This window comes from Chionomys nivalis, chromosome 1 (assembly GCF_950005125.1).
Source record: "Chionomys nivalis chromosome 1, mChiNiv1.1, whole genome shotgun sequence".
Lineage (NCBI taxonomy): Eukaryota > Metazoa > Chordata > Mammalia > Rodentia > Cricetidae > Chionomys > Chionomys nivalis.
The window spans coordinates 67,277,542-67,394,285 of NC_080086.1; the positions used below are offsets into that span (position 1 = coordinate 67,277,542).

The 116,744-nt window shown below is 44.7% G+C and overlaps 7 protein-coding genes and 1 long non-coding RNA gene across 25 annotated transcripts; 2 read left to right on the forward strand and 6 right to left on the reverse strand.

Annotated features, from left to right (window-relative positions):
• Window positions 1-342: 342 nt before the first annotated feature.
• On the reverse strand, window positions 343-5,148 carry LOC130888385 (N-acetyltransferase family 8 member 2-like). Its single transcript, XM_057791294.1, has 4 exons — window positions 4,915-5,148; window positions 3,514-3,636; window positions 3,263-3,401; window positions 343-2,919 (listed from the first exon to the last, which is right to left on the reverse strand). The coding sequence occupies exon 4, from the start codon at window positions 2,845-2,847 to the stop codon at window positions 2,167-2,169; it is 681 nt and encodes a 226-aa protein (XP_057647277.1). The 5' UTR covers window positions 2,848-2,919; window positions 3,263-3,401; window positions 3,514-3,636; window positions 4,915-5,148; the 3' UTR covers window positions 343-2,166.
• Window positions 5,149-18,959: 13,811 nt separating this feature from the next.
• LOC130882457 (probable N-acetyltransferase CML1) lies at window positions 18,960-23,559 on the reverse strand. 7 transcript variants are annotated; one of them, XM_057782560.1, is made up of 7 exons: window positions 23,318-23,519; window positions 22,021-22,091; window positions 21,116-21,262; window positions 20,777-20,931; window positions 20,465-20,665; window positions 20,268-20,350; window positions 18,960-19,813 (listed from the first exon to the last, which is right to left on the reverse strand). In XM_057782560.1, the coding sequence occupies exon 7, from the start codon at window positions 19,769-19,771 to the stop codon at window positions 19,073-19,075; it is 699 nt and encodes a 232-aa protein (XP_057638543.1). In that variant the 5' UTR covers window positions 19,772-19,813; window positions 20,268-20,350; window positions 20,465-20,665; window positions 20,777-20,931; window positions 21,116-21,262; window positions 22,021-22,091; window positions 23,318-23,519; the 3' UTR covers window positions 18,960-19,072. The 7 variants fall into 7 exon arrangements, with proteins under 7 accessions (XP_057638543.1, XP_057638522.1, XP_057638533.1 ...); XM_057782539.1 differs by lacking the exons at window positions 20,268-20,350; window positions 20,465-20,665 and having other exon boundaries at window positions 23,318-23,518; XM_057782550.1 differs by lacking the exons at window positions 20,268-20,350; window positions 20,465-20,665; window positions 20,777-20,931 and having other exon boundaries at window positions 23,476-23,544.
• A 143-nt stretch (window positions 23,560-23,702) lies between these two features.
• Window positions 23,703-28,737, forward strand: LOC130882468 (uncharacterized). Of its 2 annotated transcripts, none has more exons than XR_009057837.1 (3): window positions 23,703-26,603; window positions 28,013-28,208; window positions 28,653-28,737. It is a non-coding gene; the product is annotated as an uncharacterized LOC130882468 (long non-coding RNA). The 2 variants fall into 2 exon arrangements; XR_009057836.1 differs by having other exon boundaries at window positions 23,703-26,435.
• A 1,296-nt stretch (window positions 28,738-30,033) lies between these two features.
• On the reverse strand, window positions 30,034-32,486 carry LOC130881755 (probable N-acetyltransferase CML1). The gene is made up of 2 exons (XM_057781530.1): window positions 32,185-32,486; window positions 30,034-30,885 (listed from the first exon to the last, which is right to left on the reverse strand). Exon 2 carries the CDS (start codon window positions 30,842-30,844, stop codon window positions 30,146-30,148), a length of 699 nt encoding a protein of 232 aa, XP_057637513.1. The 5' UTR covers window positions 30,845-30,885; window positions 32,185-32,486; the 3' UTR covers window positions 30,034-30,145.
• An 8,050-nt stretch (window positions 32,487-40,536) lies between these two features.
• LOC130881202 (probable N-acetyltransferase CML1) lies at window positions 40,537-42,870 on the reverse strand. 4 transcript variants are annotated; one of them, XM_057780619.1, is made up of 4 exons: window positions 42,677-42,870; window positions 42,340-42,494; window positions 41,839-41,961; window positions 40,537-41,385 (listed from the first exon to the last, which is right to left on the reverse strand). In XM_057780619.1, exon 4 carries the CDS (start codon window positions 41,340-41,342, stop codon window positions 40,647-40,649), a length of 696 nt encoding a protein of 231 aa, XP_057636602.1. In that variant the 5' UTR covers window positions 41,343-41,385; window positions 41,839-41,961; window positions 42,340-42,494; window positions 42,677-42,870; the 3' UTR covers window positions 40,537-40,646. The 4 variants fall into 4 exon arrangements, with proteins under 4 accessions (XP_057636602.1, XP_057636584.1, XP_057636594.1 ...); XM_057780601.1 differs by lacking the exon at window positions 42,340-42,494; XM_057780611.1 differs by lacking the exon at window positions 42,340-42,494 and having other exon boundaries at window positions 41,839-41,999.
• A 9,331-nt stretch (window positions 42,871-52,201) lies between these two features.
• Tprkb (TP53RK binding protein) lies at window positions 52,202-60,371 on the forward strand. Of its 7 annotated transcripts, none has more exons than XM_057779734.1 (5): window positions 52,202-52,299; window positions 55,692-55,854; window positions 57,514-57,636; window positions 59,075-59,251; window positions 60,049-60,371. In XM_057779734.1, exons 2-5 carry the CDS (start codon window positions 55,714-55,716, stop codon window positions 60,133-60,135), a joined length of 528 nt encoding a protein of 175 aa, XP_057635717.1. In that variant the 5' UTR covers window positions 52,202-52,299; window positions 55,692-55,713; the 3' UTR covers window positions 60,136-60,371. The 7 variants fall into 7 exon arrangements, with proteins under 7 accessions (XP_057635717.1, XP_057635760.1, XP_057635711.1 ...); XM_057779777.1 differs by having other exon boundaries at window positions 52,274-52,299; window positions 55,695-55,854; XM_057779728.1 differs by lacking the exon at window positions 52,202-52,299 and adding an exon at window positions 52,309-52,387.
• A 3,012-nt stretch (window positions 60,372-63,383) lies between these two features.
• Window positions 63,384-64,886, reverse strand: LOC130883339 (probable N-acetyltransferase CML1). Of its 2 annotated transcripts, none has more exons than XM_057783556.1 (2): window positions 64,859-64,886; window positions 63,384-64,121 (listed from the first exon to the last, which is right to left on the reverse strand). In XM_057783556.1, the coding sequence occupies exon 2, from the start codon at window positions 64,077-64,079 to the stop codon at window positions 63,384-63,386; it is 696 nt and encodes a 231-aa protein (XP_057639539.1). In that variant the 5' UTR covers window positions 64,080-64,121; window positions 64,859-64,886. The 2 variants fall into 2 exon arrangements, with proteins under 2 accessions (XP_057639539.1, XP_057639548.1); XM_057783565.1 differs by lacking the exon at window positions 64,859-64,886 and adding an exon at window positions 64,579-64,591.
• A 2,118-nt stretch (window positions 64,887-67,004) lies between these two features.
• Window positions 67,005-91,450, reverse strand: Dusp11 (dual specificity phosphatase 11). Its single transcript, XM_057763325.1, has 9 exons — window positions 91,218-91,450; window positions 88,921-88,996; window positions 88,178-88,309; window positions 82,871-82,994; window positions 81,783-81,843; window positions 79,989-80,035; window positions 79,503-79,578; window positions 79,107-79,286; window positions 67,005-76,826 (listed from the first exon to the last, which is right to left on the reverse strand). Exons 1-9 carry the CDS (start codon window positions 91,316-91,318, stop codon window positions 76,637-76,639), a joined length of 987 nt encoding a protein of 328 aa, XP_057619308.1. The 5' UTR covers window positions 91,319-91,450; the 3' UTR covers window positions 67,005-76,636.
• Window positions 91,451-116,744: the final 25,294 nt, after the last annotated feature.

A 116,744-nucleotide genomic window follows, 5' to 3' on the forward strand; every position in this document is an offset into this window, starting at 1 on the left:
GTGCAGTTCTGGGAGTGTTTTTCCAGGAACAGAGTCCCTAAGCAGGAGAAATCCCCGGAAATGAGCTGGAGAGTCACACAGCTTTCCCAGGTGCCAGGATTCGCTGATTTCCTACTCTGGCAGTCTTTCCATCCTGGATCTTCTTGGCCTCTTTGCTCCTTCATTTGGATCAAGTATGGCTTACCCAAGGGGGTACAACATGAAAGAAAACCCATCCTTTTTGTACCCATGTTAGTGTTTTTCTCTGATTTCCCCTGGGAATGACAACAAACATCTACTCACACTGGACAGGGCACCAGGAGAGACCAAAGGAACGATTCAACCCAAGCCAAGTTTTGATGAACCAGTTTATTGGAGGTACTTGCAGGAACATGACGAGGGATTATTTACAGGAGCAGGAGTGAGCCAGGCAGCTGTAGTAATTGACAGGCCACCATTGCATGGGTAACAACACACAAAATCTACAACAGTGGGGTTTCTAAGAGTCTTCTCTCTGCTAGGAAATTTTACTGCCTAGGTGAGTTTAGGGAGAGTTCACAAGAGCCCTTTCCTGAGTCTGTTGCATCTCTGTCAGCCCTCCACTGGAGGATGTTCCAATTCAGACCAAACACTCTGCCCACTCCAGACCTTAAAGGTTTATGTGCCCTCATCCATAGCTCTCATAAGCCTTGAAACAGATGATATATACATTATTTTCTTCCATTTCTGACACAATACTGGGCTATATCAAAGGAACTTATTCTCAGCAATTTGACAATCAGTTTCTGAAAAAACCACCACCCACTGAGAGAAGTCTCCTTCATCTGAGGCTGGCACAGCAGTCACGTAAAGGCATAAACACAAATGCTTGGAAGGCAAGTTGACACGTTACACTTGCCTAACTAAAAACAAAAAACAATGGGGCAGTCACCTTACTGGACCTATCACCTCCACAGCCACAGGACTTGATCTTGGCTTAGAGTGCTCAGTGGAGTCCGCCCTGTGGAACAGGCCTTACGTTTAATCAGAAAGCAGCTGTCTGCACACATACTGGTAGCATTGCCCCACTGTGTGCATCCTCCGGGCATGTAACAGTACGGCACGCAGTTTCTAGAACCAAGCAAACCTGTCTGCAACAATTCCCCCTCAGAGCCTGCCTTGTCGTCTTGGCACTAGAAATTCAGCCAGCAGAGACCCTTCAGCTCACTCCCTGTTGGACTCCTTTAAGTCTGAGACCGAGGCATGCGACGTCTTCAGGAAGGAGTCCCTAGGTCAGGCATTCGACCAAAGGCAGAGGCAAGAGCATTTATGTTGGACCTCAGGGCTTCTGCTTACCAACAACTCAGGGAGGCTTCCTTATCCAGCATGGAATTTCACCCAGCAACCTCACTATTGTGAGACTGCCTTTGTTCCCACCCCAGAACTGTCATCTTAACTGCCAATCCGGGGGTTTCTCTTCTCTGTAAGACACTTAGGGTTGGGCTTCTGAAATCTTTTTATAGAGGACAACCAGGATCATTGGAGGCCCACCGCTGTGCAACTCAACCAAAGGCCACTTGGTTCTGGGATTCTTCTCTACGGTGACATATTCATGACACTTCCTGACTCCTTACCCTCCTCCTGCATCCATAAGGGATCACCACACCCAGGAGAGGCCATTCAAGATTGCTCTCCCCTGGGCACAAAGGTGGCCTAGCAGTAAGTTAGGAGCTTCGCTGCTCCCGTTCTCGCAGAGCTCCTGCCACCCTGACCCCGGACTGCGCCACGCCTCTGGAGGAGGCTCCTCTTCTGTGCAGGTCTTAGATTTTCCCCTAAGTGACAAGTTCAGTGTCCCAGGAAATACTCTGCTCCCTCTTTCGCCTCTCTGCAGATGCTGAATCCTGACTGGGCTGCTGGAACTTGAAAACACCTTGCTGAAACTGGGAGCTACAGATTCACACATGAAATGTGTGCGGATGGGCTCGGGTTGGCTTCTGTGCTACATCATCACGGCACCAGGAAGGAAAAGGTGACACTTCAAAGGACAGAAAGGAACAGGGAGCCAAAACCTACAGCTCACCTCCAGCAAGACCGGATCTGAGAGGAATGAAAAACGAGCTCGTGTGATTGGCAGCAGTAAACTACCAGGGTTTGCTGGTTCCTGCAGCAGAGTGAACTGGAGCCTCACAGACAGACAAAGGAGAAGGATCACATCCGTGGTTCCCAATCAAAAGGTAGAGAGTAAGTGAAACGAAGGACAGAAAAAGACATTAACCTTGTGAATATGCTAATAAAGTATTCATCTGTCTTCCGGAAGCCCATGGCCTGGTAGAGAGCCAAAGCACTATACTGCACAATGCTGGTCTCAAGGACAACATCACTGTAGCCCTGGTCCCGTGCAAACTGGAGGACAGTTCTGACCAGTGCTTTCGCTATGCCCTGTCCACGATGCTGTGAGGACACAGACAGGCGAAAGAGCTGCAGCTGCTTCCTCCCTAATGGGGGGTCCTTAACTGGCAGACAACCCACGATGCCCACCACCTGGTCCCCAGACTCAGCCACCCAGAAGGAGCCACGTGCATTCAGGTACGACTTAGTGATGTCAGCCATATCTGCCTGCAAAGATGTAGACACATAGTTTCTCCAAAAAAGCCAGTCAAAGAGCCTCAGGCAAAGGAGTACAAAGAGGCAGCACAGTGTGGCCAGGAGCCAGGAGCCATAAACCAGGACTATGGTCAGGAGTATCCCAAGTAAAGTCAGGAGAGTCCGGGGCAGTGTTAAGATACGGCGGAAAGAAGCAGAGGAATGTTCCTTCATGCCCCTGGAGAACAATTCCAGGGCCCTTTTGTGGTCCCTCTCCTGGTACTGGCGGATGTGATAAGGAGTCATGGGAGACCTGTGGCTCTCAAATATCAGTGATCACAGGGACAGCGAGACCTTCTTGCACAGCTTCCCTTAGCCCTGCAGGAGAAAGAGGAAGCCATGTCAGTTCCCAACCTCTCCCAGCATCCCAGAAACCAGGGAGACTCTACAGATGGCTGTGCCTCTGTCAACACCTAGGAGGAGGAAGGACACTGCTACTGGAGAAAGCATCAGGTCAGTGTCCCCTAACAGCCCCTGCTTCTTCCTCTTCCTGCCATGTGACCCTGGGACATGTCCCTTGACCTCTGTGAACCTGTGTGTCTTAATCTGTAGACCATGGTAAATCATCACCTGGTTTCTGGGTTGCTCTGAAGATTTACTACAGTAAGCTATGTGCAGACCTTCCCGGTCACGCTCCCTATCCGACTACACATTATCTCACCTTGGATATTGGGGTACGCTGGAAAACTATGTTGTTCTGAGGGCTCTGTTTCCTCTTCAGGGTCCTGACACCGAACACTCCTGTGTTCCCAGGCACAAGTATCAGCAGATCCTTTTTCCAGCAATTGGAAAGACTCAGTCTACCAAAAAGCAAAGCGTCAAAACAAAAACATTCCACCCATAGGTCCTCAGCAAGGGTGTGAGGCTCAAGACCCATAGAGATCCCAGAGTCTCAGTCCTCTGTCCTCTCACCTGGTACCACAGTTGCAAGAGTGTCCAAGATGGCCTCAGCTTCCAACGACACCCAGGAGAATGTACCAGGGGCTGATGAGGCTCTAGGGAGCAGATCTGGTCCGACACTTCATTAGCTGAGTCCTGGTCAATCATAAACCAGAAGTCAAGGGCTGAAATGTGACACGGGAGGGGATCCTCATTTCCTCATCTCCAGGTCTGCATAAGCTTCACCTGCAGAGGAAGCTGGCTCTGGCTGGCCCAGAGTGCCTCTCCATTGTGGTGGCCTCCCTCCCCTCTCTGTCCCCTTCATACCACAGCATCTTTCCTCCCAGAACACTCTACCACCCCTGGCCACCAGCCTGGTCCTTGGCACACAGCTGCTGGGAGAGGCGTGTGCTCAGGACAAGCTGGCCTTCTCTTCTCTCTGAGCTCTGGTTGTTTTGGGATGATGGATCCTGATGGTCCAACTGAATTGCTGCCCCCTCCTAACCACCATGCCCTCACTCAGCCACCATGTTTTGCTGGAATCATCCTTCTCAGCCCCTGCAGAGCTTGCCTAGAGTCCAGGCCCGACACAGAGCTCAGCTTTGTGAACTTGGCAGCTCTTCAGAACCAAGACATCATACTCCTCACGCAGATTAGCTGAGATGTACCTCAACAAGTCAGGCAAGCACACACAGATGGGCACCCTTTTCTTGCAAGAGCCCTTCAGGTAAGCTAAAGGGTTTTAGCCTGCTCAGGTTCTGACCTGACTCCTTTTCCCTGGCTCAGACTAGAAGCTGCTTCTACTGATATTCACCCTATCCCCAACACCCCACTCCTCAACACACCCACACTAGTCAACTCATTTCCCAGAAAAATGTCTGCCTTTGACTCGTGTGCTTTAGAATTGAGTCCATGCTGTCTAATAGAGATTCGGGACCCACAAAGCCAGGTCCTTGACTCCAAATACTCATTCGCTCCCGGTGGCCACATTTTCTTAAGAGTGGTATCTTGGTCTTGTGTCACTCACTGCCCCCACAATGCCAAAGTCCCCGGGATTTGACACTAGGGTCCTGTCTTGGAAAATTCACTATATCAGGAATGCTTGTCAACTGAGGGTGTTAACCTGCTCCCAGACTCCAAACTCCTGAGGGGGCTCCTTCTATGTAAAATACTGCCCCCACCACCCCCACGTGGCTGCCTCCCTTCCTCCTCACGAAAGCCCCCACTAGACAGAGTCCAGAAGGTTCTGGAAAAGGACAGTGAATCTTCCCTTGGTGAATACTATTCTTCATACGAAGAACCTGAGGGCCTCTAATGAGACCCATGAGAACGACTAAGAACACAGGCACCACTCAGAACCTCATCTCAATGTCTCTCCTGCCAGCAACCCTGGCTCCACTGTGAGGACGACTCCTCCCATGGAAGGTGCTCTACCTGGGAGGAATTGGAGGCTTCCGGAAATGGCGACTTGTTTGAGGGGGACGATCTTCCGGAGCTGAAAATGAGTTCCGCTCTCAGGGCCTGGCGGGAAGAAATGCTCCTCCCGTCGCGCTGACACTTTTCTTGTGTGACAGCGCACAGATCTTCTGGCCTGTTTGCAGCGCTCCCTCCAAGGCAGGGCTAGGGAGCAGTGGGAGGGGTGCACGGCACAGCGCCGCTCAGCTCCGCTCCGCTCGCCTTCTCGCTCTGCGGCGCCCCCTGGAGGCAGTGCTCGGCTGAGGCAGGAGGACGGTGTCCAAGGCAGCCTGCAAGAGACACAGACAACTGGATCAGTGTTACCCTCTCACCGAGCACACATTCATGTGTGTAAAGGCATCAGACCCACTGTAATTCTTTCTACTCTCCTGGGTAGACTGCTGACCCGTGTCAGATATCTGTTGATACCCACAAAGGGTTTTGTCACTACAAACGGGGAAAATTGCGATGAAAAGTCTATTGAAATTGTGTTCGACCATCTGAAGGGAAAACTAGTGTCTGAAAAAGAGGAAGAACGGGGCTGAGGAAGAAGGCAGCGTGGGAGGTGTTTCAGACATAGTAAACCCTGGTGCCTTGTTTGTTTTGATATCAGGGGTTTGGAAAACTATCTCAGCAGTCAACACTTCAATTCTGATAGCACTGAAGAGGGTAGGAACAAATGCTACCTAAGATCTCAATGGAAGGCCATCGGGTTTCCCTGGACATCCTTCCGGAAATAACAAATATAAGAAATCAAAAATATTGCCGGCTGGGGGCTGGTGCGGTGAGTGAAGTTCTTGCCCAACAAGTGCGAGCACCTGGGCGTGGATTCCCAGCACCAAAAGCAAGCTGAGCCTGTGGGGGGCAGAGTTCCAGATTCCAGAGCAAGATGCCTGGCCTACCTAGCTGAATTGTGAGCTCAGATTCAGCAGGAGACACCCTGCCTTAAAATACAAAGTGGGAAGTGTTGGAAGAAAACACCTGCTGTTAACCCTTGGCTTCTGTGAACATGCACCCCTCTACACACGCCTGCACATATGCTCATGTGCACACGCACACTGCACACAAACCCCAAAAGCTTTATAAATCTGTATTTTCATAATAATAGAGAAGAAAGAACGTTTGTGTTGTTTATTAATAACCAGGCACTTATTTTTGGACTCTAATATTTACTTAGCCTACAAGGTTAATCAGCTGATGACATTTTCACACATGTTTATCACTGGATTTTGTTCATATTCACTCCCTATGAAATTAAGAAATATTAATGCAATATTCAAATTATATGGGAAAATTAGTATGGGAGTATTTATTGAGAAAAAAAGAATCAAGAGGTGCAAGTGTGTGCAAAATATAACAAGAAATGGTAGATGCAAGCATTCTGTCCATTATCCATTAAGCTTGGGCTGTGTAGTGATATAATATGAGAATATCTCTTACTTTCTAAGAGAATGGAACTTTTGCTGGGCCTCACAGTCAGAGTTAATAATGTACCTCAAGGTCACTTAGGACCGCCATTCTACTGTGTACTCAAACTGTTTCACCTGCCTTTAAGAGGACAATGCGTTTCTAAGCCAGCACTCCCTAAGGACGAGACTATGTTCAGCTCAAGCACCAAGACTGTGAAGAACCTGGCATCTCTCAGCTGCTGCCCGAGCTGGAGACGAACTCAGATCTCAAGGGGCAGCTGGCAGAACTCAACATTACCATGGCAAGAAAATCAAAGTTGGTGGTGACCAGGAAGCTATCCTAATTTTTTTTTTTGCCAGTTCCTTAGCTAAAATCATCCCAGAAAAATCCAAGTTGGGCGAGCTTGTGAATTGGAGAAAAGGCTGTGTCCCGCCGTCCAGCTAGTTTAACCGTTTAACCTCTGAAATAACCACACAGGAACTGTATTAATTAAAGTACTGCCTGGCTGTTAGATCTAGCCTTCTATTGGCTAACTCTAACATCTTGATCTAACCCATTTCTATTTATCTGTGTTTACCAGGAGATTGTTGCTTACCAGGAGAGATTCAGCCATGTCTCATTCTGGCAGCTCCATGGCTGGTCTCTCTCTCTTTCTGCCTTCTTCCTCCCAGCATTCTGTTCTGTCTACTCCACCCACCTAAGTGCTTGGCCCTATCAAAATACCAAGGCAGTTTTTTTATTTAACCAATGAAAGCAACCCAAATACAGAATGACCTCCTACACCATTTCCCCTTTTCTATTTAAACAAAAAGAAAGGCTTTCACTTTAACATAGTAAAATTACATATAACAATACAGTTATCAAGCAAGAATTACAGTTACAATATTTATATCTATTTTACCTTTTATCATAACAATGGAAAACTATAACTATCTATCTATTCTTCAACTCCATTAAAGACTCCAGAAGGATATAATATGAGCAGCTTCCAAAACACTAGAAATGACAGAGACATCTCGCTGCCTGGACAGTCACCCAAAGTTATTCTGTACCCTTGGGGCATCCATCTTCAGCCTGCAGGCCCATAGTATCAGCAGACTTTTCCATGAATCAGGGAATTTCAAAGACAGTTCAGTCACTTTATTTTGTATCCTGCAGAATGTCTCATAGAATCTTTCATGAGTCAGGAACCCTGAAGGATCATCTCACCTTTAGGCAAGTTCAGCAGTCCTCTCTCTGCAGGTTCTTCATGTCCAGTTTATGCAACAATCCAGGCAGGAGTTGTTTCTTGCCCAAATGGCTAACAAACTCCATAAGGAGCCTCTTTGATGCCCATCTTCCTCAGGAAATAGCTTGGTGCTGCCGGGAACAGATGTGTCTCGTTGTCATGAAAAGCCTTAAGTTATTAAAACATTTTAAATGCCATATTCTGTAGTCTTTGAAAGATATGAAGAATGCCTATCTAACTGAAAAGTATCTCTATATATCTAGAAAATCTAACTAACATGACTACAAGATTGACTGTTATTGATGATTATCCATTAACAACCTATATTTCCTAATTAAACATTACATTTTTAAATGAACTACATAATCACAATACCTTAATCAAGATCGTAAGTACATATACATATAACAAAATTGACCTTAAATTTATATCAACAAAGCAAAATTTATACCAATGTAAATTATTCATATCTATATCATATCCCCCTTTAAATGTAAAAGAACATTTATAAACAATATTTGGGAATATGGGAGCAGTTTTTCTCTCCAAACTGCTTCCTGCTGTATGGGGCGCTGTTAATCAGGTCTTTCATGGTATAACCTGTGTGCTAGGTTCCTCTCAGTCAGCAGTTGAGCAAAGTAATTTTTGAGGGTGTTCACAGCAACCTTTCAGGGGGGTGAGGTCCATGAAACAATATTATTGGTTTGGAAGCAATCCACAGGTTCTCATCTTCTGTGAAAACAAAAGAAGAACCTCTTTTCCAAAGCATCATATCCTTAGACCCAAATTCTGAAGTCAAGATACCTTTATAATATACATGCTGGTTTGGCTTAGCAGCCCACAAAATGAAACATCTCTCTGTACTTATTAGCTCCTTCACAGTCAAAAAATTTAAAGAAAACACAATAATATGCATAATCCATACTCTCTGTGTATTCTCCATCTTTATGTGGCTTATTATATTTTTTTACTTCCTTTAATCTATGACTATCTGTACTCTGTCTCTTTAAAGACTTTACCCTTTTTTAAAAGCATTAACTTTATGACTCTCTATACTCTTTATTTCTTCTCTCTCCCAAGGCTACGTACACCTATGCAACAATGTGACCTATTTAGAAGTCTTTTATGTCTGAATCTGTCCTATTGTGAATCTGTAATTCTTTACTATTCAGGAGCACTTCTAAAAATGCTAAGCACTTTTTAAAAACTTCAGTTGCGCAATGTAGGGGTAATACGGTACTGCCTGTTTCCTGCCAAGTCTAAACCTTAACTGTGCTGTTATTATGATAATAGTTCCTGCCTGAGATCAACACAATTCAGCATGGTGAAGTTATGCCACTCGTGCCTCAGAGTCATGCGGTGCCCCTGGGCTGCACACAGTTCCAGGCACACAGGGAGTCCACATTGCCATCAAGCAAGCCATAGCATTTTACTCACAGACTCCATCTAAAGATTCAAAGTCGAAGAAAACGTCTAAAGTGTTTACAGTGTGTTAAAAAATATATGCAGGCTAAAAGTTAAAGTTCTTAAAGTAAAAAAAACAAAAATAAGGAAGAAAGAAAGTAGTTGGGTGTGGTAGTACACACCTTTAATCCCAACACGGAAGGCAGAGGGAGACTGACCTCTGAGACTTCAAGGTGTGGTAGCACACGCCTTTAATCCCAATGCCTGGGAGGCAGAGACAGGCAGATCTCTGAGAGTTCAAGGACAGCCTGGTCTACAGAGTTATTCCAGGACAAAGATATGGAAAATAAACATAGAATTTTGATACTGTATGCCAGTATGCTCTCTTTGAATTGTTTTAATGGTGAGGAAGGAACAACATCTGCTAAAAGATATTTGTTTATAAATGCTGCTGAACTAATCCAAGATAGATATTTTGAAAATACCTTGACTTCAGAATTTGGATCTAAGGATATGATACTTTGGAAAAGAGATTCTTTTGTTTTCACAGAGGAGGAGACCCTGTATATTGCTTCTATCCCAATATGGTATGATAGACCACGCCCTCCTGAAAGGTTGCTGTGAACACCTTCAAAAATTACTTTGCTCAACTGCCAACTGAGACGAACCTAACAGACAGGTTACACCATAAAAGACCTAATTAACAGTGCCCCTATACAGCAGGAAGCAGTTTGGAGAGAAATAACTACGTCCATATTCCCAAATATTGTTTATAAATGTTCTTTTACATTTAAAGGGGGATATGATATAGATATGAATAATTTGCACTGATATGGATTTTTGCTTTAGTGATTTAAATTTAAGGTCAATTGTGTTATATGTATAGGTATTTCTGACCTTGATTAGGGTATTGTGATTGTGTAGTTCATTTAAGAATGTAATGTATAATTAGGAAATATAGGTTGCTAATGGATAGTCATCAATAGTCAAGCTTGTAGTCATGTTAATTAGATTTTCTAGATATATAGAGATATATTTCAGTAAGATAGGCATTCTTCATATCTTTCAAAGACTACAGATTATGGCATTTAAAATGTTTTAATAACATAGGGTTTTTCATGACAATGAGACACGTCTGTTCCTGGCAGCACCAATCTACTTCAAGAGGAAGATGGGCATCGAAGAAGGCACCTTATGGAGTTTGATAGCCATTTGGGCAAGAAACTGTTCTTGCCTGGACTGTTACATAAACTGGACACAGAGAACCCACAGAGAGAGGACTGCTGAACTTGCCTAAAGGTGAGATGATCTTTTGGGGTTCCTGATTCGTGAAAGAGTCTGCGAGACATTCTTCAGAACACAGCAGATAGTGATTGAACTGTCTTTGAAATTTCCTGCTCCATGGAAATGTCTGCTGGATACTATGGGCCTTAAGGCCAAAGATGGATGCCCCAACAGTACAGAGGAACTTTGGGTGACTGTACAGGAAGCAAGATGTCTCTGTCATTTCTAGAGTTTTGGATTTTTTTGTTTGCTTAGGTAATATTATATCCTTCTGGAGTCTTTGATGGAGTTGAAGAATGGTTAGTTATAATTATAGTTTTCCTTAGTTATGATAAAGGATAAAATAGATATAAATATTGTAACTGTAATTCTTGCTTTATAACTGTTTTGCTATATGTAATTGTACTATGTTAAAATGAAAGCCTTCTTTTTTGTTTAAACAGAAAAAGGGGAAATGATGGAGGAGGGTCATCTTTATATCTGTTGATTTCATTGGTTAATTAATAAAGAAACTCTTTGGCCCTTTAATAGGACAGAAAATTAGGTAGGCAGAGTAGACTGAACAGAATGCTGGGAGAAAGAAGCCCAGTCAGGCAGTCACCATGATTCTCCCACCGGACACAGATGCAGGTGAAGATCCTCCCTGGAAAGCCACCAGCTCATGGTGCTACACAGAATCTTAGAAATGGGTTAATCTAGATGTGAGAGCTAGCAAGTAAGAGGCTAGAGCTAATGGGCCAAGCAGTGTTTAAAAGAATACAGTTTCCGTGTAATTATTTTGGGTAAAGCTAGCCAGGTGGTGGGAAGTGGCCTGCTGCTCCACACTACAAGGTAGCATATGTAGGGCCACAAAAACAGGACTGACGGGCATAGCACAGGGTCATCCACAAGCCGGCACTTTTCTGTAGCATTTAGCCGAGCCTATGGTGAACTCTAAGGGGAAAGATGGAAGGCAGCCTTGATGGGATCTTACATTGTAGAAGACTCTCGGGAGCATTTTGGGCTTGAGAGACAGGGAAAACTTTGGAATTTCAACACAGCAATAAAGACCAGAAGATGTGGGGAGAGGATGAGAGGTAGTGAGGTAGAGGTTTTTCCTGGGAAGTCTTGGGGTCAAGACTCCAGGAGAGATTAATTAGCTTCTGCCAGCAGGGAGGGAAGCTTCTCAGGCTGAAGAGAGAGTAATCAGGATTTCCTTGAGGAGGGCTAAGGAACAGCTTGGGGAAAATATGGTCACAACTTTTGAGGAAAGACATCTTACATGGATTCTAAGTGGGGAAGGGTAGGATGTAAGGAGTAACATGGGAGGGAGGTGAGGGAGAGAACAGATAGATAGCCTTTTAACTAGTGAGATGCATGAGCTCTGTGTATATTTATGAGACTTGATCTATATGTAGGAATCAAACAGTGGAGAAGATTGTAGCTGACTTTCCCAAAGGTGGGTGTAGCATCTGAGCTAGGGAAGTGAAGGTGTGCAGTTTGCTCACAAAACAGCTGGTTACACGGAGCGTCTGTGAGTGAAATCAAACTACCCACCAGTATCACCACTTGAGCCCCAGCTACTAAGAGAGCCTGGCTAAAAGAAATGTCATTATCACTAATTCACTCAGAGGTGAGGCTTGTCACTATCTTGCATTTCATGGTCTGCCAGCACCTTAGAGTCTATATTTTTTGTAGGAGAGTCTTGTCTGAGTTGACAAAGAAATCATCGGGTTGGCTGAGACCCAAGGAACATGGAGGTAGCTAAGACCAGAGTAAAGGTATCAAGATCATTAAGCCTCCACCATGTGGACATATATTTTGGAGCTGCCATAGCAGCAGATTTAACATGATTCAGATGGGGATGAACACAAGTCTTTGACAGAGCATCGAGGGTCATGCTAGGGCAAGGCCACATTTGGAAATCTCGTTGCTTGCCTGTCAATGATTCTTTAGCTTCCTCATGGCAAACCAGAAGCTACAACCCAGGTCCTGGTGGAGGTGTCTGTTACAGCCTGAACACCAAATATTCCCCACAGGCTTATATGTTTGAACATTTGCTGTCCAGATGGTGCCATTGTTTTGGTAGGTTATGGAGCTTTTTGGGAGAGAAGGAAGGAATATTTGCCCTGGTGGGACAAAGGACTGCCACTGGATTGCCGAGACAGAAAGAGAAAGAGGGAAATCCTATCTTAGGATGAGGTGCTTAACTTTGACTGGGCATGTTAATTAGGGCAGCCAAAAGGGGGCTTTTGATAGCTGGACTTCAATTCTTTGGTAGCTGGACCTTGGCAGTCAGCCTCAGGAGGAGGAAATGGCCAAATAATGAAATAGACCATGATGGGAAACTTTAAGAATGTAATGGTTTTTTAGTAAGGTAGGGGGAATAGAGGAGAAGGGTACACTCTCTGACTCTACAATACCAAAGGCACCCAGGGTTTTAAACCTTTGCTATCAACATGATGTTTCTTAGGAAATTCTGAGGCCTTCAACACGCTTCCAATCAATAATAGTTCAATTTCTGCATTACCTTGTGCTAGAGGACCTGGCAGACCCATATGGGATCAGATGTATTGGGTATATGGGACAAACCCTACTCCTGATTGTCTTGAACCTGTATGTGTAATGAAGTCAATTCTGTATCATCTGGAATAAATTTAGTGGTTTCAATGTGCAACACAACTCTTTCTGTATATTGTAAATCAGTAACTATAAATAGAGGTTCTTTAAAATCCCTTAGTACCATGAGAATAGCATATTATTCTGCCTTTTGGGCTTTGTTTCACCTTACTTACACCTTCTGATTTGTAGCCTGCCTTTCTTGGTTTTCTTGCATCATTATAGAATGTACGGGCTCCAGTTATTGGTGTGTCATATACAATGTGGGGAAGGATCCAAGTAGTTATCTTTATAAGGTTAATTCTGTCACTTTTGGAATAATTGCTATTCATCTCTCCAAAAAACTTAGCACAAGCTCTTTGCCAATGTTCATTGTCTTTGCATATTTTTTCATCAGCAGTAAAAGGCACTATAATCTCTGCTGAGTCTATTTCTGCTAGCTGACAAAGTCTCAATTTTCCTTTTATGATTAATTCAGAGACATTTTCCACATAAGCTTTTAATTTTTTACGAGGTTTATATTGTAAAAAGATCCATTCTAAGATAATATCTTTACTTTGCATTAAAATTCCTGTAGGGAAAATTCTGGAAGGCAATATGACTAGAATGCATTTAAGATTTGGATTCACCATATCCACATGTGTTTCCTGTAATTTTTCTTCAACAACTATCAATTTCTTTTCAGGTTGAGCTGTTAATTCCCTGGGACTATTTAAGTCTTTGTTACCATCTAAGGTTTTGTTTAAATGAACTATTGGATCAGGTGTTATCCCAACACCTGGTCATAGACTGTAAATATTTCCTAACAATCTTTGAAAATCATTAGGAGTTCACAATCAGTCTCTCCTAATTTGTGCATTTATGTTCTAGTTTTATGTAAACCTATTTTTTTATGACCTAGGTAATTGACAGAATCTCTATATTTTTTCAGGAGCAATTTATATTCCCCATTTTGGCAAAACTTTCTTTAATTATTCAGACAATCTTTCTAAAGTATCTACATTTGAATCAGATAGCAAAATGTCACCCATGTAATGTTAAGTCATAGATTTAGGAAATTGTTTAGGAAATTATTTCCAATGGCTGACTTACAAAGTATTGGCACAAGGTGGGGCTATTGAGCATCCCCTGTGGGAGGACGTTCCACCAAGATTCAGTAAGTACTCATCTAGCATCTGTTACTCCTATTTGTACAGCCTTAGTTAATCTTTGTAAAAAGTCACTAAAGCGTTCTCTCTGGACCTGTTTAACCTTGGCATATGATTCAGTTCAGTTTCCTATTCTTGAATCCTGTCCCAAGCATTTAAGGCTGCTTTGTGGCATGGGGACAAGATTTGTTCATCATAAAGATCTTGAACCTGTGGGTCAGCATAAGTATCCTTGCCAAAAATTTGATCTTGGGAAGTCTCAAGTCCTTTTGATTTTCCCTCTTTTTTTTTTTTTTTTTTTTGGTTTTTTCGAGACAGGGTTTCTCTGTGGTTTTGGAGCCTGTCCTGGAACTAGCTCTGTAGACCAGGCTGGTCTCGAACTCACAGAGATCCGCCTGCCTCTGCCTCCCGAGTGCTGGGATTAAAGGCGTGCGCCACCACCGCCCGGCTGATTTTCCCTCTTGTTCTAACCAACTAACTTCTTTGGATCCTTTTGGGCATTTAGAACTTGATGCTTTTTCAGAGTAGATTACAGGGTAGGAAGCTAAAATCCTGGTAAGTCATCTCTGACAGGTACTGGTGATGTTAAATTCTGTCCTTGTACCTTCTTTCCCTGCTCATAAGCTCCAATAATTTCCTCAATCATTTCTAATCTTTTTACTACTGTCTTTTGGCTTGTATATATTTCTAGTGATTTCACTGAGGCACCTATCCTCTGGTACTCCTTCTGCAAATGTGATTCCAAGGTCTGAAGTTTTTCCTTTAAAGATAATATCTTATCTGTGGACATTATTTGGATAGTGTGCAGATTGCCTTCCTGGAAAGATAGTCTATCTGCTAACCTATCATAATTTTTAACAGATTTTGATTGTCAAATTTAGCAGTATGAATTCTTTCAGATACCCTTTGACATGGATTGAATTTTGCTTGTCAAATTAATGTTATCTTTTTCAATAGTATTAATTTTTTTTCATGTAACTTTGATTTTCGATGGTATTAATCCTGTCAGCTAGCTATTCATTATTAGTCTGTAAAGACTGCATTATTTGTAAAAGTGCCTCATTCTTGGCTCTGCTATCAAACCATTTACTTAAGGATATAACATGAAGAAAGAAACTGAGTCCCAATATCCAATAAATAGATATATCACAATAACCAAATAAGCCTTGCAGAATACAATCCATACTATCAACATAATGATTATTAAAATTTTGCATGGTAATATTGTCTGCAATTATAAAACTTTCAAGTTTATTGATTTATTTATTAGTCAAATAGTTACCTTTGTTATGAGATTCAGTAAATTGTTTTAGGTGTAGTAATCTTTATTGTCCAGCAGGTATTGCAGTTGCAGCTACATGGCGAAGAGTCATGACTGGAGGTGGCATGGGCAGTTCTGTGCTGCTTTGGTTTTTCACCTTGAGGCCTGGTTAAATACCAACAAATATGCTTTGCTTGGCAAATTAAAATCGATTAAATCAGTTCCATACATGGAACAAGGAGCCCAGAACTCACCAGAAGGGAACACAAACTGGGAGTTGCACAAGTTGCTGCATGACAGGGAATGCGGCAGTGGGGAGGGAAAAAATGTGCACCAGCCTGGGAAATTTCCAAGTCACTGTGCTTAGCCCCGCTGTTGCGGGTTTTACAAAAAACCACTTAGTAGATGAAAGCAAGACAGGTGGGCAGGGGTAGGAGACCTTCTGGGCCATGGACCATTTGGGCCTTTTAGACTGGTCCACCTGGTAGAGGTGGAGTTGGGATCCATGTGGGGCACCAGATGAAGATGGATGCTAAAAAGAAATTCCACACTAGCCCAGAATTGAGTATAATAAAGGGTTATTTATTTAGGGGTAGACTCACAGATCACAGTCTTCTGCTCTAATAGAGGAACAGCAACCGAATTCTGGAGCCGGGAGAGAGAGGGAGTGTGTTCTTTACATAGGCATTTATATTATAAGAGGCCATGCCCAAGTAGGCTGGTAACTTAGATGCTACTGGCTGAATGAGTTCCTACACATAACTATCCCTAATCCCAGTTCTAGGGAATCCAATGCCCTCATTTGCCCTCCATGGGCACAGTAGGCACACTTATGGTATACACTCATAAATGCAGGCAAAACAACACTCACATATGTAAATTAAAACATATATGTCTTTAAAATAAACAAATATTAAATTTATAAAGTATTTGTAGAATGTTTGAACTTGGTATATAAATCTGTTTTAAAATGGAATCAAATACAGTTGTTGTTGTTTTGTTTTTGAGACAGAAATTGAGGTAGACAAGCTCACCTCAGACTCACTATGTAGCCAAGGATCAGAGAATTCAGTTTCTTACAATCATAACTGTACAAAACAAATAGAACATTTGAATGAGTAATGGATTGCCACCTGCTTTGAATACTTTTAACTTACATTTATTTATCTATCATTTATAGCATATTTACTATATGTGTATCCTTGGGCATTTGTGCACCAGAGCCCAGGTGTAGAAATGGACTACACGTTGCCAGACCCTGCTCTTTCCTTGTACCATATGAGTAACAGGAATAGGTGATCAGGCTTGGCAGCAGTGACCATTACCTGCTGAGCTGTCTTGCTAGCTCTCTTTTGAGCATTTTGATCACTTTTAACTTTATACCATTAACTGAATGGTTAAATGATTTTACATACAAATGCTTGTATAAAACAATTAGCACATAAATATATCAGCAAGCCATAAATTACCATTTCTCCTCACAGATATATAAACTCTCATCACAGAAGACGGTATTGAGAAATTATTTGATGATGTCATTTGTAGAATGTCAACAAGAGGTTTTATGAAATCTCTGAAAATCTCAACATTATAAAATCAATAACTTTTTCCATCCCTGATTATAAACCTAACATATGTTCACTGTATAAAGGTTTAAAACAAAGAATAGTATTTAAAAGAATGATTACTCTCAGTCCTGCTTTTACTGTAAAGTTTATGTTGTTTTTCTTTGTGTGTCTGTGAGTTAATGCCTTGGTGTGTGCAGATGCTGGCAGAGGCCAGATGAGGGCATCAGGTCTCCTGGAGATGCAGGCAGGTGTGAGCCCACATGGCAGCTTGCAACCTTCTGTAAATCCAGTGCCAAGGAGCTGGATCCCTCTTCTCACTGCACCACCAGGCACACAATCCACATACATACAGAGATGGAAGCAGAACACTCGTTCACCACCAGGCACACATGAACAATCCACATACATACAGAGATGGAAGCAAAACACTCGTTCACCACCAGGCACACATGAACAATCCACATACATACAGAGATGGAAGCAGAACACTCGTTCACCACCAGGCACACATGAACAGTCCACATACATACATACATGGAAGCAGAACACTCGTTCACTTCATATAAAACAAGTCTTTAAAATAAGCAGTGTGGTGCTGGCACATGCTGACAAGTGAGAGTCTTAGGGACTCCAGCCCCTGCTCAGGTTACCTGCCTGCGCTCCCTGCTTGTGCTAGGCACACTATGTGTGTAGTTTAGTCTTCACTGTAGCTCTAGGATACTAGAGGAAGGAAACAGATTTGTTTGCTCTTTCTTGACTTCAAAATAAATTTCAAACTAGGAATGGTGAAGGACACCTGTAATTCTAGTACTCAGAAGCCTGGTAAGAAGGAGGATTGAGACTTTGAGGCCAATATGGGCTATGTAGCTAGAGAGCATCTCAAAAAGATTGTCACCCTGCTGAAAAAAAGCTACAGAAAAAAACAGAATTGAAACATTTAATGGTATGTCTTGTGCCTTCCATACCAGTTCACCACTACCTATAGCTTGTTGTCTGCTCTCTGGGGCTCTTCCATTTACCTTCCTTCATGTTCCCCTTAAAGTATTTGAAATAAGATGTTTACGTCATGGCACGTCTCTCTACAATGCCTGTAGGTGCCTTGTCTCTTGAAACTATCCTTTTTAAAATGATAAAAAAAGGATCAAAGTTGAGTTTTTTTTTTTAAAAGATAGCCCTGTCTTTCAGGACTCTGTGTACTGGTTTATTCAGGATCATTTGGAACAGTATTCATGGGTACAATCAGTGGTAATATCTTCAGACCACACCACACTTCCTCCTTTGGCCTCTAATCGGAAGTTTTACACTGCTGCTCCCATTATGGAGGAATCAAGTTTTAGACTGTTGATTGAGGGGAGCCTGGTCTCTCCACTATAAAGTGCACAGAGTTGAAAACTCTCTCCAACTCTGAGTGTTGTGCCAGAAAAAAGATTCAGATCTAAGCAATTCCTGGATCCAGTGACCACAACACCACCGCTTCACTGACTCAAAACCATCAAAGTCGTGGGGTTATGGCTGAGAACCACCACACCCAGATTTCACTTTTTAAGAAATTTCTTTGGGGGAGGGGCTGGCTAGTGAGCCACAGCTGGCAACTACACGTCAGAGGACAACTTTTGTGAATTGGTTTTCCTTCCACTGCGGGATCCTGCATTGAACTTACCTTCTTCACAGTAGAAAGAATGAGAGAAAGAAAAGGCACTAACCGCTGAGTGGCTTTTGGTATGAGCATTTGTTTGCACTCAAATGCCAGTGCACAATTTAGCCTGCTCAACAGTACTCCCAATGCATGAACACAGAAGAAGCTGCCTCACAATCCTCCTGACCCAGTGTAGGGTGTGCCCACTAGTCAAGGAGAGCTCTATATAAGCTTCCCTGGAACACAATACAATTGGTTTTCTTGTTTCAAGGGTGACCCATGCATCTGTGTGTGTGTCTGTGTATGTACGCGTGCATGTGTGTGTTTCAATCTCCAGCCCATTGCCTGACTCGTGAACCGTCCCATTGTAGACAGGCAGAACTGTACAATGGGGCTAAGTATACGAAACATAGGCACCCCAGAAAGCAAGAGTGTATTAAAACCCTCAAACCCCCAACTCAGTCATCACATGCATTAGAATCAGGTGTGCACCAGCTAGGAGTTTTATTGTTCATTATCTCACATGGCAGGGTTCACTGGTTCCTGAAGAGTGGATGGGAACTGCTTGCTGCACAGGAACATAGAACTCAGTCCCACTTCCTAAGCAAAAGGGAGGGGATGCTTTAACTGAATTGCAGGAACACCCGCTAACCTCCAGAACACACTTATGAAGTACTGTCCTGTCTTCTGGAAGCCCATGCTCATGTAAAGGGCCTGAGCACCTTTGGGCAAGATGCTGGTCTCGAGGACGACATCACTGTAGCCCTGGTCCCGTGCAAACTGGAGGATAGTTCTGATCAGTGCTTTCGCTATCCCCTGACCTCTATGCTGTGAGGACACAGACAGGTGAAAGAGTTCCAGCTGCTTCCTCCCTAATGGGGGATCCTTGACTGGTAGACCACCCACAATGCCCACCACCTCTCCCCCAAACTCAGCCACCCAGAAGCAGGAGCCACGTGCATTCATGTAGGACTTGGTGATGTCAGCCATGTCTGTGTGCAAACACTTGGCCACATACTTCTTCCACGGCTGTCTTGCAAGAAGCTTCATGAGAAGGAGCACAAAGAAGATGCTCATAGCAGCTAGCAGCCAGGAGCCAGACACCAGGACCATGACAAGCGGCACCCCAAGTAAGAGAAAAAAGGTCCTTGGCAGAGTCAGCATGTGGCGGAAGGTGGTGGGGATTTGCTCTTCCATTCCTCTTATGAACAAATCCAGGACACTTTTATAGTCACTGTCCTGGTACTGGCGGATGTGAATAGGAGCCATGGGAGATTTCTGGGTCTCAAATCTCGGCATCCGGGAGAGACAGGTATACCTGCCTGGCACTTTTCCTGAGGCCTGAAGAGGAAAGAAACCATGTAAGTGACCTGACCTTCTGCCTCCCAACCTCCCAAGACCCATTTAGCCTCTCTTCAAGGGTGTATCTTTCTGCTGTCACCAGACAGGAAGCAAGACTAACACCGGGAGAATATCTGTCCAGCAACACCTGACTACACCATTCTTCACCCTTCTAGAAGCCTTCTGCAGCTCTGGGTACATAAACAAGCCCAGAGATGCAGATGGACCCCATGTACCAATTAGGTCACTGTCTGTGGACTGTGCATTACAGGCATTGTGTTTCTAGGTTTTTCCTGCAGATCTCCTTCCCAAGCATTGTAACTTTAGATTACAGAGCTGGCAGAAATCAACAAACAAAACCACCCATTGCTGCAAACCCTTATCCTTGGGCCCTCGGCAGTTCTAGGACTCCAGTCCCAGGCTGAGACCCTCCCCACAGTGCTGCCAGTCTTACCTGCTACTGCACAACCAAGAGTGTCTGGAAGGACATCAGCCTCTGGTCGCATGCAGCACAGATAGCCTGGGTCTGCCTAACAACTAGTGAGCAGACCTGAGTTGGCACCTCACTGGTTGGATACTTGGTATTTGTTAATCATAGAGCTCAGGGTCACAGAGTTCTCCAGTGATAGGAGGGAGGCCACCCTCATTCACCTTGTGACTCTGGGTTAATAATTTGTAGAACACAGTGGAATGTAGATGCTCAACAGTTTTCACCTCCATGGAAGGGCTGTCACCTGCACTGTTCCCTTCAGACTGCAGCCATCTCTGCCCTTTTCAAGGCCAGCCTGGTCCTGCACATAACTGCTCAGAGCAGCCTGGTGTTGGGACGCACACACACTGGGCTCCCATGTCCTGCCACAGCAACAGGTCCTATAGCTGGACTTTTCTCTGTCCACGCTGTGCCTGGTCCTGTAAAACAAACCCTAGGGGACCCCACACTGCCCTTTTGCCCCTGCTCCTCACCGCCAGCCTCAGTCAGCACTAGTGTCCTTTTCAGCCCCAGCTATGGCGCCATCCAGATGGCGGGCACTAGACAGGGCACAGCTGCCTGAGTTCAGGGGCCTGATCAGAGCTTGAACATCATGCTTCCCACGAGGGTTAGCCGAGGTGATGCTTCCCTGCAACAAGCGAGAGGGACATCTGTGTCTAGAGTGTCCCCGTGGAAGGTGTTCTCTGTCTCTACCTCCAGCCCTAACCTGAAGGCCAGTGGGAAGCTGTACTGGCTCCATTTTCCCCAGAACCACTGTAGTCAGAGAAGCAGGCTCTGAGCAAGGTGCAGCGAAGGCTATGGCAGGATCTTACTTTGAGGAAGTTTTCATGCCAGCGGAGAATGGGACACTCTCAGAACTGTGACAAGGTCCAGTGGAGAAGATGCTGGGATGTCAGCACAGTGAGGCTTCTCAGAAGGATGAGCAGAGCAGAGCCAACACCTCAGAAAAGGTTCATCTCCTGAGCAGGGAGGGGAGAGAAGCAGGGAAGCTCCTGAGACAGCCCTTGGGAAGGGGGCCCTTAAAGGCACACGTGTCTACACCAGCAGGGACCTGGCTATACAGGACCCAGAACACAGTCAAGTAGTGCACATATCCCATTCCAGATGCACGTGAGGCCATGAGGATGCATTTTAGTGGGGAAGCAAAGTGACAAGGGTAGTAGTGGAGACACGTGGGTGTTCCTGGGAGAACAGGGTGCCAGGTGTGCAGGTGGCATGCTGCAGAAGCCCCGGGCCAACAGGATGTCGTGAAAATTCAATCACTCTGGGCTCCCAAGAGGAACCCTGTGCCATAGCTGAGAGTTAGGCACAATGAGAAGCACTTTGTTCCTTAATTGCTTAAAGGTCTTGTTTGTCCAAAACATTGTGGGCTTAGTTGGGTTATTGTTTGCAAGGGAGCCTCGTTCAGTATAGACTGAGGAGACACCAGCACTAGCTGAGTGTGGAAGACTTGTGTGCCCTGTCCATTAGGACACAGGCCAGACAGGGACATCTGCACCACTTGAGGGCATTTAGTGCAGAAATGACCAGGGTCAGCACCAGTCACCTAGGGATAAGCAGGACAGCTTCACAGCCTGCAGCAGAGCATCTGGGTTCACTCTTGGCTCTGGGTATGACTCAGCAGAAAACCCTGGCTTCCCTCCCCATAACTGCTTCCCTCTCAGAAGACAGCTGTGATGCTGACAGCAATGGAAAGAGCAAAGACAGTTTATATCACCTGAGCGCAGAACATGGGAACACAGCTAAACCGTTGAGTTTTTCTTTATATATTTAGCAAAACCGAGAGAACTTATTTTAAAAAGAAAGAAAGAAAGAAAGTTAGAAAGTTCTTGGTCACTGAAAGGTAATGCAAAAGTGTCAACTCTTTCATTGTTGTTGTAATTATTTGGGTTTCTGGAAGGTTTCATCATGTAGCCTACACTGTCCTGGAACTCACAGACTCTTGCTCCTCCCTCACAAGCGCTGGAATTAGACATGCAGCACTAAGTAGTGTCTATTTTAAAACATGGACAAATATATATATATATATATATATATATATATATATATATATATTAAAAAGAACAAATACCACAAAGTTAAATTTCATTTCTGATTGTCTAAGGTTTTTAACAAACGGGGGATGGGTTCTTGATACACATTCAATTGTTAGGGTTGCTAATATCATATAAGACGGTACAGAGAGCTATGGCCAAGAAGCTGTCAGTTACAGAGGTGTGCTCTGGCAGCACAGCTGTCTTGTGCACTGAGAGTATCGCTGTCCTCTTAAAGTATCAGTGCTCTTCATTCTGGTCATTGCACAGTGAGCAAACACAACCTAAGGATTTCCAACAGGGAGGAAAAATGTGTTGTCCCCCCCAAATTGGTTTTGTGTTTTTAACAGTGGGGAGAAGAACCCTTGGCATTCCTGAAGACAGTTTGCTCTTAGTGTAACTCATTTACAAAATCTTACAAGAGTTAAACACAGCACCCATTTTTCACCATGAAATTCATATTGAAGTTTATCAATATCAGAGATTTTAAACCTAGTCCATTTACAACATAATGTGGACTTTTATCAAAATTTGTCGTCTAAGGCCTCTAACACCACGTCCAATGTCCATATACTCGACTCCTAGAAGTCTAATTCTGACTCACCGCCCCCGCCCCATCAATAGCACCCCAGGAGCGTCCTCCCCGAGCCCTGTCCACCAGTAATGCAATTCTAACCTATCCCAATGGTCACAGGATCCTTCATAAGGAAGTTAGGGTTGAAAGAAAGCCCTAACTCTACAGCATGGGGTCCTGCACGTGCATCTGAACCCTGCCTGACTCCTCTCCCGCCCAAAGTCCTGTACTCAGCTTCTAGGGGCCATTCTTCCCCAAGGGGAAGAGGGAGGCCTGTCCTTGGTCCTTACTGCCTCAGTCCCTCTCACAAAAGTCGCTTCCCTGGGCACAGGCCGGGCTGCTCTCCAAAGCGCCTCCCTCCCAGCACTGGGCCTCCCGGTGACTGTGAGATTCGCACACACCCCCACCTGCATCAGCCTCGGGCAGCGCCTCGGCGCGCGCAACCGAGCGAACCTCTGGCCTAAGCTGCCAAGCTGCGCTCCGGAAGCTACGTTGCTCTCCACGCGGGGCCAGGGAGGGCTCTGGTAAACACAGGGGCCGGGAGACGCAAGCAAAGCCCACAAACCTGTGACCGCGAGGAACGAGGCGACGTTCGCGCTGGCGGAACTCACTATCAGTCTCACGTCCGTACAGGAAGACCTTCCCCTCGGAAACTAACATCGCCACTTCCGGAAGTGCCCAGTCTCCTCCAAAATAAAGTGGGTGATGATTCTGAGTGTGCTTATGCAGACTCCTCTCCCGTGTGAGGGCAGCTTGTGGATGCGAAGGGGAGGAGTCTTGTAGGAACCTACCTGTAGAAGGGTCCAAGCCATGGGTGGAGGCTGGAAATTGATGTCAGGTTTTGAATCTACTAAAGGTTTATGTTGTGGCTTTTGGGAGATGTCCCCACTTCCTGTGATAAGAGGAGTATTAACCTAATGAAGCAAGCACACCTTTCCACTACTAGAGACCCCACTATGGGGACTCTGCCTTGTGCTGTTCCTGCAGCCACGGGGAGCAACCTGGGCCCCACAGACCTCAGCGGTTTACTTCCAAGACTTAGTTAACATAAATTACAGTCCCTTTATCAAGAGTAGTTTAGGAAGGTGATGTGTAATCCCTGAGCCTTCCAGCTAGACTAAACGTGCCATAACTTGTTTTTCATTTCCCTTGTTTGGAGTTTATGGTTTTCTTTGCATGGAAGGTGTACAGTGATGTGTGCAATGAAGACAAGCGGAAGTGGAGGAATGCTAGGCTGCTGCCGTTACTCTTCTATTTAGGATAATGAAGAAAGGACATCAAAAGCACAGCTTGAATCAGTGACTGGAGAAGGTCGAAAAGGAAATCCTGTGTGTATCTGGACAACAGTTTAAGAATTCCAGCACTCAGGAGGCATGAGCAGGCAGGCCTCTGTGAGATTGAGGCCACCCTGGTCTACAGAGCATGTTCAATCAGAAATCCAGAAAAATAATTCATTTAAACAAAACCTTAGATGGTGATAAAGACTTGAATAGTCCCATAGAATTAACAGCATAAACAGAAAAGGAATTGACAATTGCTGAGGAGAAATTACAGGAGGCACATGTGGATAGCGTGAATCCAAATCTTAATTGTATTCTAGTCATATTGCCTTCTGGAATTTCCCCTACAGAAATTTTAATGCAGAGGGATGATATCATCTTAGAATGGATCTTTTTACCACATAAACCAAGTAAAAAATTAAAAATTTATGTAGAAAAAGTCTTTGAATTAATTATAAAAGGTAAAGTGAGACTTAGCAGGTATAGACCAGCAATAGCACAGTGCCTTTCACTCTGATGAACTAAAAAGGTTATGGAAGACAATGAATCGTGGCAAAGAGCTTGTGCTAATTTTTGGGAGAAATTAATAGCAATTATCCCAAAAGCGATAGACTTAACCTTATAAAGAGAACTTCTTTGATTCTTCCCTGAATTGTACATGATGCTCCAATAACTAGAGCCCACACCTTTTATACTGATACCAACAAATCAGAGAAGGCAGGATACAAATCAGAAGAATTAAGTAAGGTGGAACAAAGCCCTTATACTTCTGTCCAGAAGGCAGAATTATATGCTATTCTCGTGGTGCTAAGGGACTTTAAAGAACCTCTTAATATAGTTACTGATCCACAATATGCAGAAAGAGTTTTCTTACATATTGAAACCACTGAATTTATACCATATGATACAGAATTGACTTCATTATTTATCCAGGTGCAAGACATAATCAGGACTAGGCTTTGTCCTGTATACTTAACATGCATCCAATCCCATACAGGTCTGCTAGTGTAGGAGGGTCTTCTGTTTCTGTGTTGTATTCATTGGTTGAATAAAGAGAGTGCCTTGGCCTTTTGAGAGGACAGCCCTTAGGTGGGCAGAGTAGACAGAACAGAATGCTGGGAAGAAGGCAATGTGGCAGACGACATGCTTCTCCTGCCCAAGATGGATGCTGGTTAGGCTCATGCTGGTAAGTCACAGTCAAGTAGCGATACACATTAATGGAGATGGGTTAAATTAGCCAATAAGGGGTTGGAGATAATGGGCCAGACAGTGTTTTGATCAATACAATTTCCATGTGGTTATTTTGGGGCTAAGCTAGCCGGGCGGGACGGATGCATTCCCCCTTCTACAACAGTCTGCCAGGTTCTCTAGCACAACGTAATGCAGAAATTGATCAATTATTGATTGGAAGCATGTTGCAGGCCTCTGAATTTCTTTAAAAATATCATGTCAATAGCAAAGGTTTAAGGAAAGAGTTTTTTTTTTTCATGGCAACAAGGATATTATAAAGAGATGCCCTACTTGCTCTTTCTATAACCAAACACTACTACTTGCAGGGACTTAGCCAAAGGGCACTCAAAGGAATGAAATCTGGCAGGTGAATGTGTTCCACTTTGCAAAATTTGGAAAATTAAAATATGTACACCACACCATTGACATTCAGGTTCTTGTTGGGCAACTGCTTTAAGCTCAGAAAAGGCTAATTCAGTGATCATGCATTTATTAGAAGTTGTGGCCATCATGGGTATACCTCCACAAAAGAAGACAGATAATGGTCCAGCATATGTCTCTAGGAATATGAAACAGTTTCTTGCTTATTATAATATTAAGCATGTTACAGGTATACCACACAATCCTACAGGTCAGGCAGTTATAGAAAGATCAAATCAAACAATAAAGGATATGTTAAATAAATAAAAAGGGGTAAAAATGCTCCCAGAAATAGATTATATTATGCTTTATTAACCTTGAATTTTCTTAACGCTAATGAGAAAGGGTCAACATCAGCAGAAAGACATTGGATAATAGAAAAGTCTTCTGAATTAAATCAACCATTTTTATTTCAAGGATGTCTTGACCTCACAATGGAAGCCAGAAGATGTGTTATGTTGGGAAAGGGGTTTTTCCACAGGAGAAGAAAAACTATGGATACCATCAAAATTAATAAAGATACAGTTTGTAAGGGAGAAACCTCTTGAGAAAGAGAATTGACAGCTCATCCACAATGGTGACAACCATACAGAGGGTAAGGAAACTTCATAAGGGTTGGGGCAGGGTTCTGTTCTTATCTTTGCAGGAAAATACTCATCTTCAAAAAAATTCAAGAGACCCTGGATGTTTGGGTGCCAACAGAAGGAAAATTAACTATCCACTAAGGATCATCAAGAAAAAGGAATCTGATTTATGAGATCAGGTAACTGATACAAATACATTTAAAGATATATATATATGTGTGTGTGTGTGTGTATGTGTGTGTGTGTGTATGTTTGTGTGTATGTATTTATGAATATTTAGAGCTGGCTTTGGAATTGGACACTGGCTCTGACCCTCTCTAAATCCAAACACATTGTGAAAATAAAAATTCAGAGTTCCTGTCTCATATCAGGAGCCATGATATGGGACAGAAAGAAAAAAAAAACATTTAGAAAACAATTTTACTTTTCTTCATAACTACTTTTGTCTCTATCATACCTTCCATTGAATATATATGTGTGTGTGTGTATATCAATAATGTTTAAGTTTTCCACAATGAACAATGAATTTTCCTGCAGTAATCTTTGAAGTTTCCAGAAAGAAGATGGGACCCCGCAACAACTCACCTGGTTGATATGATGTCATGATACTGATAGTGCTACTACAAGACCTGTTTTGGGTACCAGCTGCTCAAGATGGTTCCAACTTGGTTAGCTGATTTGGTGCACTTTTTTACACTGTTCTGGCCAGACTTCCAGCAAATACTCAGAGACTATTTGCAATTATCTCAGGCAGTAATCTTGGACATTAACTATCATTTTACTTTCACAGGATCCTTTAGAAAGAACATCGCCCTCATGACAGCTGGAAGGACTTCTAGAAGACAATGTCCCCTGTCCTAACAAAGTTTGTCCTCAGGGTTAGGGACATCATTTAGGGGTTGATTATAATTGATATAGGGTTGGGAGTACAGTCTCAGGGATTTCTTCGAAAAAAAAGAAAAAGAAAAATTGGATGGGATAATAGATTAGTATGAGCTTACTCACACTAATAATAATAGTGATTAATAGAGTGAATACTTGTGAGTTATTATTTATAGGCAATTACATTGGTATAGATTCTTGCATATTGATACAAGGCTAAATTATATTGAATATTGTATGCATGCATGCTTCTACCTCTGCTTAAAACATTTTATATACTGATATATATCTATCATATTGTGATGTACATTTCTACGTCTGATCAAGATACTTATACATTGTTTATATTTTGAGTTCATTGTCCTCATTTGTTGCACATTTGTTTTTTGTTTTTTTTTTTTTTTTTGGTTTTTTGAGATAGGGTTTCTCTGTGGTTTTGGAGCCTGTCCTGGAACTAGCTATTGTAGACCAGGCTGGTCTCGAAGCACATTTGTTTTTGTATAATATTCTATCTAATATGAAGTCTTTAAGTTATATAGGTATTAAGAGTTATAGATCAATAGTCATCTATGTTTGTCATGCTTAAAGTTAGACTAATCAGGTTCTTTAGATACATAGAGATTATATTCTGCATAGACAGGTCATCTTCAACCACTTCAAAGAGCTGTAGAATATTGCATTTAAATAACTTAGGGTTCTGTTTCAGTGAGACACGATTGGTCCTGGCAGCACCCGATCTATTCTTGAGAGAATGTTGAGCACCGAAGATACTCCACTTAGAGCTTGTTTTCTTCTTGGAAAAACTGGCCTTTGGAAAAAGAAATGCCCATGCATCAACCACTGACAAGATACATGATGTCCAGAAATGGATAAGCAGGACTGTCAAATCTTGCCATTACAGGGTAAGATGGTTTTGAAAAATTTCCTGCCTCTTAAAGTGGTCTATAAGTTGGTTGCTTCAACATTGCAAATGAGACTTTGGGTGATTGCCCAGGTAGCCAGTTGTCTCTGTCATTTGTTGCACATTTTGGAAGTTGCTTGATTGCATTCCCTGCTTACTCAAGTAATATTATTTCCCTTCTTGGATCTTCGATGGGGTTGAAAACTAGATAGTTGTAGTTACTGTCCTCTCATGACTTCGTCAAGTTATTTATTATACTAGTTAGGATAGGATAATTATTGACTATATTATTGTATATAATTTTGAATTAGGCTTAGAACTCTCTTATTTAAACAAAAGGGGAGGTGCTGTAGGAAGTCTTACAGCCAGTGGTTATGTGCCCATTGGGGCATGGCCTCTTATACTATATAATCTGATGTAGAACATACATCTGCTCTCTTTCCAGTTGCTGGATTCAGTTTCTGTTGTTCATTAAAGCAGAAGATTCTGATTTGTGAGTTTACACCTAAATAAATAACCATTTATTTCTCAATTCTGAGCTACTGTGCGAATTCTTTTAAGTGTCCTTCAACATTTCACTGCATAGAAAATAGCTGCACAGAAAGTTTAATTAAGACAGCATCGTGGTTATCTGAAGTGGTAAAAGCAAATTTTTCTAATGTCCCTGTAAGGAGACTCCAGTGACTGCATGCGCAGGTGTGTGTGTTTGTGTGTGTGTGTCAGGGGCAGTGTTCTGGGTGTGTGAAGACCCATATTTTATTTCTGAGAAAACAGATCTCTCTACATGAAGACAACAGGACTTTTGAACCGCAAACAAGGGGGATGGGGAGGGTTAGAAATTTACTTTCCCTGAAGTCCTGGGGTAAATGAGCTTTCTTATAATTTATATAAATCTGCTTTTCTCCTTAATGAAAGTCACACTCTGAGGACACGAACATGAGCTAAAACAGCTCAAGGCCCTGGGATGTTAGTCTTTTTCCCCACAGGCCTTTGATGCTTGAATCAGTCTCCAACACGTGGGAGTTCCTGTCTTGTATCTGGACTGGGCTTAGCTGAAATAAAAACCTGTGTGAGTAAAGGCCAAGCCACAGAAAACTCGGTGCATACATGTATAAAACTGTCAAGGAGTTTTTAAAAATGGGCTCAAAATATCAGCCACTAATCTGAGAAGGTCAATGACCACAGGCCAATGACTTCCTGGGACACAGGAACAGAGAGACTTCCATGTTCATTCCCACACTTATATTCAATCAGCAAAGTGTCCTTAGGCTCGGTGAGCTGCCCCTCCGGCCCAACTGTAAATTCTAGTGCACAGACTCAACAGCAAAATGTATGCATTGTTTTTGCATTGCTCCTAATGCATCTGTAATATGGGGTATTGGGGACTGCAGACGCTCAGACCCTGAGTTTTCTGTGACCCCTTGCCTGCTGGAGTAAACAACTTGCTTTCCTATGCTTACAGCTGTTCTGAGCACGAGACCTTCATGAGTTTCTGATGGCAGAGGAGTGGTTTCTCTTGGGCTTCCAGCTGAAAAATCCCCAGAGCTAGAACGAGGCCATTAGTCAAGGAGAGCCTTATATAAGCTGCCCTGGAACAGAATAAAATTGGCCTTCTCAGCATTCTTGTTTTCAGGGTGTACCCCCCCCCTTGTGTGTGCATGTTTCAATCTCCAGCCCCTTGCCCAGCTCATGAACCATCCCATGGTAGACAGGCAGAACTCTACAATAGGGGTAGGTATATAAAACACTGGCACCCCAGAATCCAAGAGTGTGTTAGAACCTTCAAACCCCCAACTCAGTCATCACATGCATTAGAATCTGGTGTGCACCAGCAAGGAGTTTTTATTGTTCATTACGCCTACATGACAGGGTTCACTGGTTCATGAAGAGTGAATGGGATGTGCTTCCTGCACAGGAACAAAGGTCTCATTCCACTTCCTAAGCAGAAGGAAAGGAATGCTTAAATTGAATTGCTGGAATATCCACTAATCTCCAGAATGCACCCAAGAAGTACTGTCTTGTCTTCCGGAAGGCCATGCTCATGTAAAGGGCATGAGCACCTTTCTGCAAGATGCTGGTCTCAAGGACGACATCACTGTAGCCCTGATCCCGTGCAAACTGGAGGAGAGTTCTGGTCAGAGCTTTTGCTATTCCCTGTCCACGATGCTGTGAGGACACAGACAGGTGAAAGAGCTCCAGCTGCTTCCTCCCTAATGGGGGATCCTTGACTGGTAGACCACCCACGATGCCCACCAACTCTCCCCCAGACTCAGCCACCCAGAAGCATGAGCCACGTGCATTCATGTAGGACTTGGTGATGTCAGCCATGTCTGTATGCAAACACTTGGCCACATATTCCTTCCAGGGCTGTCTGGCAAGGAGCTTCAGCAGAAAGAGCACAAAGAAGATGCTCATAGCAGCTAGCAGCCAGGAGCCAGACACCAGGACCATGACAAGCGGCACCCCAAGTAAGAGCAGGAGGGTCCGGGGCAGCGTCAGCAGGTGGCGGAAGGTGGTGGGGATGTGCTCTTCCATGCCACTTATGAACAAATCCAGGACACTTTTATAGTCTCTGTCCTGGTACTGGCGGATGTGAATAGGAGCCATGGGAGATTTCTGGGTCTCAAATCTCGGCATCCGGGAGAGACAGGTATACCTGCTGGCACTTTCCCTGAGGCCTGAAGAGGAAAGAAACCATGTAAGTGACCTGACCTTTTGCCTCCCAACCTCCCAAGACCCATTTAGCCTCTCTTCAAGGGTGTATCTTTCTGCTGTCACCAGACAGGAAGCAGACACAAACACTGGGAGCATGTCTGTCCAGCAACACCTGACTCCATCCTTCTTCACCCTTCTAGAAGCCTTCTGCAGCTCTAGGTACATAAACAAGCCCAGTGCTGCAGGTGGACCCCATGCACCCATTAGGTCACTGTCTGTGGACTGTGCATTAGAGGCATTGTGTTTCTAGGTTTTTCCTGCAGATCTCCTTCCCAAGCACTGTAAAACTTTAGATTACAGAGCTGGCAGAAATCAACAAACAAAACCACCCATTGCTGCAAACCCTTATCCTTGAGCCCTCGGCAGTTCTAGGACTCCAGTCCCACGCTGAGACCCTCCCCACAGTGCTGCCAGTCTTACCTGCTACTGCACAACCAGAGTGTCTGGAAGGGCATCAGCCTCTGGTCGCATGCAGTTGAGATAGCCTGGGTCTGCCTAACAACTGGTGAGCAGACCTGAGTTGGCACGTCACCGGTTGGATACTTGATATTTGTTAATCATAAAGCTCAGGGTCACAGAGCTGGAAACTGAATGTGAGTCCACTCCCATTCACCTTGTGATTCTGGGTTAATAATTTGTAGATCACAGTGGAATGTGGATGCTCAACAGTTTTCACTCCCATGGAAGGGCTGTCACCTGCACTGTTCCCTTCAGACTGCAGCTACTTCTGCCCTCTTTCAAGGCCAGCCTGGTCCTGCACATAACTGCTCAGAGCAGCGTGCTGTTGGGACACACACACACTGGGCTCCCATGTCCTGTCACAGCAACAAGGTTCTTTAACTGGACTTTTCTCTGTCCATGCTTTACCTAGTCTTGATAAAATAAACCCTAGGGGACCCCACACTGCCCTTCTGCCCCTGCTCCTCACCACCAGTCTCAGTCAGCGCTAGAGTCTTTTTCAGCCCCAGCTATGATGCCATCCAGATGGCGGGCACTAGACAGGGCACAGCTGCCTGAGTTCAGGACCTGCTCAGAGCTTGAACATTATGCTACCCACATGGGTGAGCCAAGGTGTTTCTTCCCTACAAGTGAGAGCAACATTTGTCTCTACAGAGTGTCCCTGTGGAAGGTGACTGCCTCTGCCTCCAACCCTAACCTGAAGGCCAGTGGGAAGCTGTACTGGCTCCATTTTCCCCAGAACCACTGTAGTCAGAGAAGCAGGCTCTGAGCAAGGTGCAGCGAAGGCTATGGCAGGATCTTACTTTGAGGAAGTTTTCATGCCAGCGGAGAATGGGACACTCTCAGAACTGTGACAAAGTCCAGTGGAGAAGATGCTGGGATGTCAGCACAGTGAGGCTTCTCAGAAGGATGAGCAGAGCAGAGCCAACACCTCAGAAAAGGTTCATCTCCTGAGCAGGGAGGGGAGAGAGGCAGGGAAGCTCCTGAGACAGCCCTTGGGAAGAGAGTCCCTAAAGGCACACGTGTCTAACACCAGCAGGGACCTGGCTATACAGGACCCAGAACACAGTCAAGTAGTGCACATATCCCATTCCAGATGCACGTGAGGCCATGAGGATGCATTTTAGTGGGGAAGCAAAGTGACAAGGGTAGTAGTGGAGACACGTGGGTGTTCCTGGGAGAACAGGGTCCCAGGTGTGCAGGTGGCATGCTGCAGAAGCCCCGGGCCAACAGGATGTCGTGAAAATTCAGTCAGTCTGGGCTCCCAAGAGGAACCCTGTGCCATAGCTGAGAGTTAGGCACAATGAGAAGCACTTTGTTCCTTAATTGCTTAAAGGTCTTGTTTGTCCAAAACATTGTGGGCTTAGTTGGGTTATTGTTTGCAAGGGAGCCTCGTTCAGTATAGACTGAGGAGACACCAGCACTAGCTGAGTGTGGAAGACTTGTGTGCCCTGTCCATTAGGACACAGGCCAGACAGGGACATCTGCACCACTTGAGGGCATTTAGTGCAGAAATGACCAGGGTCAGCACCAGTCAGCTAGGGATAAGCAGGGCAGCTTCACAGCCTGCAGCAGAGCATCTGGGCTCACTCTTGGCTCTGGGTATGACTCAGCAGAAAACCCTGGCTTCACTCAGAGAACTGCCTTCCCTCTCAGAAGACAGCTGTGATGCTGACAGCAATGGAAAGAGCAAGGACAGGTTACATCACCTGAGTGCAAACACGGGAACACAGCTAAACCGTGGAGTTTTCTTTATTTCAAAAAACAGAGATTTATTAAGCTAAAAAGAAAGTTCTTGGATTCTGTGAGGTGATCCAAATTTTCAACTATTTTGTGAGGGCAGCATGTGGATGCCAAGGGGAGTAGTCTTGTTGAAACCTTCCTCTGGAAGTGATCAATGCCATGGATGGAGGCTGGAAATTGAGATTAGGTTTTGAGTCTACTAAAGGTTTATATTGTGGCTTTCGAGAGGATAGAAAAAATATTAACATAAATAAAATGAGTACACCTTTCCACTACTAGAGACCCCACTACGGGGACTCTGCTTTGTGCTGTTCCAGCAGTCTCGGGGAGCATTCCTGGACCCCACAGCCCTCAGCGGTTTATTTCCAAGACTTAGTTAACAGAAAATACGATCCCTTTATCAAGAGTAGTTTAGGAAGGTGATATGTAATCCCTGAGCCTTCCAGCTAGACTAAACGTGCCATAACTCGTTTTCCATTTCCCTTGTTTGGAGTTTGTTTTTATACTTTTCTCTGCATGGAAGCATAGAATGCTAGGCTGCTGCCATTCCTCTCCTATTCAGGATAATGAAGAAAGGACATCAAAAGCACATTTTAAATCAGTGATTGGAGAAGGTCAAGAAGGAAGTCCTGTGTGTATCTGGGAGAGCAGCACTGTGGCAACAGTTTAAGAATTCCAGCACTCAGGAGGCAGAGGCAGGCGGACCTCTGTGAATGAGGCCATCCTGGTCTACAGAGCAAGTTCCAGGAGAGCCAGAAATTCAGAAAAACCAGACAGCTAGAGAAACTTGTTTAAAAAAAAAAAAGAGACAAAAACAAATCCAACAAAGAAAAAACTCTGAGACAGAAAACTGGCTTGCAGTCTTACATACAATGGTATGTGTATGTGTGTGTTCCCTAGTTTTGGGGGTGTAACACGGGCTTTGTGCTGGTAGGCAAACACTCTGCCATGGAGCTACATCCACATTTTGCTTTCAATTTTTAAATTCATTATGACAGAAGAAGTCTGGCAGCCCAAGACCTGGCATGGTGGTACAGGCCTCTGAGTTCAAGGCTAACCAGGAAGATAATAAGACCCTATCTTGAAAAAAAAAAAAAAAAAAAAAGACTGGCATTCATATAAATATCCTAAAAAGTAGTAAAAAAAAAAAAAGTAGTTAGAATAGATTATAAATGCTTAACAAATATGTTAAAGGAAAAATTAAAACAGTTCATATGAAAAGAGTCTCAACCTCAGTCATGGATGGATCATAGACCTGCATGTGGAGTGATACAAGCACTTTACAAGAGTTCACTGCCTTACAAAACTGAAGTGAGCACTGGGGATATAATTCAAGTGCTAAAGTGCTTGCTTTGCAAGTCAGAAACCTCAGTTGGATCTCTCGACCCCACACTTAGAAAGAAAATAAGAAAAGAAAGAAAGGCTCTGTGTGGCGCTGCATGCTTGTAACCCAGCTCAAAGGAGGCAGAACCAGTGGCACCACCCAGCTCACTGCTCAGCTAGCCTAGCTCACTTGGTAAGTTTGTTCTGGCACAAACAGCTATTCTGCAGGCTTCTCCTGGTCCATGCTTTTGGTGCAACTTTAGTCATTACTGCAGCCCCAAGACACTAGGATGGAGGAAACCCACTTATTCTGTTTACTTAAAAAAATTCAAGCCAGGTGGAGGTGGTGCATGCCTTTAATGTCAGCACTCTGAAGGCAGAGGCAGGTGGGTCACTTGAGCTTCAGACCAGCCCATTCATAAAGTGAGCTTCATGACAGCCAAGGCTATATAGGGAAAGCTGTCTCAAAAAAATAAAATAAAATAAATAAAAAAAGATTTCAAACTAGGCCTGGTGGAAGAACCCTGTAATCTGGAGTTCAGGAGCCTGAGAGAGGGAGGACTGAGAATTAGAGGCCAGTCAGGGCTATGCAGCAAGATGCTATCTCAAAGGGGGAAAAAAGAATTTTATTCAATCCTATAGATTAAACCTAATTGCTGTGGGGAATTCTGTAGTGTTGGTAAGAAAAACAGACACTTTCTTAGCCTGGGGGAACTAGGGTCCTGGAGAACTTGATAGTCACAAAAGGAGTTCTAGCAGTGGCTTCTGGATGCTCATCCTGAGAATTCAAAGACTGAAATGCATGGACCACAGAGGTGAGTTTAGAGACAAGATTATCATAGCCTTCTAGTTAGACGCTTACAAGGAAGATAGACAGACATTGATGGAGGAAGGTCATTGGTTAATTAAAAAAGAAACTGCTTGGCCCTCATAGGTTAGAACATAGGTGGGTGGAGTAAACAGAACAGAATGCTGGGAGGAAGAGGAAGTGAGTTCAGATGCAGGGCAGCTCCTCTCAGAGTCAGACACGATGAAGCAAGCCGCCAGGTCAGACATGCTGAATCTTTCCCGGTAAGACTGGTGCTACACAGATTATTAGAGATGGGTTGATCGGGATATGAGAATTAGCCAGTAAGGGCTAGAGCTAATGGGCCAAGCAGTGTTTAAAAGAATACAGTTTGTGTGTTGTTATTTCGGGGCATAAGCTAGCCAGGCGACCTGGAGCTGGGGCGGCAGGAACACAGCCCGCAGCTCCTACTACAAGACATGCCATTTGAGTTAACCCGGTGTGGAGGGCAGCACGTGGCGGACAAGCAGACACATGGTGGGACTGGGGCTGCACAGACAGAGTGAGGGAGCCCAGAACACCAGCGCAAGTGAACTTAGGCACTGGCCAGCACCCTAAAGGGACAGAGGGGCAGACACAAGGAACCTCATGGCTCAGACAGAGACTGCTTTCAGGGCCAAGGATTCTGGGAAGGAAAGGTATTGGCTCATTAAAGGGCTAAATAAAGTAAGATAAGCCTCTTATCTCTTCTGTGCCCGTTAAGGTAAATCCACTATCCCAAGGGATGGTCCCTTGGACAGGAGATTGACAGGTACAAATGGATTAATTCTTTTTTAAGAAAAATGTTTTATTTTTAGTAATAGTTTGTGGATAGGTGTTTTGCCTTCATGCTGTCTGGGTATCTGATGTGCAGAGGTCAGAAGAGGCTATTGCATCCTGTGAACTAGAGTTACACATAGTGTGAGACGCCGTGTGGAGAATGGAATTGAACCTGCTCTGGATGAGCATCCAGCACACGTAGTCATGGAACCATTTCTCCAGCCCCTGGATTAACCCTGAAGATAGCAGATGACGGCACATGTCCACTCTTTGTTCAGGAGGCAGTGGCTTTACCTTAGTGGCTCCAGTGCTATGTAACATTGCCTCTTCCCAAAGCAGCACTGTAGAAAGAGAAGGCTGCATTAGAGGCACGAGCCGCCACGCCCAGACTCACTTCATTTCACTTTACGGGGGAGGAGAACAAGTGTGCCGCAGTGTGCACGTGGAGTCAGAGGACAATTCTGATCATCAGTTCTTTAATGTCACTGGAGCTGTAGGATCCTGGGTTGAGCTTAGCTTCCCCTTAATGGTGCGTGGGATGAAGAAAAGGCACAAACTCCCAGTGGTTTATTTTTTCATATTTCAGATGACTGCTGTCTGTACTCCTAACGTCAGAGCAGAGATGAGGGTTCCCACAACCCTCCTAATGCCAGTGCAGGGGCGAGGATGCTGTGCCCAACTGCACTACTAATGCCAGTGCAGGGGCGAGGCTGCCCCACAGCAGTCTTGCAAGCAATGCAGTTACTAAACACATCTCCAGTGTGGACGGTTGCACTGCTGCTGCAGTCAATGTGTACATTTATTAATATGCACGTTACAAAGATGATTTGTGAAGCCTTTCTTTTTCTCCTTGGGATGTGTTCCATCCTTGTGAGCCTCTGACCATGAAAACAAATAAACTATTGTCGTTTCCTAGGAAGAAGTTAGTGGAAGCACCCGACTCTCTTGAAGGGTAGTTATAAGCCCATTTAAGAGCAGTGTTCTCTACATTAAGAGTTAAGTCCAGAACCCGTGTTGTCATGGCAAAGGCTACTCATTTCTAGCTGGAATGTAGTGCTGGGGGAAGGGGATATGGGGTCTGGGGAAATGGCTCAGTCAGACAAACGCTTGCCACACAGGCATTAGGACCTGCGTTGGATCTTCACCTTCCATATTCAAATGCCAGGTATGTTGGTGCTACATCCATGGCTGTCCCGCCTGTGTGACAAAATGCCTCTCAGGTGGTGGCCGTCTCAAAATGAGGGGCTCGTGCTTCCTGGAGCTTGGCCCCCGGTGGTTCCCTGGCAGTCTGCTCGAGTTGAGGTGCCTGATTAGCCTCAACGATCTCGTTCACTTTGTTCCTGGCGATGGTTTCTTGCATTGACTCTGCTTCTGTTCTATTTTTCTCTTGACAAAAACTTAATCTGTTCAAGGAACCAGGAAGCATTTCCGACGGCTCCTTGAATACGGAGGAACTGATGCGTCAGCTCCCTCCCTTGATTCAGGCCATTAATGTTATGATTAAAACTCCAGCTCGCTCTCTGGGGGAATTTATAGATACCCTAGAACAGAAAGAGCTCATCATAGGAGATTTGGTAGAAGATGGGTAAATTATGAAGGAAAATGTATGGAATGGCATGAGTTACCATTTATGGAGAGGCTAGCCAGAATGAGAAACCCCTGGAGCATTTTAGATAGGAAAGAAAGGCAGGCTATTCTTGATAACATGAAGTCAGTCATTCAATATTGGAACAAACCCTGGGGGTGGAATCCTGAAGAATGGTGTTTGGGTTACCTTAGTTACCTTGAGGGCAGATATGATTTAGGGCCATGAGGAAGCACCGTTGAAGAATGGTGTTTGGGTTACCTTGGTTACCTTGAGGACAGATATGATTTAGTGGCGTGAGACGAATTTCAAAGAAAAGCTCTGCCCACCTGGCCCTGACCACAAGACTTGCTGAGAATAATCAATTGTCTGTAATCATTTTTCTATGGAAACTTTTACGTCTGCCAACTTCCTTCTGTAATCTCTTAAAAGTGATGCTTGAATTTTAGTAAAGTTGCAGCAGATTCAGATCTCATTAGAGTTGTGTCTGTCTGTCATTCGCCGAATCCTGGGTTCTCCTAAGCCTTCACCCCTGTTCTCCCTCAGTCTTCGATCTCCAAGAGAGTCAGTCCACGGCATGTTGGCCTGCCCTTGTCATCCTGGCTCTGAGGAGGAGGGACAAGAGGACCGCTAGGGCTCTCTGGTCAGCCAGTGTAGTCTAATAGGTGTGTTCCAGGTCCCAGGGAGAGACTCTCACAACAAGATGGTGAATGGCCCCTGTGGAATGACATCAGAGGTTGACCTCTAACCTCTGTACTCATGTGGGTGTGGACCTACACAAGTACAGCAGCCTACATACACACTACACACACACAAACTACAGAGAGAGAGAGAGAGAGAGAGAGAGAGAGAGAGAGAGAGAGAAAGGAGAAGAAGAAGAAGAAGAAGAAGAAGAAGAGGAGGAGGAGGAGGAGGAGGAGGAGGAGGAGGAGGAGGAGGAGGAGGAGGAGGAGGAGAGGAGAGAGAGTGAGAGGGTGAGAGAGGAATGGAAGAGGGAAGAGAAAGACAGAAAGTGGTGGTTTCTTGGGTCACATGTATCTGACCCTTGGATGAAAAGCCAACAGGGGAAGATGGACGAAGAGCTGTGTAAGCAGTGGGCATTGTTTCTCCCCAGGCTTGAGAAGGACAAACAAGGCTATGACCCAATATGGAGGAGGTGTCTTTGGCACAAAACCACACACCACTCAGAACCCAGCCTGCCCTGAGCCTCCAGCTTCATTTGAGAAGAACCCAGTGGCTCAGAGGTTCTATGGCCTCCTGCTGCCAGCCTCCTAATTCACCCCATCCCAATCTGTGCCTGCTCAGCACCCTGGAGCTTTGCTGGCTCAAGGCCACTCCTGGCTTTGTTGTTCCCTTTTTCTGGCCCCACTGCAGCTCTGTCCAGTCACCATGGAGAGCAAAGCATGGCCTCCTGGGTCAGTCGCTTTGGGACAAAATTTAGATGCATCACGACTGCCTGTCCTAGATGCCTTCCCAGCCCTCTGTACCAAGGCCAGCACTTTCCCCGCCCTCCCACCTCTGGCCTAGAGACCGGCCTTCCATCTGTGAGGCCAGAGAAGCAAGAAGCCACTTTTCAGCCTTCGCTTGGCTGTGGGGTGTTGGGATGGGGTGGGAGGGCTGGAAGAGATTGGGGGATGGAGGGAGAGTGAGCTGGTGCTGTGCCTAGGACATGCTTGAGGACAGGGTCTATTCCCAGCTGTCTGCATTCCCCAAACCTTCCCTCCTTTTCTATCCTGATGACTTCAAACTTCTGCACATCCCCTTCAGCCCTGTAGCCAAACATGCAGGCTTCAGAGCAACCTGGGTGTGAGTCCTGCCTCTCAATGTGGTGGTCAGCTTCTCATCGGTCATTCACTTTCTGAGATAATTCACTTGCAAAGTGAAAGGTTTGCTTTGACTCAGAGATTTATTGGTTCTAGACCAGGACTAGTCCAAGCTGCCTTAGGGGCTTTAAAGGGGGTCTCTAGCAGCCTTTAAAGGAGGGACACAGGTGGCTCAGAAACTGGCTCAAGAGATTGTCCTTAAAATTGTGGGCTGAATGGGCTGGAAGGGAAGAGTCCCAGGTGGGTGGCCTCGGGATTTCTCTCAGTAAAACACCAAACTAGGTTCAACCTGCATCCCAGCGAGGGCTGAGCAGTCCAGAGCTGGCTGAAGAGCAAGTGGCTACAACAGGTACCCTGTCCCTGAAATAGGGGTGGACACCTTGGTGGGAAGGAGCTAACATGCTGTCTTGGTCCCTTAGTCAGAATGGAGTGGGGGGAAGAACCCGCCTGAGAAGTCCTGGGTCCAGGGGCAAAGGCAGCTCCTATACAGTGGCCACCCTCAGGCATGGCTGCATGTGCATGTGGTCACATAGACCAGAGCCTTCTTCCTCCCAGAGGCCCAGGGAGGCACATGCTTCTGGCTATCAGGAACATTTATCCAGTGGGTTTCTGGCAGGTGGGCAACCTTCTTGCAGGGCAGGGGACATCCTGCAGTGCCTGACATGAGGTAGAGGGAGCATTCCCATTTTCACGGAGCCACTGTGTTAAACTGTCATAGAATTTTAAAAAATGGGCTCAAAGTATCAGCCACTAATCTGAGAAGGTCAATGACCACAGGCCAAAGTTCATGACTTCCTGGGACACAGGAACAGAGAGACTTCCATGATCATTCCCACACTTACATTCAATCAGCAAAGTATCCTTAGATTCAGGTAAGCTGCCCCTCTAGCCCGACTGAAAATTCTAGTCCACAGACTCAACAGCAAAACGTATGTATTGTTTTTCCGCATTGTACATAATGCTTCAGGAATATGTAGCTATGTATATAAAACACAGGTACCCCAGAAACCAAGAGTGTTTTAGAATCCCCAACCCCCCAACTCAGACATCACAGGCATTAGAATCTGGTGTGCACCAGCAAGGAGCTTTTATTGTTCACTACGCTGACAAGACAGGGTTCACTGGTTCCTGCAAAGTGGAGGGGACCTGCTTCCTGCACAGGACCATAGGTCTCAGCGCCACTTCTTAGGCAGAAGGCAGGGGATGCTTTAATTGAATTGTAAGAATATCCACAAATCTCCAAAACACACTCATGAAGTACTGTCCTGTCCTCTGGAAGCCCATGTTCACATAGAGGGCCTCAGCACCTTGCTGCAAGACGCTGGTTTCAAGGACAACGTCATTGTAGCCCTGATCCCGTGCAAACTGGAGGACAGTTCTGATCAGTGCTTTCGCAATCCCCTGACCTCGATGCTGTGAGGACACAGAGAGGTGAAAGAGCTCCAGCTGCTTCCTCCCTAATGGGGAATCCTTGACTGGTAGACAGCCCACAATACCCACCACCTGTCCCCCAGACTTAGCCACCCAAAAGGAGCCACAGGCATTCATGTAGGACTTGGTGATGTCAGCCATGTCTGTGTGCAAACACTTGGCGACATACTCCTTCCAGGGCTGTCTGGCAAGGAGCTTCAGCAGAAGGAGCACAAAGAAGATGCTCATAGCAGCTAGCAGCCAGGAGCCAGACATGAGGACCAGGGCAAGCGGCAACCCAAGTAAAAGCAGGAGGGTCCGGGGCAGCGTCAGCAGGTGGCGGAAGGTGGCAGGGATGTGCTCTTCCATGCCGCTTATGAACAAATCCAGGACACTTTTATAGTCACTGTCCTGATACTGGCGGATGTGAATAGGAGCCATGGGAGATTTCTGGGTCTCAAATCTCGGCATCCAGGAGAGACAGGTATACCAGCCTGGGCAAATTCCCTGAACCCTGCAAAGGAAAGAAACCATGTAAGTCCCCCGACCATCTACCTCCCAACCTCCCAGGACCTGCTTCTAGGGTGTCTCTTTCTGCTGTCACCAGAGAGGAAACAGACACTAACACTGGGAGAATGTCTGTCCAGCGACACCTGATTACATCCTTCTTCACACTACTAGAAGCCTTTTGCACATCTGAGTATATATAAACACAGCACAGCGATGTAGATGGATCACATGCACCCATTACTTTCCATTGTCCGTGGACTGTATATTGTAGACACGCTGTGTTTTCAGGCTTGTATTGCTGCTAACCTCCTACTGAAGGGTTATGAAAGTTCAGATGGCAGAGTTGGCAGAAACAAACAAAACCACCCTCTGCTGCAAACCCTTCTCTTTGGGCCCGCGGCAGTTCTAGGACTCCAGTCCCACGCTGAGACCCTCCCCACAGTGCTGCCAGTCTTACCTGCTACTGCACAACCAAGAGTGTCTGGAAGGGCATCAGCCTCTGGTCGCATGCAGCACAGATAGCCTGAGTCTGCCTAACAACTGGTGAGCAGATCTGAGTTGGCACCTCACGGGTTGGCTCCTGGATATTTGTTAATCAGAAAGCCCAGCGTCACCGAGCTGGAAAGTGACATCAGATAGGTCACCCCATTCACCTTGTGAACTCTGGGTTAATAATTTGTAAATCACAGTAGAATGTGGATGCTCAACAGATTTTACCCCATGGAAGGCCTGTCACCTGCACTGTTCCCTCCAGACTGCAGCCATCTCTGCCCTCTTTCAGAGCCACCCTGGCCCTGCACATAACTGCTCAGAACAGCCTGGTGTTGGGACGCACACACACTGGGCTCCCATGTCCTGCCACAGCAACAGGTCCTATAGCTGGACTTTTCCCTGTCCACGCTGTGCCTGGTCATGTAAAATAAACCCTAGCGGACCCCCTTCTGCCCCTGCTCCTCACCACCAGCCTCAGTCAGCGCTAGTGTCCTTTTCAGCTTCAGCTATGTTGCCATCCAGATGGCGGGCACTAGACAGGACACAGCTGCCTGAGTTCAGGGGCCTGCTCAGAGCTTGAACATCATGCTTTCCACATGGGTGAGCCGAGGTGTTTCTTCCCTACAACAAGCGAGAGGGACATCTGTCTCTAGAGTGTCCCTGTGGAAGGTGACTCTGCCTCTGCCTCCAACCCTGACCTGAAGGCCAGTGGGAGCTGTACTGGCCCCATTTTCCCCAGAACCACTGTAGCCAGAGAAGCAGGCTCTGAGCAAGGTGCAGCGAAGGCTATGGCAGGATCTTACTTTGAGGAAGTTTTCATGCCAGCGGAGAATGGGACACTCTCAGAACTGTGACAAGGTCCAGTGGAGAAGATGCTGGGATGTCAGCACAGTGAGGCTTCTCAGAAGGATGAGCAGAGCAGAGCCAACACCTCAGAAAAGGTTCATCTCCTGAGCAGGGAGGGGAGAGAAGCAGGGAAGCTCCTGAGACAGCCCTTGGGAAGGGGGCCCTTAAAGGCACACGTGTCTACACCAGCAGGGACCTGGCTATACAGGACCCAGAACACAGTCAAGTAGTGCACATATCCCATTCCAGATGCACGTGAGGCCCTGAGGATGCATTTTAGTGGGGAAGCAAAGTGACAAGTGTAGTAGTGGAGACACGTGGGTCTTCCTGGGAGAACAGGGTGCCAGGTGTGCAGGTGGCATGCTGCAGAAGCCCCGGGCCAACAGGATGTCGTGAAAATTCAGTCAGTCTGGGCAATGGAAAGAGCAAGGACAGGTTACATCACCCGAGCGTAAACCACGGGAAACACAGCTAAACCGTGGAGTTTTGCTTTATTTAGCAAAACAGAGGCTTTATTAAGCAAAAAGAAAAGTTCTTGGTCACTGAAAGGGGATCCAAAAGTGTCCATTTTGTTGTTGTAATCATTTGGGTTTCTGGAAGGTTTCTTCTTGTAGCCTAGACTGTCCTTGAACTCACAGACTTCTGCTTCTCCCTCACAAGGGCTTGGATTAGACACATGCAGCACTAAGTAGTGTCTATTTTAAAACATGGACAAATATATATATTAAATATATATTAAAAAGAACAAATACCACAAAGTTAAATTTCTGATTTGCTGGAATTGTCTAAGGTTTTTAACAAAAGGGGGATAGGTTCTTGATACACATTCAATTGTTAGTGTTGCTAATGTCATATAAGAGGGTACAGAGAGCTATGGCCCAGAAGCTGTCAGTTACAGAGGTGTGCTCTGGCAGCACAGCTGTCTTGTGCACTGAGAGTATCGCTGTCCTCTTATTTTGTGCTCTTCATTCTGGACATTGAGCAAACAAAATCTAATGATTTCCACAAGCTGGAAAAATGTTTCTTCCCCCACCCCTGTGCCTCTTTTGAGGCATTGGTTTTGTGTTTTTAACAATGGGGAGAAGAACCCTTGGCATGCCTCAAAAGAGTTTGCTCTCAGTGTAACTCACTTAAAAAACCATACAAGAATTAGATACAACTCCCATTTTTCACCATGAAATTCATGTTGAAGTTTATCAATATCAGATATTTTAAACATAGTGCTAAAGTACTTGCCTTGCAAATCAGAAAACTGAGCTGGATCTCCCCATCGCACACTTAAAAAGAAAACAAGAAAGAAAGAAAGAAAGAAAGAAAGAAAGAAAGAAAGAAAGAAAGAAAGAAAGAAAGAAAGAAAGAAAGAAAGAAAGGCTGTGTGTGGTGTTGCATGTTTGTAATCCCATCTATAGTTTACCATAACATGATGGCATTTTGTTATCTGGCTCAAATGCAGATACTTTAGAAAGAATGTTTGAAGAAGTAAAGAAAGTTTTACCTAAATGGGGATTACAAATTGCTTCTGCAAAAATACTGAGAAGAGATTCTGTCAATTACCTAGGTTATAAAATAGGTTTACAAAAAATTAGAACACAAAAGGCCCAAAATAGGAGATACTGATTGCGAACTATTAATGACTATCAAAGATTGTTAGGAGGCATTTCCAGTCTACAACCACCTGATTTAATAATTCATTTAAACAAAACCTTGGATGGTGACAAGGACTTAAATAGTCACAGGGATTTAACAGCTGAAGTGTAAAAAGAATTGACAGTCATTGAAGAGAGAGTATAAGAGGCACATGTAGATAGAGTGAATCCAAATCTTAATTGTATTGTAGTCTTAGTGCCTTCCTGAATTTCTCCTGCAGGAATCTTAATTGAAATGGAAGATATTATCTTAGAATGGATCTTTTTACTACATAAACAAAGTAAAAAATTAAAAATTTATGTGGAAAAAGTCTCTGAATTAATTATAAAAGGAAAATTGATAGATATTTTTCAAATCTTTGAGAGACCTTCAGAATATGGCATTTATAATGTTTTAAGAACTTAGTACTTTTCATGACAATGAGACACATCTGCTCCTGGCAGCACCAATTACTTCAAGAGGAAGATGGGCATTGAAGAGGCTACTTATGCAGTTTGTTAGCCACTTGGACAAGTAACTGCTCTTGCCTGAACTGCTTGATATTATGTTGTATGAACTGGATATGCAAGACCCAGAGAAATGACTCCTGAACTTGCCTAAAGATGAGACAGTCCTTCGGGGTTCCTGCTTCATGAAAAAGTCTGCCAGACATTCTGCAGGACACAAAAGAAAGCAACAGACAGACTTTGCCATAACAAGGTAAAACAGATCTGAAAATTTCCTGCTTCATGGCAAAGTCTGATGGATACTATGGGCCTGTAGGCTCAAGATGGATGCCCCAAAGTTACAGAGGAACTTTGGGTGACTGTCCAGGCAGCAAGGTATCTCTGTCAATTCTAGAGTTTTGGAAGTTGCTTACAATATAACTTCCTATTTACTTAGGCAATATTATATCCTTCTGGAGTTTTTGATGGAGTTAAAGACTAGATAGATATGATTTCCCTAGTTATAATAAAAATAGATATGAATATTTAAAGTATAATTCTTTTTTTTTTTTTTTTTTTTGGTTTTTCGAGACAGGGTTTCTCTGTGGTTTTGGAGCCTGTCCTGGAACTAGCTCTTGTAGACCAGGCTGGTCTCGAACTCACAGAGATCCGCCTGTCTCTGCCTCCCAAGTGCTGGGATTAAAGGCGTGCGCCACCACCACCCGGCTAAAGTATAATTCTTGCTTGATAGCTGTTTTACTGTATGTAATTTTACTATGTCAAAGTTAAAACCTTTCTTTTTATTTAAACAGAAAAGAGGAAATGATGTGAGAAGTCCTTCTCTATATGTGTTGCTTTTATTGGTTAATGAATAAAGAAACTGCTTTCAGCCTATAGCAGGGCAGAACAGAGCTAGGTGGGGAAACTAAATTGAATGCTGGGAGAAACAAGGCAGAATCAAGGAGGTGCCATGAAACCACCAGAAGAGAAGGACGCAAGCTGCTAGCAAGAACCTTGTTGGTAGGCCATAAACCTTGGGGTAAAATATAAAATAATAGAAATCAGTTGATTTAAGAGATAAGAGTGAGCTAGAAATATGTATAAGATAATAGGCCAAGCAGTGTTGTAATTAATACGGCTTCAGTGTGATTATTTTGGTTCTGGGCATCCAGGAACAAAGAAGCATACAACAGTCAGGCAGCCTAGCCTAACTTGGTAAGTTTGTTTTGGCACAAACAGCTTTCCTACAGGCTTCTTGTGCTCCACGTTTTGGGTGCACCTTTAGTCTTTATTGCACCCCTGAGATGCTAGTATGGAGGAAACCCACTTATTCTGTTTACTTAAAAAAAAAAAATCCTAGCCAGGCAGTGGTGGTGGATGTCTTTAATGGCAGCACTATGGAGGCAGAGGCAGGTGGGTCACGCTGAGCTTGAGACCAGCCTGTTCATAAAGTGAGTTTCAGGACAGCCAAGGCTATATAGGGAAAGCTGTCTCAGAAGAAAAAAAAAGATTTCAAACTAGGCCTAGTGGTAGCCCTTGTAGTATGGAGTTCAGGAGCCCGAGAGAGGGAGGACTGAGAATTAGAGGCCAGTCGGGGCTATGCGGCAAGATGCTGTCTGAGAGGACAAAAGAGAATCTTATTCAATTATACAGATTAAATATAATTGATGTGGAAAATGTGTGGTGTTGTTGAGAACAATAGAGACTTTCTTACTTTGGGGGACTAGGGTCCTGGAGAACTTGATAGTCACAAAAGGAGCTCCAGCAATGGCTTCTGGGTGCTCATCCTGAGAATTCAAAGACTGAAATGCATGGACCACAGAGGTGAGTTTAGAGACAAGATTATCATAGCCTTCTAGTTAGATGCTTACGAGGAAGATAGACAGACATACCATTTGAGTTAACCGTGTGGAGGGCAGCCACATGGCAGACTGCAGGGATAAGCCCCGCCCATTAGGGGGCGTGTTCGCCTCGGGCTAATGTTTACTGATAAATCTGCCGGGCGTGATCCCAGCAGCTCCTTTTTTCTGTTTTCCTGTTCTCCGCGGGAACCTGTGGTCCTGTAAGTCTATTTCACCATTAAAGCTGTATATATGTTTATAATCTGTCTGCATTCATTTACGCCGTTACAGCGGACAAGCAGACACATGGTGGACAAGCAGACACATGGTGGGACTGGGGCTGCACAGACAGAGTGAGGGAGCCCAGAACACCAGCGCAAGTAGACTTAGGCACTGGTCAGCACCCTAAAGGGACATAGGGGCAGACACAAGGAACCTCATGACTCCCACAGAGACTGCTTTCAGGGCCAAGGATTCTGGGAAGGAAAGGTATTGGCTTTTTAAAGGGCTAATTATTCCTCTTATCTCTTCTGTGTGCATTAAGGTAAATCCACCATCTTGAGGGATGGTCCCTTGGACAGATGATTGACACGTACAATTGGATTAACTCCTTGTAGAGGAAATGGTTTTATTTTTAGTAATAGTTTGTGGATAGGTGTTTTGCCTTCATGTGCGTCTCGGTATCTGATGTGCAGAGGTCAGAAGAGGCTATTGCTTCCTCTGGAACTAGAGTTACAGATAGTGTGAGACGCCGTGTGGAGAATGGAATTGAACCTGCTCTGGATGAGCATCCAGCACACGTAGTCATGGAACCATTTCTCCAGCCCCTGGATTAACCCTGAAGGTAGCAGATGACGGCACATGTCCACTCTTTGTTCAGGAGGCAGTGGCTTTACCTCCAGTGCTATGTAACATTGCCTCTTCCCAAAGCAGCACTGTAGAAAGAGAAGGCCGGCATTAGAGGCACGAGCCGCCACGCCCAGACTCACTTCATTTCACTTTACGGGGGAGGAGAACAAGTGTGCCGCAGTGTGCACGTGGAGTCAGAGGACAATTCTGATCATCAGTTCTTTAATGTCACTGGAGCTGTAGGATCCTGGGTTGAGCTTAGCTTCCCCTTAATGGTGCGTGGGATGAAGAAAAGGCACAAACTCCCAGTGGTTTATTTTTTCATATTCCAGACGGCTGCTGTCTGTACTCTTAACGTCAGAACAGAGATGAGGGTTCCCACAACCCTCCTGATGCCAGTGCAGGGGTGAGTCTGTCCCACAACCCTCCTAATGCCAGTGCAGGGGCAAGGATGCCCCACAGCGCTATTAATGCCAGTGCAAGGGCAAGGATGCCGTGCCCCACAACACTAATGCCAGTGCAGGGGTGAGTCTGCCCCACAGTGCTACTAATGTCAGTGTAGGGATGAGGTTGCCCCACAGTGCTACTAATGCCAGTGCAGGGGCGAGGCTGCTCCACAGCGCTACTATTGCCAGTGCAGGGACAAGGCTGCCCCACAGCGCTACTAATGCCAGTGCAGGGGCGAGGCTGCTCCACAGCGCTACTAATGCCAGTGCAGGGGCGAGGCTGCTCCACAGCAGTCTTGCAAGCAATGCAGTTACTAAACACATCTCCAGTGTGGATGGTTGCACCACTGCAGTCAATGTGTACATTTATTAATACGCACGTTACAAAGATGATTTGTGAAGCTTTTATTTCTCTCCTTGGGATGTGTTCCATCCTTGTGAGCCTCTGACCACGAAAATGAATAAACTATTGCCATTTCCCAGGAAGAAGTTAGTGGAAGCACCTGTGTCTCTCGAAGGGTAGTTTTAAGCCCATTTCAGAGCAGCGTTCTCTACGTTAAGAGTTAACATCCAGAATATGTGTGGTGCTTTGCAAAGGCTGCTCATTTCTGGCTGGAATGTAGCCCTGCATAGAGGAGAAGCCAATGTGAGTCCCCTGAGCATCCCCTCCCAACACCCATGTGGGCCCTGTTCCTTTCTGCTGTTGCCGATGAGGAAGCAGATACTGACACTGGGAAGAGAGACTGTCAGCAGCACCTGATCACTCCCCTGCCTCCTCCCCGTTCCACCCCCAGTCAAGGCATCCTGGATGTGTCCCTTTCCTCTGAGTGTGTGTCTCCATCCACAGAAAAGGAAGAAAGGACACCTGGTTTTAATGCTCCGGCTTGTATGTGACACACATAGAAACTTTTCCTTCTCTGTTGTTACCCAGTTGCAGGCTCTTTGGTCTTCTGTTCTGAGATGGCACCGTTGAGCACGAAGATGTGATGTCCCTAGACCTGTGCTTCCTCTTCAGGGTCCCTGCATCACAGAGCTGTGTTCCCACGCTTACGTTCCAGAAAAGCCTCCTTCCCTACTGGAAAGACTGGATCCAGGGAAAGGCAAAGGGTTAAGCCCAAACACCCCACCTTTAAATGTTGGGGTAGAAGCCCCAGCCTTGCCTCTCCTTGCAGCACAGTCAGGGGTGTCTGCAATGGTTCCCGCCTCTGAGTACATCTATGTAGGCTCAAAAGTTGATTTTAAAATAATCAGTACTGTGGACCTATTACCCTACCCAGCCACATCAATTTTGCTTTTTAAAAAAACCAAACCACTAGACAGATTGATATAGATAAACAATGGGGGGCACTTTGGCTTTGTGTAATTCTTCCCTGTGGTGACACTGTTGCTGGCTCCTTTATATAAATTTATGCCTCCTGTATTATATAAACTTCCTAAACCACAGCAGGTAGGAAGCACTTTAAAAACTGTTGTCCTCCAAATGAAAACTGTTAATGCCACTTGGGCTTGTGTTCATGTGCTCCTAACTTTTCGACTATTCTCTTGAAGGAAGGATACCTCAACATGACCCAACAGTGCACATTCTGAGCAAAGCTTCCTAGTGATTAACAGGCATTACATATTGGGATTTAAATACAGAAGTGATGGGCAGATTTAAAAGCATCTACAGACAAGTGTTTAAGTTTTAGTTGTTATCACTGTTACAGTGTGTGTGCCCTGGCCTAGTGTGGAGGACAGAGGACAGGTTTGTCGAGTTGGTTCTTTCCTTCCACCTTGCGGGGGCGGGGGGGGGGAGTTCAGGAGATTAAATTCGCATTTCAGGCTTGCTAGGTTAGCTCCTGAATCAAATTCCTAATTTTTAAGTTAGCATTCCTTAAATATTTGCCCATTAGTTCTGCGCTGTGTTCGCCTTAAAGAATTGTGCGGCTACTGTGTGCAGACACTGTGCAGAAGTACAGCCTTGAGTGGGAAACCCCAGTAGTGTTTTCAAAGATGCTACAACATCACCAACAAGAAACACAAATGGATAGAACAGACTCCAGCTGGGCCTAGGAGTATTCCTTCTATCCCTCTTAGTTGCCTAAAACTGGACATAAAGGGTTTTATTGGCACTGATTCTTTGACATCTGTCAATATCCCCCCCCCCACACACACACACAACACAAAATCAGATCAAACCAACTGAGGCAGATCGAATCCCAGGGATGAGAGAGAAGATCAAACCACTCTAGTAAATCAACAGTATCTGGTGTCAGAAGCACATTCCCCGGGACAAGATGTTGCTTGTTTGCCATCCAGCCCTCGGGAAGCGGGAATAGGCAGAGTGACAACCGGAGGAGAGTGTCCTCACGGGGGCTGGACACAAAACCAACAGCAAGAATGTAGTCCCAAATCCCAGTGCCGTTGTCATTGGCCCCTCAGTCTGCCCAATTGTCAGCTACATTCAGAGGGTCCACTTTGATCCCATGCTCCTTCAGTCCCAGTCCAGCTGGAGTTGGTGAGCTCCCATTAGCTCAGGCACACTGTCTCAGTGGGTGGACCAACCCCTGGTGGTTCTGACTTCCTTGCTCATGTTATCCCTCCTTCCACTCTTCAACTGGACCTTGGGAGCTCAGTCCAGTGCTCCAAAGTGGGTCTCTGTCTCTGTCTCCATCCGTCGCCAGACGAAGGTTCTATAGTGATATTCAAGATAGTCATCAGTCTGACTATGGGACAAGGCCAGTTCAGGGAGCCTATTTCTTTGGACGCATACCTTCCTAAGTCTGGATGTAGGGGGAAGGGCCTTGGACTCCCCACAGGGCAGAGTACCTTGCCCTCTCTTAGGACTGGAGAGGGGTGGGGGAAAGGGGGTGGAGGGAGCGGGAGGGAAGTGAGAGGAGGGGAGGAAGTGGAAATTTTATTGGTATTATTTATAAAGCAATAAAAAAAGAAGGTAGTCGCTTGTGACATACTCTCCAGAGGTAAAGCCAAGAAGCTACAGAGAAACAGTTCGGTTTTCCAATGCTGGTTCATATTTTTATTGTTTGTTTCTTTCAGATAAAGGCATATTTCAGAAATGTTCACTCCAGGTCATAACTGCTCCTGCTACACAGAGTGAGCTCTCATGTACATCGTTAACATGCCAGAGAATTCCTCTTACAAGTAAGAAGCCATTCTGACAATCAACCAGATGCATGGTGTCAAGAGGTCATCTTTCGTATGACACAGATCTCAGAGTTACTACTAGAATAGAAGAAAGACTGGGGACAGATGGGGACACTTTCATATTCTGTATTATGAAGACACACTTGTACTCCATACTGTAGGAAGGAGTCAAAATGCACATATTAGCTTAGCATGGACACACTCTCATTTGTTTTGAGTTAACTTCCCACCCTAGCCCAGATGCCTCTGAAGGAGTGTAAGGTTAATATCATTAGAAACCACCAAGATTCAGAGTTTCAAGAAGTGTCCGAGTCCAAACATCCACAGACGAGGAAAGAGTGCAAGGATAATAAAACAAACGCAGACATCACCTCTCAGAAATGGGGTAACCTGACCGGGAGGCAACACGGAACTCCAGAATAGTTGGCTGCCTCTGCCTCCAGCTCTATCTCCTCTCTTTATAATCTGCTGGCTGAGGATCATGGAATATATGTGTCTAGGATAGTTAATCTGCTCTCTCCTCAGACTGCACGCTCTCTGGGTACGCCGTAATGTTAAGATTCAATCCTGTCTCTATTTCTTGGGTTCTCTGGCAGGTAGCACAAACCAAAATCAGGTTTCGCTACCCTTCGCGGTCATCCTTCCCCAAGAGTAGAAGCGCTCTAGTCTTGCACAAATTTCCTAATGCAGGTGGCTTCCGGGGACTTGACCCCAGCATCCTTTCAGAGAAGCCTCACTATCCTCCTGTCTGCTCAAAAGATTTGCCTCTTTCCTCTGGCAGACTCCGAGCACGGGAGGAGCTAGCTCCTTCAATGTGAGACTCCACCGCATTGCATATCCGCTTCCTACCGAGACTACACTCAGTAAACTGAGCCTCAAAATCTCTGAAAAGCTGTGACTCTCGTCCTGGTGGATAGTTTTCAGTTCACATGAAGAACTTGAGGACGTTAAACACAGGCTGAGAATAAAGCCGACACTCAACGCCATACCTCAACTTCTAGGTCCTTTGTAACTCCCGACAAGGGGACGGAATAGAACCAGTTCTCCTCGGCGTCGGCAAGTAGTGGGGAAAGTTCTTAGCAATTCAGATTTAGGCTGACTACGCCCACCAGGATCCGGAAACAGGGTGCCTCGGAACCTATTTACCGGAAAACCTATTAGGAACAGTCCGGAGTGGCGAGCTTTGTTTCTGAGGGGACGGTCTTCCTGTACGGACTGAAGACTGATGGTGAGTTCCGCCTGCGCGAATGGCAGCTCTTTCTTCGCCGTCACAGTTTTGTTGGCGTTGTGTGCATCTCTTGTTGCCAGTGTTTGTCGCGAGCCCTCCCAGGCCTCGGGTGGAGAGCAATGTAACTTCAGAATCGCCGGTCGTGCGGGAAGGCCGCTCGGTTCCTCGCTCCTGGGCGACCCCTGCAGGCGGTGTCCGAGGCAGATGCAGGAAGAGCCGCGTGCGGACCGCGAAGCCCCGGGGAGGCCCCAGCACTGGGAGGGAGGCTCGTGGGAGAACTGCCGGGCGGTGCCCTGGACAGGGACCTTGGCGGGAGGGACCGAGGAAGGGAGACCGGGGACAGGGACACCCGGTTGGGAAATCTGGCCTCTGAAAAGAGAGGCAGGACATCGGGCGGGGGAGGAGTCAAGCACAGAAGCTACCTGTGGAAACCGGTGCCATAAAGTTAGGGCTTTTGCTTCAGCTTTGATAACTCCTGAAGGACCCCGTGACCATCCTGATAGGCTAGGATTTCATTACTGGTGCGCAGGACCCTGATGAAAACGCTCTTGGGGTGCTGTTGATGGGGTGAGTCAGGACGCGGGCACTCGACCTTGTGTAACAGTTTGAGGCATCTGCATTGAACTACCTTCTGTTGCTAATACTACAATTTTGCTAATACCTCATGAGGTGAGGTGTTGTTTGTTTTGTTTTTGGGGGCAGGGTCTCTCTGTGTAACCAAGACAGTTCTGGAACTTAAGTCTGTAGACCAAGCTGGCCTGGAACTCAGAGATCTGCCTGCCTCCTAGTCAGGGAGCAGGTTAGAAGGCTAGGAAAACTTGCATATATAATAGATACGCTCTGGAGATATAAACCATTATTTTGATAATAATATTACTGGGTTAAAGATTTTTTTAGTTCAAAGTCCTAATTGCTCTGGAGATAAATTATTAACTTTATAATCATGAGTGGATTAATGATTTTGAGTGCAAAGTCCTAACATCTTCTGAAGTCTCCACGTGGCCCCACTTTTAAAGCTCTCACAGTGGGAGCTGATTTCAATATGAATTTTGCAGGCCTCAAACCAGATCAATATTAAATGATGATTCCATGTTTCTGGCCAAAGTGACTCTTTTTTTTAAAAAAAAATATTTATTTATTACGTATATAATATTTTGTCCGCGTGTATGCCTGCAGACTAGAAGAGGGCACCAGACCTCATTACAGATGGTTGTAAGCCACCATGTGATTGCTGGGAATTGAACTCAGGACCTTTGGAAGAGCAGGCAATGCTCTTAACCACTGAGCCATCTCTCCATCCCCCGGAAGTGACTCTTACACCAAACCAGAACAGACTATTCTGAGGCTAAGACTTCTTCTCCCTTACTGTGAAAAGTCAGGCCAGGGTTTAATTCCAATGCCCACACTGCAGTTTACATAAGTCTATTACTCTAGTTGCATTGAATCCTTTCCTGTGGCTGCCACAGGTACCAGGCAAGAATCCAGTATACAGACATATGTGCAGGCAAACACTCAAGTAAAATGGTTTTGTGAAATGGATATTTAAACAGGGAACATCATTTTCCCCCTGATTATACATACTTAGCTTTTGTTTGATGACTATAGAAAGTTCATAACATGTACAACATAATATTTTAAGAGCACAATAAAAATCACCTAATAATTTCAGTACTCAAGATGTCTATGTTTTGTTGTTTCCTGCAGTTTTTCTGTTCATGTTTTTGTATGACAGATCATACCGATCATATCGTACCAGATCCTTCCTTAATTTGATGCCAACATGGAAAAAACTCTCAGGACATTATTCACAAAACTCTGCTTTTTTATAACAGAAACCCTCAGACATAATTCTAGAAAAACAGAAATAACTTTCTATTATGTTTAAGTTTTATGTTTTTTAATTTTAATATTTTATTTGTATGGATGTATGGGTACTGTGTGTCTGGAACCAATGGTGGTCAGAAAAGGGCATTGGTTGGGACTGGAGACACAGATGGTTGTGAACCCCCGCGTGAGTGTTGGGAATCAAACCCTGGCCTTCGAGAGCAGCTGCCAGCTCTGACCCTGTATTGTTGCTTTGTTTTCTGAGGCTGGATCTCTTGAATCTCAAGCCAGCCTGGAACTGCATGGAGCTTTGTAGTTGAGTGTGACTTTAATATTTTTTCAAATGAGAGTGTAACTTGACACACATTTAATGAAATAAAATAGGATGGGTGTAAACAAGGAAAACACTCAGGAGGAAGGGCCGGTGCCATTTTGTTTGTAGGGAGGAAGGAGTCAGAAACTGGAACAAACTGGGATGTTGAGGAGGATGTTCCAGGACTGCCCCCAAAGTAACTAGGGACATAGTATTAAGATTCAGGTGCCAAAGTTAACTATGACCCACTTAATCTGCACGTGTAATAGTGCAAAATTCTGTTAAGTGTAAGAAGTTTTGCATTCAATATATACGGTTGTTTGCTTTTCAGAAAGTGACTGGGCAACTTTTAGAAGTGGTTTCTGTTAGCAAATACTAGAAATTGTCAAGTACTGTTAACTAGCTGTGCTGTGCTCAGCACCAGTAAGCTGCTTCAGGAAGTGTGCCGTTCAGTGTAACATGGAAATAACGTGTTTTAGTTGTGGGCTTAGATATGTTGGCTAACTCATCTCTGCAGCCAAAACTTGAGGCTTTTCAAAGGAAGTAGTACTTATATTTTGGGTTTTATTCTAGATGCTCACTGTAGTTTTGCTTTTGTTTTTGTGACAGGATCTCACTGTGTAGTTCTGACTGTCCTGGAACTCACTGGACTTTTTTTATGTTAACAGATGTGTAGTTTATAAGATTATCTTGTTACTCTAACCGCCAGCTTGAAAATAGCCTTCAGAGTCACCTGAGAAGGGAGTCTCAGCTGAGGGATTGTGCAGCTCATACCGGTCTGTTGACCTGTCATGATGGACTGCCTTGACTCTTGCGATGTAGAAGGGCCTAGCTCACTGAGGGCAACACAATCCCCGGGCACATGGTCCTAGACTGCATTAAAACCGCCAACTAAGCAGCAGCTGGTGACTGAGTCAGCAAGCAGTGTTCCTCTGTCGTTTCTGCCTTTGGGTTCCTGGACGTGTAAGCCCAATAAATCCTTTCCTCCCTCAGCTGCTTCTGGTCAGAATGTTTCATGACAGCAGCAGAAATGAAGCTAGGACAGAATCAGGAAAGTAGAATGCAAGGATTTTGTTAAGTTGGTTACAGATGAGTGTACTTTCACAAGCATTTCTAGGTCGTGGGGAATGGAGGTACAGAGCAAATCTAGGATGGCGAGAGTGTCAGGAGAGAGACACAGAGAGGAAACCAGTGGGGAAGATGGATGCTATCTTTGACATGTAACAACCTGCTGTGGTCTTTTCCTTTTGTCCAGTAGTGTCCTCGTTGTCTAGGAAATGCAGTTATCTCAGCAGCTGGACCTGTTTCCTGAATGCAGAGTGACCCTTCTGTTATTTAAAGATGTAAAAAATGCAGGAGACTTGAGAAAAAAGGCCATGGAAGGATCTCTCAATGGCTCATTGATAAACCCTCATGTGGTAAGTACAAAATATGAGAATGAATTTACCATGCCAGGCATTTAAGAATATGTTAATTTTACCTTAAATTTCTCATATATTGAGGTAGAAAATATTGGCTCTAGTCACACTTGGTGTTTTAAGTTTAAAACATCATATACTGTCTGAAGGGCTCAGTAATACTGGTCTCTTCTTAATCACTGCGAATTTCTCCTTTCCAGCCAACCAGCATCCATCACCCCAGTACCTCAAAGGTTTCTATCAGTAGTGCTGGTCTCTTAATCATGGCTGACTCCTCAGTCCCAGCTTTGAGATACCAGAGTTTTCATACGGAAGGCCCTGTAGAGCCTTTGCTTCCTCTGAAACTTCACAAGCCGGGCCTCCATCATCTGTATTGCTCTCAGCTTCTCTCCCAAGATCCACAAAACAGCGCACTGAGCTCTTAACTCTTGGTGGATTTTCTAGGCCACAGTTAGAAAGTCTTTGTCCAATCCTCCCCACAACAACACGGTCAGGTCTGTGGCGGCAGTACTCCGCCATCCTGCCACCAGCTTCTTCCTGGTTAGGTTACAGCTGCTGCAATGAAACAGCGTGACCAAAGCAGCGTGGGAGGAGAGGGTTTATTTGACTCCCATTTCCATATTACTGTTCATTGTCAAAGGACTTCAGACAGGAACTCAAAGGGCTGGATCCTGGAGGTAGGAGCTGACACAGAGGCCTTGGAGGGGTGCTGTTTAACACTGGTTTCCCATGACTTGCTCAGCCTGCTTTCTTATGGAACCCAGGAGCACCTGCCCTGGGTGCCACCACCCACCGTGAGCTGGGCCCCCTCACATCAACAACTCGTTATGAAAACGTCTGCCAATAGCCTGATCTTACTGAGACATTTTCTCAATTGAGGCCCCCTCCTCTCCAGTGACTCCAGCTTGTGTCAAATTGACATAAAACTAGCCAGTACACCCCCAGTTCATCCTGAACAATCCACCAATATGAGAACCAATTATTCAAGTGTAGGAGCCTATGGGGACCATTCTCGTTCAAACTAGCACAGTGGCAGAGTGGTTAATAGCGCACATTAAGACCCGAGCTTCCTACTGTGACTGAGAAAGACACAGCCATCTTTGGTACATAAAGATGAGTGCTGTGTGTCCATGGTGCATATCCTAACATGACCGTCAGTTTTCCTTCAAGGGGAGGACTGTGCATTGTTTTCCTCTGCTATGTAAAACAGGTACCAACTTGCTTGGTTCCCACATGGTAACAACAGGGCTGGGATGGAACACCTCACCCAGATATGACTCCGCATCCCCCCCAGGCATCTTTGCCTTGGATACCTCATCTGTTACACAAGTACACTGATATCATTGAATACTGTGAAGTTTAGGATTGGGCCTGTTCCGTATTAGGCTTCAATAATCTTGCAGCTTTGAAGTTTTGTATTTTACACAGGCTTTCATATGTGTGTGTGCGTGTGTGTATGCACATGTGTGCATGTGTGTGTGTCTATGCATGTGTGTGCGTGTGTGTGTGTGTGTGTGTGTGTTTTGCAGCAGCTCTTTCAAATACCATAAGAATGGTGATCCACTGAACGGCTGGACTAGAGTTACCTCAGACAGGGCACATGGTGCGGTGCGGGAAGCTGCGGATTCTCTGTGCTAATCCTTGTTTTCTCTCTGGTAGATTGTCGATCCATTTCAGGTACTGGTGGCAGCAAACAAAGCCGTTCATCTCCACAAGCTGGGAAAAATGAAGACAAGAACTCTGTCTACTGAAATTATCTTCAACCTCTCCCCTAATAACAACGTAATGTGGTGACTCTTTATTTCCGTTGTCTCGTCATGGAAGCAGGTCCCCCTCCTGCAGTGTAGCTCCGGGGTCAGAGTCCTCCAAGACAGATGTTAGCACCAAGCCAGGGTAGTTATGTAGAGGGGTGGAGGCTGCCTGCCATTTACTGCTGCAGCCAGTGTGGAGTCAGTTTCCTGATCACCAAAGTTTAAACTACATGAGCTTGGTATTTTCTGCCCTGCCCACGTTGTCCTAAGTAGACCCATTGAACATTTTTGCTTAAGAAACTGGTAGAAGCCCACATGATAAAAGTGTGAGGTGTAGATGCATTTTGTGTCACTCTCCCTCTAAACTAGAGATGGAATGTGTGTTTTTATAGTCAGTACCAGAAGTTTCTGTAATCTGGTAGAGCAGTTGACACCTGCTCACTCATACACCAGGGCATAGAAAAACCCAAGGTTTAAAATCCTCATAAGGATGATCCCTCACCCCCACACGTGTGAGTGAATGCATGTCCCTGTGTGAGGTGTGCTCGTTCACGTGTTGAGCGCCACAGTGTTCTTGTGTGGAGCTCTAGAGGACGACCTCCGGTGGTCCTTGCTGTCTTCCAAAGGTCCCTCTTTTTCTCCACTGTGTACACCAGGCTATCTGGCCTTCAAGCTTCTTAGATTTTTGTGTCCCCAACTCCTATCTTGCTGTACGAGCACTGGGGTTTCAGACAACTCCTATTGTGCCTGTCTTTACAGGGGAGCTAGGGATTTGAACCACAATCCTCCCATTTGTGTGGTGAGTGCTTTACCCACTGAGCCATCTCCCCAGTCCAAGAGTGCTTTTCAAATGAAAGTTACCGAGGTGTTGACATTCTGTGTGTGACATGACAAAGATGTCTGAACTCTGCTGATGAAGTTTCTGTATTACTACTGTTGTTTAAGAACCACGTGCTAATATGATCAAAGGGAAGGTTAGGAAGCCTGTGGCAAGAATTAAACCACAGTTGGTTGGAAAGTTTATAAAATGCAGTCAGCACGGCAGCAGAGTCACCATTAATAGAGACACTGGAAACAATTGAAGACATCATATTCCTGCACAGGACACAGCTCTAGGGGCAGAAGAGACAGGTGCAGTCAGAGAAGCAGATGCATAGGACAAAAGTTAAGCTGCCGTAAGAAAAATGACAGTAGGAGTACAAATGATGACCTGGAAGGTCACCTGGAGGTAGGGGCACAGGTGTGCAAAGCCCAGAAGTCAGGGCTTGGTCCAGAGGAGCCAAGTGCAGCTGTGCACAGGGACAGCCATGGGAGGGGCTGGAAGGGAGTGTTGAAGGGCAAGGTGTGCATTGAGAAGAGGGACCCCAACTGAGCAGGCAGGGACTGGGCCACACACAAGACACTGCCTCATTTTCATTTCTTTTTCTTTTTTTTTTTTTTGTTTGTTTGTTTGTTTTGTTTTATCATAGATTTCAGAGGCTTTGAAAAAATTTGGTATCTCAGAAAGGGACACTTCGGTTCTGATTGTTTACGTTGACGAGGGAGATAAACAAATACACCAACAACACCTAATATCTCAAGTGGAAGGTCAGCAGGTGCCTTTGGAAAGCCTTCCAGAAATAACAAAGCTCTCAGAAGTCAGAAAGGTTTGTAGTGCACATTTTTACGAGCTCAGTAGATGAATTACACCGATGCTGGTTGCTCATTACTGTTATGAATTTTGAACTATTAACTCTTTAGTTAGCATGCAATAATGGTATTCATTCCATTTTTACAAAACCTATTTTTGCATTTACTCATCACTGCCTCCTCTCATTCCCATTACGTTTTGAACGTCTAAGAAATAGTGTGGGACTGGAGAGAAGACTCAGCAGTTAAGATCACTTGCTGTTATTCCTGAGGGCTTTGGTCTGATTCCCAGCATGCTCATAACCTTCTGTAATTCCATTTCCCAGGGATCTGATGCCATCTTCTGGCATTCATGGGAACTGCACACATGTAGTACTCATACATACATGCAAAACACCCTTACAAGTAAAATGAGGTTGAGAAATACTAAAATAACTTTACAGACCTTGGAAAGTATTGGTGGATGAGAAGAACTGGGACAGACAAGTTTGTAGAACAAATTCGAATGGAGTCACTGAGAACTATAAGAAAAGGGATCTCTTTCAATATGCAGTCACTGTATGAAGTTAATCCCTAGTGTGGGCTGTTTGATAGAATTGTGATTTGTGTGTTTAGGAGATTTGCTTTTTATATTAATAACTACAATTTTTAAAAAGGACAATTGATATGAGTGACCACCTATTTTGAACATTTTAAACATATATGTAATTTCAAATCATTAATGCCATATTAAAGTGATAATGCCACATATAAATGTGTGTAATAACAGTGACTGGACATGCCAGCACTCACAGATTTTCATACACTTTTACAGGCATATAAACTGTCACCACAAGAAGAGAGCATTGGGACATTATTGGATGCTATCATTTGTAGGATGTCAACAAAGGATGTTTTATAAGATTCCCAAAATACCAACCCACGATCTCAGAGTTAACCACTAGCTGTTCTTTCCTGGTTATGAAATTAACATATTCATGACTGAAAAGGGGAAAAAGAAACCACATCAGCCTGCTTTTTCACTTCTTAGAGATAATTTTTGTTGTGGTATTTCTCATTGTCTTCTAGTCTTCTGTTTATACTTCAATGTATTTTATTTTTATACAATTGAAATAAAAAGTGTAAGCACTTAATTACGGCTACAGTGTCCATGGTTCTTGCTCAGTGAGTCGTCCACCAGTTTGCATCTCCCCGTGGACTGCTGGTTTGTCCACGTGGCTCCTCTCAGCTTCTGGATCCTTGTTATTTTATGTGTAAGAATTTCTTTAACTCTAAACATGGTGTGGTGACTCAATCCTCCATCCCAGGTACTCAGGAGGCTGAGTCAGGAGAAAGCCACAAGTTTGAGGTCAGCCAGAGATATACCACAAGTTCCAGAACAGCCTATAGTACTATGTCAAATTCTATCTCAAATAAATAAACCCCTTCTCATAACAACATTAGGTGTGTATGTCTTAGTGCACTACAAGTAAAATAGTATAGAAATATTGACTAAGTCTCAGAATCATGTAACTAGTATTTAACCATATTTGATGGTTTCATTTTTCTTTCACTTTATCTTTTATTTTGAATGTATTAGTGAAGATAGGCTTAGTCAACGGTTAGCAAAGCCTTCTGAAGAGCCAGAGTTTTTTCTCCTCAAAGGCTGTCTGGCCCCTGCTGCACTTAACTCTATACCACCCTTGTAGTCTGACAGCCAGCACCGAGGACACGCCTCTCTCCAGTAAACCTTGAACAGGTAGTGTGCAGTGCTGGAGTTGGGGTGTGGCCTATGGACTGGGGGTTGGTGAGGCCACAGTGACAGCCAGTCCAAAGCTCACTGGCTCTTATCTCCATGGCACTGGGATCAGAAGAAAAACCCCAACAGGGGTCTAGGAGCCCTCTCTGCTGGAGGCCTTCTGGCCTGGGCTTTTAGGTTGTTACATAACTGAACGGGAGCTCTGGGAATGGCATAGTAACTTAAATACATGGAAGTGGCAGGTACTATTCACCTCATTTCATTCAAACAGCTTCAAAAACAGTGACTCCATGTTCTTCCCATATGCAGTCAGTTCCATCTTTTGTTCCCCTCTTGAACTTCAAAGCCATGGTGGCCTCTCACAGTTCAGTTCTGGGTTGTTCTCTAGGTACCCCATACCCAGAATCCCCTTCTCAATGCACCTGACTATGCTGGGGGGCAGAGGATGATGCAGAGCAAGTGAAACTTGCCCAGGATTGTCTCAAAGGAAAGAAGTCTTGATTCTCTTCCAGCTATGATGGAGAGATGCTGCATGGTGTCAGCATCCTGCCTTATGGGCTGTCACAAGGGACCACATTGGTTGTGTACTGGAACTTTAGCTCAGGGGCGTGCAGACCCCTCTTGTGGATACTGGTGGTTGTTGGGTGATATAGAAGATCTCCCAGAAGTCCAAGGAGGCTGTCCTGGGTGAGGATGGACAGAATTCCTACTGTGGTGACCATCAAGGCCAGAGTCAAGGAGAGCCATGTAGCAAGAAAGAGTGAGGCATATAACCCCAGTAATCAAGTCACCTGTGTTTGGAGTGACGTAGCCAGGAGTCTCTGTGTAGTTGAAATTGGTCCATGATGAGGTTTGCCAGCAGTCCAGGGCAGCCTTGATTTGGCTGACTCCTCTGGAGTTTAGCTGTTATCGGTAGTAATGCCAGGATGAAAAAGCAGCGCCAGTATTGCCCAGTGACACAATTTACTGGCTCACAGGTGCCTAGAACTCTGTGATCAGCAGTCTCTAGCCTAGGCTGGGAGACATGACAATGTTGTAATATGAGCGGCGGGGCTGCGTCCCCGGCACCCGGCCACCCGCATGGCTTATGCCCCAAAATAATTACACAGAAACTATATTCTTTTAATCACTGCCTGGCCCATTAGTTCCAGCCTCTTACTGGCTAGCTCTTACATATTGATCTAACCCATTTCTAATATTCTGTGTAGTACCACGAGCTGGCTTACCAGGAAAGATCTTAACCTGCGTCTGTCTGGAGTGGGAGAATCATGGCGACTCCTGACTCAGCTTCTTTCTCCCAGCCTTCTGTTCTGTTTACTCCACCCACCTAAGGGTTGACCTATCAAATGGACCTAGGCAGTTTCTTTATTAATTAACCAATGAAAGCAACAGATTATAAAGAAATCACTCCCACATCATGACAAGATACCCCACCCGCATCTTAATACCCCAGTGTTACAGATGAACTAGCTGAAAGAGCCACAGCCTTGCATGTATAGACTCAGAGCCACATCCTAGCGCAGCCTGTATCAGGGTTGTAAGATGGTACAAGCAGGCACCTGAGTCTCTGGAATCCTTGGACCTTTGAAGTCAGACTGGGTCCAACCTAGATTCCAGGAGTGTGCGCTGTAGGATGCTTCCATTCCCGAATCCACTTGGAAGTGCAGAGCTGTATGCTTGGCCTCCCTAAAGTGGTGCTGCCCTGTGAGACTACCCACAACAGCTCTACAAGCCTGGCCACCATGACGTGTCAGTTACATCCCGGTCTTCCCCATAGAATCAGTCCTCAGCTGTCCTAGCCAACTTCCCACCCTGCCATGACAAAACATCTGTTGGGTCTTCTCTCAGTTCCACGCCCAGCTTCTGGTCTGGGACCCTGCAAATCTTGTAAGCACAGACTACATTTGTCCCCGAGTCTAGCATGTCCTCAGCTGACACCTGCAGTGCTTGGAAATCCCTTGTTTGCTTCTGCCTCGCCTTAGCATGCCTGCTCTGCAAAGCCTCTGACCTTGCCAAGCTGACCTGTTGGGACAAGACAGCACACAGATATCTGACACTTTCAGCCGACTTAGATGCTCCCACATGTGTGCTGAGGCTAGGTGAGCTCCCCCTCCAGCCCTATGGAAACATCTGGCCCACAAACTCAAAAGTGAAATACAAGCATTAGTATTTTACATTGTCCATAATGCATCATTAATATGGGGCTAGGTGTATGAAAAGGCACCACAGAAACCAAGAGTGTGTTAGAACCCTCAAAAACCCCAATACAGCAATCACAGGCATTAGAATCTGGTGTGCACCAGCAAGGAGCTTTTATTGTTCATTACACTGACATGACAGGGTTCACTGGTTCCTGGAACATGAAGCAGGGCCTGTTTGCTGCACAGGAGCTAAGATCCAAGTCCCGCTTACTAGGCAGAAGGGAGGGAATATTTTAATTGAATTGTAGGGTTATCAACTAACCTCCAGTACATACTCAAGAAGTACCGATCTGTTCTCCTGAAGCCCATGCTCAGGTAGAGGGCCATAGCACCTCGCTGCAAGACACTGGTCCCAAGGACGACATCACTGCAACCCTGGTCCCGTGCAAACTGGAGGACAGTTCTAACCAGTGCTTTTGCAATTCCCTGTCCACGGTGCTGTGAGGACACAGACAAGTGAAAGAGCTCCAGCTGCTTCATCCCTAATGGGGAATCCTTGACTGGCAGACAGCCCACGATGCCCACCACCTCTCCCCCAGACTCAGCCACCCAGAAAGAGCCATGTGCATTCAGGTAGGACTTGGTGATGTCAATCATGTCTGTGTGCAAACACTTGGCCACATACTCCTTCCAGGGCTGTCTGGCAAGGAGCTGCACAAGAAGGAGCACAAAGAAGATGCTCATAGCAGCTAGCAGCCAGGAGCCAGACACCAGGACCATGGCAAGGGGCACCCCAAGTAAGAGAAGGAGGGTTCGGGACAGGGTCAGCAGGTGGCGGAAGGTGGTGGGGATGTGCTCTTCCATGCCACTTATGAACAAATCCAGGACACTTTTATAGTCTCTGTCCTGGTACTGGCGGATGTGAATAGGAGCCATGGGAGATTTCTGGGTCTCAAATCTCGGCATCCGGGAGAGACAGGTATACCTGCCTGGCACTTTTCCTGAGGCCTGAAGAGGAAAGAAACCATGTAAGTGACCTGACCTTCTGCCTCCCAACCTCCCAAGACCCATTTAGCCTCTCTTCAAGGGTGTATCTTTCTGCTGTCACCAGACAGGAAGCAGACACAAACACTGGGAGCATGTCTGTCCAGCAACACCTGACTCCATCCTTCTTCACCCTTCTAGAAGCCTTCTGCAGCTCTGGGTACATAAACAAGCCCAGTGCTGCAGGTGGACCCCATGCACCCATTAGGTCACTGTCTGTGGACTGTGCATTACAGGCATTGTGTTTCCAGGTGTTTCCTGCAGATCTCCTTCCCAAGCATTGTAAAACTTTAGGTTACAGAGCTGGCAGAAATCAACAAACAAAACCACCCATTGCTGCAAACCCTTATCCTTGGGCCCTCGGCAGTTCTAGGACTCCAGTCCCACGCTGAGACCCTCCCCACAGTGCTGCCAGTCTTACCTGCTACTGCACAACCAGAGTGTCTGGAAGGACATCAGCCTCTGGTCGCATGCAGCACAGATAGCCTGAGTCTGCCTAACAACTGGTGAGCAGATCTGAGTTGGCACCTCACGGGTTGGCTCCTGGATATTTGTCAATCAGAAAGCCCAGGGTCACAGAGTTCTCCAGTGACAGGAGGGAGGCCACCCTCATTCACCTTGTGAACTCTGGGTTAATAATTTGTAGATCACAGTAGAATGTAGATGCTCAACAGTTTTCACCTCCATGGAAGGTCTGTCACCTGCACTGTTCCCTTCAGACTGCAGCCATCTCTGCCCTTTTCAAGGCCAGCCTGGCCCTGCACATAACTGCTCAGAACAGCCTGGTGTTGGGACGCACACACACTGGGCTCCCATGTCCTGCCACAGCAACAGGTCCTATAGCTGGACTTTTCTCTGTCCACGCTGTGCCTGGTCCTGTAAAACAAACCCTAGGGGACCCCACACTGCCCTTCTGCCCCTGCTCCTCACCGCCAGTCTCAGTCAGCGCTAGTGTCCTTTTCAGCCCCAGCTATGGCGCCATCCAGATGGCGGGCACTAGACAGGGCACAGCTGCCTGAGTTCGGGACCTGCTCAGAGCTTGAACATCATGCTTCCCACATGGGTGAGCTGAGGTGTTGCTTCCCTACAAGTGAGAGCGATGTCTGTTTCTACAAAGTGTCCCTGTGGAAGGTGTTTTCTGCCTCTACCTCCAACCTTGACCTTAAGGCCAGTGAGAGCTTTACTGGCCCCATTTTCTCCAGGCCCACTGTGACAAGCAAGCTCTCTGCGAGGCGTAAAGGAGGCTATCTATGGTAGACAGAGTCTTACTTTGAGAAAGTTTCAGAACTAAGTAATTAGGGGACAAGGAACAGGATGCTAGTCATTGTGTCTATCTCAGCTGTAGGGAGGGGCGAATGGGACACTCTCAGAACTGACAAGGTCCAGTGGAGAAGATGCTGGGATGTCAGCACAGTGAGGCTTCTCAGAAGGATGAGCAGAGCAGAGCCAACACCTCAGAAAAGGTTCATCTCCTGAGCAGGGAGGGGAGAGAGGCAGGGAAGCTCCTGAGACAGCCCTTGGGAAGAGAGTCCTTAAAGGCACACGTGTCTACACCATCAGGGACCGGGCTATACAGGACCCAGAACACAGTCAAGTGCATATTCCGTTCCAGATGCACGTGAGGCCATGAGGATGCATTTTAGTGGGGAAACAAAGTGACAAGTGTAGTAGTGTGGGCATGTGTGTGGTCCTTGCTAAACCAGGGTCCCAGGAGTGCAGGTGGCATGCTGCAGATGCCCCAGGCCAACAAGATGTCTTGAAAATTCAGTCAGTCAGTCTGAGGTCCCAAGACAAAACCTGTCAATAGTTGAGAGTTAGGCACAATGAGAAGCACTTTGTTCCCTAATTGCTTAAAGGTCTTGTTTGTCCAAAACACTGTGGGCTTAGCTGGGTTATTGTTTGCAAGGGAGCCTCGTTCAGTATAGACTGAGGAGACACCAGCACTAGCTGAGCGCGGAAGATTCGTGTGCCCTGTCCATTAGGACACAGGCCAGACAGGGACATCTGCACCACTTGAGGGCATTTAGTGCAGAAATGACCAGGGTCAGCACCAGTCAGCTAGGGATAAGCAGGACAGCTTCACAGCCTGCAGCAGAGCATCTGGGCTCACTCTTGGCTCTGGGTATGACTCAGCAGAAAACCCTGGCTTTCCTCCCCAGCACTGCCTTCCCTCCCCAGAAGACAGCTGTGATGCTGACAGCAATGGAAAGAGCAAGGACAGGTTACATTACCTGAGAGCAAAGCAGGGGAGACACGGCTAAACTGTGGAGTTTTTATTTTGCAAAACAGAAAGGATTTTTTTTTTCAGCAAAAAAGAAAGTTCTTGGTCACTGAAAGATGAACCAAAAGTGTTAACTCTTGTTGTTGTTGTAATTATTTGGGTTTCTGAAAGGTTTCATCATGTAGCCTAGACTGTTCTGGACTCACAAACTCTTGGTCCTCCCTCACAAGGGCTTGGATTAGACATGCAGCACTAACAGGTTTTTAAAAAACCTAAATAGAAAAAGCATTGAAAAGAACAAATACCACAAAGTTAAATTTCTTTTCTGATTTTCTGGAATAGTGTAAGCAGTTTTATTTTTAAGGGTTGGGGGAAAAGTTTCTTGATACACATTCTATCTTTTTTCTTGCTAATGTCAAATAAAAGGGCACAGAAAGCTATGGTCAATATCGCCGCGGACTGAGTCTCTTGGAGATCGAAGACCGAGGGATAACAGGGGTGAAGGCTTAGGAGAACCCAGGATTCGGCGAATGACAGACAGACACAACTCTAATGAGATCTGAATCTGCTGCAACTTTACTAAAATTCAAGCATCACTTTTAAGAGATTACAGAAGGAAGTTGGCAGACATAAAAGTTTCCACAGAAAAATGATTACAGACAATTGATTATTCTCAGCAAGTCTTGTGGTCAGGGCCAGGTGGGCAGAGCTTTTCTTTGAAATTCGTCTCACACCACTAAATCATATCTGCCCTCAAGGTAACCAAGGTAACCCAAACACCATTCAACTGTGCTTCCTCATGGCCCTAAATCATATCTGCCCTCAAGGTAACCAAGGTAACCCAAACACCATTCTTCAGGATTCCACCCCCAGGGTTTGTTCCAATATTGAATGACTGACTTCATGTTATCAAGAATAGCCTGTCTTTCTTTCCTATCTAAAATGCACCAGGGGTTTCTTACTCTGACTAGCCTCTCCATAAATGGTAACTCATGCCATTCCATACATTTTCCTTCATAATTTACCCATATTCTACCAAATCTCCTATCATGGGCTCTTTCTGTTCTAGGGTATCTATAAATTCCCCCAGAGAGCGAGCTGGAGTTTTAATCATAACATTAATGGCCTGAATCAAGGGAGGGAACTGACGCATCAGTTCCTCCGTATTCAAGGAGCCGTTGGAAATATTTTCTGGTCCCTTGAACAGATTAAGTTTTTGTCAAGAGAAAAATAGAACAGAAGCAGAGTCAATGCAAGAAACCATCGCCAGGAACAAAGTGAACGAGATCGTTGAGGCTGATCAGGCACCTCAACTAGAGCAGACTGCCAGGGAACCGCCGGGGGCCAAGCTCCGGGAAGCACGAGCCCCTCATTTTGAGACGGCCACCACCTGCTTCTGAAGACTCCTCACCCATGTGAGGGCAGCATGCGGGTGAGAAGGGAAGCAGTCTTGACGGAACCTTCCTGTGGGAGGGATCCATGCCATGGGTGGAGGCTGGAAATTGATGTCAGCTAAAGGTTTGTGTTGTGGCTGTCCCCCACTTCCTTCCCGTGATAAGGAAAGTATTATTCCTAATGAAGCAAGCACACCTTTCCAGTCCTAGAGACCCCATTATGGGGACCCTGCTGTTCCGGCAGTCACAGGGAGCATCCCTGGACACCACAGCCGTGTTTTGCTTCCAAAACTTAACACGAAGTATGATCTCCTTATCTAGAGTAGTTTAGGAAGGTGATGTGTAATCCCTGAGCCTTCCAGCTAGACTAAACGTGACATAACTTGTTTTCAATTTTCCTTGTTCGGAGTTTATCTTTATGGTTTTCTTTGCATGGAAGGTGTACAGTGATGTGTGCAATGAAGACAAATGGAAGCGAGGAATGCTAGGCTGCTGCCATTACTCTGTTGGACTCCAGCGTCCAAACACCGAGGAGGAGTCGCCCCCCAGAGACCACCTCACACCACAGCCAATGCAAAAGCATAAGGATTTTAATTCTGTCATGATAGGGTCCCTCAGCATTCGGGAAGCCAAGAAACCTCGAATAACTGGCACAGGCTACTTTTAAAGGAGAAGGCCACAGAATCAAGGGGGGTTGTTCTTTGACTATTATGATTGGCTTATTCAAAAGGGATATTACCAATAATTGGCTAGAGAGCTGTTGCCAGATCAGATGAGGTAAGAGGTCATTTTGACCCCGTTTCCCAGGGGACTGAATCAAAACTTACGTATATGGGTAATTGTTCAGGAACTGAGTACGTGCGTGTGTAGCTGTTGGGTCCTTGGTTCCCAGGGGAGGAGGGGAAGCACTGTGGCACGGAGGCTGAGAGGGTTCAGAATTGTCAGAAATGGCTTCAGGATTGTCTTAAAGTCCTACAACTCTCCTATTCAGGATAATGAAGAAAAGACATCAAAAGCACATTTTGAATCAGTGACTGAGAAGGTCGAAAAGGAAATTCTGTATTTGAGCAGCACTTCAGACAACAGTTTAAGAATCCCAGCACTCAAGAGGCAGAGCCAGGCAGATCTCTATGAGTTTGAGGCCAGCCTGGTCTACAGAGCAAGTTCCAGGACAGTCAGAAATCCAGAGAAACCAGACAGCCAGAGAATCCCGTCTCAAAAACAAAGTTTTCCGTATGTAAAATGACACAAGCACTTTACATGAGTTTACAGCTTTAAAAAAAAGCTGTGTGGTGTTGCATGCTTGTAACCCCAGCTCAAGGGAGGCAGAAACAGTGGCACCACCCAGCTCACGGGCCAGCTGGCCTAGCTTACCTGTTAAGTTCTTTTTTGTCGTTGTTGTGTTTTTTGTTTTGTTTTGCTTGTTTGTCTTTTGAGACAGGGTTTCTCTGTGGTTTTGGAGCCTGTCCTGGAACTAGCTCTTGTAGACCAGGCTGGCCTCAAACTCACAGAGATCCAGCTCCTCTTTCTCCTGAGTGCTGGGATTAAAGGCGTGCGCCACCACCACCCAGCACTTGATAAAATTCCAAATTACTGCAAGACCTGTCTCAAAAAGAGATAGATTGGACTATCTATTAAGGGTGCCGACACCTTTAATCCCAACACTTGGAGGGAGAGGCGGGGAGAAACAAAAGATGGGTGGCCCCCGAGGAATGCTGTCTGAAGCCGTCCTCTGGCTAGACACAAAGTGAAAACACCCCAAGGCAAAGCTCGTGCGAAGCAGGTTCACTGCGCTGGTCACTGAGTTGTCTAGGTCCAGAGAACAGAATATCCCCATATATTTACAAACAAGCAGACATGCCACAGGCCTGGAGTCCACTGTGAGCTGCCCTCCCAAGACTCAGCAAAGCTGCCCAAAGTGGAAGAAACCTTGTCTACATTTGCTAGCCGAGGAGACCCAGAAAACACACCCTGGATTTTTATAATTGGTGTATATGGCAATATGATCCGTGGGGCCAATACAGTAAAGGGCCTTCTGTTACTAAGGAAGTCTGGACCAGAAGTTAGACTGTTCTGGCACCCTAGGCTGCTACAGTACTGCTTCATTCTGTGATAGGGATAAACCCAATGATGTTGAATGACTAGCAGCCACTCATATGAAGAGTTCACATTGATTCCATTTACATAAAACAAATTTATAAGGCCATTTCAGATAGGCAATTCTTTGGAAAAGGTTACAGATATGTTCTAGGTTCATTGTGGTCTCAAATATAGATACGCGTACAAATACACCAAAAGTTTTAAACATGTATAATGAATGCCAATTGTATCTTTAAAATTATTTTTAAAAAACACACTGAGACAGGGGTGGTTAAGAGCACTGACTGCTCTTCTAAAGATTCAGAGTTCAATTCCCAGCAAGGACATGGTGGCTCACAACCATCTATAGTGAGATCTGGTGCCCTCTTCTGGCCTGCAAGGATAGAAGCAGAAAGAACACTTTATGCAAAATAAATTTAAAAAAATACAGTGAGACAACACATTTTTTAAAAATCAAAATTGCTAAAATTGCTCAGTGCTTAAGGGGATGGAGAAGTGGGGACAGGTAGATCTCTGGGAAGCTCTATGCCAATGAAACACCATCTTAAAAACAAAACAAAATGCCGGGGGGGGGGGGGGGGTGGCATTTTATCCCCAGGACTCAGGAGGCAGAGGCAGACGCAGGTGGATCTCTGTGAGTTTGAGGCCAGCCTGGTCTACATAGAGTTCCAGAACAATCAGTGCTACACAAAGAAACCCTGCCTCCAACAACCAAAAAAACAAAACAAAAAAACCCCAAACCAAACCCAAAGTGGACATATCTCTGAGGAACAGTAGACAGTGCCTCTGAGGAACAAACCTCAGAGTTGTCCTTGCCCTACATACTGACGATACTAATTGTTAGTGAGGATGTAATTGGGACACTCACATCTTCTTGGTGGGATACAGAATAGTACATCTGTTTTTGGAAAGTTTTAGTTTATTATAAAGTTAAACATACATGGCAGCAATCCCACTATCACACTCCAAGGGAAAGAAAAGTTGTTCACATAAAACCCTACACAGAGTTGGGCATTGGTGGCACACACCTTTAATCCCAGCACCAGGGAGGCAGAGGCAGATGATCTCTGTGAGTTCGACGCCAGCCTGGTCTACAAGAGTTCATTCCAGGAAAGGCACCAAAGCTACACAGAAACCCTGTCTCAAAAAACCAAACCCCCAAAACTGTATACATAAAATGTTTATGGCAAGTTTAAAATAAAAAACATTAGACCTTAAGTATCTTTTAGTTGGTCAATGAATAAGCAATGTGCAAGACAACTATACAATGGAATAACTTAGCAAGAGTGACCAGCCAATCCATTCTGTAGCACAACCTTGAAAGCAACATCTAAATGAAAGGAACCCTACCCAGAAGTCTACACACTAATTCCAACTGCATAGCATTTTAGAGAAGATAGAGAAGGAAACTAGGTCAGCAGTTGCCAGGGGCTGGGTGGATGGGAGGAGCTGTGAAACTGTAGGAACTGGGAGGTGGAGTTTGGGCTGCTGGATTTTCCTTTGTTGGGAGCACTGCAGTGTACATAGAAAGAGATGCATTTTAGTTTTCTTTTTAAAGTCATCTCAGAGCTATGACCCGGCTTCCTTCAGATGCGAGAGACCATTATATAGCATGCGCAAGTTGGTTCAAAAGGCTTGGCAGAGTGTTATACTGTGAGATGAATTTGCATAAACTCACGACTGTTCTTGTGTTAAATTGAAGATAATCTTAATCCCCATGTCATGCAAATAGAAGCCCGAACAAAAAGTTATTGATAAATTATTACCTTCAATGTAACTGATATTGGTGTTCTCAAAGGATTCAAGCATTTGGAGTAAGTCGTCAGTAGAAGAGAATAGGTGTATCAATCATGTGTTAAAACTAGTTAAGAGTTCATGACTGCCAGATCTATAAACACCTGAGATCTTCTAGAAGGCAGACCCTGAGGCAAGAATTTAGGTCACTGGTATTTTCTTTGGGGTACATAAACGAGTGGTGAGGAAAAGGTCTGAAGCAGGGAACAAAGCCATGTGATACAATGTGTTGTGCAGTTTTAGGAAGCCAAGAAGACAGCAGGTAGCCTGGCAGGGTATTCCTAGTCCGGACTTTCTCTGGAAGGCTCTTTAAGTGACACTATGCAAGTAATCCACAACAGGACAGGAAGGGCGTTTGCTTGCTAGGCTCTTCCTATTCTCCCAAGGGGATTGGATTTTCCACCTTTCTGGATCATCACCGCATCCTCTCTACCAGTGGCTCAGAAAGCCTGATCCCATGGCCTATTGTGTACCATTCCCCTTTATTTGAAAGTGGGGTCATAAAAAAAGACCTGGTGTGGAACTAGATGTACCATGTAGGTCCAGAGTCAAGTGTCTTAACTGGCTTAGGAATCTTTGGTTTTGGTTTTTCAAGACAGGGTTTCTTCTGTGTAGCTCTGGCTGTCCTGGAACACACTCTGTAGAGCAGGCTGCCCTTGAATTCAAAGATCTGCCCATCTCTGCCTCCAGAGTGCAGGGAAGGCAAAGAGGGTATACCCTCCCTTGGAAAAAGAACTGTCATACAGTATGGGTTCGAGGACTCTGACATGGCGGCACAGAATCTGGAGTAGCATGATACATAAATAACGACACAAGGTACAGTGTGTAGAAAGAGATCATTCACTGGGGGCAGGGTTGGGGGAAAAGACTAGACAGTGGTTCATACAGCTGATGTGGCTGGCTCAGAGACCATAGGACAGATCACACCCAAACAACTTTAAAGACAAGACAAAGTGTATGGCCCAGTATAACCACACAATGGCTAGCATTCAGATAAAGGGGTATACAATACACAATGAAGGACTTAAAAAGTCAGCTTGTGGACAGATACAAAAAGCCTTGGCAGGGAGAGGAACATGGAACCCCAATGCCATAAGCCATTTGACACTTCCAAGAGGAAAGGAACACATAAGAACTTGTTTTCAGGACACAATTTTGGGCAACTATTAATGGTACTAGAAAGGATGTTTGATTAGGATCCCATATGTGATCCCTCCTAATGTGAGTGTATTAAAGACATAACAGGCCGGGCGGTGGTGGCGCACGCCTTTAATTCCAGCACTCGGGAGGCAGAGGTAGGTGGATCTCTGGGAGTTCGAGGCCAGCCTGGTCTATAAGAGCTAGTTCCAGGACAGGCTCCAAAGCTACAGAGAAACCCTGTCTCGAAAAACCAAAAATAAAAACAACAACAACAACAACAAATAACAGTCAAGATTAAAATGTAGCGTTGTTTTTTCTTTTTTTTAAGGCGTTAACTTTTAGAAATTAAAATTTAGAGCTTGGCACGGAAGCCTGTACCTGGAGTCCCCCCTACTCAGGAGAATTAGGGCAGGAGGATTGCTTGAGTCTTGGAGTTCAAGGCCAGCATGGGCAACATACTGAGATCCTGTGTCTGCTTTTTTTAAGCATATAGATAATATATTTATATATCAGAAAATCTTTTATATTTTTATTATGTTTATATAAATCATATAGATATGTAGATCAGAAGGGGACTGGAGGTATAACTCAACAACAGAGTACATGTCTAGCATGCACGAGGTCCTAGGTTCAATCGCAGTACCCCTAGCCCAGTGTATCAGAAAAATACTAAAAAAAGAAATTACATGAAAAGGTTAAATAAAAATAAAAACATAATTAAATCAGAAGTCTCAGGAAAGAAATCTAACATCCAACTAGAAGTTGCCTTAGAGTTATGGATTAATGCTAGTAAATAGCATTAAATAAGATGGCTGCTGTTCCAGGACCTGGGTTCAAATCCAGGCATCCACACGGCAGCTCACAACTGTAACTCCAGCTCCAGAGGATTCGACAACCTCACACAGACATACACACAGGCAGAACACCAATGAGCATAAATATTCAAAAATTTTTTTCTTGCAATTTACCAGATTCAAAGGATTCACTTGGTATGTATCATTGTGGACAGAAATTATGACATCTGAGATATAGAAGACTCTAAAACTTCAAGAGAAAAATTTATAGGGCACAGAAAAATATTCTAGATCAGAAAAGATTTCAACAGCCAGCAGTGAGGTCGCAAACAGCAGGACTGGGAGTGCCCACCTGACACTGCAGTACAGGAGCAGAGACAAACGGACGCATTTCTGTGACTCAGCTACCCAAACCCTTATGTCCCACCCAGCCCTGAGAAGACATGACTGACCAAACGGGAAATTACAGTCATGAAAGTCGTACCCTGGAACCAGGAGCCTTAAAGAGGGTTCGAAGACAAGACAAGAGGAAAGAGCCCAGGTCAGGAGCTGCCCCAGGTGTAATGAATGGGCAGTGCGCTTCCTCTGGACTCAGTTGTTTCCTCAGATCCTATGTTAAAGCTCTAAGCTCCAGCATCTGAAATACCACTGCATTTGGAGACCAAGACTTTAAAGAGGCAAATAACATTAAAATCAGGTCTCTGAGGTGAGCCCTGGTCTAACGACCGACATCTTTAAGAGAGAACTACAGAGCATCTCAGCCTCACAGCATCTGAGCCGGAGGGGAGGGGGAGAGGACGGGGGAGAGATGTAGTAAGACAGTGACCACATGGAAACAGTTCTTGCCGACTCCTCCATTTCCCCAGCTTCCGGACTATGAGAAATAGAACTCCTACACACTGCGTCGCCCATCTGATACTCCATGACGGCAGCCCTACCAACCAAACTTGGCACCTAACCTGAACATTTTAAGAAGTTTCAGGAAAAGAGTCAAAGAGCGCATCACTCACAGAGACTGTTTAGTGCCACTGGATATAGAGGATGTATTTGTGACATATCAATGAAAAATGGCCAAATGAGGCAAACATGTGAAGCAAAGGGGAGACTTGAACCCACACCCATGAACACCAAGGCTCATGCAGACTAACATTTACCTAGTAACGTGAATGTCATCAAAAGCTGGGAAGAGCTATGGGGTGGGTAGGCTGAGGGCTAAATGCTCATGTGCCATAGGAAGAACTCATCAACACATATTATCACAAATTGGAAAATCAAGAAATGGTGATCTGTAAGAGTATTCCTTAAACAACAGAGGAAGACACAGAATAAGGCAAAAATACTTGAGCTGGCTACCTCTATGACTTTATAATTGGAGAGCATGGAAGATGCTTTTTATGTGGTAATCTCAGGAAAGCTGCCTCAGAAAGGATTCATGTGTGCCTTTAAAATAACAATATAATTTAAAACACTACATAGATAGACCACTGGAAACTTTAAAAAGATCTGGCTGCTTCCTTTCACTAGGCCTTTGGATGGTGTGATATGGACAGAAGTCAGACCAGTGTATGTAAGAATGAAAGCTGAGTAATCCAATGGTAAGTGAGGCCTATAACAAGATGTTAGTAATCCAAAGGCAGAGAAACAGGACAGGTGGCAGAAACAGTTCCTGAAGGCGGCACTGTCCTCCACAGAAACTGCTTTTCCAAGCTGTTCTTTACACCTCCAAAGCTGGATGTTCTCTACCTGCCCCAGCTTTGTCCTCCTATTTCACAATGCCTGACCCAGTTTCTTAAAATGCTGAACCTTCAGATATATTCTGGGGAAGAATTCTGCAGGGGGAGCCTTGTAGCAAGAAGCACTTTGAATCTCTGTTAAATGTGGTAAGTAGAGAAAAACTTTAAGAGCCATCACTTGAGCGTGGAGCAACCTGACAGAGCAAATTAGTCCCACTAGGCCAGACTAGAAGAGCTGCTGAAGCTTCCTCAGGGTCAGACTCCACGTGTCCACACACGACAGAGAAAATAGCTACTGTATGTGGTATCAGTATTACAAATCCTCAAAATCAGAGGCTTTAAAGACAGAAGCCAAATTAACTGCCCAGGCATTCATCAAACGCTTGCTGTGGACTATGACGTGTCATGATGAGCACGAGGTAATTAGCACCTTCAAGTAGCTAGACGTGTGTTCCAGAGGAAGAGCGCCATTGCAGTGTGGGAGGCCCCTGGACAAATCCCGAACAGAGGACCGCAGGGTCAGCACCACCCTGTCTTCCAGGATAACCAAGGATGGATGCTAAGTCCTAGTCTGTTCAACCTTTAAAATCTACAGAGGTTTTCAAGCTTTCTGGACAGTTCTACCCTATTGGTAGTAGTGACTCTGTCAGATAAATTATAATTTAACCAGCATTCTGGTTATTGGTTAGTTTCCTCTTACCCAACTTAACAATCAGTCCCTAAAAATTTACACTTCTCTGGGTTAGGTGGTTAACCTGGCAGTTCAGTAAGAAGTTGGTTAAATTCTGACCCTGATCACCAAGGAAAGAATGCTGAACAGAGTACCACAAGTAAAGAGAGAGTAGGTGCCAAATAAATTGCCTCCTGGCTAGATTTTTAGTAGGAAATTTGAACAGTTAGGATAAAAAGACATCCCTGAAGACTGTTAGTAACAGAACATGGTAAGACACTATGAACCTTTGTACCTACACACAGTTACAGGCATGGACAGAGGAAATAGGGAAAATAAAAGGCAATTAAAACATTTGCAAGTTAATAACAGTTTACCCATTCAGAAACCTTTGAGAAAAGTTGAGCCTAGAATGAGAAGTGTTCTGGATGGCTATCATCTCACTGTGCGGCCATCAGTAATGCAAATCTTTAAACTTAATACACACAAAGGAATAATAAAACATTTTAAAAAGTTAAAAAATGTTAAAATTTTTTTTAATTGTCTAGACCTGATTTTATTAAAAGTAATCCAGCCGTCTTCTGTCCAGCTCTGGTTTCAGGTGGCCCCTGTAACATCCCATCCACGTGTGCCTCACTGGGTCCACCCCCAGTAGGCTGGGTAGAACGGCCTCTGGTAACTACTGGAAATCCACTTCTTATTCTGGGTTGCTTGACTACCATTTGGCTTCATGTTCCAGAAGAATCTTCTCTGTAAATAGTACTCTTCAGCCGGATCAGGAAGAGGGATAAGGCCTCTCTGGTAAACACTCTGGTTGTGTTTTCTTAAACAAGAAATAATAAATCATTGTCAAGATTAACATTTTATAATAGACTTTATAAAATAACAGATATTCTGATTTTACTCTTGCCTACCTAGATGACTTGAGCAGATAATCACTTATCTTTCTATTTTTTGTAGAATGGAGCCAGGACTGGAGAGATGGCCCAGTGAGTAAAACTCTTGCCACACAAGTGTGAGGACTCAGGGCTGGATGCCCAGAACCAAGAGAAAACTGAGAAACACTAGCATGTGTCTGCAATCCCTATGATGAGATGAGGGCAAAGACAGGGGGATCCCTGGAAGCTCGAGGAAAACTGACTTAGCATGTGCAGTGGAACACAGGAGGCTCTATCTCAGACAAGGCGGGGTGTGAAGGGTAATAGTGGAGGTTATCTTCTGGCGTCACAAGCATGCCTTCTACACACACACACATACACTCAGACAAATGTGATTAGCTGTTTCTTTGGTCTCTATACCTTTTGATCTCTCTGACTGTTGTTTACAGGAAGTTGTGAGCAGCCACGTGGGTACTTGAAATCAAACCTGAGTCTTTTGCAAGCCAGTACGCTTAACTGCTGAGTCATCTCTCCAGCTACTATATTTTACTATTATAAACAAGCTTTAATTTCAATAGCTTTATAAAATGTCACAGTATGATTATGGTTACTTAATTATATCACCACTCAGAATCACAGGCTACTACCAGTTTTCCTATCATCATTAATTTGGTGATTAGTATCTCATAATATATACTACTGTATGCTGAGCACCTAGCTCTGTCTGAAACAGTATAGTCTCAATACGGAATTGGCCAGGTACGAGCATCTTTATGGCCATTAAAACTGATTCAAAAGGGTTACTCCCACTCTCAGGGTCACCAGCAGCATCTTTTTGATAGTGTAACAATGTACCAATTTGCTTTAACAGATGTAGCAGGCAACAGCCATAGTTATTGGTTGTTTTAAAATCTCCATCTCAAAGAACAGATGTGGTCTCAAGATTGCACACGGTGTGAATGGTAGAGTAAGGAGACAAATTCACACCCAGCCTGATAGTCATGACCCTCAAGTGCTCATAAAAACCACAACCAAATTAGCAGCTAGGAGTATACACAAGCTGTGATAGTTATCTTAGGTGGCATCTGGACTAGAGTTAGTGGGGCATTACTGCTGCATCTGTCAACAGGAATGTCTCTGAAAAAGGCTGATGTACAAAGAGCAGACTGCAGAAGGAAGACCTGCCTTCCATGTCACAGGCACCACCACCTGGCTGGGACTGCAGGGAAACTACAAGGGCAGGGGAAAGGCAAATTTACCTCTTTCCTGACCTTCACCCCTCCCTCATGGTTTCTCAGGTTTTCCCTTAGGACTCTTGACAGAGAATTACCATGTTCCCTGGGTCTGGATCACACTACTGGCAACCTTGGGTCTCCAGCTTACAGAGGGCTTGTTGAGGAACTTTTCATCCTACAGTCATGCATGCCAATCACCCTAGTGAAGGTCCCTTCTCATCTACCTGCCCATTCTCTCTCTTCCACTTCTCTGGAAAATCCTAATAGACTATTTTAACTGAATTAAGAATTTCCCCATTTCCCATGGAAATACTTGTATGATTTAATCTGTTCAAATCATTTGTAACTATCTCTATTAGGATATTATTATCCTTCAAAACATGTTCTCTTTCTCTCTTTGAGAAAGAGTCTCATATAGTCTAGGCTGACTCTGTGCTCACAATATAACCAATGATGAACCCCTAATCTTCCTGTCTCTACTTCCCAGTGCTGACTACCCTGTCTGGTTTTGTATTTGTTCTTTAAACGATAGCCTTCTTTACTTCAAAAACTATGTAGCCTAAGAATTCAAGATTCATAAAGCCTAAGGATATAGGGACATACCTCAGTGGTCAAATCTTGGATCTGATTCTGTGTACAAGTCTCTCTCTCTCTCTCTCTCTCTCTCTCTCTCTCTCTCTCTCACACACACACACACACACACACACACACACACACACGCGCGCGCGCGCGCGCGCACACGAGTGTAAGATTTTACTTCCCAGTAACAACATCTAACTCTTCCTGGATTAAGCTAAATTTAAAAATAGTAAAATAAAATTTCCATTCTCAACTGCCTCTGAAGAGCACATTTCCCAAGTACTTGATTCAATATGAGCCCTACTGGCTGACAATAGAAGAAAATACCAACTGCTGGTCATTGTTACAATGTACTTTCCTGGTCTGAAGTAGTTTCCATCTCAGGTCTAAGAAAGGGGAAAGTCCAGGTACCTGAACAATTGCTGGGAGTACTGGGACTGGGTGTGAAAATGTCGGGAAGGTGTTGAACAACCAGCAGGCCAATGGTTCCGAGGTCCTTGGTTCACAGGCTTCTTAGTACTGTGGACTTCTTCAGTAAGATGTGCTGAGTCTTCAAGATCACCTGACTTAGATGTGCTAGTATTCCGTTTCCTAAAAGAGAAGTGTCCCACGGTGTCACCAGATTACAGTTCCAGTGGCCAGTTTAGCAACTATGTCCTTTGGTGTGTGAACAGAGGCCCTCAACTCCCTTACTCCTGTCTGTTTAATGCTCAGCAAGTGGACAAGATGCCTGGATAATGTGCTATTTGAATTATACTAAAGAAGTTTCCCTAACCAAAATCTCACTTAGCAAAATGGAAGACTTACTTTTTGACACGACGATTCTGCAAGTTTTCAATGTAGTTCTGTCTTTCTATGCAGTGCCCCCGGCAGCTGTTGAATACTGAGGGGTGGATGAAGATGAATTTAGAAATAGTTGCACAGAAAGAAATCTTACCCAGGAAAGCAAACCAACGCTCGTACTCACTGACTGTCATTAGGTTGCTGTATCTCACATATCGCTTGCAGATATGTTCCTTCATAAGCTGTCGGCAAGACTACCTTATAGTGCTATTATTTTTCTTTCTTTTGGTACTGGAGATAAAACTCAGGGTTCCACACACGCTGAGCAAGTGCTCTACCATTGAGCCACATCCCCAGCCCCAAGTAGTTTCCTCCCTTCTCTCTCCACTGTCTCTCTGGCATCATATATTGGATCAAAGGAATTTTGTTCTCCAAAAATTGAAAAGTGGCTCTACACTTCCACCTTTAGCTTTTATAGGAAGGGAAAAATGGTGACACCCCCATACTTACATTCAATTGCATCATCTGGCCTCATGCCTTCTACATCAATCAAATATCTAACAAAACAACATAAGTTGGGTCACTTAAATATACCAAAAGAAAACAAAAATCAAAACAGGTCCAATTTCACTTACAAGTGGAGACATAAATCCTAAGAAAATACTACACATCTAATCCAACAGTTACAGAACGGCATGCCATGACCATAGAAAAAGACTACCCCAAGATTGACCAACTTTAAAAATCTATTAATAAAGGTACTTACATTAGTATAATAATATAAATAATAAAGGAAATTCATGACCAAACTGGCAAATGCTTAAAAGGCAGATTCAGTAGTCACTTTCATCAAAATGCTTTGTGAACTAAAAAACAGGAGGCTTCCTTAATATTACTGTGTATTCATCAGGAACCAACAACATATAAAGCAACTGGGAAAAATAGTAACATAGCTAAAAATGCTGGGAAACCAACTGGATGGGTCAGAAACGGGAGCTACCATCACTGTCACCCACTCTTCCCTCATCCTCACTTCGATCTACCACCAGGGCCTGACAACCACATCCTTCCACCAAAATGCCCTCGACATCTTGGTCCAAGAGACCGTTATACTTCAATTCATACAAAAACCTAATGACTCCTTGCCTCTACCTCTCTAGAGCATTCTTTACTCAGCAGAAATAGATGGATTCAATATACCCAAAAAAGGTTCAACAACAACAAGAAGAAACAAACAGACCAAAACACTGCTCTGTATGGCCTAACTCTGGCTCCTGCTTGCCAGAAGAGCTCCACTTGTTTGACACACTTGCTGCGCTGCCCACCAACCTCCTCCAGAGAAGCGTATGCTATACTACTCTAGGCTACCGGCTGAGCCTTCATCTACAGTCTCTTCAGTGTCTCTACACAGCTAGCACTAGTTCAGCCTTCAGATAGTCTCTCAAACCTTCCATACAAATGTATTATCTTCTTCTTTTTTTTTTTTTTTTTTTTGGTTTTCTTTTCGAGACAGGGTTTCTCTGTGGTTTTGGAGCCTGTCCTGGAACTAGCTCTTGTAGACCAGGCTGGTCTCGAACTCAAGAGATCCGCCTGCCTCTGCCTCCCGAGTGCTGGGATTAAAGGCGTGCGCCCCCACTGCCCGGCTGTACTATCTTCTTGATGAGTTAGGTCAAAGTCTCCCCATCATGGTATCGTGTTCCTATCCTCCTCAGCACTTGACAGTGATAGTTCTAGAGTCTTCTTGCTATTATCTTCATTATTATAGTCTTCCTTCTTTCTTCAGAGGCAAATTAAATATCTTTACCAGCAGCTATACTGCTCACACAAACTAGATCTCAGCAAAGATCTTCTGAATGGACAAACATAATGTTGCACAGCACAGCAATTCCTTAAGAACCATCAGATCGCACCCGAATTCAGCATCTGCATGTCATGTGACATTATTGTTGAGTCAGTGGCATGTGGATTCAAAGATGCACATACCACTTTAATGTTTTATTATACCCCAAACTTATGACTTGCATGTTTGTCAGTGTGCAAAAAAAACAGTATAATCTTTAAAAAATAAGGTCTCCAAATACTTTCACAGGGAGGTACCTACCACATATTAAATTGTAACTCTGGATGGTTACTGTACTCTAAGCCATACAGATGCACTCTCTCTGCATCTGTAAAGTCTACAATGGTAGTCTCTGGGTGGAAATAACACTGCTCTATATTTCATTCAATTCTATATACGCTTACATTACCATTGTAACCAGACAAACACACTAAACACTATTTGCTTTTGAGTTGGCAACTCACCTGCAAATGAGGTAGCCAGTCCTGTTTAAGCCATGGGTACAGTGGACACCAATAAGTTTGTCTATAAAACAGGAAATGCAGAATTAAGTACAGGAAACAAGATATACCAAAAGTAAGTTAAAGACAATTTTCTGAAGAGTAACACAAATTAGTGAAATATCACTGCTATGTTGAAAAGTGGCTTTAAAACACATTATCAAGAATCACCTACCAAAAGCTCACTGTTGTGGAAATCTTTAAAGTACTGGTTAGATACAATAATGCAAACTGTAGAAGCAGCCATCTGGTTAAGCTGCCTTACACAAAGCCATTTGTCTTACTATGAAGAGGAAACTAGAATGTGTTTCTGTGTGTGCAACACTGAAGTTTGAAACTGGGCTTTGTAAGCCAGGCAGGTGCTCTGTAATTAAGCTACAGACTTCATCCCACCTTCATTTTGATAATAAATAACAGTGACAATTGTACTCAAAATGGAAAACAGCAGGAACACCTGAAGTACGCGTGGCAAAGATGAAATTTTACTGGCCTGTCCGTGTTCTGTTCTCTTGGAGACTACTTCACTCCTAACTTTGGTCTTCTAGGGAACTGACTCACTCCTAACCTTTGACTTCTGTTGTCTCTATGCAACTTGCAGACCCTAAGATTCTTAATCCTCTACATCTCACCCTTTAACCACAGGAAAAGGTAAACACTTTTGCTTCTGTGTGGCCAACAAAAGGGAAAACACTTTATTACTACCAGCTGCCATTCTCAAAGGCAGCACACCTAATATCAGAATATTAACAATATCAAAAATCCCAACTATCAAAAGTTTGGAGACTGTGCTGGAGAGATGGCTCAGTACTTGAAAACAAATCTACCCTAACGGGCCCAAATTTGGTTTTCCAGCACCTATGTCAGAAGGCTCACAACTCTAGGTAGAGGGAATCTGAAGTCTCTGGACTCTGTAAGTACCTGCATTCATATACACATAGCAACAAGCACACACACATAATTACAATAAAAAGATTTTTAAAAGAGTCTCCAAAGCTATTTGAAACGCACAACAGAGTTCAGACAGAAAAGAAAAAGAAACCACAAGGACTCACCATTGTCTTTGTTTTTCTTTAAAAACTCTTTAACTGCACACTTGAACTTAAGAATAGTGCCATTATCAGGTACCTGATGGCCAACTGTAAGAATTTTTATGTAAGAAATAGTTTCTGGCAAATCCTACAAAGTAAAACAAAAAAATGTACATTATTTTATTTGCATATAATGAAGATTTGAAGAGCATAAGTGTAAGTTGATACTAATAAACTTACTATCACTAACTCTGACTAAAGAGCCACTTCTTACAAAGCTGTTCCAACCAGGAAACAGCACTTGATTTTCATTAAAACTATAGGACAGTCACTAGGTATACAAAACACACCAAATTCCACATGGATGAGGGTATATATGGTGTGACTAAAAAGTATGTGGACAGTTCTAATTATTTCACCTTGCTGTGTCTTCACAAAATAGTAATGAGCTGAGCAAAAAGCTGTGGATAAGAGAAAGAAGCAGGAAGGGTAGGCACTGGAGAGATGGCCCAGAGCTTAAGAGTGCTTGCTGCGCTTCCAGGACGTAGTTCAGTTCTCAGCACCCATGTCTGATAGCTCACAACAGCCTGGAACTCCTGCTGCAGAGGATCCGGCGCCCTCTTCTGACCTCAGCAGGCACCTGTACACATGTGGCAGACACAGACAAGCAGATACAGCCACACACACAGCCACCCCCAACACACACACACACACACACACACACACACACATAAATTTTAGAAAAAAAAAATAGGTTAGGTGAAAATTATGTAACTTGGATTTAAGTGGAAAACACTATCATGATTTCTACAGAGTTCCTAGCTCTGTCCACAGGAAAAGCTCCGAGCAATGTCAATCTATTAGCAATGAGTATACCTGACACTCACATGCCTGAAAATCATCCCCACCAAAAGGAAACAAAGCCTTCTGCAAAGGCTGAGTCAGGCTGGGGCAGCAAACAGTTGAGTCCAGAATTCTTTCATGCAGAAAAGTAATCAGAGATGATCAGGACTAAGAAGTGGTTTAATCTAGCTGAGGAGCTTTGTCAGCTAAGAGCTACCTGGGAAGGGAGAGTCAGTTTTCTTCGGGACTGCGGCCCTGGGTAATTGGCCATGTTCCAGAAGATGGTATGACACCCATGTGCACTTGGGCAGCACTAATTCTAAACTCAGTGGCGTTGGGCCTTTAATCCCAGCACCCAGGAAGCAGAGGCAGAGGCAGGCGGATATCTGTGAATTCAAGGCCAGCCTGATCTATAGAGCGAGTTCCAGGACAGGCTTCAGAGGTTACATGGAGAAACCCTGTCCCAAAAAGCAAAAGTGGTGTCGAGGTAGGGCAGAGAAATGGCTCAGGGGGTCAGAGCTGAACGAAGCTCTAACAAGAGCAGTACTTGCTGCTCTTGCCAAGGACCTGGGCTGGGTTCAGGTCCTAGCACCCACATCAGGCAGCTCACAAATACCTGTAACTCCAGGTCTAGCAAATCTAGTACCTTCTTTTTCCACTGCCCACAGGCACCTTCAAGCATGTGGTGAACATACAAAAAAAAAAAAAAAAAAAAAAAAAAGGGCAATACATATAAAAAGGACTTGACATTGGGAGTGCAACCCAGGAGGAATTAGCTGTGGTGTGGGGTAACTGTGATCAAAAAACAAATTATTCATGTGTGAAATTCTGAAGAATATTTTTCAAAAAATGTTAGGGGCCAAATGGAGAAGCTCCAATTATCTAAAGAGAGGCCTTCCAGCGGTGCTCCAACTGGAAAAAGCAGCCGCAGAGGAGTTTGTAATGAGAGAAAACGTTGAATAAATTCTCACTAGTCAATACTGGCAGGTATTAGGGATCCAGGAGATTACTTTGATGAAAGCTGTTACAAAGGGGAAAGAATCCTATTGACACCACTGAGTAAATAAACAAGCAGAAACTTCATTAAATGAACATGAATGGTAACATTCACCTTGTACAGCCTGGTATGGTGGCATACACCTGTAATCCTAGACAACTGGGAGGTTGAGGCAGGAAAATCTTGAGTTTGAAGTCAGCCTGTGCTACACAGCAAGAGCCTGTCTCAAAAAAGAAAAAAGAAAAAAAGAAAATCAACTTTTGAAGCTTCAAAGGAATTAACAGGTTAGTCATCAATAATTACTAATAACTTAAGAGACAACCACTGATTATATGCCCCTGAATGGAAGAACACATGCCCACCTATGAAAATGTCTCTTATCAGGCATGGTGGCACACCCTTACAGTCCGTGTAGGCTGGGCAGAAGGACCACTTGAACACAGGAGTTCAAGATCAGCCTGAGCAACACAACAAGAACCCATCTCAAAATATACAGAAACACTGGAAACTGTCATGTTAAAGAAATCAAGGCAGCCAGACCAGTGGCTCACAGTTAAGAGCCTTTACTGCTCTTGCAGAGAATGAAGTTCTGGTTCCCAAAACTCATAGAGCTGCTCCAGCCACCTGTAACTCCAGTTCCAGTGGATCTGACACCCTTTTCTAACTTCTGTAGGTGCCAGCATGAATGTGGTCCACATAAACTCATGATAGCACACAAACATACACATTAAAATGAATAAAGACTTCTAGAAAAGGAAATCAATCTGGGTGTGGTGGTCCATGCCTGTAATCACACCATTTGGGAGATAGATGCAGGAGGATCAGGAGTTTAAGGACATCCTCAGCAATTGAGGACAGTCCTGGCTATATGACACACTAACTCAAGTTTAAAAAAAAAATCAAGGCAGGTGGAGTACTGAATATCTGTAATTCAGGCATTAGAAAGACTGAGGCAGGAAGATCATGAGGTCAGCAAGGGCTACATATTAAGACTGTTTCAAATACCAAACCCAAAACCAAACAGAATGGAAGAGAAGGAAGGAAGGTAGGAAAAAGAAAGAAAAGAAAAGGGAAACCAACGGTTAGGGGAACAGGGGGAGGAAGGAAAGGAGAAAGGAGAACACAGTCCTGAATCTGGTTGTGCTAGCCCACTGGCAGAGAACAAAGGACTCTACCAGCACATGGAGAGCACATGCTGGCTGGCTCTCCAAGACAGAACTCAGGAGAGGGACAAAAAGAAAGTAAAAGAGACATGGACAGCAATCTCTAGACTAACCAGACTTGACAGACAACCAACTTCAAACTGACAATTCTGATGACATTTAGGAACAATCAGATTACAAATCTGACGTCAAAGAACTGATATTAAGAAAAAAGTATTATATTTTGCATATATATAAATATCAAGGGCTGGAGAGATGGCTCAGCGGTTAAGAGCATTGTCTGCTCTTCCAAAGGTCCTGAGTTCAATTCCCAGCAATCACATGGTGGCTCACAACCATCTGTAATGAGGTCTGGTGTCCTCTTCTGGCCAGCAGCCATACACACAGACAGAATATTGTACACATAATGAATAAATAAATTTAAAAATAAATAAATAAATATCAAAAAGTATAGATAAATTCTATGATATTTGAGGGTTCCTTTAAAATAAGACAGACCATGCTGGGCCTGGTAGCGCACATAATCAATCCCAGCACATGGGAGGCGAGAGTAGGTAGATCTTTGTGGGTTGAAGACCAGCCTAGTGTACATAATAAATTTCAGGCCAGTCAGGGCCACATGATGAGACTTTTTCTCATGAAAAAAAACAAATAAATCCCCCCCCACACACACACGGGGGGGGGGAATAAGGAAGGCACAAAGGAGTGAAGTAGATAGGGGCCATAATGAAATACAGCATATATACAAAGCTGAAATATTGAGTCAGAAAAGAAAAAGATTCTGGTATATGCTTCAATAAACATTGGAAACAAACTTAGTAAAATAATTCAGACACAAAAAGACAAGTATTACAAGATATTAGGGCTGGAAAGATGGTTCAATAGTTCAGAGCACTGGCTGCTCTTGCAAAGACTCATGTTCAATTTCCAGCTACCTACACAACAGTTCACAACAATCTGTAATGTCAGTTAGGGGGTATCATGCAGACTTCTGGCCTCCATAGCCTCCAGGCTATGTCTGCAATGTACATACATACAGGCAGGCAAAAACACTCACACAAAAAAGAAAACTTAAAAAAATGTACTTGATGGGTGGTGGTGGCACACGCTTTTAACCCCAGCACTTGAGAGGCAGAGGAGGGGGATCTCTGTGAGGTCAAGGCCGTCTACAGAGCTAGTTCCAGGACAGTCAGAGCTGTCCCTGTCTCGAAAAAAAACCAAAAAATTTCTCTATTAATGAAGTATAACTCTCACACAAAGATACTTCCTTTTTTCCTCCTACAGTACACAGATTATTACAAAAAGCCACAACTAGTCCAACACAGAGAACAACTGCCTGTGAGCTGCCCAGCCCCAACTGATACATCGCAATCACAATCCTTCCATCTCAGATTCAGAGAACATCTCAGACAAGGAAGGTAGAAAGGTAAGAGTCCAAAGACCAGGAAGTCAGTTGCAAGATTATACTTTAGAGATGTGACAGAAAAGGCTCCACCCATGAAATTTCAACTATATGGGTGCTTACACAAGACCTGAACAATAACACCAACTGACATGCCAACATGGATGGGAGAAATTGCAGAGGGCCCTACCCTAGATGAAGAACTACAGGTAATTAAGAACAACTGAGAGATGGAGAATTAGTCTTCAGATATAAGCATCCTGAAGTGGTCAGTTCTAAAAAAATACATATAAGCAACAGCAGGCTACATTTGTATAGCTATTTGCATATACATGGAGCAATAATTAAGTGTTAGAGGCTATGATTTGAAAAGGAGGGTTGGAAGAGGTTAAAGGAAGGAGGAGGGAAATGATGGAATACTTTAATCAAATTTAAAAATTTAAATATGCTACATTATGCTACTTGAATGAGATACTAAAACTGAGAAATTCATACTATAAAGCAGACAAGAGGTTACTAGGGGTCTGGAGTGTGGGAGATGGGTGAATTAATGTTCAGTGGTTACAAAGCTTTTGCTAATGAAAGAGACTTAAGTGACAACCACTCAATATTATAGTTCAATTCATGTCTCCGATCTAGTGAGTGTGTGTAGTTGCTGCTGCTGCTGTTGTTGTTAAGACTTAATTATGTAAGTCCAAGCTGGCATTGAACTTGTGATCCTCCTGCCTTAGACTCCTAAGACCTGGACTGTCTTCATTCACTACCACGCCCGTCCTCCAGTCTCATTTCAACATGAAATTAGGGAAACTTTGCTTTTCCTTTAAAATTATTACTACCCATGGATGAAGCTTAGTTTTCACATCAGCACAGGATGGAAGCTATTAAATTACTATAAATTATTTTTTTCATTTAGAGGTTCTACTTACCTCTGCTTTATAATAGCGGTGAGTATATGTTAAATCAATTATCAATCCAAGTTCTTCATTTTGTTCTTGAATTTTATTAAAAAGATCCAAAGGAGAAAAGTACTCTTCTGGCATAAGCTCTGCTTCAAATTTCTGTCAGAGTAAGGTAAGAAAGAGCAAACCTGCTTCAAGTCCTGCACACAGTTTGTATTTATTCCAGCCCCATGAGATACACACACAATGAGAACAAGGGCAGGTTCCTCTCTTCTGGAAGCTCCTAACAATCTCTCTTCCAGTGAGGGGGGGAGAACTCGCTTTGATATACACATTTCTGTGTTTGTGTCACTGCCTGAATGACTTCAGAATGTCCTAGTCAACATTAATGAGATATAGAAAAAACAAAAGCCTGATCCTATCTGTCTAAGCCTCAGAACTAAAATTCATTTCACAAACAATTCCCCACAAGTTCTACTGGATTCCCAGCGGAGGAATTGCCCTATCAACACAGTGGCTACTCAACTATCAGTTCAGTCAAGTGGACACAAAACACAACACGGTTACTATTATTCTTCATATTATTGTTAGGGCATTATACTGTCTTTTCCTTAAAATGAGATACGGATGTAGACTTTACTGCTCTGTGAATGTCATTTCATGTTAGTAGTGACGTAAGATGGGAAACTAGAGAGCAACCAGGTTGAGAGCCAGTGTTCTACATGGAGAATTTAGACTTTGAAAAAAATCCTGCAGTAGCTTTCACTTACCTTTTGCAAAGGAACTTTGAAAGCAATGAAACGAGTCCCAGGCATCCGCTGTCCAACTGGGAGATAGTCTCTCCACCTATGACAGAGCATTTGTTAGTCAAACTGAACGTCAGCCTTGCCTCCCAACACAACATGGGGCACCTAGCACACACACAAAGTCCCTTTATGAGAATGTCTGCTCTGCCCTTCGCTACTCAACCTATTCTCTTTCTACAAATAACAACCTACACTTTCTTCTTCCTGTCTCCATCTTGAAAATAGATACAAACAACACAAACAAGAAATTCCTAAAACCAAAATGGCCAGAACTTTCACGCCCCTGATAAACACAGCCCAGCATCAAATACCAAGGTGATATATCAGACATGAAGGCAGAAGGGGATTGTGTCAGAGGAAGGGGACTAAAGGGGACGGAGGGCACAAGGGGGAAGGTTATGTGTGGGGTCAGTGTGAGCAAAGAATAATGACATGCATGTAGAGTGTGACAATGAGACTCACATTTTGTGTGGTGACTAAAAATATTCAAACCAGCCAGGAGTAATGAATACCTACACACTGGCTGTGAGCTCAGATTCAGTGCGCAGTGTTTACGGTTTCCACGCGAGTGACAATTCAACATGGAGAAGTTTCCTAGTTCTTACACAAATAGACAACCTGAACTTCAGGCATGCCGAGGGGTCTCTGTCCATAATTACAAATAACCAGGGTTCATCCAGTATAGAAGATCAGAAAGTGAGGACTGAGCGCAAGAGATTGGGCTGGAGACACAGAGAACCTCTGAACAGTGAAACCTAGTGTGTAGGCCATGACAAAGAGTTGGCTTTTTATTTTATTTAAATTAATTAATTTGGCCGGGCGGTGGTGGTGCACACCTTCAATCCCAGCACTCGGGAGGCAGAGGCAGGCGGATCTCTGTGAGTTCGAGGCCAGCCTGGTCTACAAGAGCTAGTTCCAGGACAGGAACCAAAAGCTACAGAGAAACCCTGTCTCGAAAAATTAAAAAAAAAAAAAAAATAATAATTAATTTGGCTTTTCGAGACAGGGTTTCTCTGTGTAGCTTTGGAGTCTTCCTGAACTCACTCTGGAGACCAGGCTGGCCTCGAACTCAGAGATCCACCTGCTTCTGCCTCCTAAGTACTAGATTAAAGGTGTGCACCACCGCCACCCGGTTGGCTTTTTATTTTTAAAGTCGAGCTTTACCTTACATCTATGAGCTTTTTCCCAATTACTACTTGATACTCAGTTTAAATGATTAACTATATAAGAGTATGTTAAAAATGGATTAGAGCCGGGTGGTGGTGGCACACGCCTTTAATCCCAGCACTCGGGAGGCAGAGGCAGGCGGATCGCTGTGAGTTCGAGGCCAGCCTGGTCTACAAGAGCTAGTTCCAGGACAGGCACCAAAGCTACAGAGAAACCATGTCTCGAAAAAAACCAAAAAAAAAAAAAAAGAATGGATTAGAAAGAAGAGTAGAAAAATGGACACCTGTCTTGTGCAACACGTCAAACGAGTTCTGCACTGGGGCGACGATGGAGGAAAGCTGACAGACTTTTAAAATTATTCAGGAGATAAAAGGAAGTGCTTTCTCAAGTCTGGGAAGGCAAAGAGGGCATTTCGTCCATTCTGTATGTCAGGTGTCGCTCCTCAGTGGCGATAAATGCTTACTGAATCTGGGAATGGGGAGAGGACAGTCTGTCTATCCTAGGTTTTATCTCCCAATTGCTTAATTGTGGAGATAAAAGATTTGTTCAATTCTAGGAAGAGGAGAGGCCACGTTGACCACGCCTGACTTCAGCTATTCCGTATTTGTGGAGATAAAACAACCGACTTTTGAAATACGGGAAGGGGAGCCGGCAGTCGCAAGAAGAGTTCACACCACCTGTGAGCAAAATCGTACACCTAACGACTGGCACGGGCAGGAAAGCCTCCCTTCAAATGACAGCGCCGCCTCCAGAGTCCTGGAAGCCACAGAACCTCTCCAGCCGGGAAAGAGCGCAGGGTGTCTACAACTCAGACCGGATGTCTCACACAGCGCCTCTACACTCTCAAGACCGCCACTCCCAGGGATCGAGGGACGACTCCCAGACCCGCAGCCGCGCCCCGTTGCGCACTTCCGCGCCGGCCCGACTCCACAGACAGAGTCCCGCCGGGACGAGAATGAGACCTCAGAATGCGGGGGCTGGGGAGGTTCGGCGCGGAGGACTCTGGGAGGCGGAAGGGAGCGAGGCCGCGGCGAACAGGACACTAGGCCGCCGCGGCAGCCGGAACGACCCAGCCCGGAACCAAAGCGCCATACCTTTCCGGGACGTGGTTTCTGCCCTTCTTCTTCGGTGGGGCACGGCCAGCGAAGTCTCGGCTCCGACCGCGACCATTGCGGCCGTAATGCCGCTGGTTCATGTGAGCGCAGCTATGCCGCCCACCCAACGCCAGACGGGCCAGAGCGGCCAGGGTGGCGACCTCAAGGCCGCCAGAAGACGCCGAAGGATCCAGAGCGCACTCGCAGGAACGCGCTGTGGCCGACGCCTTGCTACTTTGCGTGCGTCGTGGCCCGCCGTGATGACGTCACATGGCGCCAGCCCTCGGTTCCGACAGTGCCGCCTGTAGCTGCCGACCTGCCCCGCCCCCATCCCTGCTTCTTCACCCATCCTCAGACGTTTACGTTTTGTATGTTGTTCATGGTTTTTACTTTCTCACACAGGCGTGGCCTTTTGCCGCCGAAAAGAAATATACCAAAGGTTTTATACAACATATTTCTCCTTATTTAAATATATATATATTTTTTCTAGTTTTAAATGGCATAGGGCATTTAATTGATCATAATCGACATAATTAAAAGTACCAGCATTTAACCATTCCAAAACTGAAATACCTCCACCCGTTTGGAGTTTTTTATTTGTTTGTTTTAAGGGAAAGTCCCACTATGTAGTGCTCTCTGATCTGGAACTTTCTCTGTAGAGTAGTCTGGCCTTGAAATCCTAGAGATAGACCCGCTCCTACTTTTTCGGTTTCAGAATTAAGGGAATGGGCCACCTTGACCTGATTGGAGTTTTTGTTTGTTTGGACTGTGGTTTTGATCTTCTGTTACAGAAAAGTCTGTGGTGTGAATATCCCTATAGGTGTATAGTATGTCTAAATTCCTAGACAGGAATTAGGGAATGAGGGAAGCGCATGTAAACACTTTTTTTAAAATTAATACTCTCCAATCGTCAAAGATGATGTCGGCCCATTTTTCCATCCCCAGCCAGTTTTTCTGGTATCACACATCAGGTGTCACAATAGCTGTGGGCAGCATGGCTTTATATTTTAGTAAACACCAAAAATAACCCAGGACCTGTGCCTACAAGTGGAAGACCAAAGTACAGGACATTTGCAGTCAGAGCAGTGGACTAGTCCCACATTCGACTGTAGAAATTTATGATAACAAGCCTGGCGGTGGTGGCGCATGCCTTTAATCCCAGCACTTGGGAGGCCGAGGCAGGTGGATCTCTGGGAGTTCGAGACCAGCCTGGTCTACAAGAGCTAGTTCCAGGACAGGCTCCAAAACCACAGAGAAACCCTGTCTCGAAAAACCAAAAAAAGAAAAGAGAAGAAAAAAAAAGAAATTTATGATAACAAATTTTAAATAAGTTTTAACGTTTTGTTTGGAATTACTGAAAGCAGCTTATATTCATTGCTATTAATATTCACCATGCTTGTAGATCTGAGTAAGCTGACAGAAAAGTCAGAGTTATTGAAAGAATGAGCAAATTAATGAGCAAAAGAACATTTGACATTTTGAGAACAGTCATATTCTAAGCAATTTTAAATACGTCTATATCTACAATTCTGAAAACTCTCCAACAATTAAAAAATGGGTCAATATTAGTAAATTTGTGAAAAAGAAAAGCGAGAAGTTAAAAGAGTGAAGTTTGCAAACATATTTAGATACATTCCAAGTTGGCATTAAACCATGAAATGCCTGTTCAGAGCTTATGAAGAATTTTTATATGTGGCCTAAAGAACAAACAGGACAAATGCCTATAAAGCAAAATAATACACAAAAGTGACAAGTTTATCTGGAATACAAAAGCGAAATTGGTCTTTTAATTTAGAGTTCCTAACTGCACACACTTTGGTGAGAACAAACTCACCCTAAAGTGACCCAAGAAAATTTAGGCCTACTTATGAACACAGATGCAAAAAAAAAAAAAAAAAAAAAAAAAAAAAAATATTATTTTACATACCAATCTCAGTTCCAGATTCCTCCCCTCCTTCTGCTCCCTCCATCCCCCCCCATCCTCCCCATCCATTCCTCAGAGAGGATGAGGCCTCCCATGGGGAGTCAAGAAAGTCTGTCACATCACTTGAGGCAGGACCAAGGCTCTCCGTCCTATATCTAGGCTGAGAAAGGTATCCCTCCATAGGGAATAGTCTCCAAAAAAATCAGTTCATGCACTAGGGATAAATCCTGGTCCCATTGCCAGTGGCCCCACAAACTGCCCAGGCCACACAACTGGTCACCTACATTCAGAGGGCCTAGTTTGGTTATATGCAGGGTCCCCGCTGTCAGTCCAGAGTCAGTGAGCTCCCATTAGCTCAGGTCAGCTGTTTCTGTGGGTTTCCCCATCACAGTCTTGATCCCTTGGCTTATATTATTGCTCCTCCCTCTCTAGGACTGGACTCGAGGAGCTTGGCCCAGAGCTTAGCAGTGGATCTCGGCATCAGATGCAAAAAAATTCTTAATAAAATATTTGTAACGTGAATTCAAGAAAATTACATCAAAACTGTGGTTAACCACCACGATCAAGTAGGCTTCATCCCAGAGATGCAGGGAATTTTTAGCACATGCAAGTCAATGAATATAAGAAATCAAAAATGGACTGAAAGACAGAAATCACAAAGTAATCTCAGTAGATGTAGAAATGGCTTTGGATGAAATTTAAACTCTCTTCATGAAAAGCCCAGAATATGTTTCAATATGTTAATGGCTATATACAATAAACCAATATTACACTGCATGGGGAAAACTCAAGCCATTTCCACTAACATGAGGAGCGAAACAAGGATGTCCAGTTTCTCTACTCTCACTTGGCATACTACTTGAAGTCTTTGCTATAACAGTAAAGCAAGAAGATGAAATGTAGGGGATACAAATAAAAAAAGGGAGAAGTTAAAGTGTCCTTACTAGTAAAAGACAGGATTCTCTACTTGAACTCACACACTCCATCAGAAAACTCTTATGTCTGAGAAATACCTTCAGTCAGGCAGTAGGACACAAAATGAATATAGAAACCAAATGCACCTAGAATTAGGTGCCACAACTGTGGAGAGGAAATCACTTGAGAAGCCGACTACAGAAACTGAGGACCAGGGCCAGCCAGGGTTTGTTTAAATGGAATTGAACACAGGAAGTAGATACTATAATGTGTCGATATTGGATTTCAGTGAAAATGATGCTACCACAATGCCCAGCTAACATTTCTTATTTAAATCACCACACACATGGAGTTGTGGGAGCATTCTGTGGTGCGTGTCTTTAATCCCTGCACTTGGGAGGCAGAAGCAGAAAGATCTTTGTCACTTCAGGGTCAACCCGGTTTACACAGTGAGTGAGATCCTGTCTCAAAATAAGTAAATTAATTAAAATAAAAAATAAATGACAAATATCCCTCATTGTCTCAGTCATTTGAACATTTGGTCTCCAGTTGGTACAGGAGTTGGGGGAAGACTTGGAGGTGTGGCCTGGCTGGAGGAAGTATGGTACAAGGAGAGGATTTGATATTTAAAAACATCTCCAATTCCAGTTCACTCTCCACTTCATGCTGTGGTTCAGAATATGAGCTCTCAGCTTCCTGTTCCTCGCCCCATCCTGCCACTTGCTACCATGCCTCTGCTCTGCCATTATTGACTCCAACCTTCTGGAACTGTGGTTCAGCTAAACTTTCTTCCATAATTGCCTTGGCTGTGGCGTTTTTATCACAACAACAGAAAAAGTAATTATCATGGTGTCTTTCAAGCTTAGTACCCAGTTGAGATTTGCTACTAGGTGATAGAATCTTTTAAAGTGGGTCAGGGCTTCCAGTCATTGGGAGCACATCATTGCAGGGATAGGGAGAGCCAGCCCATCCCCTCCCCCACTTGTCTCTCTTCCAATATAGGGTCTTACTGTGTAAGTTTGCTGACCTAAAACGTGCTATTTAAACCTGGTTAGCCTTGACTTCACTCCACCTGTGTCTGCCTCCCGAGTGCTGGGATGAAAGGCATCTACCACACCAGATCACTCTCATCTTTTTAAAGGCTAGAACCCTCACAGCCCATTGAGCGCCGAGTCGGCTATATAGCCAACAATGTCTGTACTTCTGATCCTACTGCCTTCACCTACCAGTTGACGGGATTACAAGCATCTGTCATCACACCCCCTGGATTATAAAGTGCTAAAGAGGGATCCCAGGGCTTCATGCATATTAGACAACCACTACCAGCTGGGCCACATCCCCAACATCACTTCCTGTTCTTTGTCCAGTCTCGAGGTGAGCAGCTTGCTCTACTGAATGTCCCTTGCCATGACATCCTCCCATAACTGCCTTGATGTGGAAGCTCCAGCATTAGGGGAGCTTTCTCTTCATACGATAGCTATCTCAGATGTTTCTTATGATAAGAAGATGATGAATACCACGCCACAGTCCTCTTAATCTCTTTATAGTACCTCCTTACCTCTGGTGGCTGGGGATTCTCTTGATTCCCATGAGAATGTAGATAAAATAGAGACTTGTTTGGCTTATAGAAGTATACATATATGTGTCTATATATTCTGTAGGTATAATATGGAAGTGGGCTATCTGAAGTAGGACACTAAGCTAAAAGGAAAGTGAATACTTTCAAACATCCACTGATTTAGGTCATATATCCATATGCTAAATCTTCCACATATAGTCACAGAAAAAGTTCATATTTCAAAGTAAGGGGACAAGAGCCTTCAAGGTGTGCCTCTTTTCACTCTATGTACCCCGGAACCCTGCATACAGAGGTTATGTCTCAGGGCCTCGTGTTGACATTTTCTGTACATCTTAGTCATTCTGACTTCTTTCCTTAACTCTTTACTGAGAAAGTACTGAAATGCAGCAGATGTTGAACAACTGCCACCACTGCGGTGAGAAAGAGCATCCTCAGCGTGGGTGTCCTTTATCACTGTGGCTGACCTGAACACTCCAGTGCAGACAGGGCTGCTCAGACAAAATCCACAGATCCCGAGCACCAGGTGGGAGAAGAGTAGCAAAGGGAAACAGGATGGCAGGTTTGGGGTCAGGTCATGTGTGGCACGGCTGCCTCTCCCGACCTGTCTTCTTTTTCTTTCTTCTGGCATTAAACCATTCTATTTCTCCATCTTGGTTTTGTAGCTCAGATTATAAATGTCATTTCTCCAAAAGCAGAGAACCTGAAGAGCCACTTCCTACAAGAGGTCCAGCAAGGAGAATGAACAGTGCCTGCCAGACAAGGCTGGTGTGAAGAGCAGAAAGAAAGGAGGGTTGTGTGACGGCTACTCAGCCTGTGCCTGGGGACTGCGCTGTGGTCACCAATGGAAGTCAATCACTTTAGTGGTCTAGGTCCTTTTGGGGACATAAAGGTCAGTGACTCAAAAGTGTCAACCACCAATGGTGATGTGGAGGATTCTCACAGGTTGACCTTATGTGTCCAAGAAGGTGACTTAAAGACAGAGACCTGGGACCTTTATGCATATTTACAGCAAGAGACCTTACCAGAGCGACCGTTTGCACCAGAACACGGACGGGTGTTTCAGACCTCAGATGTGGGAAGTTTAGATCCTGTGCTTCTCCTAAATCTTTCTGTGCTCATTCATCTTCCTAGTCATATGCAGCAGGCCTTGCTGGCATAGTTAGCTTTGGCTCATGGAGATAAGCCCAGGGCTCTGTGGTGTTGTGGCATTGGACTGAAATGTACACTGGAGTCACACACACACTGCTGTCGGGTTGTTGTGTATACTGGTGGTGATGGTCTGCAGAGAGCTGAGCTGCTCTGTTCCAGACGTTTCTCTTTTTAAAAGATTTTATTTGTTTTTATGTGCATTGGTATTTTGCCCACATGTATGTCAGTGTGAAGGTGCCAGATCCACTAGAATTGGAGTTACAGACAGTTGTGAGCTGCCATGTAGTTGTTGGGAATTGAGCCCGAGCCCTTTGGAAGAGCAGTCAGTGCTCTAAACCACGGAGTCATCTCTCCAGCCCCCAAACATTTCTAAAGTACCAAGGAAAAGGAGTTTATTACTTGGTATTTTGTGTTAAAATTTCACTAAATTTGGGCGATCAGAAACAAAACTGAAGGCTTTATTATCAATTCAAATTCACTAGAGACTGCTGATCAGCAGGGATAATGCTTACTGCCAGCCTTGCCTGGGATACAGAACATATATGTCAGCACAGCTACAGACAGAACTTAGATGACGGTTATCTGAGTCAGACAATGAAGGGGCACCAAGACATCAGGAAAGAATAAAGTGCAGGCCTGAGAGACCCTCAGTCCATAAAGTTCCTGTCAAACAGTGTGAGGACCTGAACTTTAGGCACTGGATCCAAGCTTTTATAGTAATATTAATAAAATAATAATAATAATAATAATAAACCAGGTATGGTGGCACATGCCTTTAATCCCAGCACATGGGAGGCAGAGGCAGCCAGATCTCTGTGAGTTCAAGACCAGTCTGGTGTATAGAGTGAGTTCTAGGACAGCCAAAGATACACAGAGAAACCCTATCTTGAAAACCTAAAATAATAGTAATAGTGTAGTAGGAGCTGCGGGCTGTGTTCCTGGCCGCCTGGCTAGCTTACCCCGAAATAACAACACACAAACTGTATTCATATAAACACTGCCTGGTCCATTATATCTAGCCTCTTCTTGGCTAACTCTCATATCTTGCTTAACCCATATTTAGTAATCTGTGTAGCACCACGAGATGGTGTCTTACCAGGAAAGATTCAGCATGTCTGACCTGCATCCATCTTGGGCTGGAGCTTCATCGCATCTAACCAGAGAGGAGAGGCATGGCAATTGCCTCACTTCCCTTCTTCCCAGCATTCTGTTCTGTCTACTCCACCCACCTATGTTCTGACCTATCAGGCCAAGCAGTCTTCTTTATTAATTAAAAAATAAAAGCAACACCTAAATCATTTCCCCTTTTTCTGTTTAAACAAAAAAGAAAGGCTTTCATTTTAACATAGTAAAATCACATATAACAAAACAGTTATCAAGCAAGAATTACAATTACAATATTTATATCTATTTTATCTTTTATAATAACAAAGGAAAACCATAACTATCTATCTATTCTTCAACTCCATCAAGGACTCCAGAAGGATACAGTATTACCTAATTAAAAAAGAAGTAAGCAACTTACAAAACTCTAGAAATCACAGTGACATCTCGCTGCCTGGACAGTCACTCATAGTTCCTCTGTACCATTGGGGCGCCTATATTCGGCCTACAGGCCCATAGTTTCCAGCAGACATTTCCATGAAGCAGGAAATTTCAAAGGCAGTTGAGTCACTATCTGCTGTGTCCTGCAGAATGTCTTGCAAACTCTTTCATGAATCAGGAACCCCGAAAGATCATCTCACCTTTAGGCAAGTTCAGCAGTCCTCTCTCTGAGGGTTCTCTGTGTCCAGTTTATGCAACAGTCCAGGCAAGAACAGTTTCTTGCCCAAATGGCATCAAACTCCATAAAGAGCCTCTTCTATGCCCATCTTCCTCTTGAAGTAGATTGGTGCTGCCAGGAGCAGACATGTCTCATTGTCATGAAAAGCCCTAAGTTATTAAAACATTTAAAATGCCATATTCTATAGTCTTTGGAAGATATGAATACCTATCTGAAATATATCTATGCACATCTAGAAAATCTAACTAACATGACTACAATCTTTACTATTTCGATGATTATCCATTAACAACCTATATACATTACATTTTTAAATGAACTATACAATCACAATACCTTAATCAAGAGCAGAAATACACATACTATAAAAAAATTGACCTTAAATTTAAATCACTAAAGCAAAATCCATATCAATGCAAATTATTCATATCTATATCATATCCCCCTTTAAATGTAAAAGAACATTTATAAACAATATTTGGGAATATGGGCGCAGTTATTTCTCTCCAAACTGCTTCCTGCTGAATGGGGGCGCTGTTATTTAGGTCTTTCATGGTATAACCTGTGTACTAGGTTCATCTCAGTTGGCAGTTGAATGAAGAAATTTTCTGAAGGTGTTCACAGCAACCTTTCAGGAGGTCTCATACCATATTGGGATAGAAACAATCCACAGGGTGTCATCGTCTGTGAAAACAAAAGAAGAATCTCTTTTCCAAAGTATCATATCCTTAGATCCAAATTCTGAAGTCAAGGTATTTTCAAAATATCTATCTTGGATTAGTTCAGCAGCATTTATAAACAAATATCTTTTAGCAGCTGTTGCTCCTTCCTCAGCATTCAAACAATTTAAAGAGAGCATAATAGCATATAGTATCAAGATTCCCTGTGTATTTTCCATCTTTGTGCAGCTTTATTTTAACCTCTATTTCTTTTATTTTTACTTTTACTTTTTTGAGACAGGTTCTCTGTAAATCTTTGTCCTGGAATAACTCTGTAGACCAGGCTGTCCTTGAACTCTCAGAGACCCGTCTGTCTCTGCCTCCTGGGCATTGGGATTAAAGGCATGTGCTACCACACCTTGAAGTCACAGAGTTCAACTCCGAGGTCAATCTACCTCTGCCTCCCAAGTGTTGGGATTAAAGGTGTGTACTACCACACCCAACTACTTCCTTTACTTCTTTTTTACTTTTAAGAATTTTAACTTTTTTTCAAGCCTGTATATATATATATATATATATATATATATATATATATATATATATATATATTGGTTTCTCTGTGGCTTTGGAGCCTGTCCTGGAACTAGCTCTGTAGACCAGGCTGGTCTCGAACTCCCAGAGATCCGCCTGCCTCTGCCTCCCGAGTGCTGGGATTAGAGGCATGGCCTGCATATATTTTAAACATGCTGTAAACCATTTAGAGTTTTTTTTTTTTTTGAACCTCTCTTTACTGTATATCTCTCTTTTTCTGACTACATGAGTCTTTTAGGAGAGGATTAAAGCCGAGGCTTTGATGGCTGGATCCAGCCCATTCCTTAGCTTTCCAGCCTCATGACAGAGGTACTGCTGGAGCCATTTTTATTGCCACAACTCTGTGGCGTGTCAAGGTCCCTGCCACCCCTGACTGCTGTGTAAAAATGGTGTTTAACTTAAGCCAGGTCAGTTTGCTGAAAACTTGTTGGAAGTTAGACCCCTTGCCTTTTACGGGTTCTGTAGAGATCTGAAGTATTCTGTGAACTAGAGGTCAATGACTGCACTTCCTTGGAAATTTGAAAACGCTTAGTGCCCCATGCAAAGCAGTGACTTAGTGCCCCATGCAAAGCAGTGACTTAGTGCCCCATGCAAAGCAGTGACTGACTCTTTAAAAAGGTCACTGAATTCTCGTCCCTGGATTAGGAATCTGTAAGGAGCTTGGTCAGTGTGAGTGCTGTGCCTAGTAGATGATTTGGTCATTCATAAAATCTAGCGACCCATCTTCAAATACCTGTAAGAAATGGAGTGCTGCATTGTGAAGTATTACTTTAACCATGTAAAGGTGTGTTGCATTTGTTTATGTTGCAGAATATTTCTTTAACTATGTAAAACTGTTGTATTTGTTTATGCTGCGTTTGTTTAATTATGTAAAATGTGTTGTTGTTTTACCTTGCCTGCCTAAGGCACCTGATTGATCTAATAAAAAGCTGGAACCCCAATAACTAGGCAGAGGGGGGATTGGCAGGCTTGGCAGACAGAGAGAAATAAGTAGGTAGGAGGAGGATTCTAGGCTCAAAAGGAAGAGAGAATGAGGGAGAAAAAGAGGGGGACACCCGGGCCCAGTCAGCCGGACATGGAGTGATACATACAGAATAAACGAAATGCAAAAATCCCTGAGGCAAAATATAGATGAAGAGGAAACAGGCTAAATTAAGTTGTAAGAGCTAGTGGGACAAGCCTAAGGCCAGGCACTCATAATTAATAATAAGTCTCTGTGTCTTTATTTAGGAGTTGGTTGGCAGCCCAAAGAAAAATGCAACTACAGAGCTGTGCTCTGAGGCTTGGCCTTCAGACCTTCTCCCCATTCCCAAGTCCTCTATCCCTGTACCGCTCCTTCCTGCCTGTCCTGTGCTCTGAGAAATACTTTCTAATGTCTTCCCCACAGCTTTGTCAGCTTCCATCTAGCCCTAGCATCTGCCTTCTGCTTTCCTTGAGGCTTCTCCAGCTCCTGTCCATTCAGTCAGATTGACTCAACCCCCATAAAACTCCCAGAGATCTTCTTATCCTCAATATTTTTGAAATCACTTCTGATAGTGCCATCAGTTGTCAATATCTAGATTCTAACTTCCTGCAGGCGGGGCCTTGAGTCTTTCTCATTTTGTGTCTCCTGTGGGTGGAGACACACCTCTGAGAATGGACGGAGCGATCGCTGGACGGGAAGGGAGGCTGTGCCAGCCTTAACATCACCCACAGATGCAGTTGTCACACTGCTGTGGCTCTGTCCCCTCTGGCCGATTAGGTCTAGCAGACCCAAATGCTGATGTAGCACATCTGTTTTACTGTGTCCTTAATATGATAACATACACACAGCTTCTCTGTGGAGTTCACAAAAGGATCCACTCTTGACATCCTAGATAGGTTTTACGAGCTAGACGCTTTAGTAATACCTTCTTAGGGAACAAAATTGTATTTTCTTGTGGAGGAGCTTGGCATATACACTGACTTCAAAAAGACTAAATCTACAAGTAAGAATCTAGTCAAATCATCCCACTCCATAAGGAATGTGTTGTGCTTTTATTCTCTGAAAGCCAGACTGTTGGATAATCTTATGACATAACAGGAAGATCCGAAGGTAAGATAATTTCAGTTTCATGGGATTATGTTCAGTACTTTGGTAGACCCTTATAGGAAATTTTCAGATATAGTCAGGGAGCAGTGGGTGTGTTGGGAATAGTTGGTTTTAGCTCATGGGGAAATACTCATGGATGGGAAGTGCTCCAGGGTTGGGTAGGAATACAGCTGGCAGCTACACACTAATTAATTTGTAGCTGTCAGCTGGGCTGTTTTGTAAGATAGTGTTGATGGTCAGCAGGATTGAACAGCTCTGCATCATACCTCTCCAAACCCCTGAGTGAAAGGAGTTTACTTGATACTTTGTGTTGTTTAAAATGTCACTTAATTCATACGCTCATCAGAAACAAACAAACAAACCGGAGGCTTTATTTTCAGTTCAAATTCAATGGGGACTGCCAATCAGCAGGTACAGTGCTTCCTGTTCAGCCTTTCCTGGGATATAGAGTATACATGTTGGCAAAGCTACTAAATAGAGCCGTAGGTGACAGATTACTGAGTACAGACAATGAAGGTGCTTCAAGATTCCAGGCCTGAGAGATCCACAGTCCATAAGGTGCTTTCCAGGCAGCGTGAGGACCTGACCTCTGGGCCCAGAACCCAAGTATCAATGATGATGATGGTAGTGCTGGTGATAAAGCAGGAGGGTGGTGCACACTTGTCGTCCCAGCACAGGGAGAGAAGAGACAGCCTGGTTGCTGGCGCCTGTTGGTCAGCAAGGCTCACCCAATCGGTGGGTTTCAACACCAATAAAAGACTCTCTCCCAGAAAAACATAAAGTAGGCCACAACTGAAGATGGACACTTAAAGCTGATAGTTCTGCTCCACACTCACATACACACATACACCTGAACACACACAGCACACAAAAGAGCAGTAGGGTATTGCGGGTATTAGGCTTAGCTACTCCCAAAGACAGCAATATGGTAATTCAATAAGAGTGTGGTGACTGTGCTCCATGACTCTCAGGGTATGTAAGGGAGCATAGAAGTCTAAATATTTTTTTTCTCTGCATAAGAACCAAGAATAGGAGTTGGCCCAGAATATTGCCTTCTGGCATGAGTTGAAAAAATTTAAACAACAAGGGGTGGATGGGGAGACCCTGGGGGAATGGGATGGTTGGGATGGAGGAAGGGTGGATATGGGATCAGGGAAGAAGATATCTTAATTAAGGGAACCATTTTAGGGTTGGCAAGAGACTTGACTCTAGAGGGGCTCCCAAGTATCCATGGAGATATCCCCAGCTAGTTCCTTGGGCAGCTGAGGAGAGGGAGCCTGAAATGGCCCTTTCCTATAGCCATACTGATGAATATCTTGCATATCACCATAGAAGCTTCAACTGGTGATGGATGGAGATAGAGACAGAGACCCACACTGGAGCAATGGACTGAGCTCCCAAGGTCCAAATGAGGAGCTGAAGGAGGGAGAACATGAGCAAGGAAGTCAGGACTGCGAGGGGTGCGCCCACCCACTGAGACTGTGGGGCTGATCTAATGGGAGCTCACCAAGGCCAGCTCCACTGGAACTGAAAAAGCATGGGATCAAACCGGACTATCTGAACATGGCGGACAATGAGGGCTGACTGAGAAGCCAAGGACAATGGCACTGGGTTTTGATCCTACTGCATGTACTGACTTTGAGGGAGCCTAGTCTGTTTAGATGCTCACCTTCCTGGACCTGGATGGAGAGGGGGGAGGACCTTGGACTTCCCACAGGGCAGGCAACCCTGACTGCTCTTTGGACTGGAAAGGGAGGGGGAGGGGAGTTGGGGGAGGGGGAAGGAAATGGGAGGTGGGGAGGAGGCGGAAATTTTTAATAATAATAAAAAAATTTAAAAAACAATTGTCTATTGATATCATTGAGGTGGACTCTGGTCTAACTAGGTTAGTGGTGGCTGTTGCAGAAAAATCCCAGTGAGGAAGTGACCTCCAACACATCAGGGTCATCCACAAAGACTGAAGCCTAGTAAATAGAAACCCTACCCACCAAGCCACTACAGGTGCATGACCTAGAAGATGCCTATGAAGATGAGACTCATGCTGGGGCATATACCATTAGGAAAGATGTGGTCCCAGTGCGTCAGCATCAGTCACTCAGGGTAAAAAACTATTATTCTAAAACAGTTGGCCTCCAGCATATGAGCATCATCCACTCCGGCTGGAGATGTGCTGTGCTCACAAGGACAGATAAGTCACTGCTGGTTCCCGAGTTGGAAAGTTCTCGTGTAGAGGTGGGCCTCATTTCATCTTCGAGGTTGGGAAGTCGGCAGTCCACTAATGGAGGCACAGGAGAAGGTATTGAGTTCCATTTCAGAGGGGAGAGAAAATCATGAAAAGGATGACTATACCTATATCCAAAGCCTTGTCTCCACGACCTTGCTCGGTGAGTCCAGCAGGCGCTCATAGCTAGAGTCTCAGCACCGCAGCTTTTCCAGGCTGCAAGTGCTCATTGATCACCCGGCAGTCCGAGGTTCTCAAGAGGTCGTCCTATGCCTACACTTCCATAGAGGGGACTCTGTGTAGTTCTCCCCTTGAGACAAGTCTTTGCATGGCTCCACGGGATGACAGCAACATTCTTTGACACCTAAACTTAGTTCTTCAGGGCTGCATTTAGAGGGATTGGCCCACATGGCTGACCGTTCACTTCCACAACAGACATCTCCAAGGTGGAAACTCTGGAACACTGGTAGCCTGGCTGGGTCTACCTCTGAAAGGTAGAGGCCAGAGACCAGAGGACTCAAGGAAACTCAAGTCCACAACGAGTCCAGGAGACCTGGAGTTCTGATGTCTAAGGAAAGAGGAACATGCCAGTCCCAGGAGAGACCCAGAGGAAAAATTTCATCCTGTTTGTCCTGTGTGGTTCTCAGCTGACTTCATGGTACCCACCCAGGTTGAGAGTGGGTTCAGCTGGGTCAGAAAACAATGCCACAGTACTCGGTGAAGGGAAAATGGAAAGCCACTTGTTTGGGAATCAGAGTCTTACATAGTGGCATAGATTTATGAGAGAATACATAATTAACTTTCACTCATTTTCTGCAAAGGAACTTTGCAATCAGCATCATGAGCCCTACGTATCCTCTGCCTGCCAAGAGATGATACCTTCCACTTGCTACAAAGGATTGTGGTCAGCCAGATTCTGTGTCTCTGATAAAACTCAGCCTGGCATGAAATACAAAGGGGACATTTAGGACATGAAGTAGGTGGGATTATGTCAGAGAATAAAAAGGTCTTCTTAAAGAAGGGACAGTAACAAGGGATGTTACTAGGGACACAATAGGTCAAGTAGTATTTCACATATGTGGAATCTAAGGTTAAATATATACACACATATACATATAAATATATGATACACACATATACATATAAATATATGATACACATATGCTTGCTATGAACATACAATGTGAAGATTTGGGGAATGGGATCTAGTGGTGTGCAAAGGATGAGAGGGGAACTGTGGAGGAATGAGCATGAATTACAGTAAGCAGGTTCATTCGGTATATGAAAGAGAAGGCTGAGAAGCAAGGACCCAGGCTGGAGACAAAGAGGACCTCAGAAGACTGGAGTCTGTTACAACAGGCCATGACAAGGACTTGGCTTCTTATTCCTTTTTCTCTACATTTGAGTTGTCTCCCCACGGCATTTCAATTTTAAAGAATTCACTATATTTGGTTTTTTTTTGTGTAAAAAAAATGCATCAGAGGGAAATGAGGGTAGATAGATGGACAACACGCGCAGGACTCTGTCTCAACAGGTCAGGCCAGTTCTGCACCAGGGTGTGGAAGGAGAGATGCTGCCAGACCCTAAGGACACTCAGGACATAAAACGCAGGACTTACTAAAGTCCGGGGACGGGGAGAGGGCAGTCTGTCCATCCTGGGGTTTAGGTATTGCTCATTTATGGAGATAAAACAAAGAATTTGATGAATTCTGGGGTGGAGAGAGGCAGGTCTGGCCATGCTTGGCTCGGCTATTCCTTACTTGTGGATAAAATCTGGGAAGGCGAGCAGACAGTCGCAAGAACTAAAGGGTTCACCAGCACTTGTGAACAAAATCGAACATTCACCCGATGAAAAGGACAGGGAAACTCCCTCAAATGACATCTCCTCCTCCAAAAAGTCCCGGAAGTGACGGAACATCTCCAGCTGTGACAGAGGGAAGGGTGGTTGCAGCTCGGACTCAATCCCTCCCTCACACCGTGTGCAGCTAAATAGCAATCTGAGGACTGCGGGTCCCTGTTAATCCCGCAGGACAGAACTCGACCGCCAGAGCGTCGACCTCCGGACGACCAGAAGATAACCCTAGTTCCACAGCAAGGAACTCCCTGTCCTGTCATCGCTAGTGTGCAGGTGTAGTGGCTCACTGTGATGACGTGAGTGGAGGTTGCGGAAGAGCTTGATTTGTCAGCCTGGCTTTGGTCCCAACAGCGCCCTCTGTAGCCCAAGACAAGCAGTGCAGGTATGCGTGGTAGCGTTCCGTCCTGCAGTACAGGAACAAAGGTGCACTCCTCCTCCCACCCAGCCACAGATGCCTGTGTGTTCTTTACAATATAGTCAAATGTAGACATTTGTTCATACTATTTACTTTCACACATGTATGTAATCGTTTTGTGCAAATTATATACACTACATTTACATTTTCCCCAAATTGTGCATATATACATAATATTGCATACATATCTTATACACGCACATATATACATGTTATATACACATTTACATCCATATTAGTTTTAACAGCATAAGAGTATTGACTATAAGTTAACATATCATAGTTCATTTAACCTGTCCAATAGTTATAGACATCTGCCTGTTTGCAAGGTGGGCTTTTTTGTTTGTTTGTATGGTTTTGATCTTTTGTGATAGAAAATGTTGTGATGTGAGCATCCTTCTAAGTGTATACAGGGAAGAAAGAAGCACATGCTAGTGTTCATAACCATCCCATCAATTATCAAATACTGGGTCAGCCCACCTATCCACTGGTATCACATGGCAGGTGCCATGACAGCTGTGCACAGCACGGCTCTCTGTTCTAGCAAACACCAGAGAGACCAGAGAAAAGAGGAACTCAAGTGCAAGATTCCCACAGCTCCTGGGCCCGCTACAGAATCTCTGATTCACCTACAAGTGGAACCAAAGGACAGGGCATCTGACATCAGAGCGGTGGAGTGAGTCCCAGAGCAGAATGGGGAAAATTATGCTCGCCACTAGCAAAAAGTTATAGACTAGTCTGTAGTTTCTGAAAGTGCCTCCCATCCACTCACGGTGATATTCACAGCAACTTAGATCTGTGCAAGCTGAATGAAAGGCCAGAATTGTTTTAATAAACGACTGGCAGTGAAATCATTCAGTGAATGACTGGGCAGATGACTGCTGGCTAAAACTTCTGGCTGATGGTCAGACACTGGGATTCTGGAGCACATATCATCACACCAAGTATTTTAAATCGAAACAGAGCCCAGGGCTTTGTACACAGTAGGCAAGCACACCGCCAGCTGAACTACACACCCAGGCCCCTCCTTCTCTTGGTTGTCCAGGCTGTGGAGAAGGGCCTTGTTCCACTGAGTGTCTCTTGCATTTGACACCCTCCCTTGTTACAGCACAAAAATGCAGAGGACCAAGTGACTGTGAGGCAACAAACCTTGAGTGTTCTAAGATCTCTTGGTGTTTTCATGGCAGAGCTGACTGTCACACCACACTGAGTGGGGTCTTCATGGCAGAGCTGACTGTCACACCACACTGAGTGGGATCTTCATGGCAGAGCTGACTGTCACACCACACTGAGTGTGGTCTTCATGGCAGAGCTGACTGTCAGACCACACTGAGTTGAGTCTTACTATCCCACCCACCCTGACCCGGGCAGCTGTGCACTCTCCTGACGTCCATGAGAACACAGGAAATAGAGATGACTCTGACACACAGAGACCCCGCATAAAGGAGGGTGTGTTCTCACATGCCTTTAATCCCAGCACTCAAAGCCAGGAGCAGGTGAAGACCTGTATGAGTTCAAACCCAGCCTGGGCTACGTGGAACCTTTGTAGGTTTTAGCCGCAGGCATCTGAAGTATGGCGCTGAGCTAAAAACAAAAACAAAGTTTGAAATTATCACAGCGCTTCAGGCCCTGTACTGTGCTGCCAGCTCTCCACACACAAACACACTAGGATTCCTACTTCATGATCAGCTCGAGAAACCTAACTAGAGCAGACGGATGAGGGTCTCCGCATGCAGCACTCATCTTCATGGGCCCTTCCATGAGTACGCATAGAACGTGAAGCCAAGACTTAGCCATGGAACAATTGCTCCAGTTAGGCAGAAAAATAGAACTGATAAAAAACAGATGTGAGGATGGCCTGATCCGGCCCAGCCAAAGTAAGGCAGGGCTCAAGGAGAAGAAACAAGAGACCTACAGACTGGAGACTTGGACCCTGGACAGCCACACTTAGGGAACTTCTCTCTCCTCAACTGAGCTCCCAAAGGAGCTCCCCCACCCCTTTCTCTCCCTTTATGTTTAGAGGGGTTTTTGCATACATATGGATGTGGGCCATGTGACTGTTGTCCAAAGGGCCTAGAAGGGGGCACTGGATCCTTTGGGACTTGTGGATGTGCCAATGGTGGCTGGCATAGGAACCCAGGTGTCATGGAGGAGCTGTCTGTGCTTTAACTGCTGAGCTACTACTTGGGCCACTACAAGAGTTTTTCAAACATGTCCTCTGGTCCATAAAAGTCACTGTTGGTTTGAAAATCAGATTGAATGACAAGCTTTCAGAATGGCTGTTTTTGCTCATCCTGGAGGTCTCCTCCTTCCCAGCAAGGACATTATCTGTCCATATAGCATATGCTGCTGTTATCTATATGAATGTGACTCTCACGGGTCAATGACAAATGACTTGATCAATGACCACTTGTAAACATGTGACACTCTCCCTAAGAGTCTTGGAAACAGGAACTGTCATGTCTGGGTTGTGTGCTTTCAGCTGCCCAGATGGCAGCCATGTAGGGCTGCTCTAGCCTTCCTGCAGGGTGTCCACTCTGTCCCTTTCATACATGCTTCTGAGATTCCTATTGGCTTTCACCTGCTCCCTCACATCATTCTGCCTCTCAGCCAAGAGCACCTGATAGTCTTGGGGTTCCCCTGGAGCTGACTAACAAAATTTGCCTCGGTGTTCAGTATCTCTGATCCTGGACACACATGATTTTTGATTCTGAACCCAAGAAACCATATTCCACTCCATTATCCAAATTCTACTACTGAATTCATATCCCCATCCTGATGATGTAAGGAAGGGAAAGAAACTTTACATTAATTTATTAGGCGACCCCTACACTTGGAAGAGTCAAAACAATGTGGGATAAAAGGGAAAGCTCTGAACCACAGTCTGGGGCCCAACTGTGGTCTTGGCTCTGAGATTTCTTGGGGCTGTCACACGGGAAAGAGTATTTCCTCTTTCACTAAACGTGTCTTCACCTTCCTTGGTGAGATGACATGCTGGAAGGCTTCGAGGCTCTCCGAGGTACTGAGTCTTTAGAGGCATGGAAACCAGGGAGCTCCTGGGACTGGATAAGCTGATGCAGAGAGAGAGAGAGAGAGAGAGAGAGAGAGAGAGAGAGAGAGAGAGAGAGAGATCTGAGTATGCAGACATGAACTCTCAGATCCAAGATGTTTCAGGTCAGCCACTGATCTTCACACGGTTTTCAACATTAGCATTTCGAAGTTGGTGCTGATCAGTTGTTGTTGGGAGTATGAGAGGAAACAGCTACCACATCTGTTCAATCAGAAGTTGAGCTTGGCTGGCTTTTACTAGATATAAGTCCCTTCCTGCCGCATGGCTGCACGTGTGTCTTCCCTGACACTGTGGGGCAGAGGAAAGTCTCCTTTCCCTGACAGAGCGGGACTGTTGGCTGCAGTCAAGGGCACAGGAGCAGCTGCGCTCCCTCTGACGCTGCACACTGGAACAAAGACAGACACCTTCCTGGTAGAGGAGCTCACCCATTTTTAGTGAACAGTTTATAGGTAGCCTCACAACCCTGGAGACTAACTTAAAGAGGTTAATCAGAGCCCGGCGACATACCTGGTGACACACACATCTCAGGCTTTCAGAGCCAGAGGCAGGAGAATCAAGGAGTTTCAGGAAATAAAGCAACATTGCCAGTGTTTGGAGTCTTCCGTGTAATTAAAGAGAACGAAAGAGGGAGGAGCCGCTGGCAGCAAGGAGGCTGATGCTCTGGGAGAAGCAGTTTGGGCTGTTCACAGAAGGCACAGGCCTCCTGGACCTGGAAACTACAGAGAAATTAGAAATATGAGGGAAGAAAACATTAGAATACAAGGACTGGAGAACGTACAGCGTTGATGTGTTACCATGGTGATGGGGACTGAGTGCTGGAGGGAAAACATGTGGAGGGAGTGGGAGGAAGGAAGGGAGTGGGAATTTGGATTGGTATGTATGATGAAAAAAGACAGCTTTCTTTAAAAAATAAAAATAAAAAATAAATTAGAAAAAAAGACTCGGTGGGAATTTCACAGTGCAGGGTAAATGAGGATTTAGTGAACACGTAGGTTAATAGACCAGGAAGTAAACTGAGCTGGGACAGGGTGTGACTGGGAGGACCAGCTTATCAGGAAAGACACCTTTGGTGTTTGCTTTTTCTCTGACTCCTTGAACACTGGCGACACTCAGCAATGACAACAATGAGCTTCCATAAATACATCACAGCGACAACTCTTAGCTGAGTGTCTGGGCTCATGGGTGAAACTCCAGCTCCCAAGTGGCTGGACAGGAGGATTGGTGCTGGTTCTTGGCAGTTCCAGGATGGAATGTGTTTTCTGGCTCCGCTAGTGACAGAGTAGGCCTGTACATTCGGCCTCTCTAGATGTGTGACAGCTGGACACCTAGTGCTGAGCCTCAGGGAGGAAATCTCTGCATTCCCTCCTGTCTCCCTCCCCAAGTAGACATCCAGCCTGGAGAGGAGGCTAGAAAACCTCCCACCAAGGAAAACAATAGCAATTTTGGCTAAAGCCCTCCTCATGACAGCAGGGACCACATATGCTTGGGATGACTTGGAAACACCAGTGTTAATTATTCAAGACCAAAAATTTCAAACCTTAAGTAATGAAGTAGACCAAGTGTGGAGGCCAAAAAGTGGAGGCCCCTTTCCACGTTGTCTGATGGTCAGAGAGTTTGGAGATTGGCACGCATAGTTGCACGCACCAACTCAGGATGTAATTGCTTGGTTCTTTTGACATTAAGATAGCTCCATGTCATCCTGACAGGTAGTCAGAATATGCAAGCATACTTCTGCTCCTTCTTTTGTAACATGAGGTCACCTGGGGAAGGACGGTCTTCAGGATACATGATCTAGAGCACCTTTGCTAACTAGACTACAGAATGCTAAGGATTTGGTGTCTCAGGGTGATAAAGCCATTGACTGTGTGAGTTATCCTTTGTATCATGTTAATAAAGTCTTTTGTTACCTTCTCTTCCTGCTCCCCTGCCCCCCGTTTACACTGGGTATAAAAACTGTGGAAAAAATAAATGCAGGCAGATTTCGGGGTTTTGGTTATCACTGGAATACCCTCCTGGTATTATTCTGTTTCTGTCTTATTTTTATGCGTCTTTATATTCTTTACTTACATTTCTAAAATTCCCACACCCCTACCCTGGTAAGAAGTATTTTTATTGAGGTTGGTCCTCGACAATCAAGCTCTACAATACCTCATGGATTCTGTAGGACAGCTCAGAAAACAGGGGGATCTGATCCCCTGACAGAGACAACTTTACAAAAACATTGAAGATGGAGAGTTGTTATTCCAAAAAGAATGAGGTCCCATGCCACTTAAGGTGAAAAATGTTTGAACGCCAACAGCTCAAAACACATTAGACACGGTTCAGAAGAACTTAGATACAAGCGCAAAGGAGTATGCTGAGACCTCTAATTGGTACCAATTTATGGCTTATCATCCTTTTAACTGCCATAGCTAGACCTATTATTATACTACTCCTTGGGGCTGTAATCAGCCCCCACATTTTATTTTTTATTTTATTAAAGTTTCTGTTTATTCTTTGTTTCTTTCAAATCAGGCATCTTGATCCCATCCATTTCCTGTCCCTTCATATCAGCCCTCTGCCATTGCAACCACCACCACCCCCAAAAATAAAATAAAACTTAAGAGAAAAAAAAGGAAAAAATTTCATCATGGCAGCTGCAGTGTGACACAGTGAGTCGCTCTGTCTGTGTAAACACTTTGTCCATGCATCTTTACTTGCAAGGGTTCATTGCAAAAAGTCATTGGTCTGGTTCAAGGCCTCCTGTTTCTGCTACACTATCGATGCTGGGCCTCACTGGGACTCCTCTTAGATATCCTGCCGTTGTCCTGTGTTGTGGGGATCCTCAGCTTTGGGTCTGCAGGACGGGTCACTTCGTGTGCTACAGCAGATCACAGATGGGGTGAATGTTAGGGTGGGTCTACTCAGAACCCTGGTTCTGGGCCTGGGTAGTTGCAGGGTTGGTCAGTCTGCCAGCTCTCCCTTGACCTCATCACCAGGGTGAGCTCTCCAGCATGCCCTGGCTAGTTCATCCCTTGCATCAATGAGTAAGGTAGCCCCCACATTTTAAATTCGTTACTAATTTACATTAGAAACAAATTATCTCCATTAAAATATTAGTTCTATATGCTCAGTACCAGTCTGTACTAGGCACCAATTAATAATTTAAATCATATGATCTAGAGGCAATGGAGACCGCGATGGCTAAAGAAACTTCATTTTATGCTAGGTATCTATCTTGGTTCCTACCAGACATTTGTTTCTCACTCCTGTCTTTGGAAGAAAAGTTCCAAGTAGCCCTGACACCAGAACCCCACCCAGAAATGTAGAGCCGTGAATGTCTGCTTGTTGAGATATGACTGCTTATTTTGCCTCCTGTAATCTGCTTGCACAGACATTCAAGGACTATTTTGAAGTTGCTTTGACTATAGTGGCGTTTCATTTCTATTTGAATAAGTAAAGTTTGCCCAAGGATAGGAAAAATAAAACAGCCACACTGGTCAGCCTTAGAGACCAGGCAGCGATGGCACACACCTTTAATCCCAGTAGCCACACTAGAAATGTGGCGGTAGAAGTGCAAGCCTTTCATCCCAGTCCTAGAGAGGAATAAACGATGGGAGGGGACAGTTCTCAGACACAGTCTCATTCTGAGATTCCTGGAGGCAGGATCGCCATTTCAGATTGAGGTAGAGGTCAGAGCCAGTGGTTGACTGTCTTTTCTGACCTTCAGTTGAACCCCAATGTCTGTCTCAGGGTTTTTATTAATCATATATAATCTTGACAGAACAGAACAGCTCTTGAATTGCTTGGGCAGATACTCCAAGTCTTCTTGCAGCTTTCTCAATTAAGAATCCCTAGGGAAGGATTGGACAGACCAGAGGGGTTAAGGACGTCACAAGGAAATCCACAGAATCAACTAACCTGGGCTCATAGGAGCCCACAGAGTCTGAACCAACAACCAGGGAGCCTGCATGGGTCTGACCTAGGCCCTCTACATATATGTGACAATTATGTAGCTTGGTCTGCTTGTGGGACTCCTAACAGTGGGAGCAGGGCTGTAACGGTTGGCTGGCTTTGGGGAACCTGTTCCACAAACTGGATTGCCTTGCCCAGCCTGAGTACAAGGGGAGGAGCTTAGGCCTACCACAACTTGATAGATCATGTTGTGTTGATATCCATGGGAGGTCTGCCACTTTCTGAGCAGAAATGCAGGAAAGTGGACAGAGGAGAGGAGGGTGTCTTGGAATATTTGTTTACACTGTGTGAAGGTCTGTCACTGTGGGAGAGAACAGGCAGGACTTCCAGGCAAAGAGAAGTACGAGGGAGGAACCTAGGTGTGGGGCTTTCAGCAGCAGACTCGGAGCACGGTGGACACACCATACTGAGGAAAAGCAGAAGTCACATGGCAGAATGGAGATTAATAGAAGCAGGTTAATTTGGGTTACAAGAGCAAGTTGGAGACAAGCCTAAGCTAAAGGTCAAGCTTGCATATTAAGTCTCTGTTGTTAATTGGGGGTTGGCGATCCAAAGAGTCTGACAAGAAAGTTTACTACAGGAGGGAGGAGAAATCATGGTCAGGATGTAAAATAAATATAATAATAATAACAATAATAATAAGAATCCTCTCCTCACCCATATCATACAGCAGCCTCTAGTTTGGCTCAGAGATGTTTGTCCTGCTAGCAACTCCAATAAATTTTACTATTTATAATCTGATTTGGGCCTGTAGTCTTTTCCCAAGGGTTTCGAATTCCATAACATCACCTTCCACCATGGAATAACAGGGAGACTGTGCTCTGCACTCACTGGGGTAGCGAGCATTTAGGAGCACAGAATAGAAGGAAACCAGGGGCTCCCAGAGCACCTCAGCAGAAGCAGAGAAAGCTCTATGTGTAGACAGGCGCCCTCAGAGCATCTTGGGATGCTTCACTGCAGTGGCAGCCCCCACTCAGTTCTCCTCAGCAGCATTTCCAGGTTAGTGCTGTTCCGCAGTGGCGCTGGGTGTGAGGGGATTGGCTGCCACATCTGTCACCCCTCCACGAGCAGGGTTGTCTTGGCTGGATGGATGGAGAGGCAGCTGTGCCCTACTCAGGGCTCAGTGTGCGACCCTCCTGGACCTGGGGTTTACGGTTAGAACTGGACCTTCAGGAGAGAGAAATGGGGCTGTGTTTGATGTCTAGGGAACAGGGGCAACCGTGTTCCCTGCTGTGAGCCTCCAGACAGACTCTAAAGTGGTGTCAGTGCCAGGAATGTGTTCAGGGGCGTCACCTCAGCACTTGGGGGCTGAGGTAGCTGGGCCACTGTCTTCTTATTCAATGTCCTATCATTGTAAAAAGACACCATGACCACGGCCATTCTTATAAAGGAAAGCGTTTAATTGGTGCTTGCTTACAGAGGTTTGGTCCATTTCGTCATGGAGGGAAGCATGGCAGCATGCAAGTAGATGTGGTGCTGGAGAGGAAGCTCAGAGTTTTACATCTGGATCAGCAGGGAGTGTGAGTGAGCCATTCGGCCTGACTTGAGTTTCTGAAACCTCAAAACCCACTCCCTAGTTACACACCCTGTCCAATAAGTCCATACCTATTCAACAGGACCACGCTTCCTAACAGTGCCACTCCCTATGGGCCTGTGGGACCATTTTCATTCAAACCATCTCAGTCGCCACTAGTTCCTGGCGAGTCTCTGCTGCATCATGAGTTCCTAGCAAGCCTGGCCTAGGAAATAAAACCCTATCATGTTTTAAAGGATTTTCTTTCTGGTGTAAATATTTATTATAAAATCATGTTTAAAGAAAGCATTGATTTAATCCTCTTTTTTAATGAAAATTGTTTTAAAGTGTGTCATTGTGCCATGAAGTCTGTGGCTGCTATCCTGCCTCTGCAACTGAATTGCAGGATTGCAAGCCTGTATCCCAGTGCCCACCATGGGCATTACTTCAGCAACGCATTGCTGACGATCTTCCAGACACACAAAGGAACTTGCTGTCATGACCCCTTGTTTATTTGGTGATGGGAAAGATAGTGACATTAAATCCTGGAGCTCAGACCCCCAGTGCCATCCAAGTACTACAGAAAGTCTGACAGCTGGAGCTTCAAATGAGCTGAGTCTCCCTAAAGTTAAAAAGAGAGGTAATTTGCATACAACCATTTATGGCAAGTTTAAAGGCCCCAGTGCCCTTTTCTGTGTTTATAACAGTTAACGTCACACCTTTTGCCCAAGTGGTAACCTCTCATGTTCTCCCACATGCGAGTGGGGTCAGAGCAAACAGGTCAACCCTGTGGCCAGTTTGCCTTCACAGGGCATCACACGTTTGCAATTCAACACCCGACTCCTGAGCAATGTCCAAGACAGGCGTGTGCAGAGCTCTGGGACATGGGCTCATTCATGGCTCTCAGAGGAGTGCTTCCTTCTCCTCCTGCCTCTCGGCCCTAGACCTAGACATCCTTAGACAACAGGGACTGAGTTTGCCTTCCTTGCTGTTCCTCAGGTGTGCCTGCACACATCAGCACCATAGATACTGAGTTAGGAGCACTGCCCGCCATCACAATGCCTTCTGCTTCTAGCAGGGACTGCACTGTGGAAGGCATGAGCTGTGCTCCCTCCAAGCTTAGGTGCTCCCTCATTACCTCAGTGACATCGGGAGAAGCCTGTGTGGTGACTGCTGGGTTTATGTTTAAGCAAAGCCCTCTGATGTGTGCACAGCCACTAATAGCTGCTTCCGGTCTTCGGGTGCTAATCTCAATAAATAGGCTGTAAGGTCTGCTCCTTAAGTTAAATGCTCCCCATGAGCTCCTTCACATTACGTTTTCCAGGGGCACAGACACCCCGAGTCCCTACTCTACCACTTTACTACCATATGGGTATGCCAGGCTTGGGAATTTTCCATTCTTGGGCAGCAATATGTCAGTCTCCTGCCAGAAGAGAGAGTGTAAATTTTAAGTGCTCCTAGCCAGAATGTGGAAACAAACAGTAAACTTTCCTGTTCTATATCAAACTGGGGAAAACACTCTAGAAATGGAAGCAACCATTTAGGAACAAGGACATGAGTAAGAAGCTTTCTTGCTATGTTGCAAGATTTTAACGAGAGAACCTGAGTTCCCATCTCCTGTGCCGTGACTGGTCCCTCACTCGACCTGCCCTCCTGTTCATGCTTCACCTTTGCGGACAGTACGAAACTTGACAAAGCCATCTTATTAATCAGGTTTCTGGCAGCTCACACAAGTGCTTGTCCTTGTGTGGGGGTAGCAAAGTTGGTGTTGTCATGACTCAGGAATTTCCTAGTAGACGACTTGGTTCTCGAGCCTGCGCCCACTTGG

Coding starts and splice junctions, on each gene's coding strand:
- Dusp11 (XM_057763325.1), bottom strand. CDS start 91,318: ATGAACCAGCGGCATTACGGCCGCAATGGTCGCGGTCGGAGCCGAGAC. Junction 88,997..91,217: donor AGAAACCACGTCCCGGAAAG/GTATGGCGCTTT, acceptor GCTCTGTCATAG/GTGGAGAGACTATCTCCCAG. Junction 88,310..88,920: donor TCAAAGTTCCTTTGCAAAAG/GTAAGTGAAAGC, acceptor TTACTCTGACAG/AAATTTGAAGCAGAGCTTAT.
- LOC130881755 (XM_057781530.1), bottom strand. CDS start 30,844: ATGCCGAGATTTGAGACCCAGAAATCTCCCATGGCTCCTATTCACATC.
- Tprkb (XM_057779734.1), top strand. CDS start 55,714: ATGCAGTTATCTCAGCAGCTGGACCTGTTTCCTGAATGCAGAGTGACC. Junction 57,637..59,074: donor ACCTCTCCCCTAATAACAAC/GTAATGTGGTGA, acceptor GTTTTATCATAG/ATTTCAGAGGCTTTGAAAAA. Junction 59,252..60,048: donor AGCTCTCAGAAGTCAGAAAG/GTTTGTAGTGCA, acceptor ACACTTTTACAG/GCATATAAACTGTCACCACA.
- LOC130888385 (XM_057791294.1), bottom strand. CDS start 2,847: ATGACTCCTTATCACATCCGCCAGTACCAGGAGAGGGACCACAAAAGG.
- LOC130883339 (XM_057783556.1), bottom strand. CDS start 64,079: ATGCCGAGATTTGAGACCCAGAAATCTCCCATGGCTCCTATTCACATC.
- LOC130882457 (XM_057782580.1), bottom strand. CDS start 19,771: ATGCCGAGATTTGAGACCCAGAAATCTCCCATGGCTCCTATTCACATC.